Below are 144,179 nucleotides of genomic sequence, written 5' to 3'. Positions count from 1 at the left end.
GTCATGTTGTGTTGCTACCATGCTGTGTTGTCATGTGTTGCTGCCTTGCTATGTTGTTGTCTTAGGTCTCTCTTTATGTAGTGTAGTGTTGTCCCTCTTGTCGTGATGTGTGTTTTGTCCTATATTTATATATATTTTATTTTTACTCCCAGCCCCCATTCCTGCAGGAGGCCTTTTTGCCTTTTGGTATGCCTCATTGTAAATAAGAATTTGTTCTTAACTGACTTGCCTAGTTAAATAAAGGTTAAATAAATAAATAATACATGTATTGTTGTCTCTACCTTCTTGCCTTTGTGCTGTTGTCTGTGCCCAATACGCTTCCTACCATGTTTTGTGCTGCCACCATGTTGTGCTGCTGCCGTGTGTTGCTATCATGTTGTTGTCATGTTGTGATGCTAACATGCTGTGTTTTCATGTGTTGCTGCCTTGCTATGTTGTTGTCTCATGTCTCTCTGTATGTAGTGTTGTGGTGTCTCTATTGTCTTGATGTCTGTTTTGTCCTATATTTTTATTTTATTTCTAATCCCAGCCCCCGTCCCTGCAGGAGGCCTTTTGCCTTTTGGTACGCCGTCATTGTAAATAAGAATGTGTTCTTAATTGACACATTTTTTTTTTTTTTAAATATAGTCTAATTGATTTCAAACTATCGGTCTCAGCCATAAACTGTAATTAACTGCATCAAACCAGCATAGTCCCTGTGCCCAAGAACACTAAGGCAACCTGCCTAAATGACTACCGACTTGGTGCACTCACGTCTGTAGCCATGAAGTGATTTGAAAGGCTGGTCATGGCTCACATAAACACCATCATCCCAGAAACCCTAGACCCACTCCAATTGGCATACTGCCCCAACAGATCCACAAATGATGCAATCTCTATTGCACTCCACACTGCCCTTTCCCACCTGGACAAAAGGAACACCTATGTGAGAATGCTATTCATTGACTACAGCTCAGCATTCAACACCATACTGCCCTCAAAGCTCATCACTAAGCTAAGGACCCTGGGACTAAACACCTCCCTCTGCAACTTGAACCTGGACTTCCTGACGGGCCGCCCCCAGGTGGTAAGGGTAGGTAACAACACATCACCAACAAACTATCATGGTCCAAGTATACCAAGACAGTTGTGAAGAGGGCACGACAATGCCTATTCCCTCTCAGGAGACTGAAAAGATTTGGCATGGGTCCCCAGATCATCAAAAGGTTCTACAGCTGCACCATGGAGAGCATCCTGACTGGTTGCATCACTGTCTGGTATGACAACTGCTCAGCCTCTGACCGCAAGCCACTACAGAGGGTAGTGCGAATGGCCCAGTACATCACTGGGGCCAAGCTTCCTGCCATCCAGGACCTCTATACCAGGAAGGCTAGGAAGGCACTAAAAATTGTCAAAGACTCCAGCCACCCTAGTCATCGACTGTTCTCTCTGCTACCGCACGGCAAGCGGTACCGGAGAGCCAAGTCTAGGTGCAAAAGGCTTCTTAACAGCTTCTACCACCAATCCATAAGACTCCTGAACAGCAAATCAAATGGCTACCCAGACTATTTGCATTGCCCCCCCCCCCCCTACGCCGCTGATACTCTCTGTTTATTATCTCTGCATAGTCACTTTACCTCTACCTACATGTACATATTAACTCAATTACCTCGACTAACCGGTGCCCCCGCACATTGACTCTGTACAGGCCTCGCTATTGTTATTTTACTGCTGCTCTTGAATTATTTGTTATTTTTCTTTCTTATTGTTTACTTGTCTATTTATTTATTTATTAAAAATGTGTTGTTGGTTAAAACCTGTTTAGGATAGGGGGCAGTATTTTCACTGCCGGATAAAAAACGTACCCGATTTAATCTGGTTATTACTCCTGCCCAGAAATATGCATATAATTGTTTGATTTGGATAGAAAACACCCTAAAGTTTCTAAAACTGTTTGAATGGTGTCTGTGAGTATAACAGAACTCATATGGCAGGCCAAAACCTGAGAAGATTCTAAACAGGAAGTGCCCTCTCTGACCATTTCTTGGCCTTCTATAACCTCTTTATCGAAAACAGAGGATCTCTGCTGTAACGTGACATTTTCTAAGGCTCCCATAGGCTCTCAGAAGGCGCCAGAACGGGGAATGATGACTCTGCAGTCCCTGGCTGAAAAACAGTAGCGCATTTGGATAGTGGTCGATCTGAGAACAATGAAACGGGTGCGCGTGTGCACGTGAAGAGTCCATTTTACATTTTCAGTCTTTGAACGAAAACGACGTCTCCCGGTCGGAATATTATCGCTATTTTACGAGAAAAATCGCATAAAATTTAAACAGCGTTTGATTTTAAACAGCGTTTGACATGCTTCGAAGTACGGTAATGGAATATTTAGAATTTTTTTTGTCACGATACGCGCCGGCGCATCACCCTTCGGATAGTGTCTTGAACGCAAGAACAAAACGCCGCTATTTGGATATAACTATGGATTATTTGGAACAAAAACAACATTGGTGTGGAAGTAGAAGTCCTGGGAGTGCATTCTGACGAAGAACAGCAAAGGTAATCCAATTTTTCTTATAGTAAATCTGAGTTTGGTGAGTGTCAAAATAGCTAGCCTGTGATGGCCGGGCTATCTACTCAGAATATTGCAAAATGTGCTTTCACCGAAAAGCGATTTTAAAATCGGACACCGCGATTGCATAAAGGAGTTCTGTATCTATAATTCTTAAAATAATTGTTATGTTTTTTGTGAACGTTTATCGTGAGTGTAACGACGGTTGTCAGGAATGGACCAAGGCACAGCGGGTTGAGTGCTCATAATTAACTTTTTAATGAAAACACTTATACAAACAAAACAAAACGATGGACGACGAATACAGACTTGAAGGCAAACAACAGCAATTCAAGTGACAACCTCCCACAAATTACAAACACAAACACACCCTAATATATAGGACTCTCAATCAAAGGCAACTAGACAACACCTGCCTTCAATTGAGAGTCCACACCCCAATTAACTAAACATAGAAACAGACTAACTAGAAAGAACATAGAAATAGACTAACATAGAGCAGTGACCAAAAAACCCCGGAATACATAAATCAACTACCCTCTACATAATACACACACCCCGAACCACATAAACCAAATACCCTCTGCCACGTCCTGACCAGCCTACACTAACAAAATAACCCTCATACTGGTCAGAACGTGACAGTGAGTAATTTAGTAAATTCACCGGAAGTTTTGGTGGGTATGCTAGTTCTGAACGTCACATGCTAATGTAAAAAGCTGGTTTTTGATATAAATATGACCTTGATTGAACAAAACATGCATGTATTGTATAACATAATGTCCTAGGAGTGTCATCTGATGAAGATCATCAAAGGTTAGTGCTGCATTTAGCTGTGGTTTTGGTTTTTGTGACATTATATGCTAGCTTGAAAAATGGGTGTCTGATTATTTCTGGCTGGCTACTCTGCTGACATAATCTAATGTTTTGCTGTCGTTGTAAAGCATTTTTGAAATCGGACAGTGTGGTTAGATAAAGGAGAGTCTTATCTTTCAAATGGTGTAAAATAGTCATATGTTTGAAAAATGGAAGTTTTTGGATTTTTGAGGAATTTGTAATTCGCGCCACGCCCAATCATTGGATATTGGAGCGGTGTTCCGCTAGCAGAACATCTAGATGTAAGAGGTTTTAAGGGCTTGTAAGTAAGCATTTCACTGTAAGGTCTACACCTGTTGTATTCGGAGCATGTGACTAATAACACTTGATTTGATCAGCAGGGGATATTTAGAGACAATCGAAAATGCTCTGCAATAATAATTATCTTTCGTTCACTCCTGTATGTTTTGTTGTAGCCCCAAAATAATCTCACTCTGTTCCAGGCGAATTACCTGATCCAAAAATATATTATTTCAGCTTTTCAGCTAAATGATAAAACTTCGACTAGTAAAAATGAAAATCGAATGGTTTGGGATTGAAAACAAAACAGACGATATATTCGTGTTATTACTAAGCAATAACATGTTGACCAATCAATTATGCATGTTATTATGAGGTAATTATCATTATTAATATGCTATTTCTATTAGACTATCATTGCCTAGGCCTACTAGACTATAGGCTACCATTTTTGTTCTTGCCATCTTTGTTGTAAAATTACACGAAGATAAAGTGGTCCTGATTGGCCATCAGAATGTGATCAACCCAGAAAGCCCTCCGTTGCTCGCCTGGCAATTTCCTTATGAATCAACATGACTGAACCGCGGAAGAGAGGGGGTTGATTTTAGAACTGCATCCCACTCCCATATGCCTCTTTTCCTCACACCCTGAGCCTCAGCCTCAGTCTGGCCTTGATGTGACAGGAGAGACAACAGATGCTTTCTATTAATGTCATTACAGAGAGAGAATGGATGTTTTCAGCAGGCATGTATTTGATCTAAATGTATGTTTTATTATTATCATCACCTTTGTCTTTATCATCCTTCACCGCTATCGTCATCATCCTTCTTCTTCTTCTTCTTAGTCTCCTCCTCCTCAGTGGCGGCATCAGTTACTGATTACATTTATAGGCCTATTTAGTCTACCATTTATTTCACCCGCTGAAATACTTCCTAATTCAGTTGCCTTGGAGACGCATTTTCTCTCCCGCAGTTTGGTACTAACTGCTAGACTTGTCAGCGGCACTTGTGCTGAACTGCCCGCTGTTCACTGTTCTGAGTGTTCATCAGCGAGAAAATCATTCGTTTTCTTGAAGAATGGCTAAAGCCACTCTTTGGCCATACAAGCTGACTCCGAAAGTAGTTTTTCAAAGGAGGAAGCCCATTATTTCTGACAGCAAGCGTCTTGTTTTTATTTACACCTATGAACATTTCAATATATATATATATATATATAACCTTAAACTAAGATCAAAAAGCAAAATGTTGTTTTCATACATTTTAAGGATATAGACAGTTTTGACTTTCATCTAGTGGGGAAGTGTTATTGCTCAGAGGAGAGTAGATAGAAAGTTTCCTACTGTGCGTATTTGGAAAAACCTACATTCTGCGCCCTGCCTTCCTCAATTCCATCCCTGTTGTGTGTGTTTTTGAATGGTGACATCACAGGGGTCAGGGGCCAGGTGAGGAACACCCCCCCCCCCCCCCCTCACCACAAACACACACACACACACACACCTTCCCCCCTTCAGCACATGTCAACATTCCTATAATCAAATCAAACCCAGCAAACACCAAAGGCCTATCCAGTGGTTATGCGTTGGTGTGTGTGTGATGCGTGTGTGTGATATGTGTGTGTGTGTGTGTGTGTGTGTGTGTGGTGTGTTTGAGTTTATTTCTTTTTACAGGGACAGTGCACATTAATCAACGTTTCAGTAAAAGTGCCGGTTTTAGCCAGCCGGCTAATTTTCAACTGCAGTCCCTGGGCAGGTTATTAAAAACAATTACAATACAGACAATCAATGAGCAGTGAGCACACGCAGAGCAACATAGAACAAAAAGCAGCAAGTGTGTGTGCGCGTGTTTGAGAGCTTTGACTTTTGTGGTATTGGGAAAGTGTTGCAAATTATGTGGTCGGTGTTCTGATATGCTGAACAAATGTTTCTGTCTAATAATAAAGTAAAGTTTATGATGCAGGTATAAGAATTTGCCTGGTGGTTGCCTGGCTGTTTGCCTGGCTGTTTGCCTGCAAGTGTCGAATGGCACGCAGGACATCACTGATAAATGTTGTGATGTTTGATGATTCAGGAAGTAGACACACATAAAGAGACCAGGTCGTTAGGCTGAGGAAAATGGTTAAAATAGAAAAATAAAAAATGATTTAAAAACGTTATTTAACTACGCAAGTCAGTTCAGAACAAATTCTTATTTACAATGACAGCATACTGGGGAACAGTGGGTTAACTGCCTTGTTCAGGGGCAGAACGACAGATTTGAACCTTGTCAGCTCAGGGATTCCATCCAGCAACCTTTCAGTTACTAGTCCAACACTCTAACCACTAGACTACCTGCCGCCCCAATGGTGTCAAGACCCACTACCAGGGGAGTTTCCCATATGGCTATTGGTCTTCCATTGACTGGGGGGAGTCATTAACAGATGGCGATTGGTCTTCCATTGACTGGGGGGGAGTCATTAACAGATAGCGATTGGCAGTGGCGATTTTAGCATGTAAATCTTGTTTGGGCAAACTATTTTATTTATTTATTCTGGTATAAATTCCAGCAAAGCCACTCCACAACACTAAACAATACATTAATTGCCCAATAAAGGTGACAAACGGTGCCCACAAACTGTTAGAGCTTACATAAAGCTGTCCTAACAGCAGAGCTTTCTTTTCAGCACCATGGAGTGACTCCTTACCACCGTTACACCTGGCTGTCAGAGGAGCCTTGTCTGGCAGCGAAACAGTTAATTCAGCCTCATTTACAGCCTTTTTAAAAAACATAGCTGGTATGGCTGACTTACTTAAACAAATGTGGTTTCTACTGACAATTGAGATGTACAAACTATGGCATAAGGGAACAAAGAGCGGATAAGAGGCAATCCGTAATTTCGATTATGACATTAATGAGAGAGCTAGGAGACATTAATGAGTGAGCTAGGACAGACATAGTCAATATAACTATTTGTTCAGCACTTTTGAAATGTACAGCGACAGAATTGAGAACATGGGCCGTTCTTGCAGAATTCTTCCTGTACACCAAGTCAGAACTGTAGGAAAAATAAAGGGGGCATATAAGCAGACAATAAAAGCTCTTACAATATTCGATGATTACATTTCTTTAAACTAAGGTATGAGGGGGAAAGTGACCAAATTATTAGGGTGAGGCACATGGGCTACTAACAGCTTACTACATAAAATGCATTTAGTATTGCTTTGTATTTTCCCAGTGGGAGCTAGTTTTTTTTTGAGGTCCCAGTTGTTTTGAACTCACTGAAGTCTGAGATTTCCCAGTTACATGTTTCCAGTTTGTCACGTCCTGACCAGTAAAGGGGCTGTTTGTTATTGTAGTTTGGTCAGGGCGTGGCAGGGGGTGTTTGTTTAGGGTGTTTCGGGGTTGTTTGGGTTATGTTCTATGTTAGTGTATTTCTATGTTATTTCTAGTTGGTCTATTTCTATGTGGTGTTTATTGGGTTGACCTTCAATTGGAGGCAGCTGCTTCTCGTTGCCTCTGATTGAAGGTCCTATTTATAGGGGTATTTGTTCTATGGGGGTTTGTGGGTAGTTATTTCCTGGTTTAGTGTTTGTTGCACCTGACGGGACTGTTTGGAGTTGTTTGTTTTTGTATACATGTTTATTTTGTTTTTCCTTCTTCAAATAAAAAAAGATGATGAGTATACATTTTCCCGCTGCGTTTTGGTCCACTCCTTACGACAATCGTGACAGAACTACCCACCACAAACGGACCAAGCAGCGGAGGAAGGAGCAGCAGGAGGAATATAAGGATTCATGGACATGGGAGGAGACCCTGGACAGGGCAGGACGATGGCACAAGGCTGGGAAGTACCAGCGCCCTAAGGAGGAGCTGGAGGCAGCCAAGGCGGAAAGGCGCCATTACGTGGCGTTATACGCGCCGATTGGCAAGTGCGAGAGGCAGCCCCAATAAAAAAAAATTGGGGGGGGCACACGGGGAGAGTGGCTAGGTCAGGTGAATAGACCTAAGCCAACTCCCCGTGCTTATTATGGGGAGCAACGGATCATGAGAGCACCGGTGTATGCGGAAGTGTGCACGATCTCGCCCATGCACACGCACAGTCCGGTGCGAGCGATCCCAGCCCCTCGCATGTGCCGTGCTAGAGTGGGCATCCAGCCGGGTAGGAGTATGCCTGCACAGCACATCTGGCCACCAGTGCGCCTCCTAGGCCCAGGCTACCCTACGCCTGCTCTACGCACGGCAGCCATCAGGCCTCTGCACAGCCCAGTTCGCCCTGTGCCAGCACTCCGCTCATGCAGGGCTACTGTTACCATCCAGCCAGGACGGGTTGTGCAGGCGGTGCGCTCCAGACCGCCGGTGCCTACTCATGACCCAGTGTATCCAGTTCCCGCTCCTCACACTAGCCTTAAGGTGGGTGTTTCCAGTCTGGCGCCTCCAAAGCCAGCACCACGCACCAGGCCTCCAGTGCATCAGCCCAGTCCAGTACGTCCTGTTCCCGCTCCTCGCACTAGCCTTGGGGTGCGTGTCTCCAGTCTGGTACCTCCAGGACCAGCCCCACGCACTAGGCCTCCAGTGCGCCAGCCCAGTCCAGTTCGTCCTGCTCCTGCTCCTCGCACTAGCCCTGTGGTGCGTGTCCCTAGTCTGGCGCCTCCAAAGCCAGCCCCACGCATCAGGCCTTCAGCGTGCAGTCCCCGTTCAGAATTTCTGACGACAGTTCCCCGTCCAGAGCTTCCGGCGACAGTTCCCCGTCGAGAGCTTCCAGCGACAGTGCCCCGTCTAGAGACGGCCCACAGTCCAGAGCCTGCAGAGACGGCCCACAGTCCGGAGCCAGCAGAGACGGCCCACAGTCCGGAGCCAGCAGAGACGGCCCACAGTCCGGAGCCAGCAGAGACGGCCCACAGTCCGGAGCCAGCAGAGACGGCCCACAGTCCGGAGCCAGCAGAGACGGCCCACAGTCCGGAGCCAGCAGAGACGGCCCACAGTCCGGAGCCAGCAGAGACGGTCCACAGTCCGGAGCCTGCAGAGACGGCCCACAGTCCGGAGCCAGCAGAGACGGCCCACAGTCCGGAGCCAGCAGAGACGGCCCACAGTCCGGAGCCTGCAGAGACGGCCCACAGTCCGGAGCCTGCAGAGACGGCCCACAGTCCGGAGCCAGCAGAGACGGCCCACAGTCCGGAGCTCCCAGAGTCGGCCTCCAGTCCGGAGCTCCCAGAGTCGCCCTCCAGTCCGGAGCTCCCAGAGTCGCCCTCCAGTCCGGAGCTCCCAGAGTCGCCCTCCAGTCCGGAGCTCCCAGAGTCGCCCTCCAGTCCGGAGCTCCCAGAGTCGCCCTCCAGCCCGAGGTCTTCAGCGATGCGCCTTAGTCCAGAGACTTCGGGAGGGGTAAATAATAATAAGCAGTTAGCGGGGGTGGACAGGTTAGGTTGGGGAGTAAGGTCAGAGCCTGAGCCACCTCCGTAGTAGGAGGTTGGGGAGGGGGGGGGTGTAGCATAAGAACCGTCGGTGACGGTGGCCACCCTCCCTTCCCTCCCTTTAGTTAGGGGATTCTTTTTGTGTTGGGGTTTATTTTTGTGTTTTTTTTTTTTTGTTTAAGGTGCATCCGGGGTATGCACCTTTGGGGGGGGTACTGTCACGTCCTGACCAGTAAAGGGGCTGTTTGTTATTGTAGTTTGGTCAGGGCGTGGCAGGGGGTGTTTGTTTAGGGTGTTTCGGGGTTGTTTGGGTTATGTTCTATGTTAGTGTATTTCTATGTTATTTCTACTTGGTCTATTTCTATGTGGTGTTTATTGGGTTGACCTTCAATTGGAGGCAGCTGCTTCTCGTTGCCTCTGATTGAAGGTCCTATTTATAGGGGGGTTTGTTCTATGGGGGTTTGTGGGTAGTTATTTCCTGGTTTAGTGTTTGTTGCACCTGACGGGATTGTTTGGAGTCGTTTGTTTTTGTATACGTGTTTATTTTGTTTTTCCTTCTTCAAATAAAAAAAGATGATGAGTATACATTTTCCCGCGGCGTTTTGGTCCACTCCTTACGACAATCGTGACACAGTTGTTTTGAACGCGGCAGAAGTCATGCTGGATTGACAGCTTGGCCGATGTATTCAACTTTTTCTGGCCCATGGTGTGTTGCGAGTGAATGTGTTGGGAGTGAAAAATGGCACCGGAGGGAATGGCTGCTATTTTACGGACTCCTAACCAACTGTGCTATTTTGTGTGTTTTTTTCGCATTGTTTGTAACTTATTTTGTACATAAAGTTGATGTTACCGTCTCTTATGACCGAAAAGAGCTTCTGGATATCAGAACAGTGATTACTCACCTCGAACTTGGCAAAGATTTTTTCTTTAATGAGTCCAATGCGAAGAATATACAGTCGTGGCCAAAAGATTTGAGAATGACACAAATATTAATTTTCACAAAGTTTGCTGCTTCAGTGTTTTTAGATATTTTTGTCAGATGTTACTATGGAATACTGAAGTATAATTACAAGCATTTCATAAGTGTCAAAGGCTTTTAGTGACAATTACATGAAGTTGATGCAAAGAGTCAATATTTGCAGTGTTGACCCTTCTTTTTCAAGACCTCTGCAATCCGCCCTGGCATGCTGTCAATTAACTTCTGGGCCACATCCTGACTGATGGCAGCCCATTCTTGCATAATTAATGCTTGGAGTTTGTCAGAATTTGTGGGTTTTTGTTTGTCCACCCGCCTCTTCAGGATTGACCACAAGTTCACAATGGGATTAAGGTCTGGGGAGTTTCCTGGACATGGACCCAAAATATCGATGTTTTGTTCCCCGAGCCACTTAGTTATCACTTTGGCCTTATGGCAAGGTGATCCATCATGCTGGAAAAGGCATTGTTTGTCACCAAACTGTCCCTGGATGGTTGGGAGAAGTTGCTCTCGGAGGATGTGTTGGTACCATTCTATATTCATGGCTGTGTTCTTAGGCAAAATTGTGAGTGAGCCCACTCCCTTGGCTGAGAAGAAAACCTATTTTCAGCTTGAGCTTCCTTATCAAGTTCTCTACATGCACAGTGAAGCTCAGTTTATCACTCAGCTCAGCTTATCACTATTAAGGACTACAAAGGAAACCCATTCTGTGAGCTGCCCAGTGACGCGAGCCTACCAGACGGGCTAAATGCCTTTCATGCCCACGTCGATGACGTATTTTCCCGGGGGTGTCCCCATGCTAAAACACCCGGGGGTGTCCACATGCTAAAACACCCGTGGGTGTCCCCATGCTAAAAACACCCGGGGGTGTCCCCATGCTAAAAACACCCGGGGGTGTCCCCATGCTAAAACACCCGGGGGTGTCCCCATGCTAAAAACACCCGCCGGGGGTGTCCCCATGCTAAAACACCCGGGGTGTCCCCATGCTAAAACACCTCGCCAACTGCAAACTTTTGTGCATCTGGAGTGTTGCCATAGCAACGGAGGCTGAGCGTGTGTGCTCTCCCACTCCCCCTGTTCAAGAAGGCTATGCAACAGATAGAACGAAGACAGATATTTCACCAGATGTATAAATGTGAAGCATCCGTTTGGCGTTTTCACTCACTACCAAATATGGTAGTGAGAGGAAGCCCAACGGCTGGCAGTGGGAGAAAATGGAAGGAAATGTATTTTGGCCAACATTCTGCACATTTTCTCATCAATGAAACATTTGATCTCAATACAGTTTTCTGTTCCCAAAACTAGAATATGTTATGATAAGACTGGACAAAGTTTTGTAGACTTTACCCTTTGCAAAAGTTTGTTTAGGAGGAGTTCAAAAACGAATTGATTTATTGCACACGTCACACTTCACAGAAGAGGTGTTCCGTAACGGAAATATGCAGATGTATGCTAGATTGAACCAATAGGATGTCGCTAGCTCGTGCTTGGCTCTGCCCATCCCTTGCTTGTTTTGCCCACTATGACTCATTTGTTCCCATTGGAAACAACAGACTGTGGTCTATCTGGGATAGTTATATAAATCTTTGGCTATGCCTTGCAATTAGTAGCCTAGACTAATAACTGGACTGACTGAATCACTCCTTTTTTTTTACATTAACAGGGCATTATTGAGAATGAACTACCCTAGATAGCTTATTCCACATTATTTGGGCAAGCATAAATCCAACATGTAAAATACCTTAATTATAAAGACCGGGCTATAAATTAAATGCTACAATATAAAAACAGAAGAAATGTAGTAGAGACAGGCATACATCATACATTATATAGGCCTAGCATTAATTCAATCATGCATCAATCTTTGACCTCAAAGCATCAGGAATGAATTAGGTATTCTGTTCCACAGCAGGGTCCCTAGTGGCCAGCACAGCAGCGGGTTATGGAAGGCCAGCGGCTGGGCTAGTGCCAAGCATGGCCTAAGTATTGGATCTCCCAAGGCAACCTGGTCTCAGAGCATATCGTATTAGTCTGTACGTAACTCCGGGCACTCCATTTAGTATGATATGTTACGTTTTGTATAGTATGTATTAATTTGTGGATGTCCATCACCAATTTTGTATGATATGTTACGAATTGCAATTCGTATTAAATGTTACACATTTGCAAAATGTACAATATGTTACAAATTCTAGCTAGGTTGCTAGGTGGCTAACTTTAGCTAGCTGGATAATGATAGCTAGGCTAGGGGTTAGGGGTTAGGATTAAGGTTAGGGTTAAGTTTCGGAGTAAGGTTAAAGGGTTAGGGTAAGGTTAGGGTTAAGTTTCGGAGTAAGGTTAAAGGGTTAAAGGGTTAGGGTTAGGGGAAGGGTTATCTAACATGCTAAGTACACTGAACAAAAATATAAATGCAACATGTAAAGTGTTGGTCCCATGTTTCATGAGCTGAATTAAAAGATCCCAGAAATGTTCCATACAAACAAAAAGATTTTTCTCTCAAATTTTGTGCACACATTTGATTACATCCATGTTAGTGAGCATTTCTCCTTTGCCAAGATAATCTATCCACCTGAAAGGTGTGGATAGATTAGACAGCATGATCATTACACAGGTGCACCTTGTGCTGGGGACAAAAAAGGCAGTTAGAAAGCTGCCTCCAACGTCGTTTTAGAGTATTTGGCAGTACGTCCAACAGGCCTCACAATCGCAGACCATGTGTAACCACGCCAGCCCAGGACCTCCACATCCGGCTTCTTCACCTGCAGGATCATCTGAGACCAGCCACCTGGACAGCTGATGAAACTGTGGGTTTGCACAAGCGAAGAATTTCTGCACAAACTGTCAGAAACCGACTCAGGGAAGCTCGTCTGTGTGGAGATGAGCTTCCCTGGGTCTTTGGGGGGGCAGAATTGGCATCCCCTCCTCTTGCCTGCCACAGCTGCAGCCTCAGGTGGATCAGGACAAGATTCAGCCCCCTGAACAGCTTTCACAAGCGCTGCGGAGGCTGCTGTGCGGGGGAGGCGCCCTCTTCTTTGAATGTGTGGGGTTACAAGTGCCTTTCCCAGCTTCTCCAGCTTCTCTCTTGTTCCGCTTATCAGGCATCCAGGTAGGGTTGATCTTGTTCCATATCACGAAGGCATTGTATGAGGACACATCAATGACGTTATGGAAGATGACCAGGGGCCAGTGGGCAGTCATCCTCCTGCAGCTGTAAGTTCCAATCACCTTGTCCAGGTTGTCCACACCTTCTTTGTTGTGGTTGTATTCAAGGATGATGGCTGACTTCCTGTCCTCACAATCACTGATTTCATCCGTTTTGTGCAGTGTGCTCAGGAGGACCACATTCTTGTTCCTCTTTGGGAGGTAAGAAACTAGAGTGGTGGTGGGGGGTGAAGGCAAACTTTGATGAGTAGGCCTCTCCCCCCCTTGTTGCGAGGAGTGCAGGGGGGAGCTCAGGCTTTTTCTTTCTAACTGTGCCAACCATGGTGATCTTCCTCTTCAGGAGCTGCTGGCTGAGTTCATAAGAGGTGAAGAAATTGTCACACGTGACATTGTTTCCCCTCAGCTTATCTGTCACATCAAGAAAAACCGCATCCCCTGGTTCTTCTCCGGGCTTCCACTGGTCGGCTTCCCTGTGTAGACTTGCATCTTCTAAACGTAGCTGGATTGTGCGTCACAGACCACCCATATCTTGATGCCATACTTTGCTGGCTTGCTGGGCATATACTGCCAGAAAGGACAACGATCTTTTGACAAATGAGATTACTATCAGTAATTAGTATCAGTGTCGAAGAAAACAATCACATAAATCAATGATAATACAGAAATGCATAATAAAATGAACAGTGAAAATCACTTACATTACAGATATGAAAATAAAAACATACCTCTGAATGGAACCAGTTGCTCATCCACTGTTACTTCAGGCCCAGGGTTGTAGAGGTATGGCCTCATCCACTGTTACTTCAGGCCCAGGGTTGTAGAGGTATGGCAGATGCTCCACCCACTTCTCCCAGACCTCTCTTATGGCCGCCAGTTTGTCTCTCACACGTCTTGCAGGTCTTGACTCAAGGTTAAAACCTACACTCGATCCCTCCGATGTCAACAACTACAGACCAGTATCCCTTCTTTCTTTTCTCTCCAAAACTCTTGAACGTGCCGTCCTTGGCCAGCTCTCCTGCTATCTCTCTCAGAATGACCTTCTTGATCCTAATCAGTCAGGTTTCAAGACTGGGCATTCAACTGAGACTGCTCTTCTCTGTGTCACGGAGGCTCTCCGCACTGCTAAAGCTAACTCTCTCTCCTCTGCTCTCATCCTTCTAGACCTATCTGCTGCCTTTGATACTGTGAACCATCAGATCCTCCTCTCCACCCTCTCCGAGTTGGGCATCTCCGGCGCGGCCCACGCTTGGATTGCGTCCTACCTGACAGGTCGCTCCTACCAGGTGGCGTGGCGAGAATCTGTCTCCGCACCATGCGCTCTCACCACTGGTGTCCCCCAGGGCTCTGTTCTAGGCCCTCTCCTATTCTCGCTATACACCAAGTCACTTGGCTCTGTCATATCCTCACATGGTCTCTCCTATCATTGCTATGCAGACGACACACAATTAATCTTCTCCTTTCCCCCTTCTGATAACCAGGCGGCGAATCGCATCTCTGCATGTCTGTCAGACATATCAGTGTGGATGACGGATCACCAGCTCAAGCTGAACCTCGGCAAGACGGAGCTGCTCTTCCTCCCGGGGAAGGACTGCCCGTTCCATGATCTCGCCATCACGGTTGACAACTCCCTTGTGTCCTCCTCCCAGAGTGCTAAGAACCTTGGCGTGATCCTGGACAACACCCTGTCGTTCTCCACTAACATCAAGGCGGTGACCCGATCCTGTAGGTTCATGCTCTACAATATTCGCAGAGTACGACCCTGCCTCACACAGGAAGCGGCGCAGGTCCTAATCCAGGCACTTGTCATCTCTCGTCTGGATTACTGCAACTCGCTGTTGGCTGGGCTCCCTGCCTGTGCCATTAAACCCCTACAACTCATCCAGAACGCCGCAGCCCGTCTGGTGTTCAACCTTCCCAAGTTCTCTCACGTCACCCCGCTCCTCCGCTCTCTCCACTGGCTTCCAGTTGAAGCTCGCATCCGCTACAAGACCATGGTGATTGCCTACGGAGCTGTGAAGGGAACGGCACCTCCATACCTTCAGGCTCTGATCAGGCCCTACACCCAAACAAGGGCACTGCGTTCATCCACCTCTGGCCTGCTGGCCCCCCTACCTCTGAGGAAGCACAGTTCCCGCTCAGCCCAGTCAAAACTGTTCGCTGCTCTGGCACCCCAATGGTGGAACAAGCTCCCTCACGACGCCAGGACAGCGGAGTCAATCACCACCTTCCGGAGACACCTGAAACCCCACCTCTTTAAGGAATACCTAGGATAGGATAAAGTAATCCTTCTAACCCCCCCCCCCTTAAAAGATTTAGATGCACTATTGTAAAGTGGTTGTTCCACTGGATATCATAAGGTGAATGCACCAATTTGTAAGTCGCTCTGGATAAGAGCGTCTGCTAAATGACTTAAATGTAAATGTAAATGTAAATGTTACCAAATTGTAGCATTGTTGAGAAAGTATGAAAGACTTTCAGTGGCGTCGTGGCACGGAAAATCACCCTTCCACTCTCTGCATCCCAGAGACTACATGTAGCCTCGCCTCGGGACCTATACATACCCGCTAAGATTAGCAGCCCTATGTAGGCACGCTGGTCAATCTCATCCATCCTTTTCCAGTTGTCTCCATATTTACGGAAACCCTCCAAATTTGTCATCTCCAGGATGATTTTTTTTTTTTGATGGCTGGTGTGATGAACATGTAGAATGTAGAATGTTGAGGCGATGTCCTAGGCAACTGCATGTCATCCTTATGACTATTTGATGCATCGTGCTCTGGGTTGTAGCCTTCGCCCATCTTCTTCTTCAGATACCTCCTCCTCTTCCTCCTCTTCTAAATCATTGTTCTCTTGTTCCTCCTGGACATCTGAAAGAAATCAGATCTACAACCTGTTGGGCACTGAAACGTGCACTCATGGCTTCAGCAAAGAGAGAACTGTGGGGACTGTCATCTGCAGCACCTTTATAGCCTCTGACTGCATTCCCCATTAGTAAACAATGCTTTCAAGAAATGTTTATTTTGTCTGAAATTGTTTTTATTTTGTCTGTGAACTTGAGTCATGTGTGGGGTCGTGGAGGACTACAAATGCACAAGAACGTTTTAGTTTTGTCTGAGTTCAGTCAGTAGCACACATAATCTCAATTTCTCATTCTCTGTGTGTGTGTGTGTGTGTGTGTGTGTGTGTCTTTGTGTTTTTTTGTGGTGTGTAAATTATTTTTATAACTGCCGGGTCGAAAATGACCCTAAGACTATCTTTGTACCCTGGTGGTGTACAGCTTTCAGGGTAATATGAAAAAAGGCGATGTTTCACTTTTTCTAATGTTGGGGTCATTCTAGGAAAAGTCATCAAATTTCAAGTTGAAAAAATATAATTTAGTTTTTTTTTCTCTGCTGTTAACATAGTGGCGGGTCCTTTTTGACCCTTAAAAGACAACACATACCAAACTTAACGTACAATCTGATTTGATTGTTCCGAATTTACATTTTCTATGTTACGTCTGGGCTTGTCAGTTTGAATGACTTCATTTTATGTCCAGCAGGTGGCCACATGCCACATTGTCTTAGACTTAGAACCAGCACAAGGAAATCAAGCTCTTTTCAGGGAAAGGTGAGGGAGGGGGGTCTTTCACTGTTGTCCTTCAACTAGCTATAGCTCCTCTGCCTACCACTGCCAATGGACGAGAGAGAGAGAGAGAGAGAGAGAGAGACAGAGAGAGAGAAACAGAGAGAGAGAGAGAGAGAGACACAGAGAGAGAGAGAGAGAGACACAGAGAGAGAGAGAGAGAGAGAGGGAGAGACACACACACACACAGAGAGAGAGAGAGAGAGAGAGAGAGAGGGAGAGAGAGAGACAGAGAGAGAGAAACAGAGAGAGAGAGAGAGAGACACAGAGAGAGAGAGAGAGAGGGAGAGACACACACACAGAGAGAGAGAGAGAGAGAGAGAGAGAGAGAGGGAGAGAGAGGTCTGAATCTGCCATTAGGGAAGTGCAGGTAGAAAGATCTATGCAGCTCATTTACTGCAGCCTTGTGTTTAATGATGCTCCTCTGTGATGTCAGATGGCCTTGCGATGGGGAAAGACTGAGTGGGAGAGGGATAGAGAGAAATAGAGGGGTAGTGGATAGAGGAATCTGTACAGTGTACACCAACTGTGAATTCAATCAATGGACACATGGTTGAATTATACATGTTTCACCTTGGCCATTAACAGTAACCCAGCGTGCACAAAATTCATTATTTCAACGTTGTTGTTTTTTTCAAACGAAAATATTTATTTTCAACGTCTTATGTTTTGATAGGGAAATAGCTTACCTTAGGTATTGTATCTGTTCCAGTCAGAGGTGAAAATATTCTAAAAAGGTTTGAACTATTTTATTGAAATTATGAGAGAGGGTGCAACAACAACAAAAACATGTAGACCTCCACTGCCTGAAGGGAATATCAACCTCTTTCTTTAATGACATTACCAATGTAGTCTGCAGACTGCTTGGAGAAGCAAGGTGAAAATAGTGTCATGGAATCTAGACTTCAATAATGAAAGGTTATCTCATCCTTTGAATGACTGTGGTGCATAGGCACATTCAAGTAATAATTTACCTACATTTCCAAAGATTACCTAAAAATGATGGTAAATCTTTGGTAAATTACCTGTCGTTTTGCAGCCCTAGCTTTGGCCTACATAGCCTTTTTTTCCTCCACAATAATATGGTGCAGTTATTCAATGTTCTAGGGCAGAAGACCCTCTGATGCTGCTAGCGCTATGCCGTAAACCCACTGAGCTATTAAAAGCACAACAGTTGATATACACCCAATGACTACTAGGGCCCTATCATATTCCAATTCTCAGATGTCTAAGCGGCAGTCTCCAACATTCCTATATGTTCAAACTGCTCTCTCTCTCTCTCTCTCTCTCGCTGTCTCTCTCTCTGTCTCTCTCTCTCTCTCTCTCTCTCTCAGTCCTACTGCAATCTACTGTTATTGTGCTGTGGACTGGGTGTGGTTGTTATACTCTAAACACGTTCAGTTCCTTAACAAGCTGATAAGATGAGAGAGCTAGTCCTTTTGGAGAGCATGGTGCAGATAATTGCAGGGTAGTGGGTTCGATTCCTGGGACCAACCATGCACGACCGCAAGTCGCTTTAGATAAAAAGATAAAAGTATCTGCTAAATAGCAGATATTATATTAGTGTGATGAGGAGAGTAGGTTAGGCGCGTGCGCACACACACACACACACACACACACACACACACACACACACACACACACACACACACACACACACACACACTAGTTAGAGCTTATTGAGGTGGAGGAAGGCAGAGAGACAGATCCTCATCAGAGCCATGCAATCACCCGGCAACCTTCAATCCTCTCCATCTCTACTCAGAGGAGAGGTGGAGAAGACCTGCTAACCCACATCTCTATCCTCACACGTACACAGCTCCCTCCCTACCCCCGTCCCTGTCACACCAGAGTGTGTGTGTATTCTCTCGAGCAAGCATGCCGTTAAGTGGATTGTTATTGTATCCATTCCCCTAATACCATTCTCTCTGGGTTAGATAGTGGGTTTAGTAGGACCATGACATACATAGGCAGCTTCCCTTTCATCCTATAGCCCAGTAGTAACTGAAAACTGCAACAGGGGGCAGCATATCCAGGCCGTATCACAACCGGCCGTGATTGGAAGTCCCATAGGGCGGCGCACAATTGGCCCAGCGTCGTCCAGGTTTGGCAGGTGTAGGCCGTCATTGTAACTAAGAATTTGTTCTTAACTGACTTGCCTAGTTAAATAAAGGTTAAATTAAAAAATAAATATAATTCCACAACACAGAATAATAACTGTGTCAATAGACAGAGAGACACAGAGACCCTCCTCTGAGACCCTATATGTGGCAGTGTGGAACGGGATCCCTCCTCCCTGTCCAGACATGGTAGAGTACTTTAGTTACCTCCTCATCTCATCGATATCTCTGCCATGTGCATCCTCTCCTTCCAAACCACTGGCTTAAACTACCCAATGACCTGAATATTATGATCAATCAATTAACATAAAACTTTGCAAATAGGTCACCTCAGAATATAATATTTAACTTGTAATGTGGGTCTGTAAGTAGCCTAGTCTAACAGAAACAGTAGCCTAGTCTAACAGAAACAGTAGTCTAGTCTAACAGAAACAGTAGCCTAGTCTAACAGAAACAGTAGCCTAGGCTAACAGAAACAGTAGCCTAGTCTAACAGAAACAGTAGCCTAGTCTAACAGAAACAGTAGTCTACTCTAACAGAAACAGTAGTCTAGTCTAACAGAAACAGTAGCCTAGTCTAACAGAAACAGTAGCCTAGTCTAACAGAAACAGTAGCCTAGGCTAACAGAAACAGTAGCCTAGTCTAACAGAAACAGTAGCCTAGTCTAACAGAAACAGTAGTCTACTCTAACAGAAACAGTAGTCTAGTCTAACAGAAACAGTAGCCTAGTCTAACAGAAACAGTAGCCTAGTCTAACAGAAACAGTAGCCTAGTCTAACAGAAAACTGGATCCTGTAATTCTTAAAAATGTATAATCTTTCTTTCTAATGTTTATTTATTTTGTCCAGAATTATTTGTGTGTTCAGTTTTCATTGTAGACTTTTTTTTATTTTTTATATATATATATTAAGTAGTGCATTCGGAAAGTATTCAGACCCCTTGACTTTTTCCACATTATTACGTTACAGCCTTATTCTAAAATTGATAAAAAATATATATCCTCATCAATCTATACACAATACCCTATAATGACATCACAATACTGGTGTTCAACCTTCCCAAGTTCTCTCACGTCACCCCGCTCCTCCGCTCTCTCCACTGGCTTCCAGTTGAAGCTCGCATTCGCTACAAGACCATGGTGATTGCCTACGGAGCTGTGAAGGGAACGGCACCTCCATACCTTCAGGCTCTGATCAGGCCCTACACCCAAACAAGGGCACTGCGTTCATCCACCTCTGGCCTGCTGGCCCCCCTACCTCTGAGGAAGCACAGTTCCCGCTCAGCCCAGTCAAAACTGTTCGCTGCTCTGGCACCCCAATGGTGGAACAAGCTCCCTCACGACGCCAGGACAGCGGAGTCAATCACCACCTTCCGGAGACACCTGAAACCCCACCTCTTTAAGGAATACCTAGGATAGGATAAAGTAATCCTTCTAACCCCCCCCCCCCCCCCCCCCCCTTAAAAGATTTAGATGCACTATTGTAAAGTGGTTGTTCCACTGGATATCATAAGGTGAATGCACCAATTTGTAAGTCGCTCTGGATAAGAGCGTCTGCTAAATGACTTAAATGTAAATGTAATGTTCCGGAACTCCAATTTGAGCAGCAGCAGCTGAAAAATGAGCTCCTACAAATATTGAAATTTACATGGTTTTTAGAGTGAAGTACATCGGGAAAAAGCAAAAGAAAACTGCAAGACTGAATAGGAGAAAAAACAAGCAACAAACAAAGAAGATAGGCTTTTGAAAAATAACTATTTTTCATAAAATTGTAGTTATCTTAGCTAGCTGAATTGTTTACCAGTTGCTAAGCAGTTGCTAGGGACTCTTTTGGAAGAAGCTAGCTAGCTAACGAAGAACAACAAAGAATATCTAGTTAACAGAATAAAAGAAAGAGAAAATTAGGACAGAAGAAAAAGGATATCAAAGTGAAACAGTTCTCTAAAGACACAAGAGACAATAATACAAGAAACAACACTTCTGTAGCTTGTCAACTATGTGTCTGTCTATCCCTGTTCTCTCCTCTCTGCACAGGCCATACAAACGCTTCACACCGCGTGGCCGCTGCCACTCTAACCTGGTGGTCCCAGCGCGCACGACCCACGTGGAGTTCCAGGTCTCCGGCAGCCTCTGGAACTGCCGGTCTGCAGCCAACAAGGCTGAGTTCATCTCAGCCTATGCTACCCTCCAGTCCCTAGACTTCCTGGCGCTGACGGAAACATGGATTACCACAGATAACACTGCTACTCCTACTGCTCTCTCTTCGTCTGCCCACGTGTTCTCGCATACCCCTAGAGCATCGAGCCAGCGGGGTGGTGGCACTGGAATCCTCATCTCTCCCAAGTGGACATTCTCTCTTTCTCCCCTGACCTATCTGTCTATCTCCTCATTTGAATTCCATGCTGTCACAGTTACCAGCCCTTTCAAGCTTAACATCCTTATCATTTATCGCCCTCCAGGTTCCCTTGGAGAGTTCATCAATGAGCTTGACGCCTTGATAAGTTCCTTTCCTGAGGATGGCTCACCTCTCACAGTTCTGGGTGACTTTAACCTCCCCACGTCTACCTTTGACTCATTCCTCTCTGCCTCCTTCTTTCCACTCCTCTCCTCTTTTGACCTCACCCTCTCACCTTCCCCCCCTACTCACAAGGCAGGCAATACGCTTGACCTCATCTTTACTAGATGCTGTTCTTCCACTAATCTCATTGCAACTCCCCTCCAAATCTCCGACCACTACCTTGTATCCTTTTCCCTCTTGCTCTCATCCAACACTACTCACTCTGCCCCTACTCGGATGGTATTGCGCCGTCCCAACCTTCGCTCTCTCTCTCCCGCTACTCTCTCCTCTTCCATCCTATCATCTCTTCCCTCTGCTCAAACCTTCTCCAACCTATCTCCTGATTCTGCCTCCTCAACCCTCCTCTCCTCCCTTTCTGCATCCTTTGATTTTCTCTGTCCCCTATCCTCCAGGCCGGCTCGGTCCTCCCCTCCAGCTCCGTGGCTCGACGACTCACTACGAGCTCACAGAACAGGGCTCCGGGCAGCCGAGCGGAAATGGAGGAAAACTCGCCTCCCTGCGGACCTGGCATCCTTTCACTCCCTCCTCTCTACATTCTCCTCTTCTGTCTCTGCTGCTAAAGCCACTTTCTACCACTCTAAATTCCAAGCATCTGCCTCTAACCCTAGAAAGCTCTTTGCTACCTTCTCCTCCCTCCTGAATCCTCCTCCCCCTCCCCCCCCTCCTCCCTCTCTGCGGATGACTTCGTCAACCATTTTGAAAAGAAGGTTGACGATATCCGATCCTCGTTTGCTAAGTCAAACGACACCGCTGGTCCTGCTCACACTGCCCTACCCTGTGCTTTGACCTCTTTCTCCCGTCTCTCTCCAGATGAAATCTCGCGTCTTGTGACGGCCGGCCGCCCAACAACCTGCCCACTTGACCCTATCCCCTCCTCTCTTCTCCAGACCATTTCCGGAGACCTTCTCCCCTTCCTCACCTCGCTCATCAACTCATCCTTGACCGCTGGCTACGTCCCTTCCGTCTTCAAGAGAGCGAGAGTTGCACCCCTTCTGAAAAAACCTACACTCGATCCCTCCGATGTCAACAACTACAGACCAGTATCCCTTCTTTCTTTTCTCTCCAAAACTCTTGAACGTGCCGTCCTTGGCCAGCTCTCCTGCTATCTCTCTCAGAATGACCTTCTTGATCCTAATCAGTCAGGTTTCAAGACTGGGCATTCAACTGAGACTGCTCTTCTCTGTGTCACGGAGGCTCTCCGCACTGCTAAAGCTAACTCTCTCTCCTCTGCTCTCATCCTTCTAGACCTATCTGCTGCCTTTGATACTGTGAACCATCAGATCCTCCTCTCCACCCTCTCCGAGTTGGGCATCTCCGGCGCGGCCCACGCTTGGATTGCGTCCTACCTGACAGGTCGCTCCTACCAGGTGGTGTGGCGAGAATCTGTCTCCGCACCATGCGCTCTCACCACTGGTGTCCCCCAGGGCTCTGTTCTAGGCCCTCTCCTATTCTCGCTATACACCAAGTCACTTGGCTCTGTCATATCCTCACATGGTCTCTCCTATCATTGCTATGCAGACGACACACAATTAATCTTCTCCTTTCCCCCTTCTGATAACCAGGTGGCGAATCGCATCTCTGCATGTCTGTCAGACATATCAGTGTGGATGACGGATCACCAGCTCAAGCTGAACCTCGGCAAGACGGAGCTGCTCTTCCTCCCGGGGAAGGACTGCCCGTTCCATGATCTCGCCATCACGGTTGACAACTCCCTTGTGTCCTCCTCCCAGAGTGCTAAGAACCTTGGCGTGATCCTGGACAACACCCTGTCGTTCTCCACTAACATCAAGGCGGTGACCCGATCCTGTAGGTTCATGCTCTACAACATTCGCAGAGTACGACCCTGCCTCACACAGGAAGCGGCGCAGGTCCTAATCCAGGCACTTGTCATCTCCCGTCTGGATTACTGCAACTCGCTGTTGGCTGGGCTCCCTGCCTGTGCCATTAAACCCCTACAACTCATCCAGAACGCCGCAGCCCGTCTGGTGTTCAACCTTCCCAAGTTCTCTCACGTCACCCCGCTCCTCCGCTCTCTCCACTGGCTTCCAGTTGAAGCTCGCATCCGCTACAAGACCATGGTGATTGCCTACGGAGCTGTGAAGGGAACGGCACCTCCATACCTTCAGGCTCTGATCAGGCCCTACACCCAAACAAGGGCACTGCGTTCATCCACCTCTGACCTGCTGGCCCCCCTACCTCTGAGGAAGCACAGTTCCCGCTCAGCCCAGTCAAAACTGTTCGCTGCTCTGGCACCCCAATGGTGGAACAAGCTCCCTCACGATGCCAGGACAGCGGAGTCAATCACCACCTTCCGGAGACACCTGAAACCCCACCTCTTTAAGGAATACCTAGGATAGGATAAAGTAATCCTTCTAACCCCCCCCCCCCCCTTAAAAGATTTAGATGCACTATTGTAAAGTGGTTGTTCCACTGGATATCATAAGGTGAATGCACCAATTTGTAAGTCGCTCTGGATAAGAGCGTCTGCTAAATGACTTAAATGTAAATGTAAATGTAATGTAATACCCTATAATGAAATCACAATACCCCATAATGACATCACAATACCCCATAATGACATGACAATACCCTATAATGACAATTTTTAGAAACAGAAATACATTATTAACATAAGTATTCAGACCCTTTGCTATGAGACTCGAAATTGAGCTCAGGTGCATCCTGTTTCCATTGATCATCCTTGAGATGTTTCTACAACTTGATTGGAGTCCACCTGTGCTAAATTCAATTGATTGGATATGATTTGGAAAGGCACACACCTGTTTATATAAGGTTTCACAGTTGACAGTGCATGTCAGAGCAAAAACCAAGCCATGAGGTTGAAGGAATTGTCCGTAGAGCTCAGAGACAGGATTGTGTCGAAGCACAGATCTGGGAAAGGGTACCAACACATTTCTGCATCATTGAAGGTCCCCAAGAACACAGTGGCCTCCATCATTCTTAAATGGAAGAAGTTTGGAACCACCAAGACTCTCCCTTGAGCTGGTCGCCCGACCAAACTGAGCAATAGAGGGAGAAGGGCCTTGGTCAGGGAGGTGACCAAGAACCCGATGGTCACTCTGACAGAGCTCCAGAGTTCCTCTGTGGAGATTGGAGAACCTTTCAGAAGGACAACCATCTCTGCAGCACTTCGCCAATCAGGCCTTTATGGTAGAGCAAAGTACAGAGAGATCCTTGATGAAAACCTGCTCCAGAGCACTTAGAACCTCAGACTGGGGTGAAGGTTCACCTTCCAACAGGACAACGACCCTAAGCACACAGGCAAGACAACACAGGAGTGGCTTCGGGACATGTCTCTGAATGTCTTTGAGTGGCCCAGCCAGTACCCGGACTTGAACCCGATCAAAGATCGCTGGAGAGACCTGAAAATAGCTGTGCAGCGATGCTCCCCATCCAACCTGACAAGCCAAGCTTGTAGCGTTAAACCCAAGAAGACTCTAGGTTGTAATCACTGCCAAAGATGTTTTAACAAACTACTGAGTAAAGGGTCTGAATACTACGTAAATGTTATAATTCTGTTTATTTTTTTTTAAATGTATGAATTTGCCAAAATTTCTAAAAACCTATTTTTGATTTGTCATTATGGTGTATTGTGTGCAGATTGATGAGGTGGAAAAAGAAAACAATTGAATCAATTTTATAATGAGGCTGTAACGTAACAAAATGTGGAAAAAGTCAAGGAGTCTGAATACTTTCTGAATGCACTGTATAAGTCTGGAATGTCAACATGTTAATGTTTTTGAATGTATGTCAATTGTATTTTTGTTGGTAATGTCTTTGTCATTATGTGTCGGACCCCAGTAAAACTAGTTGTCGCCATTGGTGTCGACTAATGGGGATCCTAAATAAAATCCAAAGGGGTCAACTGTTGTTTCTGCTATTCATGTACAAATACAGTACAATGAACATTACATAAGTAACCTACTAAAGTAACCATAAGTAGCCTATTCAGCAGACAGAAAATATTTCGCATGGGTCCTCGGATCCTCAAAATGTTCTACAGCTGCACCATCGAGAGCATCCTGACTGGTTGCATCACCACTTGGTATGGCAACTGTTCGGCCTCCGACCGCAATGTGCTGCAGAGAGTAGTGTGTATGGCCCAGTACATCACTGGGGCCAAGCTTCCTGCCAACCATAACCTTTTTACCAGGTGGTGTCAGAGGAAGGCCCTAAAAATTGTCAAAGACTCCAGACACCCAAGTCATAGACTGTTCTCTCTGCTACCGCATGGCAAGCGGTACTGGAGGACCATGTCTATGTCCAAAGGGCTTCTTAACAGCTTCTACCTCCAAGCCATAAGACTGCTGAACAGCTAATCCAATGGCTACCCAGACTATTTGCATTGACCCCCTTTTTTACGCTGCTGCTACTCAGTTTATTATCTATGCATAGTCACTTTACCCCTACCTACATGTAAGTATTACCTCAATTACCTGGACTAACCTGTACCCCCTGTACATAGCCTCGTTTTATATATATATATATATATATATATATATTTTTTTTTTAGCAAACATTTTCTTACTTACTTAAAAAAAAACGGCATTGTTGGTTAAGGGCTTGTAAGCAAGCATTTCACTGTAAGGTATTCAGCTCATGTGACAAATACAATTTGATATGATTTATTGTAGCCTAATGTGATGTCAATGACTGCGTTTAGACAGGCAGACCAATTATTCTTTCCACTAATTGGTCTTGACCAATCACATCAGATCTTTTCCGTCAGATCTTTTTCAGAGCTGATCTCATTGGTCAACAGACCAATTAGTGAGAAAAAAAATCTGAATTGGGCTGCCTGTCTAAACGCAGCCAATGAGAGTCATGCCAAGTCACTTCCTCTAAACAAGGAAAACCCTATTCTCATGTGATTTGGACTGGCATTAGGAAACCACTTTGCTTTGTTATCTGTCCAGTTGATATAATCACAAACTCTGACATCGTGTTGAAGGAATCATACAAAAGATTTTGTCAAATAAGATGAGAAAGGCATGTTTCATAACGCATAACATGTAGACATTTTCTCAATGAGGATCACTATCTACTTGATAGGAAATATTATCAATCACAAATCATCCACAGTCAGTCCTATTTGAATCTGTTATGTGTGTTTGTCCCTGAACCGAACCGAGGAAAGGTGAGACGGTACAGACTCATCATTCCCGCCGCCCTGTACGTCTCTGCGCTCCGTTCACCACCAATCATAACAATAGGAGGGGACGGACAACGCTGCGTTAGGTTGTCAACTGTCTGATTGGGTAATAACAACCCCCCCCCGAAAAAACCACACACATATTACTGCTGATCTGAGTCACGACAGAGTTGGAAGTTTACGACGGGGCTTGGGACGAAGACACGATAAACTGAGTCGGACGCGACATTCATTCCACTGTGGAGTAAGGGAGGGTGGTGGTTACATGCGGTCCTAGCTAGTTTGATAGCAGCTAACGGTAGTGAAGCCAGTAGCTCGTTGACCACCAACCTTATTGGGAAGTACCGTGGACAAACCGGGGGCTGAGATAGTGGAAAGAAGAAGAAGAAGGGGTGTGTGTTTCTTTCTTCGATAATAGTCTGACAAAAAGGGGGCAAGTCAGACAGATTGTGGCTACTTATTAGCGAGACGGAAGCCACACAGACCGTGTTCAACACCGGTTAGCGTCCCGTTTGTTTCGTTGTTTTTGAAGCGTCTGCTAACTGTCCGTTAGACTCCTGGGTGTAGCAACGCCTGCATGGATGCTAGCTAGTTAGCCCCGGTAGCTAGCTAGCTAGCTGGTTTATATCATTACGTTTGCTTTAACGTTAGCCAGCACCGTGGAAAAAATCGCTTCAACGTCGAACTAAAAGAACAACAACAACAAAAAAACAACAATAACGTTTTGTTGTCTTATTCCGAAACAACGCTGTTAAACACATAAGTAAACCGAGGTGAACTAGTGAAGAAGAGTAACATTTCCCTGTGATAGCTGACGCCTTGCTGTGTCATAACATTCAAAGTGTAAGTGAAGTCCTTTTCGAAGAGTATGCAGGACAAAGAAACGATTTGGGATAAGTATATAACAAAAGGACAAGGGGAAATCCTACATTGATTGAAGTTCGTATCGGTTACCCAAAAGGACTGCATTTTATTTGGAGATCAAGTGTGAAAGAAAGGAAACCAGAATGAAGAAGTTCTCCCGAATGCCGAAGTCTGAGAGTGGCGGGTTGGGAGGGGGCTCCGGGTCAGGCTCCGGACTCAGCAACTACTTCGGGAAAGTGTTCGCCGTGGGCCGGTTTCAAGTCACCGTGGAAGAACTCATAGCTGAAGGTATGTCTCTATAGGCCTATGTATGTATGTCGTTAGGCTATTGCACATACAGTACATGCATTGCATAACACACGAGTAAATACACAGCCAACCTTCCACTGGCTGTTTTATTCTTTTTCATTTGGTATTTATTTAACCTTTTTTTTATTTAACTATGCTAGTCTTATTTACAATCACGGCCAAACCCTAACCTGGATGACGCTGGGCCAATTGTGTGCCACCCTATGGGACTCCCAATCACGGGCGGTTGTGATACAGCCTGGAATCGAACCAGAGTCTGTAGTGACTCCTGTAGCACTGAGATGCAGTGCTTTAGACTGCTGTGCCACTCGGGAGCCAAGTAAGGGGTGGCATTGATTATTATATTGACAATTACAGTACAGTATGTCAGAATTATAATAGAGCCTAAAAACAGTGCAAAATGTCAGTGGCATTGTTGTTCTATATAGTATATTTGCATCTGCAACTTTCCACACTGTTTGCATACTGAACACGCCCCTGTACTGTCTCACTAATTTCCCTGTCTCTCTCTGCATCTCGGTAGTCCTCACTTGACTTTAACATGAAAAATGCCCACGACCTGCTGAATGACCCGTCACCAGTTCACAAACTCTGAGGTAGCATCTAGCCCACCTGTCAAACTCATTCCACGGTGGGCTGAGTGACTGTGGGTTTTCGCTCTTCCCGTGTCCTTGATTGATGAATTAAGGTAACTAATTACTAAAGAACTTCCCTCACATGGTTGTCTAGGGATTAATTGAAAGGAGAAACCAAAAACCCACTGACACTAGGCTCTCCAGCCCTGATCTAGCCTTTTAACCTGCTCCCTAATTATACAGGTGTCCTGATCTCACATGTCAACAAGTCACTGACTAACCTGTTCTACCACTCCTTATTTTAAGACAGAAGCTGTCTGTGCACAGGAAAGTATGCTGTGTGTTTGTCTCCCTCTCAAACGGATACAAGGTCTTTCCTTTTCCAATGAGCTTTGAGAGGGAGGTGAGGGATTTTAGGCCGTAACAAGGACGTAGGAAGCAAGGATGACTGTTAGGAACATGTTCAGACGTGGTCCATGGTTTGGAAAGGACCCCACCATTTTAGAATTAGGGAAGTGAGGAGCGAATGAGGAAGCTCATTTTGTTTTTCTCTGAGGGCAAAACACTGTCTTCCCTTCCCCAGGCCTGTCATGCACCTCCACCATTAACACAGACGCTGACTGCAGTACACAATCATGATGCCTGATTCCATTTAGTTTTTTTCCTCCCATATTCTATTTATTTAGTTTTTCCGGGTTTCTGTTTTTTTCAATTTTTCCCGTTTTAATTTTTCCGCATTGTTGAATTCGGTTTTAATGTCTGTATTCCGTCTGTAGATTTTATAGGGCCCATCATTCCCCGTAAAAGCTCAGTAGCCTAATGATCCTTCTCTATATTAGAATAGAGCTTAAACTAAATTGTATTTGAAGTATGACTTAATGAAGATGCTTTACAATGACACCCGTAGACAGGGTAGCAGGATATATCCAATGTTATGCAACTTCCTTTGCGCCATGTCTCAAACACTTTTTGCATCCCGAATGGCAGCCTCTTCCCTACATATTGCACTACTTTTGACCAGAGCCCTATGGACCATGGTCAAAAGTAGTGCACTACATAGGTAATAGGGTGTAATTTGGGTCGTAGACACTGACTTAAGGACGATCATGATGGCACCCAGCCTCAACCCATTGGACACAAACTGCACTATTCACACTATGGAAAAAAAAAATACTGTAGTTGGTGTAATAGAACCCAATCAACTGATATGAATCACCACGGCGACGGAGTTCTGAATCACCACGACGACGGAGTTCTGAATCATCGTGATCCTACTGGAATAAAACGCCACTCTTTTACAGAAGAGGTTGTAAGCCCTGTGTCACAATGTAATCACATGAAGTGACTGAAATCTTCATTTAAGAAGTCCGTCCTCGTAGGATTGGTGGTTAAACAAGCACCATTCATTCATTCTTTCCTTCAGGAAACCATCAAGGAAATCCTAATTCTTCTCTAGAGGAAACCACGGATCCAACATGGCAAAAACAAGGATGTGGAAACCATGGGTGAATCTCAACTGTATTTCCTTGATTCCTAGCATCATCCTTCTCAAAAACCATTGGCGTAGAAAATCCAAGGGAAAGAACCTCCGGTCTTCTCCTCCAATGTGCTTTGAGAAGGAGATGAAAAGGGAAATGTGAGGAACCAAGTAAATATTACTGAGGTTCACCCTGGGACTTAGAATGGGGCCTCAGGCTAATCGCCCTGTGACGTCAGCATTGTAAAGGTATTGGAATGGGGCCTCAGGCTAGTCGCCCTGTGACTTCAGCATTGTAAAGGTATTGGACTGGGGCCTCAGGCTAGTCGCCTTGTGACTTCAGCATTGTAAAGGTATTGGACTGGGGCCTCAGGCTAGTCGCCCCGTGACTTCAGCATTGTGAAGGTATTGGACTGGGGCCTCAGGCTAGTCGCCCTGTGACTTCAGCATTGTAAAGGTATTGGACTGGGGCCTCAGGCTAGTCGCCCTGTGACTTCAGCATTGTGAAGGTATTGGAATGGGGCCTTTGGCTAGTCGCCCTGTGACTTCAGCATTGTAAAGGTATTGGACTGGGGCCTCAGGCTAGTCGCCCTGTGACTTCAGCATTGTAAAGGTATTGGAATGGGGCCTCAGGCTAGTCGCCCTGTGACTTCAGCATTGTAAAGGTATTGGACTGGGGCCTCAGGCTAGTTGCCCCGTGACTTCAGCATTGTAAAGGTATTGGACTGGGGCCTCAGGCTAGTCGCCCCGTGACTTCAGCATTGTGAAGGTATTGGACTGGGGCCTTTGGCTAGTCGCCCTGTGACTTCAGCATTGTAAAGGTATTGGACTGGGGCCTCAGGCTAGTCGCCCCGTGACTTCAGCATTGTAAAGGTATTGGACTGGGGCCTCAGGCTAGTCGCCCCGTGACTTCAGCATTGTAAAGGTATTGGACTGGGGCCTCAGGCTAGTCGCCCTGTGACTTCAGCATTGTGAAGGTATTGGAATGGGGCCTTTGGCTAGTCGCCCTGTGACTTCAGCATTGTAAAGGTATTGGACTGGGGCCTCAGGCTAGTCGCCCTGTGACTTCAGCATTGTAAAGGTATTGGACTGGGGCCTCAGGCTAGTCGCCCTGTGACTTCAGCATTGTGAAGGTATTGGACTGGGGCCTCAGGCTAGTCGCCCCGTGACTTCAGCATTGTGAAGATATTGGACTGGGGCCTCAGGCTAGTCGCCCCGTGACTTCAGCATTGTGAAGGTATTGGACTGGGGCCTCAGGCTAGTCGCCCTGTGACTTCAGCATTGTAAAGGTATTGGAATGGGGCCTCAGGCTAGTCGCCCTGTGACTTCAGCATTGTAAAGGTATTGGACTGGGGCCTCAGGCTAGTCGCCCTGTGACTTCAGCATTGTAAAGGTATTGGACTGGGGCCTCAGGCTAGTCGCCCCGTGACTTCAGCATTGTGAAGGTATTGGAATGGGGCCTCAGGCTAGTCGCCCCGTGACTTCAGCATTGTAAAGGTATTGGACTGGGGCCTCAGGCTAGTCGCCCCGTGACTTCAGCATTGTGAAGGTATTGGACTGGGGCCTCAGGCTAGTCGCCCCGTGACTTCAGCATTGTAAAGGTATTGGACTGGGGCCTCAGGCTAGTCGCCCTGTGACTTCAGCATTGTAAAGGTATTGGACTGGGGCCTCAGGCTAGTCGCCCCGTGACTTCAGCATTGTGAAGGTATTGGAATGGGGCCTCAGGCTTGTTGGCGTTCCACCGAGGAGTTGAGGACACAAAGCAAGGGCAGAGACGCTCGGCTAATCTGAATGCTCGCCTCTCTCTGGCCCCCTCTTAAGACCGGCTGCCCTGCTTGTAGCCTGGTGGTGTCTGTCAAAGGGTCGTTGCTGGTGTGACTTTGCTCTCTTTCTGTCTCAGGAAACAACTCAATGAATCATGGAATGTTCCTCAGAGGGAGGCTCATCTCGCCACCCCCTCTCTCTTTTTCTCCTATCTTTATCTCTACCCCATTTTTCTCTTCTCTCTCGCTCTTCTCTCACTCCCTCTCTTTTGCCCCCCCCCCCCCCCTCCATACTCCAACTGTGCCAGTTTAATGAAAAGCATGAGATTCCCTCAAAGCCCAACTTAACAGAGAATGTGGTCTGCTCTGCACAAAATGTCATAGGAGGAAGTAATGTGAATTGTGTGAGTAACCTAAGTTTCTAACCTGGGCGGTATCCTAAGCTTCTAACCTGGGCGGTATCCTAAGCTTCTAACCTGGGCGGTATCCTGAGCTTCTAACCTGGGCGGTATCCTGAGCTTCTAACCTGGGCGGTATCCTGAGCTTCTAACCTGGGCGGTATCCTGAGCTTCTAACCTGGGCGGTATCCTGAGCTTCTAACCTGGGCGGTATCCTGAGCTTCTAACCTGGGCGGTATCCTGAGCTTCTAACCTGGGCGGTATCCTGAGCTTCTAACCTGGGCGGTATCCTGAGCTTCTAACCTGGGCGGTATCCTGAGCTTCTAGACTATCCTTTTCAGGGCACTAAAGCTCCAACTTATTTTGAAGAGAGAACTTTTGTATTATTGACTTGAGTGGTCAAGTCAATATCTTTATTGTCCAAATTAGGATGTTTATGTGAAGGTTCAGCAAAACATGCTGTTTCAACTCCGCTCAGCATTGGCCAGTGCTAAGCATCAGTCACAATAGAATCTAGCTATGAGCAGGAACACACACACACACACACCAGGGTTTCCTCAGGAGAATGTGGCACGGGACATTTGACTGGTAAATTATATTGAAATTTTCTGGACATATCAGAAATTTACCGGACTCATATTCATTGGGTGCGTAACCTGATTAGGGCATCCACCCACTTTGTTCAGAATGACAAAAATCACATATAGATTATGGTCATTCATTTTAACAGAACAGTCAACTCGAGGATGCAATGGCGTACGTCCTTAACGAATTCCGATGAGCAGATTTTAAGATTTTATAATAACTGTGCACACTTTTCCTTAGTCTACAAGACCAGTAATGAACAGCAAAATCACTAGCCTATGTCAATCTGCTAGTAGAAAAGTTAACCTATTCTATTGGTCAGCTTGTCTAGAAAGAAATAGCCTATTCCAAACAGACTTTGGGACAGTTGTGGGTCGATTAGAGCCCAAATTTATACAACCAGGAGGCCTAAGATGCATACAAAAAACGTTAAAAAAAGCAATGCAGCTGATGGAACAGATCAGAACATTCAGATTCAAATGTTGATACATTATTTCTATACATAAGCGCAGCAATGCGCACAAGGCGGTAGGCCACATGCAAATGTTGGTTCCGTAATGCAATTGGCGGGAAAATGCCATTGTCAAAAAGCGTACCGTACATGCCAGCGGTTTCATGAGATGTAGATGAAAATATCTGTTCGAAATGTAGAAAGAGGGGAGATCTAAAGATGCAACAACTAGCATGGGATGCTAGTGTGACTGGGATTATCATCAACTGGCATGGGATGCTAGTGTGACTGGGATTATCATCAACTGGCATGGGATGCTAGTGTGACTGGGATTATCATCAACTGGCATGGGATGCTAGTGTGACTGGGATTATCATCAACTGGCATGGGATGCTAGTGTGACTGGGATTATCATCAACTGGCATGGGATGCTAGTGTGACTGGGATTATCATCAACTGGCATGGGATGCTAGTGTGACTAGAAATTGTGCCTTTGGCTGATGGTCAATGAAAGAAAGTTGAATTGAAAACCTATAGAATACGAGCGAAATAGGCCACTGAAACTAGTAGCCTATTATGGAAGTCCTTTTAATTGCCTCCTCGTTTCTATGGTCTGATTTGGCTCGGCTACTTTGTAGCAAGGTAAGACGACATGCCTCATAACATGAACTAAAACGTTCAGGTTTCAAACAATGTTAAGTATATGTTTTCGTTTGATGCACTGAAGCCTGCCATTGCCCATTTAAATGTTTTTTTTTAATTTTATTTTTTTAAATGTAACCTTTATTTAACTAGGCAAGTCAGTTTAAGAACAAATTCTTATTTACAATGACGGCCTACCCCCGGCCAAACCTGGATTCAGGTTTGGCCGGTCATTTACAATGACAGCTCTTGCGCTGAGATGCAGTGTCACTCAGGAGCTCGAGTTTATGCACTTGAATGGCGAATGGTATGTACGGAATTTTTTTAATGAAATGTATGCATTCACTACTGTAAGTCGCTCTGGATAAGAGCGTCTGCTAAATGACTAAAATGTAAAAAAGGAATGGGAAGCGTGCTTCATTTACCAGTTGAGAAATAAAAATAGTAGCTATTTTTTTTGGTCTATCAAAACAGTTTTTAACACATGAATGCATTTTAGAATTGTTGTGCAATTATTAGGCTTATAAAAAAATAAAAATAATCACGTTTCACTCAAACGGCAAATTCTGAGCTGTTTGACAAACTGTAGCAGCTGCTCTCGTGCTGTCTGACTGATTTTTTTTTTCCCGCTCAAACTAGGCTCTGTATCTGTATGCTGTTGGCTTGTGATAAATAAAATACATAACGACTAACGAAAATACACGCGCCAATTTAACTCCGCTAAGTTATGCAAATTGACCTGTAAAGCGATAAGCATGACCTTTCAAATGTATTTACATTCACTGGTAGGCTAAAAGGCATTATTTTGCAATGGGATTTTTTTCTTTTCTTGGCCCAGACACTTTGCCAGCGCCAATTTTATTTATCAACCAGAAGCCGGCTATTACCGGCTAACGGAAACCCTGACACACACACACACACACACACACACACACACACACACACACTGCAGTGGTTTTATCTAGCGATAAACAAGAACGTAGTTATTTCCACTCTCCTCCCACCACATTGCTCTGTCTCTGAGGTCTGTCACTGTCTCAGAGATGGTTACAGAAATGACAAGATGGATCTAGTCACCCGTGGCCTATCTCTCTTCCTCGACCCATAGGCTATAGGTTGACTGCCTCACTGTCACCTGTACAGGATAGCAGACTTGAGTAGGTATGCTACTCTTGTCCTCGCGCCACAGGCAATAGTCTAAAACTCCTCTGCGTCTTGACTTTCACGTTATGTGATACGTAGTTGACAGTAAGTCCATACATAGTCAAATCAAATTTAGGCCTAATATATATAAAAGTTAATTAAAATTAGACTGATATAGAATGGTGGTGAGGGTAGGGTGGGGGGGAAAACAAGGTTCCTTTCTGGAGCCAGCCAACCCCCTCGGGCTGATTTTGTCTTTTGGTAGCGGACTGAGTGAGTAAGCAGGTATGGTCTGTGTCCCAAATTTGCACAGGGCACACAGGACACTATATAGGGTATAGGGCTCTGGTCTAAAGTAGGGCACTATATAGGGTATAGGGCTCTGGTCTATAGTAGGGCACTATATAGTGCTCTTCCCTGTGGCTCAGTTGGTAGAGCATGGTGTTTGCAACGCCAGGGTTGTGGGTTCGATTCCCACGGGAGGCCAGTACAAAAAAAAAAAATGCATGAAATGAAAATGAAATGTATGTGTTCACTACTGTAAGTCGCTATGGATAAGAGCGTCTGCTAAATGACTAAAATGTAAAATGTAAATGGTCTAAAGTAGTGCACTATATAGGGAAGATGGTGCAATTTGGAACACAAACATAAACTGTCTGATCCCTTCTCCAATACCGAACAGACACACACCCCCGTCCTTAAAGCTACCAGGCAGACAAGCTAGCCTACATCTGTTTATGTAACAGTGCTGGGCTTGCAAATGTCAGCTTGTATGTCGCACAGCCGACGAAGAGGAAGGTCTAGGAAATGTCTCTCTGCCCTTTTTTAGATTTTTTTGTTTTTTTTTTGTTTTTACCAATCCAACGACACCAGAAATTTCAGGTTGTCAGTATTACTGGTCTCAGTCAGTCACCCACCTGCGGTGTTAGTCCACAGTCACAGTAATGCGGTGTAAGTGCATCCCAAATGGCACCATATTTCCTGTATAGGGAACACACAGGGCTCTGGTCTAGTGCTCTATGTAGTGAAGCAGCTGAGCCTACTTTGCCCAGAGAAGTTCTTCTCTGTGTTTTTAAACTTGTTACTGTTCCCTGCTTTGCATGGGTGAAGTTGAGGCTTTATGGTGCTCAGTGGAATTTATTTCCTGTCTTTAGGAGCTTTTCTTCCAGCCCTAAAACAAATGTGATTTGAATTCCCTTTTTATAGTAAGATAATGTTTGTATATAGGAGATCAGCATTATTACCAAGTCTCTAAATGGACTACTACAAAACACAATGCATCCTGGGAAAGTCCTCTGCGTGTTTGTACAGTTGATGCATCTGAGAGAAAAAAGTGAAGTGAGCCTGTAGTTTCACTCACAGAACATGCTGATGGTGTCACTATTTAAATTTTATTTTCTGTCAGCAAAATTCAGAAACCAAGCCTGCCCTACACACTCACTCAGTTTGATCACAAAAACAGTCTAAACCTTGTTCTGTTGCGTAATCAGCTTTTTGTATCTTGACCAGAGGCCTTTGTTTTGAGAGAAGAGCAAACAGAGAGAGGCTGGATCAGGGCTCTCCAACCCTGTTCCTGGAGAGATGCCGTCCTGTAGGTCTTCTCTTCAACCCTGTTCCTGGAGGTCTTCTCTCCAACCCTGTTCCTGGAGGTCTTCTCTCCAACCCTGTTCCTGGAGAGCTACCATCCTGTAGGTCTTCTCTCCAACCCTGTTCCCGGAGAGATACCATCCTGTAAGGTCTTCTCTCCAACCCTGTTCCTGGAGAGCTACCATCCCTAGTTTACCTGATTGTAATAATTTGGTTGATAAGCTGAATCAGGTTCGTTACAAGTGGGTTTGGATGGACAACCTCCAGTAACATGGTTGGAGAGCCCTGGGCTAGATGGTTCAAGTTGGCTGTAGAGAGCAGAGACTCCTGGACCTAGCAGAGCTACAGCTGGCCAGAGTCAGATTCAATGGGACCCACAATGGAAAACGTTTGCTACTGAAAGAGGAAAAAAAAGAGTTTCTTAGGATTTCTTCAAGTAGTTTTAGTCTTTCTTCCATTTTGTTGTGACCCTAATGACCCTTATCATGTAAACATGGTTTCCATGTAGTTCCTCTTTGTTTTCAGTGTTTTCTTCCGTTTGTTTTCTAATGGTTTCCATGCACACAGCTGCTGTGGTCACAGTAAAACACAGGGCTTTGAACCATGTTTTTTGTCCCAAATGGTATCCTATCCCCTATGTAGTGCACTACTGTTGACCAGAGCTCTGGGTCTGGTTTAAAGTAGTCAGAAGTAGTGCACAACATAGGGGTTATGTTACCATTTTGGGACACTACTTGATGTCATTTTGCTACTTATCGTTGAGGTACAGGCAGGGGCGGAAATCCCGGGGGGGACTCGACCCCCCCCATCCTGGGAAAAATATGATTTGTCCCCCCCAATATATCACTGAAACATAACTATCTAATTTAAATAATATTAATAATACGCAATGAAAGCAATTGTGCTGATTATAGACACTTAATAGCGCGTTTTTAAGTTTCAAAAGATTGCGACCCCGCCCTTTGCCTCACAATGGTTTGATCCACTGCCAGTTCCTTAGCTTGCTACGTAACTGCCGTGAGGTTCATCCAGTCAATCGCGCCCACACACACTAGCTGAATATGCAGAGCTAGCGCGAAAATATTAACTATTAAGCTAGCTAGTACCTATTCCATTTATGTGGCGTCGTCAAAGATGGAATCAGCATGCAGATGATGTAAGTTAGTGCTTCAAAGTCCCTGTGATAAGGTTAGCGATAAACTGAAGTCCAAACTGAACAGAACTACACTCTCTTCTACCATTGTCTTAAATATATTTAATGGTCTCGTTGCAAAAGCTAAATTGTCGCAAGGGAACTTTTATTTATTTATTTTATTTCACCTTTATTTAACCTGGGTAGCAAAGATTATAGCAAACACCACTGAAACTGAATTGGTGCTCGCTAGCTTTGCAAATTCAGCTATTGTTGGAAGCCAGCCAATATGAAACAAACTATTAAAATTACAAAAGGTTGCAGCATATGTTGTGTAAATGGTGAACTCGTACAGCTGTCAACTCTTGTCATTTTAATCCGTTTCACATTTGCTAGCTACCTTTTAGATCGAAGCCCATATAGAATGATTGAAGATGATAGAAGCCCATCTCCTACTGTGAATAACCTACACACTGTGTGTGTAGCCAGCCAGCCAGCCAGGTAGAAAAATGGCAGAAAAATAAAAGACGGACATCAGAGTATTTTTCAGTACACCAAAACGCATAGTAAGAACCCTAGTAGCCTAATATCTCAAAGACTAGTTGATAAAATGTTCATAAGAAAGAAATGAAATTCTAATGGAAATGTTTCACAATGATGTCATTAGGCAGAGCAGGCAACAGATGGCACACAGACAGCAGAGTTGGGGACAGATATGCAGGGACAGACTGGCAGAGACAGGTAAGTTTGAGTCTTTGTTTGGCAACATTATGAAAGGTTCTCAATTTTTTTGACTTGTAAAATAGGAACATCATTGGAAAATGCCATGGATGCCCCCACTCTCAACTTTAACAAATCTTAGTTCAGTCACCAGTTTAAGGCAATGGTATTGCTGTTGTGATTAGTTGTGTAGTTTTGGGTACCGGTAGTTAGGAGTACGGCAAACACCTTATTTCTTTGGTTCCTCAATATACATTTACCATATTACAATGTAGGCTATGTGTTACAGCACTACTTTTGGTGTCCGCCTCAGGAATTGCTCTTGAGAAAATGTAATGTAATTGTCCCCTCCAAAGTGGATATCAGATTTTCGCCCCTGGGTACAGGTCACTGCGGGGTTATCGACCCAAGTATTGGTCACGGCCATTCTAGAAATGACAGAATGATGTAATCAATGCATAGAGTTGTGTCATTGTTGATTTTCTGTCCAGCACGTGGTAGACCTTTATTCTAGGTCTGATAAACGTTAAATGGATATGGACTTAACTTGGATTGGAAAGGCTTCAGTTGATTTGTTTACATTTTTTATATATATATATATATGAGTTATGAACTAGTTAGTTCTGCCATCATGTTCTGTGTTTAAGAACAAAATGTAGATTTCTGCCTAAATAGACATACACAACAGTAATACTTTTTCATGAGATGACCATAAACAATAACTAGAAATGCTGCATTGTTCTGGAACTCTCCTTTTCCAGGCACAAATAGTATTACAGTGCATTCGGAAAGTATTCAGACCCCTTGACTTTTTCCACATTTTGTTATGTTACAGCCTTATTCTAAAATGTATTAAATCATTTTTTCCCCTCATCAATCTACACACAATACCCCATTAATGACAAAGCAAAAACAGGTTTTTAGACATTTTTGTTAATTTATTACAAATATAAAGCTGATATCACATTTACATAAGTATTCAGACCCTTTACTCAGTACTTTTTGAAGCACCTTTTGGCAGCGATTACAGCGTTGAGTCTTCTTGGGTATGACGCTGCAAGCTTGGCACACCTGTATTTGGGGAGTTTCTCCCATTCTTCTCTGCATATCCTCTCAAGCTCTGTCAGTTTGGATGGGGAGCGTCGCTGCACAGTAATTTTCAGGTCTCTCCAGAGATGTTCAAGTCTGGGCTCTGGCTGGGCCACTCAAGGACATTCAGAGACTTGTCCCGAAGACACTCCTGCGTTGTCTTGGTTGTGTGCTTAAGGTGGTTGTCCCGTTGGAAGGTGAACCTTTGCCACAGTCTGAGGTCCTGAGCGCTCTGGAGCAGTTTTTCATCAAGGATGTCTCTGTATTTTACTCTGTTCATCTTTCCCTCGATCCTGACTATTCTCCCAGTCCCTGCTGCTGAAAAACATCCCCACAGCGTGATGCTGCCACCACCATGCTTCACTGTGGGGATGGTGTTCTCGGGTTGATGAGAGGTGTTGGGTTTGGCCAGACCTAGTGTTTTCCTTGATGGCCAAAAAGCTCAATTTTAGTCTCATCTGACCAGAGTACCTTCTTCCATATGTTTGGGGAGTCTCCCACATGCCTTTTGGCGAACACCAAACACGTTTGCTTATTTTTTTTTCTGGCCACTTTTCCGTTAAGCTCAGCTCTGTGGAGCGTACGGCTTAAAGGGGTCTTATGGACAGATACTCCAATCTCCACTGTGGAGCTTTGCAGCTCCTTCAGGGTTATCTTTGGTCTCTTTGTTGCCTCTCTGATTAATGCCCTCTTTGCCTGGTCTGAGTTTTGGTGGGCGGCCCTTTCTTGGCAGGTTTGTTGTCGTGCCATATTCTTTCCATTTTTTTAATAATGGGTTTAAAACCTGTTAGGGCTAGGGGGCAGTATTGACACGGCTGGATAAAAAACATACCCGATTTAATCTGGTTACCACTCCTACCCAGTAACTAGAATATGCATATACTTATTACATATGGATAGAAAACACCCTAAATTTTCTAAAACTGTTTGAATGGTGTCTGTGAGTATAACAGAGCTCAAATGGCAGGTCAAAACCTGAGAGATTCCTTTACAGGAAGTGGCCTGTCTGACCATTTCTTGAACTTCTTTTCCATCTCTATCATTTACTAAGGATCTCTGCTCTAACGTGACACGTCGTCCATAGGCGCTCAGAGCCCGGGAAAAAACAATGTCGTCATTCCAGCCCCAGGCTGAAACACATTATCGCCTTTCTCAAGTAGCCGATCAAGGGACACTGGGCTTATGCTCGTGACCCCGACCGCCCCGCCTTTGGGATTTTTTCCTCTGTTTGCCGAAAAGGAGATTCCCTGTCGGAATATTATCGCTTTTCTACGAGAAAAATGTCGTAAAAATTGATTTTAAACAGCGGTTGACATGCTTCGAAGTACGGTAATGGAATACTTAGAATTTTATTGTCACGAATTGCGCCATGCGCGCGACACTTCTTTACTATTTCGGATAGTGTCTGGAACGCACGAACAAAACGCCGCTATTCGGATATAACGATGGATTATTTTGGACCAAACCAACATTTGTTATTGAAGTAGCAGTCCTGGGTGTGTATTCTGACGAAGACAACAAAAGGTAATCAAACTTTTATAATAGTAAATATGATTATGGTGAGTGCTAAACTTGCCGGGTGTCTAAATAGCGAGCCCGTGATGCCTGGGCTATGTACTTAGAATATTGCAAAATGTGCTTTCACCAAAAAGCTATTTTAAAATCGGACATATCGAGTGCATAGAGGAGGTCTGTATCTATAATTCTTAAAATAATTGTTATGCTTTTTGTGAACGTTTATCGTGAGTAATTTAGTAAAATGTTAGCGAATTCCCCGGAAGTTTGCGGGGGGTATGCTAGTTCTGAACGTCACATGCTAATGTAAAAAGCTGGTTTTTGATATAAATATGAACTTGATTGAACAAAACATGCATGTATTGTATAACATAATGTCCTAGGGTTGTCATCTGATGAAGATCATCAAAGGTGAGTGCTGCATTTAGCTGTCTTCTGGGTTTTGGTGACATTATATGCTGGCTTGAAAAATGGGTGTCTGATTATTTCTGGCTTGGTACTCTGCTGACATAATCTAATGTTTTGCTTTCGTTGTAAAGCCTTTTTGAAATCGGACAGTGTGGTTAGAATAACGAGAGTCGTGTCTTTAAATGGCTGTAAAATAGTCATATGTTTGAGAAATTGAAGTAATAGGATTTTTAAGGTTTTGAAAATCGCGCCACAGGCTGGCAGTGGCTGTTACGTAGGTGGGACGCAAGCGTCCCACCTAGCCCATAGAGGTTAATGGTGCTCCGTGGGATGTTCAAAGTTTCGGATATTTTTTTATAACCCAACCCTGATCTGTACTTCTCCACAACTTTGTCCCTGATCTGTTTGGAGAACTCCTTGGTCTTCATGGTGCTGCTTGCTTGGTCGTGCCCCTTGCTTAGTGGTGTTGCAGACTCTGGGGCCTTTCAGAACAGGTGTGTGTGTATATATACTGAGATCATGTGACACTTGCACACAGGTGGACTTTATTTAACTAATTATGTGACTTCTGAAGGTAATTGGTTGCCCCAGATCTTATTTAGGGGCTTCATAGCAAAGGGGGTGAATACATATGCACACACCACTTTTCTGTTTTGTTTTAAAAAAATTCTCTCAATTTGGACTATTTTGTGTATGTCCAATACATGAAATCCAAATAAAAATGCATTTAAATTACAGGTTGTAACGCAACAAAATAGAAAAAACGCCAAGGGGACTGAATACTTTTGCAAGGCTGTGTGTGTGTGTGTGTGTGTGTGTGTGTGTGTGTGTGTGTGTGTGTGTGTGTGTAGATCGATGTATCTGTCCTCCTTTCTAAACATTACGTCTTTGTTGCTAGGCAGGAAATTAAGTGACGTGGGCAATAAACTGTTCCTTCTCCCTTAAAGGTGACCTGACCCCCCCCCCCCCCCCCCCACCACTCACTAAACCACATCTCTCCACCCAAATCAGTGCCTGCCACATGCCCTTCCTTTACTCAATCCATTCACCCTTACAGATACCCGTTAACTTCTGGTGTAAAAACTAGACTATGCCATTCGATATTACAATAGGATACCTGATAATAACAATATTTCAAGTTTAGAACTCATCAATAGTTAAAATCAAATTATGAATCACTTTAGTATAAGACAATCACCTTTATAACTGTAAAATAAATATGATCCTATTTAGTACAAATCTGGCTCCAATTCATGTAACTGACGACAGAACATTTTCAACCGATTTTGTCCTCTGAGCAACGCAGAAAGAACATTTAAATGTCTACGGACTCTTGACAACTTCAGCTTTACGCACAAAGTGATTTCGTTCCTCTGTGACCAAGACAGTGGTCGTGTTTCAATAGCGGAGGTGCATAAAGATGGAGGCAGACATGCACTTACCACAAATTCCTCGTTTTGTTAAGACCGCCATCCTTTTTTTAAATTGAATTTTTATTTTGTATGGTCATTAGCACAGTACACACAACCCCAATTTTTAGCTTCAAGATGCCGGCAATTTGAAAAACCGAAAAGGTAGATTGTGGTGATATTTTTTATTGTTAAAACAATGTCATTCTGCCTTATCCAGGTACGCCATTCTACAAAATGATTTAGTATACTGCTCAAAAAAATAAAGGGAACACTTAAACAACACATCCTAGATCTGAATGAAAGAAATAATCTTATTAAATACTTTTTTCTTTACATAGTTGAATGTGCTGACAACAAAATCACACAAAAATAATCCAATGAAAATCCAACTTATCAACCCATGGAGGTCTGGATTTGGAGTCACACTCAATTGTGGAAAACCACACTACAGGCTGATCCAACTTTGATGTAATGTCCTTAAAACAAGTCAAAATGAGGCTCAGTAGTGTGTGTGGCCTCCACGTGCCTGTATGACCTCCCTACAACGCCTGGGCATGCTCCTGATGAGGTGGCGGATGGTCTCCTGAGGGATCTCCTCCCAGACCTGGACTAAAGCATCCGCCAACTCCTGGACAGTCTGTGGTGCAACGTGGCGTTGGTGGATGGAGCAAGACATGATGTCCCAGATGTGCTCAATTGGATTCAGGTCTGGGGAACGGGCAGGCCAGTCCATAGCATCAATGCCTTCCTCTTGCAGGAACTGCTGACATACTCCAGCCACATGAGGTCTAGCATTGTCTTGCATTAGGAGGAACCCAGGGCCAACCGCACCAGCATATGGTCTCACAAGGGGTCTGAGGATCTCATCTCGGTACCTAATGGCATTCAGGCTACCTCTGGCGAGCACATGGAGGGCTGTGCGGCCCCCCCCAAACAAATGCCACCCCACACCATGACTGACCCACCGCCAAACCGGTCATGTTGGAGGATGTTGCAGGCAGCAGAACGTGCTCCACGGCATCTCCAGACTCTGTCACGTGCTCAGTGTGAACCTGCTTTCATCTGTGAAGAGCACAGGGCGCCAGTGGCGAATTTGCCAATCTTGGTGTTCTCTGGCAAATGCGAAACGTCCTGCACGGTGTTGGGCTGTAAGCACAACCCCCACCTGTGGACGTCGGGCCCTTATACCACCCTCATGGAGTCTGTTTCTGACCGTTTGAGCAGACACATGCGCATTTGTGGCCTGCTGGAGGTCATTTTGCAGGGCTCTGGCAGTGCTTCTCCTGCTCCTCCTTGCACAAAGGCGGAGGTAGCGGTCCTGCTGCTGGGTTGTTGGCCTCCTACGGCCTCCTCCACGTCTCCTGATGTACTGGCCTGTCTCCTGGTAGCGCCTCCATGCTCTGGACACTACGCTGACAGACACAGCAAACCTTCTTGCCACAGCTCGCATTGATGTGCCATCCTGGATGAGCTGCACTACCTGAGCCACTTGTGTGGGTTGTAGACTCCGTCTCATGCTACCGCTAGCGTGAAAGCACCGCCAGCATTCAAAAGTGACCAAAACATCAGCCAGGAAGCATAGGAACTGAGAAGTGGTCTGTGGTCCCCACCTGCAGAACCACTCCTTTATTGGGGGTGTCTTGCTAATTGCCTATAATTTCCACCTGTTGTCTATTCCATTTGCACAACAGCATGTGAAATGTATTGTCAATCAGTGTTGCTTCGTAAGTGGACAGTTTGATTTCACAGAAGTGTGATTTACTTGGAGTTACATTGTGTTGTTTAAGTGTTCCCTTTATTTTTTTGAGCAGTGTATTTTGTCATGTTGAGCGCTCTAAATCTGTCAGAATACCACAGTGAGATGAAACCACAATTTCTGGATTCACTAGACGGTCCCCCTTTTTATTTTATATTCAGTCTCCCAGGCTCCGTCGCTCACAGGCAGAAGAAATCAGTTCTTTGTCTGGATAGGCCAGAAAATGTGACACATCACTCACTATGCAAATGTGGAGAGTGAAACCTGACTTGAAATCAGCTCCACTGACGGAGTGGTAGCAGAGAGGAGACAGATGGGACTTTCTGCCACTATAAGGTACTGGACCCTGTGACGTTCACAGAGTACTTTGTACACCAACATGTTGGCCAGAACTGGTCCAGAACCGCTCAAACATCTAAGGTTTAAAAAACAAAAAAAAAAAAAACGAACTAAGACCTAAAAGCAGCATAAGAATGGGGTGTATTGAATTGATCATTATTTATGAATGATGGCTAGTGACTACAGCCTTCATTGGCAAATATTAGTCCAAATGCTTTGACTCCATTTGATTTTTTTTGTCTTTGCTGAGACTAACTGTGGGTAAAATGCTGCCTGTTACCCATCCATCTACATTATTAGCATACTGTAATTGATAATGAATGGGTGGATTGTGGCTCCTTTGTCCTGCTCTTGTACCCTATAAAGAATGCTGCTGGTACGATGCAGCTCTCTCTCTCTCGCTCTCTCTTTCTCTCTCTGGGTCTCATGACGGAGCGATCTATCCTTTGTCCTGCTCTTGTACCCTATAAAGAAGCAGCTCTCTCTCTCTCTCTGGGTCTCATGACGGAGCGATCTATCCTTTGTGTTTGATCACTCAACCCTTCTCTATCTGTCTCTCTATATAATCATCATTGTCTCTTTTTTGTGTTATTCCAAATGAATTATTTTCCTACCAACCAACTTATTTACGGCATCCCAAATGGCACCCTATTCCCTACATAGTGTGCGACTTTTGACCCAGAGCACTATGGGCCATGGGCTGCAATTTGGCCTTTTGGGATGCCTCATTATTCATCCAATTGGGGTTTTGGGTGGGCAAGTTAACTTTGGCGCTTCGGGAAGACTAAAAGAGAAAAGATAGCTGGACTGTTGTGGATGAATTGATTTGCACAGAATAGTGTGTTTTGATAATTGCAGGCGAAAAAATTAGATGCCTCAAACGTTCTCATTCTTGGTCTTTCATTTTGTTTAACCTTTTAACTAGGCGAGTCATTTTAAGAACAAATTCTTATTTACAGACTGCCTACCAAAAGGCCTCCTACGGGGACAGGGGCTGGGATTAAAATTAAAAATATAGGACAAAACACACATCCCGACGAGAGAGACAACACTACAACATGAAGAGACCTAAGACGACAACATGGCAAGGCAGCAACACAAAACATGGTACAAACATTATTGGGCACAGACAACAGCACAAAGGGCAAGAAGGTAGAGATGATCTATAATGAGGACTGTCTGTTAACCTGGAGAGTCTGTGGCTAATCCTTCACATGTATTCCCTTATGAAGCCTAAAACTAGTGTTGAATTATAAATAATCCTGTAGCTACAGGAAGTGTGGATTATAATTAATGGGACGTTTTTGTAGGGGTTGTTACATTTTTTTAGTTGGCGCAAATCAAGAGTGAAGTTTTTAATTGGAAATTATAAACTTCGGAAGCCTTTTTAAACTTTGAATTCACTACAAGTTTGCATTTAAATGACCTGCAACAGTGAGATCACATTACGATTATTGTATATATGTTGGGCTAAGTTTGCCATAGCTGACTTAACTAGCCTAAATGTTTGGAAGTGTTGCTCTGAAGTGGAAGTCGTGGCGCGAACAGACCATATCTTTGTCGAATCTAATGACTTGAGCGTTTTTTAAAAGGAAACGGACACATTGTTCCACTGACAAGTGAGAACAGACATAGTGTTGATCCCAATTTACACCCTATTCCCTATTATAGTGCACTACGTTTGACCAGACCCCTATTGGCCCCGGTCAAAAGTAGCGCTCCACTTTATATAGGGGATAGGGTGCTGATTGGGATGCAGACAGAGTATTATTATTTTTCTTCACAGCCAGTGTAGTTTATTTATCCTAGTGCTGACCCCATTTAGTTGATTATTTGGTTGATTGGCTGTGTTGTTGGACTTATTATTATTATTATTTTTTAAGAGCAGTTGCAAATTGATAAATCTTCATGACACCAGAGACACTTGTATGATTTTGTGCCTGTCTCAGTGGACTAATTCATTGTTGAGTCTGCCGGGCTCGGCCCAGTCCATCACTCTAACATGCTGACTAGACCGAGCGCGCTCGTGCACGTGTTGATTTTTGTCCATCCACACCAGACGCGATCAGGACACGCAGGTTGAAATATCAAAACCAACTCGGAGCCAAATATATTAATTTGGGGACAGGTTAAAAAGCATTCATGGTAATTTAGCTAGCTACCTTGCTGTTGCTAGCTAATATGTCCTGGGATATACACATTGAGTTGTTATTTTACCTGAAATGCGTAAGGTCCTCTACTCCAACAATTCATCTACAGATAAAACAGTAAACCAAGTTCGTTCTAGTAATCGCTCATCCTTCAGGCTTCTTCTTCTTTGGACTTTATTTGGTGGTTGGAAACCAACTTTAAGGTGCTTTACCACTACCAGCTGGAACGGAGTGTGGACCTCAGTTCATCTTTCAATCACCCACGTGGGTATATGCTCCTAAAAACTGATGGGAGAGGTGGGACTTGGAGCGTCAAGCGGCACAAATAGTTATATTTTAGCGCCTGGCTACGCGTATGATCTTCAGCAGTTTGGATGCAATGATTGAATAAACATGTACGCGTACATTTATTTTGCAACCCTTGTGCACTTAACACGAGCGGTGTGATCAGCATGTAAGACCGGCAACGTAAGGCATTATTTGCCTTGGCCTGTCAAGCAATTTTGATAACATTTATAAAAAAAAAAGATAAATTGCATTCGTTTCGAAATTGCGTTGGTTTTCTATAAATGGTGCCTGGTATGGACCTGATGCCGTTTGTGAGAGTATTCCTTAGGCCTACAATGGGTGTGAAAATAATATGTCTTGGGTATAATTAAAAAATGTTGAGTCAAGAAGAACGGGAGTGTTGCTAAGATGCATCATGTCTCTCTCCACAATGCGCTCTTTCCATAATTTTTATTTTTTTTTAATATTAATATTTATTTATTTTTTAATTTTATTTAAGTCATGCTCATTCATTGTTCCATAACTTCATTGTGTGAATTGTTTGTCCTTTTTGTTTCTCCATTTACATATATCACCAGTAGTATGTTTACCGTTAGTTCCCATAATTTCTCATTTATAATGTTTGGTTATGGTAATTTGTTAACGCATTCAATATATAATTAGTCTTTTTACAGTCGTTTGTCGTTGTCGAAGTGGACGTGTTGTTTACAGAGCTCCAAACCTATGCTACACTTGGGTTTATTTCATTCCATTTATAATTTTTGCCAAGATATTCATGGTCTCTTGTTTTGGAGCGTTCCTGTCAATGTTGAGTAACATTGATTACACACCTGATTACACATAGAAGTAGGCTATCTGGCCTGCGCGCAAATGTATAATTGTGCCCATTTGTGGCTCTAATAGTATTTCTGATTGTCTTAACTCACCACCACTAATGAACTGTGGAGCATCTCAAATAAATGTTTTCTTCACCTCAAACAGCAAGTAAACAAAGTCTGTTTTTACATCCATTGAGAATTGCAAGAGTTCCTCAATGTATATGAAAAATATTTCCAGCCCTCTCCCTTTCAATATCCACTGAGCCTCGGTGTGAAAGGGGAAGATGTCATGCTCTTATCCAGTGGAAATGTCAGAAAATAACTGATTACTTTGTATCCCTTGTGCATATACAGCCCTCTGTCTAGAGCTTAAAGGTACAGGAAACTCCACTGCTCGCTGGTGCAAGAAACTCCACTGCTCGCTGGTGCAAGAAACTCCACTGCTCGCTGGTGCAAGAAACTCCACTGCTCGCTGGTGCAAGAAACTCCACTGCTCGCTGGTGCAAGAAACTCCACTGCTCGCTGGTGCAAGAAACTCCACTGCTCGCTGGTGCAAGAAACTCCACTGCTCGCTGGTGCAGGGCCCAGAATAGTTGATACAATATTGCAGGTTTGCTAGCTGATCTTCTGAGTGGACCCAGTTGATAGTTAATACAATGCTTCAAGTTTGTTGCAGACAGGCGGAGTACAGAGATGAACATGAGCAAATGTCCATGTGTAGCCAATGATATTTATTTTATCAGAATATTTTAAAACTGAAATGTTTTTATTTTTTGTGCAATAGAAGTTACTTGCATTGGTATATAGGCCCAATTCTGCGTTCTTTAGCTGCCAATGGCTCACGGTGTAGCCTATCATACAATGTCCATTTGGCGAGGCAGACGCTCTTGCAATAGATTAATTACAACTTTTAGATTTTATTATTTGCATTTAGAATTTAGATGAACCAGAAGGCAATGGTTTTGATATACGAAGACATTTATTATAATTGAAATGAAACTGTTCTACAAAACATTTGCATATGAAATCATACCTGGCACGCAGATTGGTTAAAAATGGTAAGATAAATTGGCGCTCCAAATGGAAAAGGGTGCAAACATCTGGTGTAGCCTGTTACGGGCAACTTCAGGAGCGTAAACAATCAAATGTATTTATAAAGCCTTTTTTACATCAGCTGATGTCACAAAGTGCTTATACAGAAACCCAGCCTAAAACCCCAAACAGCAAGCAATGCAGATGTAGAAGCACGGTGGCCAGATGTAGAAGCACGGTGGCGAGGAAATACTCCCTAACAGCAGAATCTGTGAAAGACAGCAGCAGCGGGAGGAGGGTCCAACTGTTTTAATTTTTTGTTCTTCTGGTTACATTTTAGTCATTTAGCAGACGCTTTTATCCAGAGCGACTTACAGTAGTGAATGCATACATTTCATACATTTTTTTTTTTCTTCCCCCCCCGTACTGGTCCCCCGTGGGAATCGAACCCACAACCCTGGCGTTGCAAACACCATGCTCTACCAACTGAGCCACACTGGACCACACGGGTTATCTTGACCTCTTGAGACATTTGTGTGTCTTTTTAATTATTTCATCAAACCGTGCGCTTAAAGCATCAGACAAGCTCAGTGCATATTATCCAAGATGGCGTAGCAGTCAGACGTCCTGTCATGTCCCTTGTATAGATCTTTTTACATCCTTTTCTTCTCATATTTTTTAAAAATATTTTCCTAAACCTTAACTTCTAAATACTCTCCTGCAACCCGCCTCACCCAATGTGGCGTGGATCTGTTTCTTTTTCTAAAGTATTTCTATTTACTTCGGATCTGGAATCCCTCAACTGAAGCTAGCCAGCTAACTACCTACCAGCTATCAGTCATCAAACCATTGCTAGCGGTCATCAGCTAACCTTTAGCTCGGAAAGCTCTCGCCAGTTCGAACAACGTGACTCAAACCAGAGTATAACGGACCTATTATTATTTTATATATATATCTCTCTCCCCGGATTCCTACCGCAAACTCTGAACATTTTCATCTGGATCTTCGCAACTAGCTAACCGCAATCCCGGGTGACTACTCCTGGCTAGCGTTTCCATCCCGGAGCAAGCACCAATTAGACTGAAGCTAGCTCGGCCAGAACTCCTGTGCTACCACCGAAGCCCACTCCTGGGCTACAATATCCAGACCCCTTCTACTGCCGGTACGGGGCACGGAACCCCGCTGATCCTCTACGACTGGAATACCGACATAATCTGCCCGAGGATTCCAACAGGCCCCTCAGGCATGACGTCCGCTGAAGGCCCATTCTGCTAACCAGCCTGCTAGCTATCTAGAGCTACTTGGAACCCTACTAATTCCACGACTGGTCTATCAACGGCACTGCACGAAGAGGCAAAAGCAGACTTACCCCCATCGCGGCGTCCCCCAAAGGCTAACTTGCTAGCCCCGGTCTGCTAACTGCTAGCTTGCCAGCCCCGGTCTGCTAACTGCTAGCTTGTTTAGCCCTGGCCTACTAACTGTTAGCTTGTTAGCATCAGCCTGCTAACTGTCTGAATCGCCGTGTCCCCAGTCAGCCCAACCACTCACTGGACCCATATGTTCACTTGGCTACGCATGCCTCTCTCTAATATCAATATGCCTCGGCCAGTTCGTATAGCCTTTAGCCGTACCCTTATCCTACTTCTCCTCTGATCCTCTGGTGATGTGGAAGTTAATCCAGGTCCTGCAGTGCCTAGCTCCACTCCCACCCCCCAGGTGCTCTCATTTGTTGACTTCTGTAATCGTAAAAGCCTTGGTTTCATGCATGTTAACATTTAGAAGCCTACTCCCTAAGTCTGCCAACCCGGATGTCTTAGCCGTGTCTGAATCCTGGCTTAGGAAAACCACCAAAAACCCTGAAATCTCCATCGCTAACTATAACATTTTCCGCCAAGATAGAACTGCCAAAGGGGGCGGTGTTGCAATCTACTGCAAATTTAGCCTGCAGAGTTCTGTATTACTATCCAAGTCTGTACCCAAACAATTCGAGCTTCTACTTCTAAAAATGCACTTTTCCAGAAACAAGTCTCTCACTGTTGCCGCTTGCTATAGACCTCCCTCTGCCCCCAGCTGTGCCCTCGATACCATATGTGAATTGATTGCCCCCCAACTATCTTCTGAGCTCGTGCTACTAGGTGACCTAAACTGGGACATGCTTAGCACCCCGGCCATCCTACAATCTAAGCTTGATGCCCTCAATCTCACGCAAATTATCAATGAACCTACCAGGTACAACCCCAAATACGTAAACACGGGCACCCTCATAGATGTCATCCTAACTAACTCGCCCTCCAAATACACTTCTGCTGTTTTCAATCAAGATCTGAGCGATCACTGCCTCATTGCCTGCATCCGTAATGGGTCTGCGACCAAACGACCACCCCTCATCACTGTCAAATGCTCCCTAAAACACTTCTGCGAGCAAGCCTTTCTAATCGACCTGGCCGGGGTATCCTGGAATGACATTGACCTCATCCCATCGGTAGATGATGCCTGGCTATTCTTAAAGTGCCTTCCTCACCATCTTAACCTCTTACATCTAGACGTTCCGCTAGCGGAACACCTGCTCCAATATCCAATGATAGGCGTGGCGCAAATGACAAATTCCTCTAAAATACAAAAACTTCCATTTTTCAAACATATGACTATTTCACAGCATTTTAAAGACAAGACTCTCCTTTATCTAACCACACTGTCCGATTTCAAAAAGGCTTTACAGCGAAAGCAAAACATTAGATTATGTCAGCAGAGTACCAAGCCAGAAATAATCAGACACCCATTTTTCAAGCTAGCATATGTCACAAAAACCCAGAAGACAGCTAAATGCAGCACTAACCTTTGATGATCTTCATCAGATGACAACCCTAGGACATTATGTTATACAATACATGCATGTTTTGTTCAATCAAGTTCATATTTATATCAAAAACCAGCTTTTTACATTAGCATGTGACGTTCAGAACTAGCATACCCCCTGCAAACCTCCGGTGAATTTACCAATTTACTCACGATAAACGTTCACAAAAAACACAATTATTTTAAGAATTATAGATACAGAACTCCTTTGTGCAATCGAGGTGTCCTATTTCAAAATAGCTTTTCGGTGAAAGCACATTTTGCAATATTCTGAGTACATAGCCCAGCCATCACGGCTAGCTATTTAGACACCCACCAAGTGTAGCCCTGACCAAAGTCAGATTTACTATTAGAAAAGTTTGATTACCTTTGGTGTTCTTCGTCAGAATGCACTCCCAGGACTGCTACTTCAATAACAAATGTTGGTTTGGTTCAAAATAATCCATAGTTATATCCAAACAGCGGCGTTTTGTTCGTGCGTTCAAGACACTATCTGAAGTGTAAATAAGGGTCACGAGCATGGCGCATTTCGTGACAAAAGATTTCTAAATATTCCATTACCGTACTTCGAAGCATGTCAACCGCTGTTTAAAATAAATTTTTATGCCATTTTTCTCATAAAAAAGCGATAATATTCCGACCGGGAATCTGCGTTTAGGTAAACAGACGAAAGAAAACAAAGCATGGGGTCGACGCGAGCACGCGCCTGAGTCTCACAGTACTGTAACCAGCCACTATCCAAACGCGATACTTTTTTTCAGCCAGAGCCTGCAAAGCCACGATTCAGCTTTTTGCCGCCTTCTGAGAGCCCATGGGAGCCGTAGGAAGTGTCACGTAACAGCAGAGATCCTCTGTAATGGATAGAGATAATCAAGAAGGGCAAGAAATTGTCAGACAGGGCACTTCCTGCATGGAATCTTCTCAGGTTTTGGCCTGCCAAATGAGTTCTGTTATACACAGACACCATTCAAACAGTTTTAGAAACTTTGGAGTGTTTTCTATCCAAAGCTAATAATTATATGCATATTCTAGTTTCTGGGCAGGAGTAATAATCAGATTAAATCGGGTACGTTTTTTATCCGGCTGTGAAAATACTGCCCCCTAGCCATAACAGGTTAAATAAGCATGCCCCACTCAAAAAATGTAGAACTAGGAATAGATATAGTCCTTGGTTCACTCCAGACCTGTCTGCCCTTGACCAGCACAAAAACATCCTGTGGCGTTCTGCATTAGCATCGAATAGCCCCGGTGATATGCAACTTTTCAGGGAAGTTAGGAACAAATACACTCGGGCAGTTTGAAAAAGCTAGCCTTAGCTTTTCTAACAGAAATTTGCATCCTGTAGTACTAACTCAAAAGTTCTGGGACACTGTAAAGTCCATGGAGAATAAGAGCACCTCCTCCCAGCTGCCCACTGCTCTGAGGCCAGGAAACACTGTTACCACTGATAAATCCACTATAATTGCGAATTTCAATAAGCATTTCTCTACGGCTGGCCATGCTTTCCACCTGGCTACCCCTACCCGGTCAACTGCCAGGCACCCTCCACAGCAAACCGCCAAAGCCCCCACCATTTCTCCTTTACCCAAATCCAGATAGCTGATGTTCTGAAAGAGCGGCAAAATCTGGACTCATACAAATCAGCCGGGCTAGACAATCTGGACCCTCTCTTTCTAAAATGATCTGCTGAAATTGTTGCAACCTCTATTACTAGCCTGTTCAACCTCTCTTTCGTATCGTCTGAGATTCCCAAAGATTGGAAAGCTGCCGCGGTCATCCCCCTCTTCAAAGGGGTGGACACTCTAGACCCAAACTGCTACAGACCTATATCTATCCTACCCTGTCTTTCTAAGGTCTTCGAAACCCAAGTTAACCTCTCCCTGGTAGGGGGCAGTATTTGCACGGCCGGATAAAAAACGTACCCGATTTAATATGGTTATTACTACTGCCCAGAAACTAGAATATGCATATAATTATTGGCTTTGGATAGAAAACACCCTAAAGTTTCTAAAACTGTTTGAATGGTGTCTGTGAGTATAACAGAACTCATATGGCAGGCGCAAACCTGAAGATTCCTTACAGGAAGTGCCCTCTCTGACCATTTCTTGGGCTTCTACACTCTCTTTATTGAATACTGAGGATCTCTGCTGTAACGTGACACTTCCTACGGCTCCCATAGGCTCTCAGAAGGCGGCAGAATGGGGAATGATGCCTTTGCAGGCCCTGGCTGAAAAACAGTAGCTCATTTGGATAGTGGTCGATCAGAGAACAATGAGACTGGGGCGCGTGTACGAGGCGACACCATGTTTTTATTTTTTCGTCTTTGAACGCAAACACGGTTTCCCGGTCGGAATATTATCGCTTTTTTACGAGAAAAATCGCATAAAAATTGATTTTAAACAGCGGTTGACATGCTTCGAAGTACGGTAATGGAATATTTAGAAATGTTTTGTCACGAAACGCGTCGGGCGCGTCACCCTTCGTCACCCTTCGGATAGTGTCTTGAACGCACGAACAAAACAGAGGATATTTGAACATAACTATGGCTTATTTTTAACCAAACCAACATTTGTTATTGAAGTAGATGTCCTGGGAGTGCATTCTGACGAAGAACAGCAAAGGTAATCACATTTTTCTAATAGTAAATCTGAGTTTGGTTAGGGCCAAACTTGGTGGGTGTCAAAATAGCTAGCCCATGATGGCCGGGCTATCTACTCAGAATATTGCAAAATATGCTTATGCCGAAAAGCTATTTTAAAATCGGACATAGCGATTGCATAAAGGAGTTCTGTATCTATAATTCTTAAAATAATTTATGTTTTTTGTGAACGTTTATCGTGAGTAATTTAGTAAATTCACCGGAAGTTTGCGGTGGGTATACTAGTTCTGAACGTCACATGCTAATGTAAAAAGCTGGTTTTTTATAAAAATATGAACCTGATTGAACAAAACATGCATGTATTGTATAACATAATGTCCTAGGAGTGTCATCTGATGAAGATCATCAAAGGTTAGTGCTGCATTTAGCTGTGGTTTGGGTTTATGTGAAATTATATGCTAGCTTGAAAAATGGGTGTCTGATTATTTCTGGCTGGGTACTCTGCTGACATAATCTAATGTTTTGCTTTCGTTGTAAAGCCTTTTTGAAATCGGACAGTGTGGTTAGATTAACGAGAGTCTTGTCTTTAAAATGGTGTAAAATACTCATATGTTTGAGAAATTGAAGTAATAGCATTTCTAAGGTATTTGAATAACGCGCCACGGGATTCCACTGGCTGAGTAGGTGGGACGATTTCGTCCCACATACCCTAGAGAGGTTAACAAACAGATTACCGACCTTTTCGAATCCCACCGTACCTTCTCCGCTATGCAATCTGGTTTCAGAGCTGGTCATGGGTGCCCCTCAGTCACGCTCAAGGTCCTAAACGACGACATAACTGCCATCGATAAGAGACATTACTGTGCAGCCATATTCATCGTCCTGGCCAAGGCTTTCGACTCAGTCAATCACCAGATTCTTATTGGCAGACTCGACAGCCTTGGTTTCTCAAATGATTGTCTCGCCTGGTTTACCAACTTGTTGTCTGGACCTATGGGTGTGCCACAGGGTTCAATTCTCGGGTCGACTCTCTTCTCTGTATACATCAATGATGTTGCTCTTGCTGCTGGTGATTCTCTGATCCACCTCTACGCAGACGACACCATTCTGTATACTTCTGGCCCCTCTTTGGACACTGTGTTAACTAACCTCCAGACGAGCTTCAATGCCATACAGCTCTCCTTCCGTGGCCTCCAAATGCTCTTAAACTCAAGTAAAACTAAATGCATGCTATTCAATCGATCACTGCCCGCAGCTGCTCGCCCGTCCAGCATCACTACTCTGGACGGCTCTGACTTAGAATACGTGGACAACTACAAATACCTGGGTGTCTGGTTAGACTGTAAACTCTCCTTCCAGACTCACATTAAGCATCTCCAATCCAAAATTAAATCTAGAATCGGCTTCCTATATCACAACAAAGCATCCTTCACTCATGCTGCCAAACACACCCTCGTAAAACTGACCATCCTCCCGATCCTCGACTTCGGTGATGTCATCTATAAAATAGCCTCCAACACTCTACTCAACAAATTGGATGCAGTCTATCACAGTGCCATCCGTTTTGTCACCAAAGCCCCATTCACTACCCACCATTGCGACCTGTACGCTCCCGTTGGTTGGCCCTCGCTTCATACTCGTTGCCAAACCCACTGGCTCCAGGTCATCTACAAGTCTCTGCTAGGTAAAGCCCCACCTTATCTCAGCTCACTGGTCACCATAGCAGCACCCACTCGTAGCATGCGCTCCAGCAGGTATATCTCACTGGTCACCCCCAAAGCCAATTACTCCTTTGGCCGCTTTTCCTTCCAGTTCTCTGCTGCCAATGACTGGAACGAACTGCAAAAATCTCTGAAGCTGGAGACTCATATCTCCCTCATTAACTTCAAGCACCAGCTGTCAGAGCAGCTCACAGATCACTGCACCTGTACATAGCCCATCTGTAAACAGCCCATCTATCTACCTACCTCATCCCCATACTGTATTTATTTATTTATCTTGCTCCTTTGCACCCCAGTATCTCTACTTGCACATTCATCTTCTGCACATCTACCATTCCAGTGTTTAATTGCTATATTGTAATTACTTCGCCACCATGGCCTATTTATTGCCTTAACTTACCTCATTTGCACTCACTGTATATATACTTTTTGTTTTCTTTTGTTCTACTGTATTATTGACTGTATGTTTTGTTTATTCCATGTGTAACCCTGTGTTGTTGTATGTGTCAAATTGCTCCGCTTTATCTTGGCCAGGTCGCAGTTGCAAATGAGAACTTGTTCTCAACTAGCCTACCTGGTTAAATAAAGGTAAAATAAAAAAATATAGTTGATTTTATTCAAACACAGGATGTGTCTATATGGAAAAATAGATGTTTAAAATGTCGAAAGAACAGATGACTCTTGGTTGACCAACAAAACATTTTTTGGGGGGGGCAGCCCTGATTTCTCCACAGCCACTCACTGAGCATGTGTTCCAAGAATGTCAACACTGACAAGCTCAAAGTCGGCAGGGTTCTTTCCTTATCTTTACACAAACAAGCAGTCCTTACTTCGACCAAGTTTTCTGTTTGATCTCTGGTTCAGGTTCATTTCACAGTAAAAGAGTGACACTGAGACTCATATTTTTCACTTTAAAATGTTTGTCAAACAAAAACCAGTGATTTGCAAAGTTAAACAAACCATACAACTCTATGCACAAGGACTACTTTACAAAATGTCTACAGAAAAATGTCACAAACACATTTACTTGAAGAACAGTTCATATTGCTAAGTTTGGTAACAGATTGACGGCATAAACGGCACAAACCGTCAATCTGTTACCAAACTTGGCATCTGCAAAGCATCGACAAAGCATCTGCACTGTTAAAGAAAATATGGTTTGTTCAACTTTGCATTCATTGGCTTTTGTTGGACATTGTTAAAGTGAAAAATCTGAGTCTGTGTCACTCTGTCACAGGTGTGATTGAAGGGTACACAGAAAATCTTAGGCTCCCAGCGCAAACATGCAGGACTAAGTGAAATAAATAATGATAATCTTAAAGTTAGGTTTTAACCTCAGAAGGATTAAGGTTTGGGATAGGTTTGAGGAGTTAGTTACCTCGGTAGGCTTTGGTCAACTCGGGATAACCTGTACCACGAAAGTGGCTGGCCTTTTTTATCCAGGTAAGTTTCTATGGCAACAAATCCTTCAGAACTAACCTGCTCCGGGGGCAGGCTAAGTCTGAGTTAGCTGCGAGTTGAGGACCAATGAAATCGGATTCCCTCCCTCTCGCAAAGATTGCATCATCCCCTTCATTTGAGAAAGACAACTGATTTAAAATATTTTATGAATCAAAAGTTATTTGTCTTTTTAATTATTAAAAATACTTACCACATTTAGTAAAGACAGAATGCATTTAACACTACACGCACAGTTGTACTTTAATGAGTTAATAATATAATGTTATCGATAGGAGTGTGACCCTCCATCAGGGTTTCTGTTAGAAAAATGTTATGCCGGACAACATGACTGGGAAGATTAAAAAATTTTACAGCAATTTTGATAAATTAACCGGACACACATGCGTTGAGTGTATAACCCATTAGGGTCGTCCACCCACTTTGCTCAGAATGACGGATCACATTTTAGATTGTGATAATTAATCCTAACAGAACATGCAACTCCTGTAATGAAGCAGCCAAGAGAACCTAATTTTCAAACATTTGCTGGAAAAAGGGGGGACATCATTATAAACAGCGCGCATGATGAGAGCGGTGTGTGAGTGAGATGGAAAATCTCCTTTAGAAACTTAGAGGGTGAATCTAAAGATGTAACGACTAGGATGGGTTGCTATTATGACTGGGATTGTGCCTTTTGGCTTCTGTACAACGAAAGAAAGTTTCTGATATGAAAACCACTAAAACAGGGAAAAGAGGAAGTCTTTTTCATATGAAAAAATATATTGAGTATAATTTTATGATGTTCAGACAAGTAGGGGAGGTAGCCTATCGGTACGTCTCTCCAGAATCCACTCAGCTGTCTCCTGCGCAATTCTTGCGCATTCATTGTTTCTAGTGAATTGTTTGCTCTTTTGATTTGTTTATTTTGATTTAATTCTCCATTTACATATGTATCATAACTGCTGATCCCTGTCATTTGGTTAGTTAATTTCTGTTAATGCATTGCATTACTAATTAGGCCCACAGTCATTTACTCTTCTGATTCTCGGAATGGAAACATTGTTTGCAGAGTTCACAACCTGCTACACTTGTGAGAAACAAGTTTTGGTTTATTTCATAACCATTAATTTACGTGTTAATTTTTTTCATTGTCTTTTGTTTGGAGTGCTCCATGTGAGAAATGAGCATGGGTCTGGTTTCTCTGTCTTGTTAATGAGCAATGTGCATGGGTGTGGTTTCTCTCTCCTGATAATGAGCATGGTTCTGGTTTCTCTTTCTTGTTAACCTCTCTGGGAAATGTGGGACGCTAGCGTGACACACTATTCAACAGCCAGTAAAATAGCAGGGCGCCAAATTCAAAACAACAATCTCATAATTCAAATTTCTCAAACATACAAGTATTTTACACCATTTTAAAGATACACTTCTCATTAATCCAACCACATTGTCCGATTTCAAAAAGGCTTTACGGCGAAAGCATAGCATTAGATTATGTTAGGACAACGCCGAGACAAGGAAAAACCACACAGCCATTTTCCAAGCAAGGAGAGGCGTCACAAAAACCAGAAATACAGCTAAAATGAATCACTAACCTTTGATGATTTTCATCAATGGCACTCATAGGACTTCATGTTACACAATACATGTATGTTTTGCTCGATAAAGTTCATATTTATATCCAAAAAATCCATTTTACTTTAGGTAAAGAGCAAAATATCATCGTAATCTGATGATCCCATATATCCAGTGGAATAGGCTAGTTGATACAGCTTCAGGATGGATCCAGTTGATTATTTCCTACAACGTTGCTCATCACTAGGGAACTCAAGTCAAGACCGATTTTAGAAAGGGATGAATGTGATGGACAGAAACCGACTTTTCATCAGTAGATATTTTTAGTTGTCGGCTTTTATGTAGGCTATTTTTACTTAGTTGACAAATCAAATTTTTATCAAATTTTATTTGTCACATACACATGATTAGCAGATGTTAATGAGAGTGTAGCGAAATGCTTGACAATGGAAGTTTATAGGCCAAACTGCTGCATTGGCCATCTATTTAGCCACCAATGATCACGTTGTATCATTGTGTCCATGTGGCAGGGGCTGGTGCTTTCACATTAGTTAATTTTTTTACATTTATTTCTATACTCGTATCATTTTAATAAAAATTCTGACTATGGTCAAATTTTCACGCAATGTAAGACGTGCCTCATAAGTTAAACATTCAGGTTTCAAACAATTTAGTAGGTTTTCAAAATGCATACTGCCTCCAGCTCACATTGTAAAGTGGTGGGTATACTGAAGAAAAATATAAACGCAACATGCAGCAATTAAAAAATATTTTACTGAGTTGCAGTTCATATAAGGAAATCAGTCAATAGGCCATATTCTCTAAAATGACATTGGAGGCAGCTTATGGTAGAGAAATTAACATTCAGTTCTCTGGCAACAGCTGTGGTGGACATTCCTGTAGTCACCATGCCAACTGCACACTCCCTCAAAGCTTGAGACATCTGTGGCATTGTGTTGTGTGACAAAACTGCACATTTCAGAGTGGCCTTTTATTGTCCCCAGCACAAGGTGCACATGTGTAATGATCATGCTGTTTAATCAGCTTCTTGATATGCCACACCTGTCAGGTGGATGGATTATCTTGGCAAAGGAGAAATTATCACTAACAGGGATGTAAACAAAATTTGTGCTCAAAATTTGGCGAGATACACTTTTTGTGCGTATGGATCATTTCTGGGATCTTTTATTTCAGCTCATGAAACATGGGACCAACACTATACATGTTGCGTTTTTGTATATTTTTGTTCAGTGTGTGTATATATGGATCATACAACGTCAGCAGAATAGGCTTTTTGTGGCATTAAAAAAAGATTCTGCTAATGTTTCCAGTATATATATATATATATATTGTAGAATTGCATAAAATGTGTTTTATTAAATGCCAATTAACTTTTCTGATCGGCCTACTCTACACCACTATGCACTCAGCCATGCATTGAACGGTCTTTTTATGTGAACAGTGATTGAGTTCGTGAAAGTATTCAAACGCCCTTGACTTTTTACACATTTGCTTCTTTCGTCATCAATCTACACAATACCCCATTATGACAACGCACTTTCTTTTTTCTTTTCTTTTTTAATGTACGCGTTTTAAAAATAAAATCACATTTTAGAGGATCGATGTTGTCCCTCGCTTTCACTTCTCTAAAAGGCTTTTAAACACGGAATCATCTGGCAGGAGAAGTAAAACACCGTTCTCCTGCGTTTCTACCGTCCTATACTGGGCCATGTGCCATGGATTACTAAGCATGCACAGTCTTGTCTAGTAGGTATTTCATCAAAAAAAAAGTCATGATGTCCTAAAATTAACAGTCACTGTTAGGATCACAATTCTACTCGTCCAAGTGTGCTCAAGAAGTGTTTCACAAACCTCTTTCCGGAATGTTTTTAATGTATTTATTTATGATATTTTTTTTACATGGCCTTCTCAAACTCTATCAAGCTCTCACTAATGCACATCTGTTTAATATCTCATTGTTGCCAACAGCCAGGTGCTGACGACTCTGGCTCACTTGAATTTGAAAAATTGTTTTTGTTCATTTATTTATTTTTGTTCAAACAGTTCCTGGGGATTGAATGATTTGTTTGTTAGCTGATTGCCTCGAACTCTCTCTGAACCTAGCAATAATCTCAGGACAGATGCTAGTGCCATCCCAGAGCCGAAGACAGTGTCATCCTCTCTCTCTAGGTTTATAAATATCTGACCTAAAACCAACCACCTCCCTTTTATCTTCCAGTCATGGTCACTACCGACTTGGAGGGAAAGATGGGAGGAGTAGGGCTAAGCTACACTGTGGTAGTACTCCTGACTTGTTTCGGCTAATTTAAGGATCAAAGAGATGGTGAGCCTTTTTTTAAAACATTTTTTTTTTAAGTGCTCATAGTTTCCATCATTCTCAAACCTATCCTCGAGTACACCCAGCGAGCTAGGTCTACATGTTTGATCTATTCAGAACTAGCACACCTGATTCAACTAACGAAGGGCTTGATGATTAGTCCAACAAAAAAAAAAATGGTATCAAGTCTCCTTGTACTGGAATACATCAAGTGGAACTGGTTGGCTGGGAGTATCCTAGGAAAGGTTTGGAAACAATGGAATGAGTAAATATGTAGTCAAGTGTCGTAAACAATCAGTCATAGGTCTAGTTGTATGTAGTGATGTCATAAGGTCCCACCCCACACTTTGGGTCTTGTGACATTGGTCTAGAGCTCATTACTGCATGCCAGGGTTCCTATGGCAAATATCATTTCCTTGTAAAAGCATGGATGCTGCTGCTCGTTTTGAAGCAGTCTTACTCGTGGAAGTTAGAGAGCAGGGTCTGAATAACAGAAGGCTCTTTTAAAGCACGAGAGCCAGTGTCTTTTTCTAAACCCACAAACCACAAGGCCACAATGCGTTCCTCTCTTATTACATCATGTTTGACATCATTTTTAACAAATTAGCAATCTAGTGAAGTAGGCCATTTTTAAAATGTTGGCTAAACAAGATTTTATACAGAAGATATCTGAATAGTTTAATGAACAGGTGTTTTTTTTATTTCATTTTTTTTAAACAGAAGACAGAATTACCTACCCTGGTTTGTCAAACATGACAGAAAACAAAATAACTGAAAGAATGTTTCTCCTCATCAAAGGGCTTCTGTTGATTCTAGAACGCCTGGAAAGTTCCAGAGAGAATGACAAGTCAGCTCCATGCTCCTGGTGCAGAATCTCTCAACTGCACACCAAAAGCAAGCTGCGCTCTATTTTTAGACCGACAACCTAGTACGCAGATACATTTTGTGAACATCATTATGGTGTAACTTTGGTAGACTCGGGGGGGAAAGTGATTTTTAAGCTGTGTTCTTAACATATACTTACTAGCCTGAAGTGAAGTGGGCTACAGAGGAGTGCCTTGATGTTAGTAAGTGGGAAATAAATATCCACATCCGCACATGAAGGAGACCACAGGGTGGGTGGTGTAGATCCTAGACCTGTGTGTGTGTGTGTGTGTGACAGAAGTGAATGCAATCCAATACAAAGTGAAAGCTTAGTAATACACAGTAAACGCTGTACTGAGTAGGTTCGGTCAGTATCCAGATTCTCATACCGACCTTGTGCTGCTGTCCTGAAATATTTGATTAATACTGGCACTGAAAACAAGGGGAGCTATTTTCAAACACCACTGAGCCTCTGTTATCTGAAGGTTAGCAATGCTAACAAGTACATGTACAATCCCATAGAAAATGCTAGCTAAATGCTAACGAGCGCAGTGCTAACATTTTATACAGTCTCAGACACACAATGTCTGCAGGACAGACATTTCAGCTCATAAAGTTATACAAGTAACAAAAAAATTGCTACACACAGTTTGCGGTACGCGCAAAACAAATATTAGACAGCAAGGCTCTTGATCCAGGAGGCGAATCTCTGTTCTCTACCAATATAAACTTGATTTTGCAAGAAGCTAACCTCTAAATTAGCAAACCAAATGCACAACTGCAAAGTATTTATATCACATTTTAGACAGTTAACTCAATAGTTATAAGATAGAGCTGGCAAACATTTAGATCACGTGCTGGGGGGTGGGAGTACTGGGGGAGTGATGTAAGGGTGGGAGTAAAGTTTTACAGGTGGGGCGTCTGTTCTCTGATGAACCCTGAGAGTGGGAGGGAGGGGGAGTCTGTTCTCTGATGAACCCTGAGAGGGGGGAGTCTGTTCTCTGATGAACCCTGAGAGGGGGGGGGGGGGGGGGGGGAGTCTGTTCTCTGATGAACCCTGAGAGAGAGGGGGGGGGAGGGAGTCTGTTCTCTGATGAACCCTGAGAGAGAGGGGGGGGGGAGGGAGTCTGTTCTCTGATGAACCCTGAGAGAGGGAGGGAGGGGGAGTCTGTTCTCTGATAAACCCTGAGAGGGGGAGGGAGGGGGAGTCTGTTCTCTGATGAACCCTGAGAGAGGGAGGGAGGGGGAGTCTGTTCTCTGATGAACCCTGAGAGAGGGAGGGAGGGAGGGGGAGTCTGTTCTCTGATGAACCCTGAGAGAGGGAGGGAGGGGGAGTCTGTTCTCTGATGAACCCTGAGAGTGGGAACTCCATAATAACAGAAAACACCATGTCATCATGAATGACATCATGCATCAGATGGATGAAACTATCTGCTTCATGCCTGAACAGAACCACACACACCATCTGTGTTTGTCCCTTTTATGAAGCTACTAAAGCCTTTTCCAATCCTCCTGTTTCCCCCCCATTTCCTTATTGAGTTTCTCTTTTCTACTCCTCCCCTTGCTTTGGCAGCCGTGACAGTCCGTTGGAATCGTAATCCAGTTGGTTGTATTCCGTTACACCTTCTGTGTGGGTGTTGTGAAGCAGGCCTGTGATTACTGGGGAATGTTCCCATCTGTGCTCTAGATTCAGGGACCGTGACCTCGCCCGGTCTCCACTAAAGCCCAGGCTGAGCCGTGACCTCGCCCGGCCTCCACTAAAGCCCAGGCTGAGCCGTGACCTCGCCCGGCCTCCACTAAAGCCCAGGCTGAGCCGTGACCTCTCCCGGCCTCCACTAAAGCCCAGGCTGAGCCGTGACCTCGCCCGGCCTCCTCTTCTTTCCTCTGGGCTTGACACACACACACACACACACCTTCCCCTGAGATTTTTTTTCTTCTTCATCAGCGCTGGCCAAGGTAACAGAGATTTTTTGTGACCTTCTCAGTTGTTGGACGTCTGGTGCCTTAAAATGACTTTCTACTTAAAAATGCATGAAGGAATAAAATGATTCTCCTCTCCCTTCACTCTGCTGCTGATTCTTTTAGAGGGCACTTTGCCTTGAACATGATCACATTGTTAATCTGGGTAAGATTATACAGTGCCTTCAGAGAGTTATCATACCCCTTGATTTATTCCACTATTTGTTCTTACAGCCTGAATTCAAAATGGATTAAATAAAAACAATTCTCACCCATCTACACACTACCCCATAACCACAGTGAGATTTTTGTTGTTGAAATTTATTGAAAATGAAATTTACTTAACTATTCACACCCCTGAGTCAATACATGTTAGAATCACCGTTGGCAGCGAGTACAGCTGTGTCTTTGCACACCTGGATTATACACATTAGTTGATTGTTTATCATTGCTAGACAGCCATTTTCAAGTATTGCAATAGATTTTCAAGCCAATTTAAGTCAAAAACTGTATCTACTTGTGAATATTCAATGTAGTCTTGGTAAGCAACTCCAGTGTATATTTGGCCTTGTGTTTTAGGTTATTGTCCTTCTGAAAGGTGAATTAGTCTCCCAGTGTCTGTTGGAAAGCAGACTGAACCTGGCTTTCCTCTAGGATTTTGCCTGTGCTTAGTTCTATTCAGTTTATTTTTATCCTAAAAAACTCCCTAGTTCTTGCCTATGACAAGCATATCCATAACATGATGCAGCCACCACATGCAGTGATTTTACTTTAGTGCCTTATTGTTAACAGGATTCATGTTTTGGTATATGTTTATTCTGTACATGCTTCCTTCTTTCACTGTCATTTAGGTTAGAATTGTGGAGTATCTACAATGTTGATCCATCCTCAGTTTTTCTCCTATCACAGCCATTAAACTCTGTATTTTAAAGTCACCATTGGCCTCATGGTGGAATTCCTGAACAGTTTCCTTCCTCTTCGGCAACTAAGCTAGGAAGGACGCCTTTATCTTTGTAGTGACTGGATGTATTGATACACCATCGAAGGTGTAATTAATAACTTAACCATTCTCAAAGGGATATTCGATGTCTGCTTTTTAAAAATAATTTATCTACCAATAGGTGCCCTTCTTTGCAAAGCTGTCAAGGCAAAGGGTGGCTGCTTTGAAGAATCTAAAATCAATTTTGAATCTAAAAAAATATTTTTTTGCTTACTACATAATTCCATATGTGTTGTTTCATAGTTTTTATGTCTTCATTATTATACAATGTAGAAAATAGTAAAAATTAAGAAAAACCCTTGAATGAGTAGCTGTGTCCAAACTTTTGACTCGTACTCTATATAGGAGCTACCGAATGTCATTTTTTTTGGTGAATTTGGACATCTACAAGCGAATGTGAACGAGAAACATTGTGCAAATAAACAAAGTTTTGACGCATGCTTGTCTGAAGGAAGAACAGTACTGGCTCTGGAGCAGCATGTGTACATGTTGTGTCTGTGTGGAGTCTGGAGTCACTAGGGCGACAGGCCTGCCTGCTCTGCTTAAAAAAAGATGGGGGAGGAGCAGACGTGCGCGAGAACAGTGGAGAAAAAAACCGCAAGAAAATGAAAGATTGCGGTGGCAGCTGTACAGAACTCATTCTAAGGGCTTTGACTTAGCAAACATGATGGAAACCTAACACAATATGATGCCCCGTCACCGTATTAATTCAGCCACTTACTTAAATAACTTGCAAGTTAAACTTCATTTTTTTCCCACAGGAAAAAATAAAAGCATAAGAAATATCTTGCCGTTGTAAAATGCTTCTTATTGCTATTTCTGCTCGGCATCAGACTAATTTTGTCCTTCAGTTGCACTTCTCCATTTAATTTGTGAAGGGGCATTTTATCAGCAGACAGTGCTCTGACCTGTGTATAGCTCATTTTCTCTGGTACTTTCCTTGGTGTAGCTAGCCTAGTTTTCTTAGGTAAAATGCACGATGAACTTTAAGCAATACATTAGGAAATGATGGCCATGCATTGCTTTTGCAATGAAGACCTTGCTTTGTCATTGTAAGATCATTTAATACCAGCCAAATACAGTTGCTCTTCTGTTGTCATCTGATGAAAATTAAGATGATTTCTGCTGTGTAGCACAAATGTATTTTTTGAGAAATAAAAATATAGTTGCACGTTAATGATCACTCTAAAGCAAAAAAAAACAACACTTGATTTTCAATATAAAACGTGACCCCCGGTACACAGCTTCTCCCGTTGTGCTATTTACAAACAAACACGTGACTGGCTCAGCTGTTCTGGGGAACTACGGTAAGCTTCATAATGTGACTGGCTCAGCTGTTCTGGGGAACTACGGGAAGCTTCATAATGTGACTGGCTCAGCTGTTCTGGGGAACTACGGGAAGCTTCATAATGTGACTGGTTCAGCTGTTCTGAGGAACTACGGGAAGCTTCATAATGTGACTGGCTCAGCTGTTCTGGGGAACTACGGGAAGCTTCATAATGTGACTGGCTCAGCTGTGCTGGGGAACTACGGTAAGCTTCATAATGTGACTGGCTCAGCTGTTCTGGGGAACTACGGGAAGCTTCATAACGTGACCGGTGAAATGAACGTGATCTGCTTTGCCTCCTGATGTATTGCACAAGTTGAATGCAGGTTACTTAAAAAGTAGCTACAAAAACTTAAAAGAACGTTATTCAACGGTATTAATAAAAACATCTCGTGGCAATTTCCAAATACCCCTGTATACGGTATACCGCCCAAGCCTAGTAGCCGGGGCCAATCTCCTGTACAGAGGCTTCCTTTTGTCCAGACACACACACACACACACACATCTCTCCAGCAAATTGGTACGCAGGGTACAAAGCCCCCTAAGAAATCATCCGTCCTGAGGCACTCTGGGAGAATAATGGACTCTATAGCCGCTGCACTTCCGTGGTTGGCATGGCAGAGTGTGTGAACTAAAGCAACAGAGCTTTGATTTCAGTGAGAACCTGATCCTGAACCATATGGCTCCCGTCAGAGAGGGAGAGACCGGCAGGCTCAGTAGAGCGAGTGCGTTTTGGTTATTTAGTTAATTGGTTATTTTCTCGCTGTCAGAATTTGCAAATAATAGTCCTCTGTCCTTTTTTTTCTCTTTCATTTTCAATACTCCCTGATTTGACTAGTTTTCCTTTTCAGTGATTTATTAGTGAGCTGGACACGGTCAATAAACTGTGTGAATGTAGGTCCATTGTCATTGTACAGTTTTAATTTGGTTTGAGTCATTTTAAAGTATGTTGAGTTCGTCCGTCTGTCTTCCCCCCCCCCCCCCATAACACACATATGTGACCCATTTCAGGTAACTAGGCCTATGTCGCAGGCCACTACTTCACAGGAGAGCCGTTTGAACATGAACTTTAAAAAAAATCAAAATTCGTTTTCAAACATGAACTTTCATGTGCCTTAATAACAGACTTCAATGCCATCTGTAAATACTAATAAAATGTGTTAAATTACGAGACTAGTTGGTTTAGCCACAGAAAAAGTCAGCAACCTTCCTGCTAGCTGATTGGCTGAGATGATAATGACTGGGCTGAACATGCCGAGAGATGAGTTTGAGCAGGTCAGTATGTCTAGGTAATCCTGTCTAATGTAGATTTAAAAAATAAATAAAAATGTGTTGCATAGTAAAACTACATTAGTGTTGCTCTCCAATTTCTGGAGGACCGAGTTTTGAAATCAGTGGAATTAGAGTATGATAGCTAAGGAGATAGAGAAAACGCCTGTCTCCGAATTACATCTTCAAACAAAGGGCAACCATGGCATCCGTCAGGAGACGCGCCCGTCAATGAATGATAGTCTAGCTAGCTACATTTTCAGATAGTGTTAGCCTACCTGCAGATTCATGCATGAGTTGGGATTATGGTTCATTGTTTAGCTAGCTAGCTACATGTCTTAACAAAAGACTCCACTATGCAAGTAACCATTTCGGGTGCATTCGTAAATTCAGTCTCTGCTCCGATTTCAGAGCACTCTCGTATTGAGTGTGACGGAGCGAAGAATAACTGATGAATTTACGAACGCTCAACACCAGTTGAATATGGCCGGTGTAAGTAAACGTCAGCAAAAAAGCATAATTAAGTTGTTGCCAGCAGCACAGTCAACAACACTCTAGATAACATGAAAACAGCCTAACCAGCTCTGCTAGGGGGAGTAAAATGGTCAATTTGGGTGGGGGCTAAAGCTTAAGAGGGTGTGAACGACACTGAATGGGTGTAGACAAAGAAGAGCTCTCTAGTAGGTACCAAAACATTCAAAGGCCATTTTCTCAAAAGTGAGGTAACAAGTTTATCAACATTCAAAGCAGCATTTCTTTCCCATTTGTTCCTCAAATGCAGTGTATGAGATAGCATTTTCTAGCTCTGTGTGTCTACTTTTTATCCAATATAAATAAAAAAAAACTAAATTTGCTTCATAAGACCGAAATCAAGGTGGTCGGTCACCATATTATATACAGTGTTTACCATATATGTCTCGATCTCTCTCTCTCTCTCTCTCTCTCTCTCTCTCTCTATAACTCGTTGTATTCAGGACAGAAAGTTAATTTCTTTGCCACATATTTCTTTACAGTTTTACTTTAGTCTTATTGCGAACAGGATGTATGTTTTTGAATATTTTGTATTCTGTACTGACTTCCTTCTTGACTGGGTGGTCTGATTAATAACTTCACCATGCTCAAAGGGATATTCTATCTGTTTTTTTTTTTTTTTTTTTACATATGGGTCCCCTTTTTTGCGAGGCATTGGAAAACCTCCCTGGTCTTTATGGTTGAATCTGTATTCACTACTCGACTGATGGACCTTTACAATTATCTGTATGTGTGGGGTACATAGATGAGGTAGTCATTAACAAAATCATGTTAAACACTATTATTGCACACACAGTGAATCCATGCAACTTATTATGTGACTTGTTAAGCACATTTTTACTCCTGAACTTATTTAAGCTTGCCATAACAAAGGGGTTGAAAACTTTATTCACTCAAGACATTTCAGCTTTTCATTTTTTATTAATTTGTAAAAAACAAATGTTTAATATTATGGGGTAATAAGTGTAGGCCAGTGACGCATCTCAATTGAATCTTAAAAAAAATAAAAATGTATTCAGTCTGTAACACAACAAGATGTATAAGTGAAGGAGTGTGAACACTTTCTGAATGCACTGTAGTGCAGTACTTTGAACCAGAGCCTTATGGGTCTTGTTTAAAAGCAGTTCAGCTCATAGGGAATAGGATGCCATTTGAGACACACAACAGGTTGTTTTTGAGAAACCTTTAGGCCCAGTTGGTTATAACAGGCTGCGCCAGCAGAGCAAAGCAGTCAAAAATGAAAAAAGAAAAAACCTATGCCAACAAACCGGTTTGGTTTCTGCTGACTGACCTGTTGTTGGTAGTAAAGTACAGGAAAAGCACCTTTTAAAATGGAAAGAATCTGTAAGGTGTCTTTCCTGTAACCACTATGTATTGCTTTCGTTACTGCATGTGAAACTAGGCGTAAGTACTGTAACTGAAGTCACCCAGGCTTTTCTGGAACAAACACCATTATCCAAATAATCATGTCATACTGGGAAGAACAATGAAGCTGCTCATAAAAATAAAAACACTAGTTACCTTCACCCCAATACATCCTCTCTGTTCATATTCAGAACAGACGGTGACCACGAGATAGCGTACGTACTGACAGAGTTCAGATTTGATTAGTGTCGCTCTCGGGGTTGAACGGCGGTGTTTATTTGAGTTCTCACTCGGCACACTTTGAGTTGAAGAGGGCTGGTTAAAGTTTTGATGATTGCAATGGTCAGATTGCACTTTTGTATTGTATTGGACTGCAATGCATCTAGAATCAGAAACAAGAAGAGTTTTCCAACACTAATAATGATGGTGATAAGGCTCTAGCAGGCTGTGTTTAACGTTAAGTCAATTTTAATTTCACTTAGGCTAACTCGATTAACTTTAAGGTTGTTCCTCCCTGCTTTAAACCCTTTGTTGTCATGATGAGGTTAACCTGCTCTGTTGTTGTGGTGATCACGTTAACCTGCTCTGTTGTCATGGTGATTAGCCTATCCAGAGGGTATGTGAGGTGTGTCTGGCTTCTCCTCTAATGTATTAACCGCTGTTCTGGGGGGCTCTGGGTACCTGAACACGGTGGGGTGGAGCGGCGGCTCTGGGTACCTGATAACACAGTGGGGGGGGGGGGGGGGGCTCATCCCCCTCTTTGTCAGAACAGGCCTTCATTATTTTATTAGCTTATCACTGCTTTATCATGTACAGATGGGTAGCAGTGGTGATTCTCCCTGAGCAGACTGTGTAATGAGTCAGTGGTGATTCTCCCTGAGCAGACTGTGTAATGAGTCAGTGGTGATTCCCCCTGAGCAGACTGTGTAATGAGTCAGTGGTGATTCCCCCTGAGCAGACTGTGTAATGAGTCAGTGGTGATTCTCCCTGAGCAGACTGTGTAATGAGTCAGTGGTGATTCTCCCTGAGCAGACTGTGTAATGAGTCAGTGGTGATTCCCCCTGAGCAGACTGTGTAATGAGTCAGTGGTGATTCTCCCTGAGCAGACTGTGTAATGAGTCAGTGGTGATTCTCCCTGAGCAGACTGTGTAATGAGTCAGTGGTGATTCTCCCTGAGCAGACTGTGTAATGAGTCAGTGGTGATTCTCCCTGAGCAGACTGTGTAATGAGTCAGTGGTGATTCCCTCTGAGCAGACTGTGTAATGAGTCAGTGGTGATTCCCCCTGAGCAGACTGTGTAATGAGTCAGTGGTGATTCCCCCTGAGCAGACTGTGTAATGAGTCAGTGGTGATTCTCCCTGAGCAGACTGTGTAATGAGTCAGTGGTGATTCTCCCTGAGCAGACTGTGTAATGAGTCAGTGGTGATTCCCCCTGAGCAGACTGTGTAATGAGTCAGTGGTGATTCCCCCTGAGCAGACTGTGTAATGAGTCAGTGGTGATTCCCCCTGAGCAGACTGTGTAATGAGTCAGTGGTGATTCTCCCTGAGCAGACTGTGTAATGAGTCAGTGGTGATTCCCCCTGAGCAGACTGTGTAATGAGTCAGTGGTGATTCCCCCTGAGCAGACTGTGTAATGAGTCAGTGGTGATTCTCCCTGCTGGCCCTGACTGGGGCCCTCTCCCTGCTGAGTCTGTGTGTGTGTGTGTGTGTGTGTGTGTGTGTGTGTGTGTGTTCAGGCTCCTTGTTCCCGTCAGTCCACTTCAGGGAGCAGAGTTTGTTATGCAACAAGGAATGCCATAGTAGGGTACTTCTTTCTCCTGGCCCTGCATCAGATCAACAGGTCTTTTGAAACCTACTGCTCGGTCCACTAATGAGCGAGAGAGAGAGACACCCAGGAGCACGTGAACTCTGTTTGTGTGTGTGTGTGTGTTTTGTATGTACTCAACATGTGTATGATGCTAACTGTTCTCCTCCTGGCTCCTCTCTCCAGGTGGTTTCTCCGTGGTGTTTCTGGCCCGGACACAGAGTGGCATGCGCTGCGCTCTCAAGAGGATGTACGTCAACAACGTCCCAGACCTCAACATCTACAAGAGAGAGATCACTATAATGGTGGGCATATAGAGTGAGAGACTGTGTGTGTGTGTTTGCACCTTAACAATATTGCTTGATTTTTAGGTCTGTGACGGTCATTGAATTTTGGATGACTGTTATTGGCCTGCCAAATCAACGTTTTTATTTATAAAGCCCTTTTTTATTTTTTTTTCCCACATCAGTTGATGTCACAAAGTGTTTATACAGAAACCCAGACTAAAACCCACAAATGATCGTGGTCACTGTAATAACCGTTCAACGCACATCTTCTCCGCTCCTGCCTGACTGCTTGTGTTTCCATAGAAATATAATGAATAGAACAGGCGTCCCCATTCCAGTCAATGATGGCATAATGTGTCGGACTGGCGGACATCGTGAGTGTACCAATGGGAGCAAAGCAGGAAGTAAAAGCCAGTAGTGTAACCTTCAGTATGTGCTGTGATTTATTTATGAAACTTTTTTTTTTTATTCAAGTCAACGGACATTACAGGGACACATCAGTTAAAAGAAAATGTTTGAAACTTTTATTTAACTAGGCAAGTCGGTTAAGAACAAATTGTTATTTTTAAATTTTTTATTTACAATGACGGCCTACCCGGACGACGCTAGGCCAGTTGTTCCGCCACCCTATGGGACTCCCAAACACGGCCGGATGTGATGCAGCCTGGATTCGAAACAGGGACTGTAGTGATGCCTCTTGCACTGTGATGCAGTGCCTTAGACCCCTGCGCCACTCGGGAGCCCAGTTAGAGGTAGACTCAGAGAAATGACGTAGGTTCACAAAGTAAAGAGCATAGGGGAGCGATTTCCGCTACAACTAAAGAGCGTTGAAATGCGAGGCTCAATTTGTCCGCTGTTTTGGTCGCCGTACCTACCAACGCTCTTAACGGCGTGAAGAGAACCCGTGCAGATACTGTGTGAGAGCGAAGTCTTGCATCTCGCTCATCTCAATATCTGCGTTTCTGCTTGAAGCAACGTCATTTCGCTGAGTCTACCTTTTTTTTAATTTATTTTTTTACATTTGAATGAACATTCTACATTAGCATGGAACCTTGCTTGTTTCAGCGAAGGCGCAAACAAAGTTTCATCACGTTATGTCTTTTTTAGCGCAGAAAGGGACTCAACCGCATGAATGCCGTCAGCTGTTCGTTCCACAATTTATAATAAAAAAAAAACATTTTTTTGACATTTTATTTTAATGATGGTCTTCATCCATAACCGTTGGTAATACAGTAATTGTGACAGCCCTAGTTTGAATTTGTCTTTGTAATGGTTTACGCCTTCCAGAAAATCCACTTGTTATATGAACTGAATTACCTCTAAGAGAGTAGATGAACATGTTTTTTTTACCCCTGTCTGTAACTCAACAGCTAGTTGTTTTCTGTGGGGTGTGCTGACCTTAAACCATGAGTAACATGTACACTACCGTTCAAAAGTTTTGGGGTCACTTAGAAATGTCCTTGTTTTTGAAAGAAAAGCGCTTATTTCTTTTTTTTCATTTTAAAATAACATTAAACTGATCAGAAATACAGTGTAGACATTGTAAATGACTATTGTAGCTGGAAACAGCTGATTTATTATAATTTAAAAAAAATGGAATATCTACATAGGCGTACCCTTATCAGCAACCATCACTCCTGTGTTCCAATGGCACGTTGTGTTAGCTAATCCACGTTTATCATTTTAAAAGGCTAATTGATCATTAGAAAACCCTTTTGGAATTATGTTAGCACAGCTGAAAACTGTTGTGCTGATTAAAGAAGCAATAAAACTGGCCTTTAGACTAGTTGAGTATCTGGAGCATCAGCATTTGTGGGTTCGATTACATGCTCAAAATGTCCATAAACAAAGACCTTTCTTCTGAAACTCGTCAGTCTATTCTTGTTCTGAGAAATTAAGGCTATTTCATGCGAGAAATTGCCAAGAAACAGAAGATCTCGTGTAACGCTGTGAACTACTCCCTTCACAGAACAGCGCAAACTGGCTCTAACCAGAATAGAAAGAGTGGGAGGCCCCGATTTTTATTTATTTTACCTTTATTTAAATTGGCAAGTCAGTTAAGAACAAATTCTTATTTTCAATGACGGCCTAGGAACAGTGGGTTAACTGCCCTGTTCAGGGGCAGAACGACAGATTTGTACCTTGTCAGCTCAGGGATTCGAACTTGCAACCTTTCGGTTACTAGTCTAACGCTCTAAACACTAGGCTACGCTGCGGTGCACAACTGAGCAAGAGGACAAGTACATTAGAGTGTGTAGTTTGAGAAACAGATGCCTCACAAGTCCTCAACTGGCAGCTTCATCTCAATGTCAACAGTGAAGAGGTGACTCCGGGATGCTGGCTTTCTAGGCAGAGTTGCAAATAAAAAGCCATATCTCAGACTGGCTAATAAAAAGAAAAGATTAAGATGGGAAAAAGAACACACACTGGACAGAGGAAGATTGGGAAAAAAGTGTTATGTTTGAGGTGTAAGGATCACAAAGAAGAACATTTGTGAGACGAAGAAAAGATGCTGGAGGAGTGCTTGACGACGTCTGTCAAGCATGGTGGAGGCAATGTGATGGTCTCGGGGTGCTTTGGTGGTGGTAAAGTGGGAGATTTGTACAGGGTAAAAGGGATCTTGACGAAGGAAGGCTATCACTCCATTTTGCAACCCCTTGCCATACTCTGTGGACAGCGCCTAATTGGAGCCAATTACCTCCTACAACAGGACAATGACCCAAAAGCACAGCTCCAAACTATGCAATAACTATTTAGGGAAGAAGCAGTCAGCTGGTGTTCTGTCTGTGCTGGCCACTCCATTATAGTCTCAGGTTCTCAACCTTATTGAGCTGTAGTGGGAGCAGCTTGACCGTATGGTACGTTGGAAGTGCCCATCAAGCCAATCCAACTTGTGGGAGGTGCTTCAGGAAGCATAGGGTTAAATCTCTACAGATTATCTCAACAAACTAGAATGCCAAAGGGTATGCATGGCTGTAATTGCTGCAAATGGGGGATTCTTTGATGAAAGCAAAGTTTGAAGGACACAATTATTATTTCAATAAAAAATTATTATTTATAACCTTGTCAGCGTCTTGACTATTTCCTATTCATTTTGGAACTCATTTCATGTAAGTTTTCATGGAAAACAAGGACATTTCTAAGTGGCCCCAAACTTTTGAACGGTAGTGTATGTGTGTGTGTGTGTGTGTGTGTGTGTGTGTGTGTGTGTGTGTGTGATATATGTAGACAGACAGACACTGTAGGTATATTAAGTGCCTCTCAAGTAAAATGGCGCTGACATAGATGGTCTCTTTGCGTTCCTAGGAAACTGCAGTATTTCGTTTTTTTTATGTATTATTCTTACGTTGTTACCCCAGGAAATCTTAGTTCTTCCCGGCTGTATGTAATAAGACTTATTGGATATAACAGCAACGTCAACTCACCAACGTTACGACCAGGAATACGACTTTCCCGAAGCGGATCCTCTGTTTGGACCACCATCCAGGACAATGGATCTGATCCCAGTAGGTGACCCAAAACAACAGCGCCACAGACGGAGCGGCCTCCTGGTCAGGCTCAGTAGACATGCACATCGCTCACCGCTCCAGAGTATACTACTCGCCAATGTCCAGTCTCTTGACAACAAGGTAGATGAAATTCGAGCAAGGGTTGCCTTCCAGAGAGACTTCAGAGATTGTAAAATTCTCTGTTTCACGGAAACATGGCTCTCTCGGGATATGTTGTTGGAATCGGTTCAGCCACCGGGCTTCTCCATGCATCCCGCCGACAGAGATAAACACCTCTCTGGGAAGAGGAAAGACAGGGGTGTATGCTTTATCATTAATGACACATAACATACAGGATCTCGAGTCCTTCTGCTCACTCGACCTAGAATTCATTACGATCAAATGGCGGCCATTTTAACTACGAAGAGAATTCTCGTCAGTTTTAGTCACAGCTGTGTATGTTACCCCTCAAGCGAACACCAAGACGGCCCTCAAGGAACTTCACTGGACTCTATGTAAACTGGAAACCATATATCCGGAGGCTGCATTTATTATAGCTGGGGATTTTAACAAAGCAAATTTGAGAACAAGGCTACCTAAATTCTAGCAGCATATTGATTGCATGACTTGCAGGGCTAATACTCTTGATCACTGCTACTCTTACTTTCGCGATGCATACAAAGCCCCCCCCCCCCTTGCCCTCCCTTCGGCAAATCCGTCCACTACGCCATCTTACTCGTTCCGTCTTATAAGCAGAAACTCAAACAGGATGTACCAGTGACGAGAACCATTCAACGCTTAACCTGTTGGGTCTAGGGGGCAGCATTTGCACGTCTGGATAAAAAAAATGTACCCGATTTAATCTGGTTACTAATCCTACCCAGTAACTAGAATATGCATATACTTATTATATATGGATAGAAAACACTCTAAAGTTTCCAAAACTGTTTGAATGGTGTCTGTGAGTATAACAGAACTCATTTGGCAGGCAAAACCCTGAGACATTTTCTGACAGGAAGTGGATACCTGATGTGTTGTATTGACTTTAAACCTCTCCCATTGAAAAACACAGGGGTTTAGGAATATTTTGGCACTTCCTATTGCTTCCACTAGATGTCACCAGCCTTTACAAAGTGTTTTGAGTCTTCTGGAGGGAGATCTGACCGAACAAGAGCCATGGAACGGTGATGTCCCATTAGACACCTGGCGCGCTACTTCATGTTGGGTACCCTCGTTCCAATACGTTATAAAAGGCTATGCATTCGTCCACCTTGAATATTATTCATGTTCTGGTTAAAAAAGGCCCTAATGATTTATGCTATACAACGTTTGACATGTTTGAACGAACGGAAATATATTTTTTCCCCTCGTTCATGACGAGAAGTCCGGCTGGCTTACATCATGTGCTAACGAGACGGAGATTTTTGGACATAAATGATGAGCTTTTTTGAACAAAACTACATTCGTTATGGACCTGTGATACCTGGAAGTGACATCTGATGAAGAGAATCAAAGGTAATGGATTATTTACATAGTATTTTCGATTTTAGATCTCCCCAACATGACGTCTAGTCTGTATCGCAACGCGTATTTTTCTGGGCACAGTGCTCAGATTATTGCAAAGTGTGATTTCCCAGTAAGGTTATTTTTAAATCTGGCAAGTTGATTGCGTTCAAAAGATGTAAATCTATAATTCTTTAAATGACAATATAATATTTTACCAATGTTTTCTAATTTTAATTATTTAATTTCTGACGCTGACTTGACTGCCGGTTATTGGAGGGAAACGATTTCCTCAACATCAATGCCATAGTAAAACGCTGTTTTTGTATATAAATATGAACTTGATAGAACTAAAAATGCATGCATTGTCTAACATAATGTCCTAGGAGTGTCATCTGATGGAGATTGTAAAAGGTTAGTGTATCATTTTAGCTGGTTTTATGGTTTTGGTGACCCTGTCTTTGACTTGACAAAACATTACACACAACTCTTGTAAATGTACTGTCCTAACATACTCTAAATTTATGCTTTCGCCGTAAAACCTTTTTGAAATCGTAAAACGTGGTTAGATTAAGGAGATGTTTATCTTTCAAATGGTGTAACATAGTTGTATTTTTGAAAAATTTGAATTTTGACATTTATTTGGATTCAAATTTGCCGCTCTTGAAATGCACCTGCTGTTGATGGAGTGCACCACAGGTGGCACGCTAGCGTCCCACCTAGCCCCAAGAGGTTTTAACCAATCGGAATCACGCGGACTGGAATATGGTCCGGTCAGCCTCGGCGAACAACATTGACCTATACGCTGACTCGGTGAGTGCGTTTATTAAGAAGTGCATTGGAGATGTTGTACCCACTGTGACTATTTAAAACCTACCCTAACCAGAAACCGTGGATTGATGGCGGCATTTGCGCAAACCTGAAAGCTCGATCCAATGCATTTAACCATGGAAAGAGGTCTGGAAATATGGCTGAATTTAAACGGTGTAGTTATTCCCTCCGCATGGCAATCAAACAAGCAAAATGCCGGTACAGGGACAAGGTGGAGTCGCAATTCAATGGCTCAGACACGAGACGCTTGTGGCAGGGTCTACAGGAAATAACGGACTACAAAAACAGCCACGTCACGGACACCGATGTCACGCTTCCAGACAAACTAAACACCTTCTCGCTTTGAGGATAATACAGTTTCACCGTCGCAACTCGCTAACAAAGACTGCATCCCTCCCTCTCCTTCTCCGTGACTGACGTGAGTAAAACATTTAAACTTGTTAACCCTCGCAGGGCTGCTGGCCCGGACGGCATCCCTAGCCGCGTCCTCAGAGCATGCGCAGACCAGCTGGCTGGTGTGTTTACGGACATATTCAATCAATCCTTATCCCAGTCTGTTGTCCCCACATGCTTCAAGATGGCTACCATTGTTCCTGTACCCAAGAAGGCAAAGATAACTGAACTAAATGACTACCGCCCCGTAGCACTCACTTCTGTCATCATGAAGTGCTTTGAGAGGCTAGTCAAGGATCATATTACCGCCACCTTACCGGCCAGCCTAGACCCACTTCAGTTTGCATACTGCCCCAACAGGTCCACAGATGACACGATGGCCATCACACTGCCCTTTCCCATCTGGACAAAAATAATACCTATGTAAGAATGCTCTTCATTGACTACAGCTCAGCATTCAACACCATAGTACCCTCCAAGCTCATCATCAAGCTGGAGGCCCTGGGTCTCAACCCCGCCCTGTGCAACTGGGTCCTGGACTTTCTGACGGGCCGCCCCCAGGTGGTGAAGGTAGGAAACAACATCTCCACTTCGCTGACCTTCAACACTGGGGCCCCACAAGGGTGTGTGCTCAGCCCTCTCCTGTACTCTCTGTTCACCCATGACTGCGTGTTTGCTGACGACACAACAGTGGTGGAAGAAACAGTTTACAGGGAGAAGGTGAGGGCTCTCGAGTGTGGTGTCAGGAAAACAGCCTCTCACGCAACGTCAACAAAACAAAGGAGATGATCGTCGACTTCAGGAAACAGCAGAGGGAGCACCCCCCCTATCCATATCGAAGGGACAGCAGTGGAAAAGGTGGAAAGTTTTAAGTTCCTGGGCGTACACATCACAGACAAACTGAAATGGTCCACACAGACAGTGTGGTGAAGATGGCGCAACAGCACCTCTTCCAACATCAGAAATTCGGCTTCTCACCCAAAACCCTGACAACAAACCTTTACAGATGCACAATTGAGAGCATCCTGTCGGGCTGTATCACAGTCTGGTACGGCAACTTCACCGCCCTCAACCGCAAGGCTCTCCAGAGGGTGGTGTGGTCTGCACAACCCATCACCGGGGGCAAACTACCTGCCCTCCAGGACACCTACAGCACCCAAGGACAACAACCACCCGAGCCACTGCCAGTTAGTTAACAACGCTATCATCCAGAAGGCGAGGTCAGTACAGGTTTATCAATGCTTGGACCCGAGAGATTGAAAAACAGCTTCTATCTCAAGGCCATCAGACTGTTAAACAGCAATCACGAACTCAGAGAGGCTGCTGCCTACATTGAGACCCAAACACTGGACACTTTAATGAATGGATCACTAGTCACTTTAAACAATGCCACTTTAAATAATGCCACTTTAATAATGTTTACATATCTTACATTACTCATATCACATGTATATACTGTATTTTATACCATCTACTGCACCTTGCCTATGCTACTCGGCCATCGCTCATCCATATACTTAAATGTACATATTCTCATTTACCCCTTTAGATATGTGTGTATTAGGTACTTGTTGGGGCATTGTTAGATTACTTGTTAAATATTACTGCACTGTTAGAACTAGAAGCACAAGCATTTTGCTACACTCACATTAACATCTGCTAACCATGTGTATGTGACCAATAAAATTTGATTTGATTTGCCTTCAGAAAGTATTCAGACCCCTTGACTTTTTCCACATTTTGTTAGGTTACAGCCTTATTCTAAAATGTATTTTTTTTTTATTCAAAAAATCTCAGCAATCAACACACAATACCCCATAATGACAAGGTGTAAACAGGTTTTTTGAAATGTTTGCTGAATTATATATGTATAATAAAATAAATCACATTTACATAAGTATTCAGACCCTTTACTCAGTACTTTGTTGAAGCACCTTTGGCAGCGATTACAGCCTCGAGTCTTCTTGGATATGACGCTACAAGCTTGGCACACCTATATTTGGAGTGTTTCTCCCATTCTTCTCTGCAGATCATCTCAAGCTCTGTCAGGTTGGATGGGGTGCGTCGCTGCACAGCTATTTTCAGGTCTCTCCAGAGATGTTCAAGTCCGGGTTCTGGCTTGTCCACTCAAGGACATTCGGAGACTTGTCCCGAAGCCACTCCTGCTTTGTGTTGGCTGTGTGCTTAGGGTTGTTGTCCTATTAGGTCAATCTGCACCCCAGTCTGAGGTCCTGAGCTCTCGGAAGCAGGTTTTCATCAAGGATGTCTGTGTACTTTGCTCTGTTCATCTTTCCCTCGATCCTGACTAGTGTCCCAGTCCCTGCCACTGAAGGCATCCCCACAGCATGATGTTGCAACCACCATGCTTCACCGTAGGGATTTTGCCAGGCTTCCTCCTGATGTGACGCTTTGCATTCAGGCCAGAGTTCAATCTTGGTTTCATCAGACCAGAGAATCTTGTTTCTCATAGTCAGAGTCCTTTCGGTGCCTTTTGGAAAACTCCAAGTTGGCTGTCGTGCCTTTTACTGAGGAGTGGCTTCCGTCCGGCCACTTTACCATAACGGCCTGATTGGTGGAGTAGTGCAGAGATGGTTGTCCTTCTGGAAGGTTCTCCCATCTCCACAGAGGAACTCCAGAGCTCTGTTAGTGACCATGGGGTTCTTGGTCACCTCCCTGACCAAGGCCCTTCTCCGATTGCTCAGTTTGGCCGGGTGGCCAGCTCTAGGAAGAGTCTAGGTGGTTCCAAACTTCTTCCAATGATTGAGGCCACTGTGTTCTTGGGGACCTTCCAATGCTGCAGATTTAAAAAAATGTGGTACCCTTCCCCAGATCTGTGCCTCGACAGAATCCTGTCTTGGCGCTCTACTGTCAATTCCTTCGACCTCATGGCTTGGTTTTTGCTCTGACATGCACTGTCAACCATGGGACCTTATATAGACAGGTGTGTGCCTTTCCAAATCATGTCCAATCAATTGAATTTACCACAGGCGGACTACAATCAAGTTGTAGAAACATCTCAAGGATGATCAATGGAAACAGGATGCACCTGAGCTCATTTTCGAGTCTCATAGCAAAGGAACTGATTTACTTATGTAAATAAGGTATTTCTGTTTTTATTTCTACAAAATGTGCAAAAAATTCGAAACATTTTTTCTTATGGGGTAGTATGTGAAGATTGAGGAAAACAATTTAATCCATTTTATTTTCCATTTTAGAATAAGGCTGTAACGTAACAAAATGTGGAAAAAGTCAAGGAGTCTGAATACTTTCAGAATGCACTGTACAGATATATATACACACACACACACACACCGCGTGGCCACCTGGAACCCTGACAGTTGACCTGGTATGACTTCTTGACATGGACATGGCTGTAAAAGTACTGTAGATGTAGCAGTACGGTAGATGTGACGGGGGCCGTACGGTAGATGTGACGGGGGCCGTACGGTAGATGTGACGGGGGCAGTAGGGTAGATGTGACGGGGGCAGTAGGGTAGATGTGACGGGGCCGTAGGGTAGATGTGACGGGGCCGTAGGGTAGATGTGACGTGGCCGTGGCAGTACGGTAGATGTGACGGGGCCGTGGCAGTACGGTAGATGTGACGGGGCCATACGGTAGATGTGACGGGGGCCGTACGGTAGATGTGACGGGGCCGTGGCAGTACGGTAGATGTGACGGGGCCTTGCGGTAGATGTGACGTGGCCGTAGCAGTACGGTAGATGTGACGTGGCCGTAGCAGTACGGTAGATGTGACGGGGCCGTAGCAGTACGGTAGATGTGACGGGGCGGTGGCAGTACGGTAGATGTGACGGGGCCGGGGCAGTACGGTAGATGTGACGGGGCCGGGGCAGTACGGTAAATGTGACAGGGCCGTACGGTAGATGTGACTTGGCCGTAGCAGTACGGTAGATGTGACGGGGCGGTGGCAGTACGGTAGATGTGACGGGGCAGTACGGTAGATGTGACGGGGCAGTACGGTAGATGTGACGTGGCCGTGGCAGTACGGTAGATGTGACGGGGCCGTGGCAGTGCGGTAGATGTGACGTGGCAGTACGGTAGATGTGACGTGGCCGTAGCAGTACGGTAGATGTGACGGGGCCGTAGCAGTACGGTAGATGTGACGGGCCGTGGCAGTACGGTAGATGTGACGGGGCCGTAGCAGTACGGTAGATGTGACGGGGCCGTGGCAGTACGGTAGATGTGACGGGGCCGTAGCAGTACGGTAGATGTGATGGGGCCTTAGGGTAGATGTGACGTGGCCGTAGCAGTACGGTAGATGTGTCGGGGCCGTGGCAGTACGGTAGATGTGACGTGGCCGTAGCAGTACGGTAGATGTGACGGAGCATTACGGTAGATGTGACGGAGCAGTACGGTAGATGTGACGTGGCAGTACGGTAGATGTGACGTGGCAGTACGGTAGATGTGACGGGGCCGTAGCAGTACGGTAGATGTGACGGGGCCGTGGCAGTACGGTAGATGTGACGTGGCCGTGGCAGTACGGTAGATGTGACGGGGCCGTGGCAGTACGGTAGATGTGACGGGGCCGTGGCAGTACGGTAGATGTGACGTGGCCGTACGGTAGATGTGACGGGGCAGTAGGGTAGATGTGACGGGGCCGTAGGGTAGATGTGACGGGGCCGTAGGGTAGATATGACGGGGCCGTGGCAGTACGGTAGATGTGACGGAGCAGTACGGTAGATGTGACGGAGCAGTACGGTAGATGTGACTTGGCCGTACGGTAGACGTGGCAGTAGGGTAGATGTGACGGGGCCGTAGGGTAGATGTGACGGAGCCGTAGGGTAGATGTGACAGGGACGTACGGTAGATGTGACGGGGCAGTAGGGTAGATGTGACGGGGCAGTACGGTAGATGTGACGGGGCCGTGGCAGTAAGGTAGATGTGACGGGGCCGTGGCAGTACGGTAGATGTGACGGGGCGGTACGGTAGATGTGACGTGGCCGTAGCAGTACGCTAGATGTGACGGGGCCGGTGCAGTACGGTAGATGTGACGGGGCCGGTGCAGGACGGTAGATGTGACGGGGCCGTAGGGTAGATGTGACGGGGCCGTAGGGTAGATGTGACGGGGCCGTGGCAGTACGGTAGATGTGACGGGGCCGTAGATGTGACGGGGCCGTAGATGTGACGGGGCCGTACCGTAGATGTGACAGGGACGTACGGTAGATGTGACGGGGCAGTAGGGTAGATGTGACGGGGCAGTACGGCAGATGTGACGGGGCCGTGGCAGTATGGTAGATGTGACGGGGAAGTAGGGTAGATGTGACGGGGCAGTAGGGTAGAAGTGACGGGGCCGTGGCAGTACGGTAGATGTGACGGGGCCGTGGCAGAACGGTAGATGTGACGGGTCCGTGGCAGTACGGTAGATGTGACGGGGCCGTAGCAGTACGGTAGATGTGACGGGGCAGTACGGTAGATGTGACGGGGCGGTACGGTAGATGTGACGTGGCCGTAGCAGTACGGTAGATGTGACGGGGCGGTACGGTAGATGTGACGTGGCCGTACGGTAGATGTGACGGGGCAGTAGGGTAGATGTGACGGGGCCGTAGGGTAGATGTGACGGGGCCGTAGGGTAGATGTGACGGGGCCGTGGCAGTACGGTAGATGTGACGGAGCAGTACGGTAGATGTGACGGAGCAGTACGGTAGATGTGACGTGGCCGTACGGTAGACGTGGCAGTAGGGTAGATGTGACGGGGCCGTAGGGTAGATGTGACGGAGCCGTAGGGTAGATGTGACGGGGCCGTGGCAGTACGGTAGATGTGACGGGGCCGTGGCAGTACGGTAGATGTGACGGGGTCGTACGGTAGATGTGACGGGGCAGTAGGGTAGATGTGACGGGGCCGTGGCAGTAGGGTAATTGTGACGGGGCAGTAGGGTAGATGTGACGGGGCGGTACGGTAGATGTGACGTGGCCGTAGCAGTACGGTAGATGTGACGGGGCCGTAGCAGTACGGTAGATGTGACGGGGCCGTAGCAGTACGGTAGATGTGATGTGGCCGTAGCAGTACGGTAGATGTGACGGGGCCGTAGCAGTACGGTAGATGTGACGGGGCCGTGGCAGTACGGTAGATGTGACGGGGCCGTGGCAGTAAGGTAGATGTGACGGGGCCGTGGCAGTACGGTAGATGTGACGGGGCGGTACGGTAGATGTGACGTGGCCGTAGCAGTACGCTAGATGTGACGGGGCCGGTGCAGTACGGTAGATGTGACGGGGCCGGTGCAGGACGGTAGATGTGACGGGGCCGTAGGGTAGATGTGACGGGGCCGTAGGGTAGATGTGACGGGGCCGTGGCAGTACGGTAGATGTGACGGGGCCGTAGATGTGACGGGGCCGTAGATGTGACGGGGCCGTAGATGTGACGGGGCCGTACCGTAGATGTGACGGGGCAGCGGTAGGGCGGGGCCGCGGTAGATGTGACGTGGCCGTGCAGTACGGTAGATGTGACGGGGCCGTAGCAGTACGGTAGATGTGACGGGGCCGTGGCAGTACGGTAGATGTGACGGGGCAAGTAGCGGTAGATGTGACGGGGCAGTAGGGTAGAAGTGACGGGGCAGTACGGTAGATGTGACGGGGCCGTGGCAGTACGGTAGATGTGACGGGGCAGTACGGTAGATGTGACGTGGCCGGCAGTACGGTAGATGTGACGTTGCAGTACGGTAGATGTGACGGGGCCGTAGCAGTACGGTAGATGTGACGGGGCGTCGGGGGCGTGGCCGTCGCAGTACGGTAGATGTGACGGGGCCGCGGTAGGGCGGGGACGTACGGTAGATGTGACGGGCCGCAGTACGGTAGATGTGACGGGGCGGTACGGTAGATGTGACGTGGCCGTAGCAGTACGGTAGATGTGACGTAGCAGTACGGTAGATGTGACGGGGCGCGGTAGGGCGGGGCAGTACGGTAGATGTGACGGGGCAGTACGGTAGATGTGACGGGGCCGTGGCAGTACGGTAGATGTGACGTGGCCGTGGCAGTACGGTAGATGTGACGGGGCCGTACGGTAGATGTGACGGGGCCGTAGCAGTACGGTAGATGTGACGGGGCGGTACGGTAGATGTGACGTGGCCGTAGCAGTACGGTAGATGTGACGGGGCCGTGGCAGTACGGTAGATGTGACGTGGCCGTGGCAGTACGGTAGATGTGACGGGGCAGTACGGTAGATGTGACGGGGCCGTAGCAGTACGGTAGATGTGACGGGGCGGTACGGTAGATGTGACGTGGCCGTGGCAGTACGGTAGATGTGACGTGGCCGTAGCAGTACGGTAGACGTGACGTGGCCGTAGCAGTACGGTAGATGTGACGGGGCCGTGGCAGTACGGTAGATGTGACGTGGCCGTGGCAGTACGGTAGATGTGACGGAGCTGTACGGTAGATGTGACGGAGCAGTACGGTAGATGTGACGGAGCAGTACGGTAGATGTGACGTGGCAGTACGGTAGATGTGACGGGGCCGTACGGTAGATGTGACGGGGCAGTAGGGTAGATGTGACGGGGCCGTAGCAGTACGGTAGATGTGACGTCTGGCCCACTAACATATGTAACATGGAGCTCCAGATGAGTTTCCAAACCAACACAACTTTGAAGTAATCGCATAGTGCTTTATTCGTTTGTTTTTTTTACAAACAGAACTTAGTCTTAGACTAGTAACGTTGTCATACGCACTACGCTGCGACAGGAAGTGTACATAGACTACAAACAGAACTAAGTCTTAGACTAGTAACGTTGTCATACGCACTACGCTGGGACAGGAAGTGTACATAGACTACAAACAGAACTAAGTCTTAGACTAGTAACGTTGTCATACGCACTACGCTGGGACAGGAAGTGTACATAGACTACAAACAGAACTAAGTCTTAGACTAGTAACGTTGTCATACGCACTACGCTGGGACAGGAAGTGTACATAGACTACAAACAGAACTAAGTCTTAGACTAGTAACGTTGTCATACACCCTACGCTGGGACAGGAAGTGTACATAAAGAAACCTAGACTGATGACTGACTTAACTTCTATGAGGAGAATAAGCCACATGCCCAATGTCCTCCGTCTACAGTCGATTGAGGCAACACTAAACGATTCAATCCATTTTAGAATAAGGCTGTAACGTAACAAAATGTGGAATAAGTCAAGGGGTCTGAATACTTTCCGAATGCACTGTATCGATCTCTTAGAATGTCCTTCTTCTCTGCAGAAAGAGCTGTCGGGTCATAAGAACATAGTGAACTACCTGGACTCTACCATCAACTCAGTAGGGGACAGTGTCTGGGAGGTCCTTATCCTCATGGAGTACTGTAAAGGTAGGAGTTTTGGTCCCCCCCCCTTCTATTTTAATACAATTGTTTGGTCCGGTGATGTACTTTTTTTTTTATTGAACGTAGAGATATGGGACAGATGTGCTTTACAGAGTTCAACAAACAGACCTGTGATTTTTTTTAACTTTTTTTATTATTGACCCTGGATTGTAACTTCAACATTCTCTCTCTCCTTCTCTCTCTCACTCACTACCTCATTCTCCCCCTCTTTTTCACTCTCCTGTCCCTCCCCCATCTCCTCTCTCCCCCTCTCCTTCTCTCCCCCCCCCCCCCCCCCCCAAGCTGGTCAGGTAGTGAAGCAGATGAACCAGCGTCTCCATATAGGGTTTACAGAGCCAGAGGTGTTGACCATCTTCACTGATACCTGTGAGGCTGTGGCCAGGCTGCATCAGTGTAGAACCCCTGTCATACACAGGGACCTGAAGGTAAGCCTGGAAACAGATATTCTTTCCTCTTCCTCTGTCCTTCTCGTTCCGCTCTATTCTCTCCTTGACCACATTATTTGTGTTTTCTCTGTTCTGTATATTTTTCCTTCTACTCATTGTCCACCTCTCAATGCTCCTCTTCCTCTGTCATATTCACTCTTCCTCTTCATCATTGACCTCTTCTTATCCCTCTCTTCTTATCGTCTGCCACAATGCTCGTATCCTTAATTCCTTCCCCCCCTCCTCTACCTCCACCTTTCTCCATCTTTCTTCATCCTCCTAACACTGGGGTCTCCCCAGCCTGTCCTAACACTGGGGTCTCCCCAGCCTGTCCTAACACTGGGGTCTGACTCACCCAGCTCTGTTAGGTCCCAGCCGAGGTTGTTATGGAACCGCAGAGGGACACAGAGACACAGAAGCCCAGTCACTCACTGATGGGTGAAGTGACACTGCAAAAAGCCTTGTCTGTCAGCTGCTCTGAGCTGTGTGTGGACGTGTCTAACTATTCTTGTAGAGACCAGAACTTCCCACAAGAATAGTAAACAAACTACATTTGACCAACTGGGGACATTTTGTTAGTCCCCACAAGGTCAAATGCTATTTCTAGGGGGTTTAGGGTTAAGGTTAGAATTAGTGTTAGGTTTAGGAGCTAGGGTTAGTTTTAGGGTAAGCGTACGGGTTAGGGTAAGAGTACGGGTTAGGGTAAGAGTACGGGTTAGGGGTAAGAGTACGGGTTAGGGGTAAGAGTACGGGTTAGGGGTAAGAGTACGGGTTAGGGGTAAGAGTACGGGTTAGGGGTAAGAGTACGGGTTAGGGGTAAGAGTACGGGTTAAGGGTAAGAGTACGGGTTAAGGGTAAGAGTACGGGTTAAGGGTAAGAGTACGGGTTAAGGGTAAGAGTACGGGTTAAGGGTAAGAGTACGGGTTAAGGGTAAGAGTACGGGTTAAGGGTAAGAGTACGGGTTAAGGGTAAGAGTACGGGTTAAGGGTAAGAGTACGGGTTAAGGTTAAGGTTAAGAGTACAGGTTAAGGTTAAGGTTAAGAGTACAGGTTAAGGTTAAGGTTAAGAGTACAGGTTAAGGTTAAGGTTAAGAGTACAGGTTAAGGTTAAGGTTAAGAGTACAGGTTAAGGTTAAGAGTACAGGTTAAGGTTAAGAGTACAGGTTAAGGTTAAGAGTACAGGTTAAGGTTAAGAGTACAGGTTAAGGTTAAGGTTAGGGGTTTGGGAAAATAGGATTCTGAATGGGACTGAATTCTGTGTCCCCACAAGGTTAGCTGTACAAGACTGGCTGTGTCATTCAGCTCTCTCTCCCCTTCTGTCCTTTGTGTCTCTGTCCCCCCCCCCTCCCCCCTTCTCCCATCATTTCACCCTTTGTGTCACTTTCAATCTAATATGCATCCTCTTTCTCTCTCGTTCCTCTCTCCCTCAGTAATGTTTTGTGTGTCTTGGCTTATCTCTCTGCTGTGGACTAAAATAGTCAACAAAACACAACCTCTCCAAGTCCTGTGAATAAACTCTATTTCTATTGGCCAGCTTTAGGAGTCCAGCTACCTCACCATCCACATTGTCACAGACTGCCCAAAGTACTCTTTCTTTCTTTCTTTCTTTCTTTCTTTCTTTCTTTCTCTCTCTCTTTCTTTCTCTCTTTCTTTCTTTCTTTCTTTCTTTCTTTCTTTCTTTCTTTCTTTCTTTCTTTCTTTCTTTCTTTCTTTCTGTCTTTCTTTCTGTCTTTCTGTCTTTCTGTCTCTCTGTGTCTCTGTGTCTCTGTGTCTCTCTTTCTTTCTTTCTGTCTCTCTGTCTCTCTGTCTCTCTGTGTCTCTGTCTCTCTCTCTCTCTCTGTCTCTCTCTCTCTCTCTGTCTCTCTCTCTCTCTCTCTGTCTCTGTCTCTGTCTCTGTCTCTCTCTCTGTCTCTCTGTCTCTCTCTCTGTCTCTCTGTCTCTCTCTCTCTCTCTGTCTCTGTCTCTCTCTCTCTCTCTGTCTCTGTCTCTCTCTCTGTCTCTCTCTCTGTCTCTCTCTCTGTCTCTCTCTGTCTCTCTCTCTGTCTCTCTCTCTCTGTCTCTCTCTCTGTCTCTCTCTCTCTGTCTCTCTCTCTGTCTCTGTCTCTCTCTGTCTCTCTCTGTCTCTCTGTCTCTCTCTGTCTCTCTGTCTCTCTCTGTCTCTCTCTCTCTCTCTCTCTGTCTCTGTCTCTCTCTCTGTCTCTCTCTCTGTCTCTCTCTCTGTCTCTCTCTCTGTCTCTTTCTCTCTCCGTCTCTCTCTCTCTGTCTCTCTCCATCAATGTCTGTCACTTTCAATCATTCGTATGTCCTCTTTCTTCCACCTTCATCTCTCTCTTCTGTCCATCCCTTACTAATGTTTGGTGTCTCTCCTCTCCTCCAGGTAGAGAACATCCTCCTGAGTGATAATGGGAGTTATGTTCTGTGTGATTTTGGAAGTGCTACTCACAAGGTGCTGCTCCCACACAAAGATGGAGTGACCGCCGTGGAGGACGAAATCAAGAAGTGAGTGTATGACCTTTGAACAGCGTGTGTGTGTGTCTCACTTGTCATCTATGTGCATACATTTGTAGATGCACGTCATCACTGAGTCACGACTGTCCATTGGATTGGCTGTACGGGCTGTCTTGGGCGGTGTAATTTCTCACTAAAAGATGGGCATGCCATTGGTGGACATTCCATCAGTACCTGGTAACAGAATAAGCACAGAACACAGGATGGTTAAGGCAATATGAGTGTCTGAATAACTAACATTTATACGTGAGAGAAATGATTCATAAATGGTGAGTGTACTGTTTGTAAACGCCTTATAAAAGGTTTATAAACACCTTATGAATGGTTTATGAACGGACCCTTAAAATGAAGTGTTCTCCACTTCAGCCCTGCACTCTTACATTGCACTATGCAGTGTACTATATAGGGCTCTGGTCTATAGTAGTGTACTATATAGGGAATAGGGCTCTTGTATAAAGTAGTGTACTATATAGGGAACAGGGCTCTGGTCTATAGTAGTGTACACTATAGGGAATAGGGTCCTGGTCTATAGTAGTACCACTATATAGGGAATAGGGTTCTAGTCTATAGTAGTGCACTATATAGGGAATAGGGCTCTGGTCTATAGTAGTGCACTATATAGGGAATATGGCTCTGGTCTATAGTAGTGCACTATATAGGGAATATGGCTCTGGTCTATAGTAGTGCACTATATAGGGAATAGGGTATAATTTCAGCTACTTCATACTTGCATAACACCAGAACTGAAACGCACATGACTTTTGACGCTGAGCACTTACTGTGTGTGTGTGTGTGTGTGTGTGTGCAGGTACACGACCCTGTCTTATCGAGCTCCAGAGATGATTAACGTCTACGCAGGGAAGGCCATTACCACCAAGGCTGATATATGGGTATGTGGGTGTGGTGTGTGTGTACGGAAACGTAGGGGTGTGTGTGTACGGAAACGTAGGGGTGTGTGTGTACAGAAACGTAGGGGTGTGTGTGTACAGAAACGTAGGGGTGTGTGTGTGTGTATGGAAACGTAGGGGGGTGTGTGTGTGTGTGTGTGCAGAAACGTGTGTGTGTGTGTGTACATACGCGGAGGTGTGTGTGGACTCTAGCCAGTCAGTAACAGAAGAGCTTTAAGTGTGTGTGTGTCGTGAATGTACACGACATGGCCAAAACTGTCGACACCCCTTCAAATTAGCGGATTCGGCTATTTCAGCCACACCAGTTGCTGACAGGTGTATAAAATACAGCACACAGCCATGCAATCTCCATAGACAAAAACATTGGCAGTAAAATGGCTTTACTGAAGACCTCCGTGACTTTCAACAAGTCAGTTCGTCAAATTTCTGCCCTGCTACAGCTGCCCCGGTCAACTGTCAGTGCTGCTATTGTGAAGTGGAAACGTCTGGGAGCAACAACGGCTCAGCTGCCAAGTGGTAGGCCACACAAGCTCACAGAACGTAGCGTGTAAAAATAGTCTGTCCTCGGTTGCAACACTCACTACCGAGTTCCAAACTGTCTCTGGAAGCAACGTCAGCACAATAACTGTTTGTCGGGAGCTTCATGAAATTGGTTTCCATGGCCGAGCAGCCGCCCACAAGCCTAAGATCACCATGCGCAATGCCACACGTCGGCTGGAGTGGTGTAAAGCTCGCCGCCATTGGACTCTGGAGCAGTGGAAATGCATTCTCTGGAGTGATGAATCACGCTTCACCATCTGACAGTCCGATGGACGAATCTGGGTTTGGGGGGGGGGGGGGGTTATTATAGGTGTGGAGAAACTGAATGGAGAAATATACTGTCTTCATTTGTCTGACAGAGGTGAGAGCAGTCCATGTTATATAACATACTGTATATAGGCATGTATTGTAATATGGTTTATTATCATATATCGTTGTACAAGCTGTGTGTTTCTGTGTTTCAGGCTCTTGGTTGCTTGTTGTACAAGCTGTGTGTTTCTGTGTTTCAGGCTCTTGGTTGCTTGTTGTACAAGCTGTGTTTCTTCTCGCTCCCGTTCGGGGAGAGTCAAGTCGCCATATGTGACGGAACCTTTATCGTTCCTGACAATTCCAAATTCTCCTTCAAGTTACACTGCTTAATCAGTGAGTACAACTGGGCCTTGTTCCTCAGCACCACACTCACCACAAAGCTGTCCATACATAGAACAATTAAACCACATTGAACATTTTCATGTGAATATATTTCTGATGTGTAAACATTTAACTTTCCAATTCATTTGCCCAAATCAAACGACCCATTCTTTGTTTACACGCCCACTGTAGGCCTTTAGTACAAATATTATCCAATAGCTCCACCTTGTGGTCAAATGTGAGTTAGGCATTTAATGCGTTGTACCAGGGTGAAAAATGTATTATAGCGAGGTAATAAATAGATTTTTCATACACAATTCACTTATTTATATTTTAAACCTGTGTAAAAGTATACACGCCTTCTCTTATGGAAAGTGGGGTTTCTCGGATTTGTCTGGGATGCTATAAAGTAATGTGTATTAAACTATATGTCCCCTCTTCTCCAGGGTATATTAAACTATATGTCCCCTCTACTCCAGGGTATATTAAACTATATGTCCCCTCTACTCCAGGGTATATTAAACTATATGTCCCCTCTTCTCCAGGGTATATTAAACTATATGTCCCCTCTTCTCCAGGGTATATTAAACTATATGTCCCCTCTACTCCAGGGTATATTAAACTATATGTCCCCTCTACTCCAGGGTATATTAAACTATATGTCCCCTCTTCTCCAGGGTATATTAAACTAAATGTCCCCTCTTCTCCAGGGTATATTAAACTATATGTCCCCTCTACTCCAGGGTATATTAAACTATATGTCCCCTCTACTCCAGGGTATATTAAACTATATGTCCCCTCTACTCCAGGGTATATTAAACTATATGTCCCCTCTACTCCAGGGTATATTAAACTATATGTCCCCTCTTCTCCAGGGTATATTAAACTATATGTCCCCTCTTCTCCAGGGTATATTAAACTATATGTCCCCTCTTCTCCAGGGTATATTAAACTATATGTCCCCTCTACTCCAGGGTATATTAAACTATATGTCCCCTCTACTCCAGGGTATATTAAACTATATGTCCCCTCTTCTCCAGGGTATATTAAACTATATGTCCCCTCTTCTCCAGGGTATATTAAACTATATGTCCCCTCTTCTCCAGGTATATTAAACTATATGTCCCCTCTTCTCCAGGGTATATTAAACTATATGTCCCCTCTTCTCCAGGTATATTAAACTATATGTCCCCTCTACTCCAGGGTATATTAAACTATATGTCCCCTCTTCTCCATATTAAACTATATGTCCCCTCTTCTCCATATTAAACTATATGTCCCCTCTACTCCAGGGTATATTAAACTATATGTCCCCTCTTCTCCATATTAAACTATATGTCCCCTCTTCTCCATATTAAACTATATGTCCCCTCTTCTCCAGGATATATTAAACTATATGTCCCCTCTTCTCCAGGTATATTAAACTATATGTCCCCTCTTCTCCAGGGTATATTAAACTATATGTCCCCTCTACTCCAGGGTATATTAAACTATATGTCCCCTCTTCTCCAGGGTATATTAAACTATATGTCCCCTCTACTCCAGGGTATATTAAACTATATGTCCCCTCTTCTCCATATTAAACTATATGTCCCCTCTTCTCCAGGTATTAAACTATATGTCCCCTCTTCTCCAGGATATATTAAACTATATGTCCCCTCTTCTCCATATTAAACTATATTTTTCCCCTCTACTCCAGGGTATATTAAACTATATGTCCCCTCTTCTCCAGGATATATTAAACTATATGTCCCCTCTACTCCAGGGTATATTAAACTATATGTCCCCTCTTCTCCAGGTATATTAAACTATATGTCCCCTCTACTCCAGGGTATATTAAACTATATGTCCCCTCTTCTCCAGGGTATATTAAACTATATGTCCCCTCTTCTCCATATTAAACTATATGTCCCCTCTTCTCCATATTAAACTATATGTCCCCTCTTCTCCATATTAAACTATATGTCCCCTCTTCTCCATATTAAACTATATGTCCCCTCTTCTCCATATTAAACTATATGTCCCCTCTTCTCCAGGGTATATTAAACTATATGTCCCCTCTTCTCCAGGGTATATTAAACTATATGTCCCCTCTACACCGGGTATATTAAACTATATGTCCCCTCTTCTCCAGGGTATATTAAACTATATGTCCCCTCTTCTCCAGGGTATATTAAACTATATGTCCCCTCTTCTCCAGGGTATATTAAACTATATGTCCCCTCTACTCCAGGGTATATTAAACTATATGTCCCCTCTTCTCCAGGGTATATTAAACTATATGTCCCCTCTACTCCAGGGTATATTAAACTATATGTCCCCTCCACTCCAGGGTATATTAAACTATATGTCCCCTCTACTCCAGGGTATATTAAACTATATGTCCCCTCTACTCCAGGGTATATTAAACTATATGTCCCCTCTATTCCAGGGTATATTAAACTATATGTCCCCTCTTCTCCAGGATATATTAAACTATATGTCCCCTCTACTCCAGGGTATATTAAACTATATGTCCCCTCTTCTCCAGGGTATATTAAACTATATGTCCCCTCTTCTCCAGGGTATATTAAACTATATGTCCCCTCTTCTCCATATTAAACTATATGTCCCCTCTTCTCCAGGGTATATTAAACTATATGTCCCCTCTTCTCCAGGATATATTAAACTATATGTCCCCTCTTCTCCAGGGTATATTAAACTATATGTCCCCTCTTCTCCAGGGTATATTAAACTATATGTCCCCTCTTCTCCATATTAAACTATATGTCCCCTCTTCTCCAGGGTATATTAAACTATATGTCCCCTCTACTCCAGGGTATATTAAACTATATGTCCCCTCTACTCCAGGGTATATTAAACTATATGTCCCCTCTTCTCCATATTAAACTATATGTCCCCTCTTCTCCAGGGTATATTAAACTATATGTCCCCTCTACTCCATATTAAACTATATGTCCCCTCTTCTCCAGGGTATATTAAACTATATGTCCCCTCTTCTCCATATTAAACTATATGTCCCCTCTTCTCCAGGGTATATTAAACTATATGTCCCCTCTTCTCCATGTTAAACTATATGTCCCCTCTTCTCCAGGGTATATTAAACTATATGTCCCCTCTTCTTCATATTAAACTATATATCCCCTCTTCTCCAGGGTATATTAAACTATATGTCCCCTCTTCTCCAGGATATATTAAACTATATGTCCCCTCTTCTCCATATTAAACTATATGTCCCCTCTTCTCCAGGGTATATTAAACTATATGTCCCCTCTTCTCCATATTAAACTATATGTCCTCTCTTCTCCAGGGTATATTAAACTATATGTCCCCTCTTCTCCATATTAAACTATATGTCCCCTCTTCTCCAGGGTATATTAAACTATATGTCCCCTCTTCTCCATATTAAACTATATATCCCCTCTTCTCCAGGGTATATTAAACTATATGTCCCTCTTCTCCGGGGTATTATAAACTATATGTCCCCTCTTCTCCATATTAAACTATATGTCCCCTCTTCTCCATATTAAACTATATGTCCCCTCTACTCCAGGATATATTAAACTATATGTCCCCTCTACTCCAGGGTATATTAAACTATATGTCCCCTCTTCTCCAGGGTATATTAAACTATATGTCCCCTCTACTCCAGGGTATATTAAACTATATGTCCCCTCTACTCCAGGGTATATTAAACTATGTGTCCCCTCTTCTCCAGGATATATTAAACTATATGTCCCCTCTTCTCCATATTAAACTATATGTCCCCTCTTCTCCATATTAAACTATATGTCCCCTCTTCTCCATATTAAACTATATGTCCCCTCTTCTCCAGGATATATTAAACTATACGTCCCCTCTTCTCCAGGATATATTAAACTATATGTCCCCTCTACTCCAGGATATATTAAACTATATGTCCCCTCTTCTCCAGGGTAGATTAAACTATATGTCCCCTCTTTTCCAGGGTAGATTAAACTATATATCCCCTCTACTCCATGGTATATTAAACTATATGTCCCCTCTACTCCAGGGTATATTAAACTATATGTCCCCTCTTCTCCCATGTCTTCTCCAGGATATATGCTTGAGCCTGACCATGAGAAGAGACCAGATATCTATCAAGTCTCCTACTTTGCCTTCAAGTTAGCTGGAAAGGAGTGTCCAGTGGCAAATCTCTTTGTAAGTCACTGTTCATTGATTGTGACAGATGTGTTTGTATTATAAGTGAAATGAAGATCAGTGTATGGAGAAGTTGGGTTTCTATATACCCAGCAACAGTGACGGTTGTATCGGCCCCTCTGCAGAGCTCCCCTCTCCCCACGTCACTTCCTGAGCCACTCACAGCCAGCGAGGTTGCTGCTAGGAAGAGCATGACAAAAGCCAGGTACAGTCACATATCACTGTGCTGTGGATATTTGTGAAAGAATACGAGTCGGGTCTTTTTTTTGTAAAAATAGATTTCATCTCCCAATGAGAATGTATAAATACATTTTAATAATGAAGTTTCCACTGTTCTGGTTGTTCCCTACTATTCCAGAATCACGGAGTCCGCGGGCCCGACAGCTACTTCCATCGCTCCGAGACAGAGACCCAAGGCTGCCAACAGTAACGTGATACCCATCCCTGTAGCAAACACAGCTGTCACCCCTATAGCTGTGCCCGTCGCTGCCACGCCCGCCGCTGCCACACCTATCACCGCCACGCCCATCACCCCTACAGCTGTGCCTTCTGTAGCCGTCAGCAATGGGCAGAAAGGTGAGAATGCAGAAATACTGTGTGTGTGTGTGTGTGTATCTGCCATTGTGCCCTTGAGTGAGACACTGAACCCCGTAAGCGGCTATCCCCCCAGGGGGCACTGCTCCGTGGCGGACCCTGTGCATCTCAACGGGTTTATCTGAGAGGGTTTGTATCGGCAGAAGACACATTCTCATTAAATAGACAATAAATGATCTCCTCTCCTCTTGTATCACAGCTCCAACACCTGGTAACAGCCAGCCGGTTGCTCCACAGCCCCAGACAGCCAACAGGGTCCTTCAGCAGCTGCAGCCTGGAGACCTTCGTCTGCAACAACAACTACATCCTGTCCATCCACAGCAGCTCCAATACCTTCAGGTACTGCTGAGAAACCCTCACGCTGTCTGACACCAGGGGTATATTAAAGGTACTACTGAGAAACCCTCACGCTGTCTGACACCAGGGGTATACTGCTGAGAAACCCTCACGCTGTCTGACACCAGGGGTATACTGCTGAGAAACCCTCACGCTGTCTGACACCAGGGGTATACTGCTGAGAAACCCTCACACTGTCTGACACCAGGGGTATACTGCTGATAAACCCTCACACTGTCTGACACCAGGGGTATACTGCTGAGAAACCCTCACACTGTCTGACACCAGGGGTATACTGCTGAGAAACCCTCACACTGTCTGACACCAGGGGTATACTGCTGATAAACCCTCACACTGTCTGACACCAGGGGTATATTAAAGGTACTGCTGATAAACCCTCACGCTGTCTGACACCAGGGGTATATTAAAGGTACTGCTGATAAACCCTCACGCTGTCTGACACCAGGGGTATATTAAAGGTACTGCTGATAAACCCTCACGCTGTCTGACACCAAAGACACACTTTAGCAAAACCAAAATCAGTGTTGTAAACTCAGCAAAAAAAGAAACGTCCTCTCACTGTCAACTGTGTTTATTTTCAGAAAACTTAACATGTAAATATTTGTATGAACATAAGATTCAACAACTGAGACATAAACTGAACAAGTTCCACAGACATGTGACTAACAGAAATGGAATAATGTGTCCCTGAACAAAGGGGGGGTCAAAATCAAAAGTAACAGTCAGTATCTGGTGTGGCCACCAGCTGCATTAAGTACTGCAGTGCATCTCCTCCTCAAGGACTGCACCAGATTTGCCAGTTCTTGCTGTGAGATGTTACCCCACTCTTCCACCAAGGCACCTGCAAGTTCCCGGACTTGCAGGTGCATGCACCAATTTGTAAGTTACTCTGGATAAGAGCGTCTGTTAAATGACGTAAATGTAAATATAATCATTGCCCTGGCCACATCTGCAGACCTCATGCCTCCTTGCAGCATGTTCACACAGATGAGCAGGGACCCTGGGCATCTTTCTTTTGGTGTTTTTCAGAGTCAGTAGAAAGGCCTCTTTAGTGTCCTAAGTTTTTATAACTGTGACCTTAATTGCCTACCGTCTGTAAGCTGTTTGTCTTAACGACCGTTCCACAGGTGCATATTCATGAATTGTTTATGGTTCATTGAACAAGCATGGGAAACGGTGTTTAAACCCTTTACAATGAAGATCTTTGAAGTTATTTGGATTTTTACGAATTATCTTTGAATGACAGGGTCCTGAAAAAGGAACGTGTTTTGCTGTTTGCTTCCGTTTCGTGTCTAGTGAATACAACACAGGGATGTGTTCTGTAGGGCACACCGTAGCAAAAAGTTTTGCAACTCAAAGCGAAGATCTGTGTTCTTTATTGGACAAGTTGACTTAGTACTTCCCAATTTCAAAACGCTTGCCACACACAACCCTGCTCCCTGCACTACTCTTCTCTCCTTATTGAACACAACCCTGCTCCCTGCACTACTCTTCTCTCCTTATTGAACACAACCCTGCTCCCTGCACTACTCTTCTCTCCTTATTGAACACAACCCTGCTCCCTGCACTACTCTTCTCTCCTTATTGAACACAACCCCTGCTCCCTGCACTACTCTTCTCTCCTTATTGAACACAACCCTACTATTTTCAATACCAGTCTAATCTGATAGGTGACAGATTGTCTGGTTGTCAGCGACTGTACATAATGATCTACCCGTCAATCTGTCTGTAAATAATCGATAGCAAACGGAGATGGTCTGTAAATAATCGGTAGCAAACGGAGATGGTCTGTAAATAATCGGTAGCAAACGGAGATGGTCTGTAAATAATCGGTAGCAAACGGAGATGGTCTGTAAATAATCGGTAGCAAACGGAGATGGTCTGTAAATAATCGGTAGCAAACGGAGATGGTCTGTAAATAATCGATAGCAATCTGAGATGGTCTGTAAATAATCGATAGCAATCTGAGATGGTCTGCCTCTCCTCCCAGTACCAGCAGGCCCTTCAGCAGCAGGCCCTTCAGCAGCAGGCCCTTCAGCAGCAGGCCCTTCAGCAGCAGGCCCTTCAGCAGCAGATGCTGATACAGCCCATGTATCAGCAACAACAGGCCCAGGCCCACGCCCAGGCCCACTACGTAGCAATGGTAAGACTCACACACACAAGCCCACTACGCAGCCATGGTAAGACACACACACACACACACACACACACAGATGATTTAAACTGGATGAATGGTGAAGTCGATGTGCTTTGGTGTACATATCCTGGAAAAGTTGAGTGATCTTGAAACCTTGGAGAGGGAAAACACCTGTCCATTTCCAGGAAGATCAGCCTGATTTTTAATTCTCTAGTGACATCACAGGTCAAATATGTATTCATGGTTCTACCGACTCCAGGAAAATCTTTTTTCAAAATCATGAAAAAAAAAAAAAAAAATAGATTTCACTTTATTTGGAATGGCTAACCAGATAAAGTTAAACAAGCATATTTATGTAACGAACATGAGTTTGGACGGTTAAAATAATGAAATATTAAGCCATTTAATTAAACCTCTCTTAAAGCCCTTCCATTGGACTGAGATTTGATCTAAATCCAAACAGGTTTTCTATCAAGCTACTAAGAGAGGCCCAGCCTATGTTTAAAAATGGGCTCTTTGCCTTTTTCTTTCTAATTAAAACCTTGGTGGATTGACAATGGGAATAGAGGTAGAGCAGAGCGGGGGGGGGTAATAGGAGCAGAGCGGGGGGGTAATAGGAGTAGAGCAGGGGGGAATAGGAGTAGAGCGGGGGGGAATAGGAGTAGAGCGGGGGGGGAATAGGAGCAGAGCGGGGGGGTAATAGGAGCAGAGCGGGGGGGAATAGGAGCAGAGCGGGGGGGAATAGGAGCAGAGCGGGGGGGAATAGGAGCAGAGCGGGGGGGGAATAGGAGCAGAGCGGGGGGGGAATAGGAGCAGAGCGGGGGGGGAATAGGAGCAGAGCGGGGGGGAATAGGAGCAGAGCGGGGGGGAATAGGAGCAGAGCGGGGGGGAATAGGAGCAGAGCGGGGGGGAATAGGAGCAGAGCGGGGGGGAATAGGAGCAGAGCGGGGGGGTAATAGGAGCAGAGCGGGGGGGTAATAGGAGTAGAGCGGGGGGGTAATAGGAGTAGAGCGGGGGGGTAATAGGAGTAGAGCGGGGGGGAATAGGAGCAGAGCGGGGGGAATAGGAGCAGAGCGGGGGGGGAATAGGAGCAGAGCGGGGGGGATAGGAGTAGAGCGGGGGGGTAATACGAGTAGAGCGGGGGGGTAATAGGAGCAGAGCGGGGGGGTAATAGGAGTAGAGCGGGGGGGTAATAGGAGTAGAGCGGGGGGGTAATAGGAGCAGAGCGGGGGGGTAATAGGAGCAGAGCGGGGGGGTAATAGGAGCAGAGCGGCGGGGGGTAATAGGAGCAGAGCGGGGGGGGTAATAGGAGCAGAGCGGGGGGGAATAGGAGTAGAGCGGGGGGGTGGGAGTAGAGCGGCGGGGTAGGAGCGAGCGGAGCGGGGGTAATGGGAGTAGAGCGGGGGTAGGAGTAGAGCAGGGGGGAATAGGAGCGGAGCAGGGGGGGTGGCAGGCGGGGGGGAGATAGAGCAGGGGGGGAATAGGAGTAGAGCGGGGGGGAATAGGAGTAGAGCGGGGGGAATAGGAGTAGTAGAGTGTGGGGGGAAGAATAGCAACAGAGTGGGGGATAGTTGAGGGAGGGGGGTAGAGTAGAGGGGGGATTTAAAAAAAAAATACTACTCAGCCATGTAACATCAACAACAGGCCCAGGAACAGGCCCACTACTCAGCCATGTAACATCGACAACAGGCCCAGGAACAGGCCCCAATACTCAGCCATGTAACATCAACAACAGGCCCAGGAACAGGCCCACTACTCAGCCATGTAACATCCCGGCCCACACCAGCCAGCCGCCGGCCCAGGAACAGGCCCCACTACTCAACCATGTAACATCAACAACAGGCCCAGGAACAGGCCCACTACTCAGCCATGTAACATCAACAACAGGCCCACTACTCAACCATGTAACATCAACAACAGGCCCAGGAACAGGCCCAATACTCAGCCATGTAACATCAACAACAGGCCCAGGAACAGGCCCACTACTCAGCCATGTAACATCAACAACAGGCCCACTACTCAGCCATGTAACATCAACAACAGGCCCACTACTCAACCATGTAACATCAACAACAGGCCCAGGAACAGGCCCACTACTCAGCCATGGTAAGAGCTGTAGTTTAGACGTGGTGAACACAAATCCAGTAAGCTGCAGATGAACTGCAGGGTTTAAAAATAAAAGATGGATTACCACACACTGAAACCTCCCCCAGTTTTATTTGATGCAGAAACGACAGGCAATAAGATATAAATGTACCTGGCTGAAACTATATTATACGTTGGACATAGGCGAGATAACGTTCAGTAGAGGGAAGCAAAACTCTCTTGTTTAGGAGTGCAAGAACATGCACAGTGTGACAGGATGCTGGAAACAGCTGGCTATTTCATTCTGTGTCAAATATATCCCAAAAAATGGCCTCTTTTAAAAATAAAAAAAAGTTTTACGTTCCTTCTCCAAACACTCACTGGCATCTCCCTCGCTGAACAGACCTCTGCCAAACGTATGGGGTGCAGAGCAGTGACTTCATCCAAAAATCTCCTACCCCTCATATTTACGTACCCCTCTGTGACAACCGTCGCCAACACCAGTCATCCAAATACGTACTGTAAAGGCAGAGTCGTTTTTAGCTTGTTTTCCATCGAATGGTCACCATCTGTTTTCATTTCAGCAGCAATCTGCTCCGTCCACACAGTTATCAGGGGAGAGGAGGAGGAGGGGGTAAACTCCACTGGTTCGCTGTGTGTGTGACTGTGTTAAATTGTGACATATGAAGCAATTACACAGAGGAAATCAGGCTCTCTCTCTCTCTCGTCCGTTGTAGTCACTTTAGGAAAGTGAGTGTTTTAGGAAATGTCACTTATCCATACATTTTGAGTTTCGTCACTGTCGAGCAATAATCAACCTTTTTTAATATAGGTCTCTATGACTGTCGGTCCTATTGTCTGGTCCTGTCCATCACAGATTCATTCAGTGTCTGTAATCATGTCACTGTTACCTCGTTCCCCTCCCCTGTCAGATGCACCAGTACCACCAGGCCTTTGCACAGCAGCATCAACTTCAGCAACTACAAGTCCATCAACAGCTTTCTACCCAGCAGCCCACTGTGACCTCCCCGCTAGAGTTCCAACTTCCTTTGGGCTCTTTTAACCCGGCTGGATCTGGGGTCAGCCCTGGGGTCGTGGCGATCGGGGCTGGTGCTGGAAATGTGACACCTTCCCCTGTTGAGGCTCTATACACTAACACCAGGTAACACCTTCACCTGTTGAGGCTCTATACACCAGGTAACACCTTCACCTGTTGAGGCTCTATACACCAGGTAACACCTTCACCTGTTGAGGCTCTATACACCAGGTAACACCTTCCCCTGTTGAGGCTCTATACACCAGGTAACACCTTCACCTGTTGAGGCTCTATACACCAGGTAACACCTTCACCTGTTGAGGCTCTATACACCAGGTAACACCTTCACCTGTTGAGGCTCTATACACCAGGTAACACCTTCACCTGTTGAGGCTCTATACACCAGGTAACACCTTCCCCTGTTGAGGCTCTATACACCAGGTAACACCTTCACCTGTTGAGGCTCTATACACCAGGTAACACCTTCACCTGTTGAGGCTCTATACACCAGGTAACACCTTCACCTGTTGAGGCTCTATACACCAGGTAACACCTTCACCTGTTGAGGCTCTATACACCAGGTAACACCTTCCCCTGTTGAGGCTCTATACACCAGGTAACACCTTCACCTGTTGAGGCTCTATACACCAGGTAACACCTTCCCCTGTTGAGGCTCTATACACCAGGTAACACCTTCCCCTGTTGAGGCTCTATACGCCAGGTAACACCTTCCCCTGTTGAGGCTCTATACGCCAGGTAACACCTTCCCCTGTTGAGGCTCTATACACTAACACCAGGTAACACCTTCCCCTGTTGAGGCTCTATACACCAGGTAACACCTTCCCCTGTTGAGGCTCTATACACCAGGTAACACCTTCCCCTGTTGAGGCTCTATACACCAGGTAACACCTTCCCCTGTTGAGGCTCTATACACCAGGTAACATCCCTCAGTCACCTCATACCCCAATATTTATGTGCCTGTAATGTCTGTCAGTAACAGACACCACATGTAATACAACACATCATACACATCTCAGTCTATGGTGATCATTAGCCTGCCCAGACCCACTTCATATCTTCCTCTCTCTTCCTCTCTCTTCCTCTCTCTTCCTCTCTCTTCCTCTCTCCCCAGTAGAAACCCTCTGGTGGACCTAAAGGTGACCACCCCTCCCTCCCGTACCAACCCCCAGACGCTGGTCACCCCCCAGAGTCACCCTCCTGACATGTCCCGCTGGAACCCCTTCGGAGAGGACAACTTCTCCAAACTAACAGAGGAGGAACTTCTGGACCGCGAGTTCGACCTCCTCAGAGCAAGCAAGTGCCCCATCTTTTACCGTCCCCCAGCAAGTTCCCCATCTTTTACCTTTCCCTAGCAAGTTCCCCATCTTTTACCTTTCCCCAGCAAGTTCCCCATCTTTTACCTTTCCTCAGCAAGTTCCCCATCTTTTACCTTTCCCCAGCAAGTTCCCCATCTTTTACCTTTCCCCAGCAAGTGCCCCATCTTTTACCGTCCCCCAGCAAGTTCCCCATCTTTTACCTTTCCCCAGCAAGTTCCCCATCTTTTACCTTTCCCCAGCAAGTTCCCCATCTTTTACCTTTCCCCAGCAAGTTCCCCATCTTTTACCTTTCCCCAGCAAGTTCCCCATCTTTTACCTTTCCCCAGCAAGTTCCCCATCTTTTACCGTCCCCCAGCAAGTTCCCCATCTTTTACCTTTCCCCAGCAAGTTCCCCATCTTTTACCTTTCCCCAGCAAGTTCCCCATCTTTTACCTTTCCCCAGCAAGTTCCCCATCTTTTACCTTTCCCCAGCAAGTTCCCCATCTTTTACCTTTCCCCAGCAAGTGCCCCATCTTTTACCTTTCCCCGGCAAGTTCCGCATCTTTTACCGTCCCCCAGCAAGTTCCCCATCTTTTACCGTCCCCCAGCAAGTTCCCCATCTTTTACCTTTCCCCAGCAAGTTCCCCATCTTTTACCTTTCCCCAGCAAGTTCCCCATCTTTTACCGTCCCCCAGCAAGTGCCCCATCTTTTACCGTCCCCCAGCAAGTGCCCCATCTTTTACCTTTCCCCAGCAAGTTCTCCATATTTTACCTTTCCCCAGCAAGTTCCCCATCTTTTACCTTTCCCCAGCAAGTGCCCCATCTTTTACCTTTCCCCAGCAAGTGCCCCATCTTTTACCTTTCCCCAGCAAGTTCCCCATCTTTTACCGTCCCCCAGCAAGTTCCCCATCTTTTACCGTCCCCCAGCAAGTGCCCCATCTTTTACCTTTCCCCAGCAAGTTCCCCATCTTTTACCTTTCCCCAGCAAGTTCCCCATCTTTTACCGTCCCCCAGCAAGTGCCCCATCTTTTACCTTTCCCCAGCAAGTTCCCCATCTTTTACCGTCCCCCAGCAAGTTCCCCATCTTTTACCGTCCCCCAGCAAGTGCCCCATCTTTTACCTTTCCCCAGCAAGTTCCCCATCTTTTACCTTTCCCCAGCAAGTGCCCCATCTTTTACCTTTCCCCAGCAAGTTCCCCATCTTTTACCTTTCCCCAGCAAGTGCCCCATCTTTTACCTTTCCCCAGCAAGTTCCCCATCTTTTACCGTCCCCCAGCAAGTTCCCCATCTTTTACCTTTCCCCAGCAAGTTCCCCATCTTTTACCTTTCCCCAGCAAGTGCCCCATCTTTTACCGTCCCCCAGCAAGTTCCCCATCTTTTACCTTTCCCCAGCAAGTTCCCCATCTTTTACCGTCCCCCAGCAAGTTCCCCATCTTTTACCGTCCCCCAGCAAGTTCCCCATCTTTTACCGTCCCCCAGCAAGTGCCCCATCTTTTACCGTCCCCCAGCAAGTGCCCCATCTTTTACCGTCCCCCAGCAAGTGCCCCAATATTTTACCTTTCCGTTACTGTTCCACCTGTGTTTGATTCCCACAGGGAAAATGTCTGGAGAAGAGCGTCTGCTAAATGACTCACATGTAAACATATATATTAATAGACAAAAGGTTCCTGCTCTTAGTTGCCATATGTCAATATATTTAATAATCTGTCTCGATTTGTTTCTTTTCTATCTGCAAACGTTCTTATATTTCACTAAATGCACTCCTGATTCCAAAGACAATTATTTATGTCTAATGTTAATTTGATGGCTAGTAAACCTTTTTGAATTAGAATTTCCTGTGTCTAACAATCCCCTATCTGCCTGAGCAGGTAAACCCGTGGAGAGAACCACTAGCATGGAGGCAGAGCGACCGCTGCAGCCAATCACCTCCGCCGCAACTGCCAAGCCCCTCCTCCCTGAATACCTGTTTGGCTCCGCCCCCTTCCTGGCTAGCGCAGGCAAGTCTTAATGGAGGCCCCTCCCCCCAACCCCGTCTCGCCACGCCCCAACAGGACCCAACACTTCAGTTTGGAACTCTCCTGTCTTCATTTCTCCCCCCCTTAAACCCCCCCCTTAAACCCCCAAACACACTCACTGTTCTACCCCCCTTAAACCCCCAACCACACTCACTATTCTACCCCCCCTTAAACCCCCAACCACACTCACTGTTCTGACCCCCCCTTTAAACCCCCAACCACACTCACTGTTCTACCCCCCCTTAAACCCCCAACCACACTCACTGTTCTACCCCCCCTTAAACCCCCAACCACACTCACTGTTCTACCCCCCCTTAAACCCCCAACCACACTCACTATTCTACCCCCCCTTAAACCCCCAACCACACTCACTGTTCTGACCCCCCCTTTAAACCCCCAACCACACTCACTGTTCTACCCCCCCTTAAACCCCCAACCACACTCACTGTTCTACCCCCCCTTAAACCCCCAACCACACTCACTGTTCTACCCCCCCTTAAACCCCCAACCACACTCACTGTTCTGACCCCCCCTTTAAACCCCCAACCACACTCACTGTTCTGACCCCCCCTTTAAACCCCCAACCACACTCACTGTTCTAACCCCCCCTTAAACCCCCAACCACACTCACTGTTCTACCCCCCCTTAAACCCCCAACCACACTCACTATTCCCCCCCCCCCAACAACCTTAAACCCCAGAGGCTGTGTAGTGTCGGAGTAGCTGATCTAGGATCATGTCCCCTCTGACTATATAGCATTATTCATTTATTAATCTGAAAGGCTGAACTGATCCTAGATCAGCATTCCTACTCTGAGATGCTTTGTGAAATACATTACAGGCCCTGGTGAGTAACTGCAGTCTTTTTGATGTAACTGGTGATTTCAATGCTCAAATTGGAATAGGTCACTATTACCAGGCTAGACTTCAGAGAACAAAACAGCACGTCTCCTTAATGAACAGGATGATCTATAGTGGGGTCCCAAATTATAAAAAAAAAAAAAATCTAACCAAATTAGGCAAGTCAGTTAAGAAAAATGCATATTTACAATGACGGGCTATTTACAAATGATTGACACTCTTGATTAAGATGAGAATTAATGACTATAAAATGAATAAATAATATTATTTTATTGTAATTCTGCCAGGAGGCTGAAACTTGGCCGTAAGTGGATCTTCCAGCGATACAATGACAGTACAGTAGTGATTCATAATTTAGTCACAAACCAGCAGTGAGAGAATGCGTGGTCGTTTATCGGTAAAAAAATGTTTTATTTGATTTTGCTTTATTGAGTCCATTTGAAACTAGTATATTTATAAGTATCCTTAAATTTCAAAAGCCTCACCTTGGGCGTAATAAGTTTATTCCTGTTAAGAGATTTTCCAAAATGTCATGTCCCTTTTGGGTTGTACTGTGCACTTTACTACGGACAACTATTCTAGCTGCCGCCCACCCCCAAAATGATTCATTACTACAAGAATTGTATAACTAAAATGTATCTTAAGAATTATCGTAAGAATGTCACCATTTTTCTTTTTTTATGGTAGCTAAATTGACTTTTTTTTTTGTGATGTATAAGTCAGCTGTGCCCATATATTAAAATATGTTAACTAGAGTATGACAATGAAAGCCCAGAATGACTTCAGTTAAGTGATTTATAGTAACTTATAGCAAACTGAAGTCTGACTAGAAGTCAGATGTTCTGCCTATATATGGAAATATGTATCCCATGTCTCACTAACTTAGTATATAACATTGTAGTTCAAGGTATAGCTGAGCTAAGGAACAACCAAAACAAAACTACGTGAAAGTACTTGACCACTGATTAGGTTATAGGACGCTCAGAAGGGACAGTCATTCTAGAAATGGAGCCCAACATGTGGTTGAAGTCATCCCAAAAGGCTGGAATAACAACATTTGGTGACAAATGTTCAAACAGCCTCATTTTATGCATGTATTTGTGCCATAGACAATTTATGTTTCATATTTTCTTTGGTAGTCTAGTTGTCCAAAGTCTGAAGGACTTTCAGGGGCTTTTGACAAATGTTCCAACCAATTCATCTCTAAGTTTGTTTGTATCTACTAACCATTCCAACGTGCTATCATTAAGATGCACATGAAGCTGCACCTATATTTGGGTGGTAATGTAGGGTTGTATGCTATAGTACATCTGGTCCTGCTGCCACTGCTAGGTCTACCAGCAGCAGGCCTGGAGTCTCCACTGCTGGGTCTGACAGCAGCAGGCCTGGAGTCTCCACTGCTGGGTCTGACAGCAGCAGGCCTGGAGTCTCCACTGCTGGGTCTGACAGCAGCAGGCCTGGAGTCTCCACTGCTGGGTCTGACAGCAGCAGGCCTGGAGTCTCCACTGCTGGGTCTGACAGCAGCAGGCCTGGAGTCTCCACTGCTGGGTCTGACAGCAGCAGGCCTGGAGTCTCCACTGCTGGGTCTGACAGCAGCAGGCCTGGAGTCTCCACTGCTAGGTCTACCAGCAGCAGGCCTGGAGTCTCCACTGCTGGGTCTGACAGCAGCAGGCCTGGAGTCTCCACTGCTGGGTCTGACAGCAGCAGGCCTGGAGTCTCCACTGCTGGGTCTGACAGCAGCAGGCCTGGAGTCTCCACTGCTCGGTCTGACAGCAGCAGGCCTGGAGTCTCCACTGCTGGGTCTGACAGCAGCAGGCTTCAGTTAAACACACTTGCCTATACAGTAATAAGCACTTCTTGCATTCCTTGATAACGCCTCCATATATTTAATTTATTTGCCAAAGGTAAGTTTAACCATTAACAAGGGAGAAGGGAATTACTGGATTCCTCAATAGCCCATTCATTCTGTTGCATTTCATTGTCAGTTTGAGAGCTCTGAACTCTTGACTATTTGGATAAATAATTGTGCACTTATTAATAGTTTAACTTGTGTTATTGTTTCCATGTTGTAATGCAAGACAGCCATACTCAGAAACATCTTGTTCAAATAGTGTATTGGTGGACAGATTTCTGATTCAACAGCCATAATGTTTCATCTGTTTTGTTCAATAAGAAAGAAAGAAAGAAAGAAAGAAAGAAAGAAAGAAAGAAAGAAAGAAAGAAAGAAAGAAAGAAAGAAAGAAAGAAAGAGAGAAAAAAAAGCCATTTAATTACAAGAATGACTTCAGCCATTAATTACACTGATGATCAAGACAAACAGGAAATGCTAGTGAAAAGTTTGGATGGTTAAGACCTCTCAGCAGCGTTCAAAAACAGTATTGAATATGTTGTGTTTACATTTGATATATTTTATTCTTATTTACAAATGTTAATTCTTTGATTTGGGTCATTGGTTTCACTTCCTAGCCCTTTGTTACTGTGGTGAAACAGCCTCAAACCTCCATCGTTTTATATTTAGTTGTTTTAAAACATTGTCATCAACATACAGATGTTCATAACAACTGTTTGTTCCTGTGAAACTTAACGCATCGGTTATTGTAATAATGTCAGAACTGTTGGTTAAGCAAGTTGTTTGTTGTGCTGTACTCCAGCAGCTGCCTGTCCTGGGAAAGGAAAGTATACTGCGGTAGATGCATAAGTTGTATATAAACAAAAATCTGTTTTTTAACAGACACAACTATGTAAATGATATTGTATCATACTGTGAATGTTTTTTTTTGTTTTTTTTTAATATACAAATGCTTAATGGTGATAAATAAAAACATTATTCAAAAGCAATTAACATTTTTTGGGGGTTTGTTTTATTGATGGCTTGTTCAATAGTAGAGGCCAAACGATGAGGTGTTTGTAGGTTTCTGAGTGGTATCATCTGCCCACCTTTACACCAAGATGTTTCTCAGATTAACATGGCTGTCTTTGTGGGTCTGCACCTCCTGAATGACTAACAAAAAAAGCGACAGACATTTGTTCTGATAATGAATTGAAGCAGCACATGCTTTGGGTATTGAGAATCCTTAACATGTTATACAGTGCCTTCGGGAAAGCATTCAGACCCCTTGACTTTTTCCACATTTTTTTGTTACGTTACAGCCTGATTCTTAAAAAGTACTAAATTGATGAGGGAAAATGACAATCTACAGACAATACCCCATAATGACAAAGCAAAAACAGGTTTTTAGAAACTTTTTTGCTAATTTATTAAAAATAAAAAACAGATCACATTTACATAAGTATTCAGACCCTTTACTCAATATTTTGTTAAAAGCACCTTTGGCAGTGATTACAGCCTCGAGTCTTCTTGGGTTTAACGCTACAAGCTTGGCACACCTGTATTTGGGTAGGTTCTCCCATTCTTCTTTGCAGATCCTCTCAAGCTCTGTCAGGTTGGATGGGGTGCGTCGCTGCACAGCTATTTTCAGGTCTCCAGAGCTGTTAGATAGGGTTCAAGTCCGGGCTCTGGCTGGGCCACTCAAGGACTTGTCCCGAAGCCACTCCTGCGGCGTCTTGGCTGTGTGCTTAGGGTCGTTGTCCTGTTGGAAGGTGAACCTTTGCCCCAGTCTGAGTTCCTGAGCGCTCTGGAGCAGGTTTTCATCAATGATCTCTCTGTACTTTGCTCTGTTAATTTTTGCCTCGATCCTGACTAGTCTCCCAGTCCCTGCCACTGAAAAACATCCCCACAGCATGATGCTGCCACCACTATGCTTCACCGTAGGGATGGTGCCAGGTTTCCTCCGGACGTGACACTGACATTCGACCAAAGAGTTCAATCTTGGTTTCATCAGACCAGAGAATCTTGTTTCTCATAGTCTGAGAGTCTAGGTGCCTTTTGGCAAACTCCAAGTGGACTGTCATGTGCCTTTTACTGAGGAGTGGCTTCCGTCTGGCCACTCTACCATAAAGTCCTGATTGGTGGAGTGCTGCAGAGATAGTTGTCCTTCTGGAAGGTTCTCTCATCTCCACAGAGGAACTGTGGAGCTCTGTCAGTCACCTCCCTGACCAAGGCCCTTCTCCCTTGATTACTCAGTTTGGCCGGGCGGCCAGCACTAGGAAGAGTCTTGGTGGTTCCAAACTTCTTCCATTTAAGAATGATAGAGACCATTGTGTTCTTGGTGACCTTCAATGCTGCAGAAATGGTACCCTTCCCCAGATCTGTGCCTCGACACAATCCTGTCTCGGAGCTCTACGGACAATTCCTTCAAACCTCATGGCAATGTTTTTGCTCTGACATGCGCTGTCAACTGTGGGACCTTTATATAAACAGGTGTGTGCCTTTCCAAATCATGTCCAATTAATTGAATTTACCACAGGTGGACTCCAATCAAGTTGTAGAAACATCTCAAGGATGATCAATGGAAACAGGATGCACCTGAGCTCAATTTCAAGTATCATAGCAAAGGGTCTGAATACTTATGTAAATAAGGTATTTCTGGTTTTGTTTTTTATATACATTTGCAATAACTTCTTAACCTGTTTCTGCTTTGTCATAGTGGGGTATTGTGTGTAGATTGCTGAGGATTTTTATTTATTTAATACATTTTAGAATAAGACTGTAACATAACAAAATGTGGAAAAAGTCAAGGAGTCTTAATACTTTCCAAAGGCACTGTATATACAGTATTGTGCTTTGGGTATGGGGAATGCTTAACCAACATGTTATATAAACCGGACTGTGCTTTTCTGAAAAGGTAAAACAGGTGAATAAGATATTAAACCATAAGCAGCTCACTGTCTCTGCCTATCTGAAAAACCTCTGAGTGGAGAACATGTACGAGGTAAAGCCGAGCTTTGACGTTTAATCAGTTGTAGATGTAGCATGGCGGTTATGTCTCTTTTCAATCCAATCTGATTGTAAATATCCTAACACAGTCCTGCAAGATCAAACTGTGTTTACTGATGTCTGCATGACTAATATGTTTAATGCATGACTGTAACCAGGGGTTCAACTTTGGTTTTAGAAGTGGGGGGGGGGACATAAATGCATCCGGTCTGATAAACACTCCAAACGGGCCGCTCGGAGGCGTCCGCATGGTCCTAAAGCACACCGTTGCCTCTTTTTCTATCACATTCCAGTGAAAGATGCGCCCCTGACTGTAACATGCTTAATGCATGGAATTTAGTTTCTGTCCATACAACTTGTCTTTTTCTATGATTTGGCCTATTCACCAAAATTCACCTCAATCCCTACTAGATTTTGTGGTGGCTAATTAGATTTTATATAATATACTTTTTAAATGTGTTTTTGAGTAATTCCAGTACACCTTCAAACATAATTACATTCTAATAGACCTCTCTACCTCCTTTTCTTCCTGTCCTCTCCACCTCCCAGACCTTTTCTCAATTAGATGTGCTCACCTCCTCTCTCACCTTCTTTTTGGGGAAAAAAAAAAAAGGTCAAAGTTTATCAAGGAAACGCGGATGGGAAATGCTTGAAATAAGACGGTCTTTTCTCCACTCACGTGTCATTTAGGCTAATTACGTTTACAGTGTGGATCCCAAAACAAATGTATAAAGGGCTCTAACATTTTCTATATTGAATTAAAATATAAATGCAACATGTAACAATTTTAAAAGATTTTCCTGACTTACAGTTCATATAAGGAAATCAGTCAATGGAAATCCATTTATTAAGCCCTTATCTATGGATTGATTGGTCACAGATACCTTTTTTTTAAGGTATTAGAAACACCAGATACATGCAGCGCGACACATCTCCTTTGCAAAGAGTTGATTTAAGGCTGATGGTTGTGGGCTATGCGAAGTTGCTAGATATTGGTGGGAACTGGAACACGCTGTCGTACACGTCGACCCAAACCTGCTCAATGGGTGTCTGAGTATGCAGGCCACGGAAGAATTGGGACATTTTCAGCTTCTTGTCACGGTATGTCTGTGCATTCAAATTGCCTTTGATAAAATGCAATAAATTCCTTTTTTTTTTCAGTTGGTTAATGCCAGTGGCCTTCCTTTGGCCTCTAAATCCTATAACAATAGTATTAAATGTAAATGTTGTACATTTTGTGTACATTTAAGGCTCCCTTGAAAAAGAGGCTTTGGTCTCTGGCATTTCCCTGCTAAGATAAAGGTTAATAAAAATAAAATATTCAATTTAATTACGTCATAGATATCGTTAGGTGAGTGAGATGTATTATAGCAAAGATTGAAAATGTAAAGGACTGTGATGTCCGATTTGTAATACTGTGGGGGGGGGGGGGGGGTGTTCTCTTGTTTTGGCAAAAGTCAGTCGCAACGTGTTGGTCCCATTTTTCATGAGCTGAAGTAAAAGATGCCAGACATTTTCCATACGAACAAAAAAAAGCTAATTTCTCATTTTGTGCACAAATTTGTTTACATCACTGTTACTGAACACTTCTCCTTTGCCAAGATTATCCATCCACCTGACAGGTGTGGCATAGCATGATCATTACACAGGTGCACCTTGTGCTGGGGACAATTAAAGGCCGCTCTAAAATGTGCAGTTTTGTCACACAACACAGATGTCTCAAGTTTTGAGGGAGTGTGCAATTGGCATGCTGACTGCAGGAATGTCCACCAGAGCTGTTGCCAAATAATTGAATGAGAGAATAATTAGAGACTTTGGCAGTATGTACAACCGGCTGCACAACCGCAGATCATGTATATGGCTTCGTGTGGGCAAGCGGTTTGATGATGTCAACGTTGTGAACAGAGTGCCCCATGGTGGGGTTATGGTATGGGCAGGCATAAGCTACAGACAATGAACACAACTGCATTTCATCGATGGCAATTTGAATGCACGGAGATACCGTGACGAGATCCTGAGGCCCATTGTCGTGCCATTCATCCGCCTCCATCACCTCATGTTTCAGCATGATAATGCACAGCCCCATGTCGCAAGGATCTACATAATTACTGAAAGCTGAAAATGTCTCAGTTCTTCCATGGCCAAAATACTCACCAGACAGGTCACCCATTGAGCATGTTTGGGATGCTCTGGATCGACTTGTACGACAGCATGTTCCAGTTCCCGCCAATATCCAGAAACTTCACACAGCCATTGAAGAGGAGTGGGACAACATTCCACAGGCCACAATCAACAGCCTGATCAATTCTATGTGAAGGGGATGTGTCGCGGTGCATGAGACAAACGGTGGTCACACCAGATACTGACTGGTTTTCTGATCCACACCCCTACCTTTTTTTTTAAAGGTATCTGTGACCAACAGATAAATATCTGTATTCCCAGTCATGTGAAATCCATAGATCCACTGATTTCCTTATGAACTGTAACTCAGTAAAATCTTTGAAATTGCTGCATTTAGTGATAGAATGCTAGCCTTCTAGGCAGAGTTGCAAAGAAAAAGCCATATCTCAGACTGGCCAATAAAAATAAAATATTAAGATGGCAAAAGAACACAGACACTGGACAGAGGAACTCTGCCTAGAAGGCCAGCATCCCGGAGTCACCTCTTCACTGTTGACGTTCAGGCTTGTGTTTTGCGGGTACTATTTAACGAAGCTGCCAGTTGAGGACTTGTGAGCATCTGTTTCTCAAACTAGACACCCTACTGTACTTGTCCTCTTGCTCAGTTGTGCACCGGGGCCTCCCACTACTCTTTCTATTCTGGTTAGAGGCAGTTTGCGCTGTTCTGTGAAGGGAGTAGTACACAGCGTTGTACGAGATCTTCAGTTTCTTGGCAATTTCTCACATGGAATAGCCTTCATTTCTCAGAACAAGAATAGACTGACGAGTTTGAGAAGAAAGTGCTTTGTTTCTAGCCATTTTGAGCCTGTAATCGAACCCACAAATGCTGACGCTCCAGATACTCAACTAGTCTAAAGGCCAGTTGTATTGCTAATTTAATCAGCACAACAGTTTTCAGCTGTGCTAACATAAGGGTTTTCTAATGATCAATTAGCCTTCTAAAATGATCAACTTGGATTAGCTAACACAACGTGCCATTGGAACACAAGAGTGATGGTTGCTGATAATGGGCCTCTAGATATTCCATAAAAAAATCAGCCGTTTCCATCTACAATAGTCATTTACAACAATGTTTTTACACTGTATTTCTGATCAATTGAATGTTATTTTAATGGACAAAAAAAAAGTGCTTTTCTTTCAGAAACATGTACATTTTTAAGTGACCCCAAACTTTTGAACGGGTGTGTGTATATAAAATCTTATAGACAACAAAACGATTAGGCCTAAGTATTATCCCCTGTCTTTGTTAGAAGGTGGAAACTGAGAGAGAGAGCAAACACTTTGGCCAGTTTATTAGGTACACCACCCTGTTCACGAAAATGATTAGCTTCTACAAACAGTGAGTCACATGGATGTGGCTTGCTGTATAAAGCAGGCAGACGAACATCGAGGCATTCAGTTACTGTTCGATTGAACGTTGGGTGAAACAAGAATGGGTGAAACGAGTGACCTAAGCAACTTTGAACATGGTATTATCTTCGATGCCAGTGTCTCCGAGTCAACCGCTCACTTCCTGTTTAGTGTTAATGGTACAGGTTGGTGGCCGTGGTTAAATGATATGGGGAATGTTTTCTTTGTACAAGTTAGGTCCCTTGATACCAATTGAGCAATGTCTCCATGCCCCGAAGAATTTAGGCTGTTCTGGAGGCATAGGGGGGTTCCGACCCGGTTCTTGATGGTCACTGAGTGTATGTAGCCCAGACAGTATTATCCCCGGTCACAGTGGCTTCTCTGTTAGAAGACAGTAAACATATGTAGCCCTGCCAAGGATACGTAATAATATGTGGTTGATTAGGCTGTTGTTTACTGTAGTAGGTTGATGGGACTAATCCCATTTTATGTTAGGTTGACCAACCAGACAGTGACAGACAGGGATTGTTACTGATATAGGTTGGAGTGCTAACCTGTCTCCTAGCAGTCTCTTCATTCTGATCTAAAAGGCTAAACTGATCCTGGGCCAGAAATCTGAGATGCTTTATAAACCCCCAGTTAACAAGACATTTTAACCCCATCATGTATTATTAAGTGAAAACTGCTTAAGTCCTTTAACCTCATTCTGAGATATGTGTTTTCATTACGTAGCACAGCAGGACAGCACAGCAGGGGCCTCTGGGAGATCCTAGGGAGAATCTGGTCGCTGGTTGTGTACATCGTAGTGGTGGTGAGACTCATTTGAGTCAAAATCTTTTTTTGCAAGAGAGATTTGTTCAAGGCAGTAGCAGTTATACACAAAAATACACATACAGGACATTACACATACAGGACATTATATTACACATACAGGGCATTACATTACACATACAGGCCATGACATTACACATACAGGGCATTACATTACACATACAGGCCATGACATTACACATACAGGCCATGACATTACACATACAGGCCATGACATTACACATACAGGCCATGACATTACACATACAGGACATGACATTACACATACAGGACATGACATTACACATACAGGACATGACATTACACATACAGGACATGACATTACACATACAGGACATGACATTACACATACAGGATATTACATTACACATACAGGATATTACATTACACATACAGGATATTACACATACAGGACATTACATTACACATACAGGACATTACACATACAGGATATTACAATACACATACAGGACATTACACATACAGGACATTACACATACAGGATATTACATTACACATACAGGATATTACATTACACATACAGGACATTACACATACAGGATATTACATTACACATACAGGATATTACATTACACATACAGGACATTACACATACAGGATATTACATTACACATACAGGACATTACATTACACATACAGGACATTACATTACACATACAGGACATTACATTACACATACAGGACATTACATTACACATACAGGACATTACACATACAGGACATTACACATACAGGACATTACACATACAGGATATTACATTACACATACAGGACATTACATTACACATACAGGATATTACATTACACATACAGGACATTACATTACACATACAGGACATTACACATACAGGACATTACATTACACATACAGGACATTACACATACAGGACATTACACATACAGGACTTTACACATACAGGACATTACATTACACATACAGGACATTACATTACAATACACATACAGGACATTACACATACAGGATACAGGACATTACACATACAGGACATTACATTACACATACAGGACATTACATTACACATACAGGATATTACATTACACATACAGGACATTACACATACAGGACATTACATTACACATACAGGAATTACACATACAGGACATTACACATACAGGACTTTACACATACAGGATATTACATTACACATACAGGACATTACATTACACATACAGGACATTACATTACACATACAGGATATTACATTACACATACAGGACATTACATTACACATACAGGACATTACATTACACATACAGGACATTACATTACACATACAGGACATTACACATACAGGATATTACAATACACATACAGGATATTACATTACACATACAGGATATTACACATACAGGACATTACATTACACATACAGGATATTACACATACAGGACATTACACATACAGGACATTACATATACAGGACATTACATTACACATACAGGATATTACATTACACATACAGGACATTACATTACACATACAGGACATTACATTACACATACAGGACATTACACATACAGGATATTACATTACACATACAGGACATTACATTACACATACAGGACATTACACTTACAGGATATTACATTACACATACAGGACATTACATTACACTTACAGGACATTACACATACAGGACATTACATTACACATACAGGATATTACATTACACATACAGGATATTACATTACACATACAGGACATTACATTACACATACAGGATATTACATTACACATACAGGATATTACACATACAGGACATTACATTACACATACAGGACATTACACATACAGGATATTACAATACACATACAGGACATTACACATACAGGACATTACACATACAGGACATTACACATACAGGATATTACATTACACATACAGGATATTACATTACACATACAGGACATTACACATACAGGATATTACATTACACATACAGGATATTACATTACACATACAGGACATTACATTACACATACAGGACATTACATTACACATACAGGACATTACATTACACCTACAGGACATTACATTACACCTACAGGACATTACATTACACATTCAGGACATTACACATACAGGATATTACATTACACATACAGGACATTACATTACACATACAGGATATTACATTACACATACAGGACATTACAATACACATACAGGACATTACATTACACATACAGGACATTGCATTACACATACAGGACATTACATTACACATACAGGACATTACATTACACATACAGGACATTACACATACAGGATATTACACATACAGGATATTACATTACACATACAGGATATTACACATACAGGATATTACATATACAGGATATTACATTACACATACAGGACATTACAATACACATACAGGACATTACATTACACATACAGGACATTACACATACAGGACATTACACATACAGGATATTACATTACACATACAGGACATTACATTACACATACAGGATATTACATTACACATACAGGATATTACACATACAGGATATTACACATACAGGATATTACATTACACATACAGGACATTACAATACACATACAGGACATTACAATACACATACAGGACATTACAATACACATACAGGACATTACATTACACATACAGGATATTACATTACACATACAGGACATTACATTACACATACAGGATATTACACATACAGGACATTACATTACACATACAGGACATTACATTACACATACTTGATATTACATTACACATACAGGATATTACATTAAATCAAATCAAATTCATTTATATAGCCCTTCGTACATCAGCTGATATCTCAAAGTGCTGTACAGAAACCCAGCCTAAAACCCCAAACAGCAAGCAATGCATGTGAAAGAAGCACGGTGGCTAGGAAAAACTCCCTAGGAAAAAACTCCCTAGAAAGGCCAGAACCTAGGAAGAAACCTAGAGAGGAACCAGGCTATGAGGGGTGGCCAGTCCTCTTCTGGCTGTGCAGGGTGGATATTATAACAGAACATGGTCAAGATGTTAAAATGTTCATAAATGACCAGCATGGTCAAATAATAATAATCATAGTAGTTGTCGAGGGTGCAACAAGCACGTCCAGTGAACAGGTCAGGGTTCCATAACCGCAGGCAGAACAGTTGAAACTGGAGCAGCAGCACGGCCAGGTGGACTGGGGACAGCAAGGAGTCATCATGCCAGGTAGTCATGAGGCATGGTCCTAGGGCTCAGGTCCTCCGAGAGAAAGACAGAAAGAGAGAACAAGAGAATTAGAGAGAGCATATTTAAATTCACACAGGACACCGGATAAGACAAGAGAAATACTCCAGATGTAACAGACTGACCCTAGCCCCCCGACACATAAACTACTGCAGCATAAATACTGGAGGCTGAGACAGGAGGGATCAGAAGATACTGTGGCCCCATCCGATGATACCCCCGGACAGGGCCAAACAGGCAGGATATAACCCCACCCACTTTGCCAAAGCACAGCCCCCACACCACTAGAGGGATGTCTCCAACCACCAACTTACCGTGCTAAGACAAGGCCGAGTATAGCCCACAACGATCTCCGCCATGGCACAACCCAAGGGGGGGGGGGGGGGGGGCCAACCCAGACAGGAAGACCACGTAAGTGACGCACCCCTCCCATGGACGGCATGGAAGAACACCAGTAAGCCAGTGACTCAGCCCCTGTAATAGGGTTAGAGGCAGAGAATCCCAGTGGAAAGAGGGGAACCGGCAAGGCAGAGACAGCAAGGGCGCTTCGTTGCTCCAGCCTTTCCGTTCACCTTCACACTCCTGGGCCAGACTATACTTAATCATAGGACCTACTGAAGAGATAAGTCTTCAGTAAAGACTTAAAGGTTGAGACTGAGTTTGCATCTCTCACATTGGTAGGCAGACCATTCCATAAAAATGGACCTCTATAGGAGAAAGCCCTACCTCCAGCCGTTTGCTTAGAAATTCTAGGGACAATTAGGAGGCCTGCGTCTTGTGACCGTAGCGTACGTGTAGGTATGTACGGCAGGACCAAATCGGAAAGATAGGTAGGAGCAAGCCCATGTAATGCTTTGTAGGTTAGCAGTAAAACCTTGAAATCAGCCCTTGCCTTAACAGGAAGGCAGTGTAGGGAGGCTAGCACTGGAGTAATATGATCAAATTTTTGGGTTCTAGTCAGGATTCTAGCAGCCGTATTTAGAACTAACTGAAGTTTGTTTAGTACTTTATCCGGGTAGCCGGAAAGTAGAGCATTGCAGTAGTCCAGCCTAGAAGTAACAAAAGCATGGATTAATTTTTCTGCGTCATTTTTGGACAGAAAGTTTCTGATTTTTGCAATGTTACGTAGATGGAAAAAAGCTGTCCTTGAAACAGTCTTGATATGTTCTTCAAAAGAGAGATCAGGGTCCAGAGTAACGCCGAGGTCCTTCACAGTTTTATTTGAGACGACTGTACAACCATCCAGATTAATTGTCAGATTCAACAGAAGATCTCTTTGTTTCTTGGGACCTAGAACAAGCATCTCTGTTTTGTCCGAGTTTAAAAGTAGAAAGTTTGCAGCCATCCACTTCTTTGTCTAAAACACAGGCTTCTAGCGAGGGCAATTTTGGGGCTTCACCATGTTTCATTGAAATGTACAGCTGTGTGTCGTCCGCATAGCAGTGAAATTTAACATTATGTTTTCGAATGACCTCCCCAAGAGGTAAAATATATAGTGAAAACAATAGTGGTCCTAAAACGGAACCTTGAGGAACACCGAAATGTACAATTGATTTGTCAGAGGACAAACCATTCACAGAGACAAACTGATATCTTTCCGACAGATAAGATCTAAACCAGGCCAGAACTTGTCCATGTAGACCAATTTGGGTTTGCAATCTCTCCAAAAGAATGTGGTGATCGATGGTATCAAAAGCGGCACTAAGATCTAGGAGCACGAGGACAGATGCAGAGCCTCGGTCTGACGTCATTAAAAGGTCATTTACCACCTTCACAAGTGCAGTCTCAGTGCTATGATGGGGTCTAAAACCAGACTGAAGCGTTTCGTATACATTGTTTGTCTTCAGAAAGGCAGTGAGTTGCTGTGCAACAGCTTTTTCAATTTTTTTTGAGAGGAATGGAAGATTCGATATAGGCCGATAGTTTTTCATAATTTCTGGGTCAAGATTCGGCTTTTTCAAGAGAGGCTTTATTACTGCCACTTTTAGTGAGCTTGGTACACATCCGGTGGATAGAGAGCCGTTTATTATGTTCAACATAGGAGGGCCAAGCACAGGAAGCAGCTCTTTCAGTAGTTTAGTTGGAATAGGGTCCAGTATGCAGCTTGAGGGTTTGGAGGCCATGATTATTTTCATCATTGTGTCAAGAGATATAGTACTAAAACACTTTAGTATCTCCCTTGATCCTAGGTCCTGGCAGAGTTGTGTAGACTCAGGACAATGGAGCTTTGGAGGAATACCCAGATTTAAAGAGGAGTCCGTAATTTGCTTTCTAATGATCATGATCTTTTCCTCAAAGAAGTTCATAAATTTATTACTGCTGAAGTGAAAGCCATCCTCCATTTGCGAATGCTGCTTTTTAGTTAGCTTTGCGACAGTATCAAAAAGAAATTTCGGATTGTTCTTATTTTCCTCAATTAAGTTGGAAAAATAGGATGATCGAGCAGCAGTGAGGGCTCTTCGATACTGCACGGTACTGTCTTTGATTCTCTCGTTAACACAGGTGTGAGTGTTGACGAGGACAAGGCTGGAGATCACTCTGTCATGCTGATTGAGTTCGAATAACAGACTGGAAGCTTCAAAAGGAGGGTGGTGCTTGGAATCATTGTTCTTCCTCTGTCAACCATGGTTTCCTGCAAGGAAACACGTGCCGTCATCATTGCTTTGCACAGAAAGGGCTTCACAGGCAAGGATATTCCTGCCAGTAAGATTGCACCTAAATCAACCATTTATCGGATCATCAAGAACTTCAAGGAGAGCGGTTCAAATGTTGTGAAGAAGGCTTCAGGGTGCCCAAGAAAGTCCAGCAAGCGCCAGGACCGTCTGCTAAAGTTGATTCAGCTGCGGGATCGGGGCACCACCTGAGCTTGCTCAGGAATGGCAGCAGGCAGGTGGGAGTGCATCTGCACGCACAATGAGGCAAAGACTTTTGGAGGATGGCCTGGTGTCAAGAAGGGCAGCAAAGAAGCCACTTCTCTCCAGGAAAAACATCAGGGACAGACTGATATTCTGCAAAGGTACAGGGATTGGACTGCTGAGGACTGGGGTAAAGTCATTTTCTCTGATGAATCCCCTTTCCGATTGTTTGGGGCATCCGGAAAAAAGCTTGTCCGGAGAAGACAAGGTGAGCGCTACCATCAGTCCTGTGTCATGCCAACAGTAAAGCATCCTGAGACCATTCATGTGTGGAGTTGCTTCTCAGCCAAGGGAGTGGGCTCACTCACAATTTTGCCTAAGAACACAGCCATGAATAAAGAATGGTACCAACACATCCTCCGAGAGCAACTTCTCCCAACCATTCAGGAACAGTTTGGTGACGAACAATGCCTTTTCCAGCATGATGGAGCAACTTGCCATGAGGCAAAAATGATAACTAACTGGCTCGGGGCACAAAACATCAATATTTTGGGTCCATGGTCAGGAAACTCCCCAGACCTTAATCCCATTGAGAACTTGTGGTCAATCCTCGAGGCGGGTGGACAAACAAAAACCCACAAATTCTGACAAACTCCAAGCATTGATTATGCAAGAATGGGCTGCCATCAGTCAGGATGTGGCCCAGAAGTTAATTGACAGCATGCCAGGGCGGATTGCAGAGGTCTTGAAAAAGAAGGGTCAACACTGAAAATATTGACTCTTTGCATCAACTTCATGTAATTGTCAATAAAAGCCTTTGACACTTATGAAATGCTTGTAATTATACTTCAGTATTCCATAGTAACATCTGACAAAAATATCTAAAAACACTGAGGCAGCAGACTTTGTGGAAATTAATATTTGTGTCATTCTCAACTTTTGGCCACGACTGACTGTACACACAGGACGTGACATTACATACAGGACATTACATTAGAGGAAGGAGCAGATGCCATCCTCATGCGTGGTGGTGGTGTAAGATCGTGAGCAGAGGATGGAGCAGATGCCATCCCACGCCAGCCAGGAGAGAATTCTGGGTAATCCAGTGGGCGGCCATGTCCTGACGGTACCAGAATGGTCCTGAGTTCCCCCATCCTCACTCAGCCCACTGCCAGACTCATTTGATTTGATTTTCTTTTTTGGTGGGGTAAAATTAAATTAAAGTTAAAATACAAATCCTAGAGGATAACACATGCAAGCATTATAAGACATGTCTTTCTAAGGTTTGAATTAGACCCATCCCTAGCCACATATACAGTAGAGCTTGACCCTTGCTGCCCCTGATAAGCCTACATCAGTCATGTACATTGTTGTTAATGCCACTTTTAACAAGGTCTGTGTTTGGCCGTGTCATCTGCCTGTCTCTTCAGAAAATACATGTATTTCTCTCCAGGTTGCAATCTTTTTTTTTGTTGGGGGGGGGGGGGGGGGATTAAAAGATGTTCCGCTGAGGTGGGAGGTTAGATTAGGACATGTGATCACTATGTTGTCGTATAGCCAGATTTGTCCCAACAGATTCAGGTTTCCTCACTCACAAACACTCATGAATAAAGCCTGCAAGAAGAGTTTTTTTGTAACAGTTTAGAATAAAGTTACCTTTTTAAAAGGATTTACATACAGTTAAGTTATAGTTAGGATATTAACAGTTAATCATTTATTAAATACATTTATAAATCATTCAAGTTTGAAGCTCTTTGAAAATTAGTTTTACTCTCTCTGTTTCTACCCCCCTCCGCCCTCCCCCTTCTTTATCGTAGAACAATGGTTTTGGTTAATCCTCTATCTGTCATGTCCTGCCAGTTTGGAGATTTTCAGATGTTAACAGATTTCCATTTCTGTCTGCACAGCGGGGGGGGGGGGGGGGCTGCTATGTGAGGGGAGGGGGGGGCTGCTATGTGAAGGGGGGGGCTGCGATGTGAAGGGGGGGCTGTTATGTGCGGAGAGGGGGGGCTGCTATGTGCGGGGAGGTGGGGCTGCTATGTGTGGGGAGGGGGGGCTGCTATGAGGGGGGGGCTGTTATGTGCAGAGGGGGGGGGGGGGCTGCTATGTGCGGGGAGGGGGGGGCTGCTATGTGTGGGGAGGGGGGGGGCTGCTATGTGGGGAGGGGGGGGCTGCTATGTGGGGAGAGGGGTGGGGCTGCTATGTGCGTGCGTTCTATTGCAACTAACTTATTCATAGTGAACAAATGCTATTCAGTTACCACTTTTCTCTCTCATAAAGACACTTGGTTTCTATTAGGTGTTTGATCGTGTAGAAAAGAGTAATTGGCATTCAAAGATTGCAAAGGGTTGAAATGCGAAAGAAAGAGAATTCTTAAATTGCTCCATTTAATTATGGAGAGTTTAATAAAATAAAAAAAAGTAAACTATTTTTGTTGGTCTTAAAGACTTATAAGACATCTTGTTTGTCCTCCTGCTGCGCCTAAGCCTTCTGTTGTTAGTGGGGTCAAGTTAGGCCTCTGAGAGAGCAGCTTTTGCACCATATGAGTTTCTATAATTCTCCTCTGCTGTGCCTTCTGCTCCAATACAATGGAACAAACTGTTGGGATTTGCTTTCTCAAATCATCAAGGTTACCTCAGAAGAATCCCAAATAGAGCAGTCGGTTAATCCAGATTTGACTAATACTACATCCTAGTGATATTAGAAGAATTTACAAGTGCTAAGAAGCATTGTCCAGCTTCCTGTCCAGGGGGTGTACTTGTACAACAAGCTGCCTCACTCTACAGAAACGGGAGATAGGCTCCTGCTCCTATGAGCCCTTCCAGCTCGCAAAAGCTCATGCAAAGCTACGTAATAAGAAGCATCGTTACTCGATTTAGAACAAAAGCAATAATCATGTTTCAAGTCTTAAAAATGGCCCCTCCCGCTCCCCATCCCCTATTTACTCTGCGTGCTCTATTGTCATCTTAAACCCTTGTTGTATTAAGTCGTGGTCCATCTGTATCTCTCCGTTTTTTTTGGAACATAGGCTTCTTTGACATTTCATATTATTTTAATCTGAAAATCTGTTAAACTTGAAAGTAGGTTTTAGGATTTTGTACTTTTATCTTTTTTTCTGTGTATGAAGTGCAATTTTCTGGGAATGGCAATGATGTACAATTACACAAACAAGGACATTGGCTGCGACTAGTATTAACAATGCAATATTTTCTAAATGATCTTAATTCCGTGCACCAAATTCAATGTTACAGAAAATGTAGATAATACAATGTGTGTGTGATATATATATATATAATATATATATATATATATATATATGGTCACGTATAGCTTTGGGTGTAAAGGCTACCGGTAATTCTATAATTGACATCTTCAAGTTCTCCCGTCTTTAGTAACATTCTCTTGTCTGCTTCAATCCCACAGGTTCTAGTGTGATGATGACAGATCAGCCTATTGAAGAGCTCAGTATCCCAGTCGCTGGCCCTGTTGCAGTCACCGCTCCTGTCCCTGTGGGCCAGCCAGGCCTTGAGGAGCAGCTACAGCAACCTCTTGCCAAGGAGCACAAACCAAGCAGGAGGAGAAACTCCTCTGACGGCGGCTCACAGACGACCCGCAAACCACCGGGCGGCGAATCAGACAGCGACTTCGAGTCGGACCCTCCTTCCCCTAAGAGCAGCGAGGAGGAAGACGAGCCGGAGGAGGACGAAGGGCTGAACAGCGAGCAAGAGCATGGAGAGTTCTTCAACGAACTGGAAAATGTGGAGGAAATGGAGACGCTGGGCCAGAGGCCTCTGTTAATGGACTCGGAGGACGAGGCCGAGGAGGAGTACGACAAACACAGCTCCGACTCGGACTACGAGCCCAGGAAAGCTAAGGGAGGACGCTCAAAGAGGCTCCCAGGAGGTAAAGGAGGGGCAGTGGCTGCTGCAGTTACTGTCTCCCATGAGGGAAGTCCGAGAGGGGAGCCCGAGGCCACGCTGGTCATGATCACACCTTCCGAGTCACCCAGTGTGGCTGCCGTTAGAGCTCCCCCTAGTGGTGGTGGAATCAAGGACATATTTGGTGCCGACGTGTTTTGCACGGTGCCCTTCTTTCCTCCTGTCGCATCCCCCACAGAAAGCTCAGACATCTTCTCCGCGGCACCCTTCAGGCAGGTGAGCCAGGAGGCCGTGGCCAGCCAAGCCATGGAGGAGTTTGATGTCTTTACAAAAGCTCCGTTCAGCCGGAACCTCTCCAAATCTGGCAAGACCGGCAGCAGCGATGTCTCCATGGGTCAGAACCAGCCTGTGTCCCCTGAGATCATCGACCCGTTCGGCTTCTCCCCCTTCCAGCCCGGCCCCACGGCCCCGCCACCAACCACCTCCAGGAGCGCCGAGGACATCTTCCATCCGGCCTTCGAGGATTTGGCCAGCCCCCAGCAGCAGAGGCTAAAGCAGCGCAGCCTTCAAAAGCTGTCTTCCCGGCAGAGGAAGCTCTCTGGCAGCACAGACGGCGGCAGCAACGGAAAGCGCCACCACGGTACGCCTACCGGCGGACGCAAGAGCAACAAGCCCAGCTTCCGAACCCCCGAGCGCGTCCGCCGGCACAAGAAGGTTGGCAGGAGGGACTCCCAGAGCTCCAACGAGTACCTCAGCACCTCAGACTCCAAGGAGAACATCAGCGTCGGCAGCGTAACGATGACCGACAAAGACAAAGGGTCTTCCCTACCTAGCGAGGTCGACCCCATCTTGGATCCCTTTGGTGCCAAACCTTTCGGTCCTCAAGATGGCAGCCGACTCAACCAGGGCCAGTACCAAGGTCTAATGGACGGCAAGACAGACATAGTTTCGGCCAATGGCAGGCCTCAGACCAGCTCCCTCCACGGGGCGCTGGGGGTTGGGAACATCATGGATGACTTTGGGGCGGTGCCCTTCACAGAACTGGTGGTTCACCCTGGACATCAGCAGCAACAGCAGCAGCCGTCTCAGCTCGTGGAGTTGGATCCTTTTGGAGCTGCGCCTTTCCCCTCCAAACAGTGAATGTCTCACTCGTCTTCCCGCCACAAACACACTCGTGCTCTTGTCTTTCTCAATCACATCGCTGTGTTACGCCAAGCCTATGCAGTCCCCAGGGGGGTGAATTCCCATCCCAGCTTGATTGGTGGTGTGGTGGTTGATTATCTTTTCGGCCAAATGAAACTACCAGCAATGGCTCTAACGACTCTCCTCTAAGTGTTTCCAATGCTATTTTTTATTTTTTTTCCCCCTCAAAAATATTTTTAACACGCTAATAACTGGATTTTGGGATTAACAAACCAACGTAAACCTGTGGAGTATGGAGGATTTATTTCAGGTTCTGTATGTATCTACTTCTGCCTGTACCTGTTTTCTAACAAGCCTTTTATGCTGCATCGCAATGAGACATTTTAACAGGAGAGATTGGCGATTTGATAACGGTTTCACTCAAGATCACACTGTGACAAACAAGCTCGCTCAGTGTTCCGATTGGTCGAGTTGCTGCAAAAAAAACAATACTTTTATGTGTAGATAATGGCCTCCTTCAAGATCTACCAATAAGATTTGATTAATTTAGCACCAAGAAAGCCTTATATGGGCATGGCTCTGCCCTGCTGCACAGTACCTCGGAAACCATCGGCTAACATTACCCTTTTGTGTCATCAGAATGAGTCGTTTCAGAGTAGGCATTTACCACTGTAATATTTCACCCTACATAGACTTTTTCTATGCATATTTTTACATTTTAGTGTCTACTGAGACACATAGCGATAATTTCTTTGGTTTTGTAATTTTTATTGCATTCTCTAATACTAGAACGAAAGGGATTTTGGTTCTGTTTCAAGATTGCTTTTTTTTTAATGATTTAGGACCGTTTCAAATGTTAGGTTTGTTTCTATACTTTTAGCATTTTAAAGTGATGTTATTTTACCTTTAACCCAATTTTTGAACGAGAGGAAGAACACAACTGTTCTCCTACGTGGTGAAACTGAATCAACCGATATGACTACTTCCACTTCTTCTTAGTCCTGAAACACTCTCTCGTCGATTGGTAACACAAGCCATGCATTCATAAAGGGAAAGTGGGTCTAAAGTAGTACAACTTATTAGAATCAGGTCGTGTTTAAATTAAATGCACTTTCAGCATCAACTCTTCCATTGTCTGGTAATTATAGAAAGAAAGATCTTTACCTATCATACATACTTAAACAACAGCTGGGAGTTGCCTATGGAACCCATTGGTTAATATTTATTTGAACAAGTTTCCATAATTTTGTTGTCTAATGCAATAAAATGTTTTTGGATTAAAATGGCCTATAGTCATGTAGCATTTAGAGCCTTCTGTAATCCAATGTATTTTATTACTACAACTTGGAGTTAACATAGAAAGTAAGACCTACGACAAAATGGATTTTAGACACTTCCAGGGCCTGTATTCTTCCAGCGTCTCAGAGTAGGATTACAGATCAGGTTACAGATTACATGGACCAGCGAGACTTGATCCTAGATCAGCAGTCCTACTCGGAGATGCTTTATCAGTACACGCCCAGATCCCTGTGTGCCAACAGACAACCATCGCATGTATAAACCTGCTCATGGGTAGTACTGTAGTATTTATAAATATTGAGAAAAATACAAGCTTGTCACTCTACAACTTTAAGGTTAAATATTACACATTTACAAAACATTGTCATTGCACATAACCCTAGTAGGGTTTTCAATAGAAAGAACAGGCATACAACTAAAGACATGACTGACTGTAGCTTATCCTCTAAGGCAAACAGTGTTAAGCTACAGGTGACGTGGTCCCAGCAGTCTAACAGATCAGGAAAACAGACAACACAGTCAATTAGCACATCATATGAGCATTGTTTTGTTAGCCAGCTGAACTCCTAACTGTACAGCATAGGTTTATACATATTCCTACTGACAGTTAGACCCTAAGTGTCATTTGCTGTAATGCTTTCATAAGTCAGTGACTATCCCAAACAAAATCAATGCATAAAACGGTGACAAAAGGCTACAGTACAGTTGTCAATGACATTACAACATATATAGCCAAGTTAAAAAGGAGCGCACACATTCAGAGATTCTTATTTCCACTATTGCGAAACTTATGAACTCCTTTGAAAACCAAAAAGGTTACTTTTTATTTCACTTATTTTTCTTCAAACAAAGTCTAATTAGGCCTAGATTCATAACGAAAGGTCCATACAATGCCTTCAGAAAGCATTCACACCCCTTTGACTTTTTACACATTTGTTTTGTGTTACAGCCTGAATTAAAAATGAATAAAATTGAGATTGTGTCACTGGTCTATGCACAATACCCCCATAATATGGAATAATGTTTTTGAAATGTTTACAAATTAAAACAAAACATGAAAAGCTGAAATGTCTTGAGTCAATAAGTATTTAACCCCTTTGTTATGGCAAGCCTAAATAAGTTCAGGAGTATAAATTTGCTTAACATGTCACATAAGTTGCATGGACTCTGTGTGCAATAATTGTGTTTAACGTGATTTTTTAATGACTACCTCATCTCTGTACCCCCCACACACACAATTATCTGTAAGGGCCATCAGTCGAACAGTGAATTTCAAACACAGATCGAACCACAAAGACCAGCAAGGTTTTCCAATGCCTCGCAAAGATGGGCACCTATTGGTAGATGGGTAAAAAAAAGAAGACTTTGAATATCCCTTTGAGCATGTTGAAGTTATTAATTACACTTTGGATGGTGTATCAATACACCCAGTTACTACAAAGATACAGGCGTCCTTCCTAGCTTAGTTGCCGGACAGGAAGGAAATCGTTCAGGGATTTCACCATGAGGCCGTGTTTTAAACAGAGTTTAATGCCTGTGATGGGAGAAAACTGTGGATGGATCAACAACACTAACCTAAATTACAGCGTGAAAAGGACGCTTGTACAGAATAAAAAATATTCCAAAACATGCATCCTGTTTGCAATAAGGCACTAAAGTAAAACTGCTAAGAAATGTGGCAAAGAAATTAACTTTGTCCTGAATACAAAGCGTTGTTTAACAACATCACCAAGTACTACACTTTAGATTTTTAAGCATGGTAGTGGCTGCATCATGTTATGGGTATGTTTGTCATTGGCAAGGACTAGGGATTTTTTTTAAGATAAAAAGAAACAGGATATAGCTTAACACAGACAAAATCCTAGAGGAAAACCTGGTTCAGTCTGTTTTCCAACAGAGACAAATTCACCTCTCAGCAGGAAAACACAATGCCAAATACACTACAGTTGCTTACCAAGACTAGATTAAATGTTCCTGAGTGGCCTAGTTAGTTTGGACTTAAAATCCATGGCAAGACTTGAACATGGCTGTCTAGCAATGATGAACAACCAAATTGACAGAACTTAGAGAATTTGTTAAAAAAAGTGCAAATATTGTGCATAAATCTTAGACTTACCCAGAAAGACTCACTGCTGTGATTCTAACATGTATTGACTCAGGGGTTTGAATATTTCTGGTTTTCACTTTTCAATAAATTAGCTAACATTTCCAAAAACATGTTTTCACTTTGTCATTATGGGGTATTGTGTGTAGATGGGTGACAGTATTAAATATATTTCAGGCTTTAACACAACATGTGGAATAAGGCAGGGGGTCTGAGTACATTCAGTGGGAACCACTTCAGCCAATATAAGCTCCACCATATCTTTGGTTTGATTCCAAACAGGATTGCTTTTAATCAAAGTTAAGTTGTCATATTTCTTCGCTGCCCTATGAAGTGCTTCACATACCTCATTAGTGTTATACCATCAATGAATACTGATGCAGTCCAAATAAGTATTTGTTACTAACAAGAACATTTTAAAATATATATATTAGAAGTCCTACCTGGTCTAGGATCAGCATAAGCACTTAATTAACAGAGGCTACAAAACATTCACTTTAAAAAAATAATACCACAGTACAATCACATCTGTATAAACAGTTAACAGGATGTTGTTCAGAGGAAGAGGAAGTGCCTTAGGTGTGTTCCTGTAGCAACATATTGGAAGGTTGGGGGCAGTACCAGGCCTGGAGTAAACACTGCTGCAGTAGAATACCCTCTCTCTTGCTGCTCCGGCTACAAACAGCTAGCTAAGTAGAATTAGTCTCGGGAGTAGTGTATCGTATTGTTGTTCCCAATGCCAGCTTTCAGGCAGAGTCTGTGCGCTTGGTCAGCCTACACCTAGAACAAAGTAGTGTAACAAGATCCTGCAGCCAGTCACCCCAGTGTTTCATAATATATTCCATTTAGTAGATGCTATTATCCAAAGCGACTTAAAATTGACAAAGCATTTGAAAATGGTTGACTGGGTGGGATTTGACTTGTTGTGGTTGGTACTGCCATGGTCTGCCGCTCCATGGTGGCAGAAATGGGATCCCGAGCTTATTCTGGCTCCGTCCATCTGTCTTTGTAGCAGCAGCCCTTGAAGTAGTCATTTGTGTGGGGTGATGGGTAACGCTGCTTTGTGAGTGTTGTGCAGAAGGGTCTAGGTTCGAGCCCAGTGATGGGCCTGGACGAGGCCTACTCTGTTAGCCTGGGCAGTCCTCGTCATAGTCTGCCTGGGGGTAGCCTGGGCAGTCAGTCTGCCTGGGGGTAGTTTACTCTGGGCAGTCCTAGGCGTGCACAGTGTAGTCTGGGCAGTCCTAGGCGTGCACAGTGTAGTCTGGGCAGGGGTGGCTGTGGCGGTGGGTTAAGATGAAGAGGGCAGCCTGGTGCCACCAGTAGAACATCACAATGACCAGAACATGCCACAGCTGGTGGCTGGAGCCCAGGTAGTTCAACTGACCTGAGGGAGGACGAAAGCATGGTTACGGGTTTACAAACCAGGGTTCATCACCATAACAACAAGAGAACTGAAATGCCATCTAGGCTCCATTGTTTTTCTGTGATTCCTTGCATCCCATCTCCCCACTTAATTCTCAACCATTTTAAAAGGAGACGGACTAAAGTCCACTCACAACTTCTCCAAATCATTTTCCCAAGAAAAAGGAGAGGCGAGAGGATGTAAGTAAAGTGAGAAAGAACTCAAGTCGCGAGCGTACCTGGGAAGTAGCGTTCAGGGACCTTCGAGACGTAGAAGGTGAAGGCTAAGGCAGCGATCACGTACATCCCCAGAACACGAGGAATAAAAGACTGGAGATAAGAAGAATATTAGATAATATATAGTTGCATTGGGTTTAGGCCGCTAGGGGGATGATTCAAGGAGCGACATTTAAATTTGTTTTAAAAAAAGGACCCGTAGGGTTAGTTTCCTAGACACAGTTTAGGCCTTATCCTGGGCTAAAATACAGATACTCCACTGAGCAGATGATGGTGTCCAGAACGAGGCTTAATCAGTGTCCGGGAAACCAGCCCTTAAAAGTTTAGAGTCCTTTGGAGACAGTAGGCTACTAGTTAGCTGACCTGTACGAGCCCCGAAGAGAAGCCCCCATTGAGCCAGACCCAGTGTACGGTGGGGATAAGGCCGTAGCCGGCCACGCTGCAGAAGAGGATGGAGCGGAGCCGCTGCCACTGCTTGCTGAGGTAGTGGGGGTGGATCTGGGCAAAGAACACCGCCAGGATCATAGCTAGCACCGTCACCAGGTACACCTGACGCCAGTACTGAAATGAGAAGGAATAGAACAGATATATTATTGTCCATTTTTACAATAGAAATGGATTGATTTGCTCAGGGGGGCTCCCGAGTGGCACAGTGGTCTCAGTGCTAGAGGCGTCACTACAGACCCGGGTTCGAATCCAGGCTGTATCACAACCAGCCCAGCATCGTCCGGGTTTGGCCGTCATTGTAAAGAAGAATTTGTTCTTAACTGACTTGCCTAATTAAATAAAATGTTACAAATATTTATACACCCAATGTCTCACACAAACGTCTGAAATATGTTGCACCTGTTAATTAACCTATATATTCTTCAAATGTTAATTTTTTTTTGCACTTTGTACTTTTCCAGGGGATTTATTCAGATACCCTCGCTTGCCAATTTGAGTGGAATTCACAGGGATTTCATTTTCACAAGGAAAATACCAACACACAGGACAATACACTTCAAGTATTTTCCATTCCACAAAGCGTGACTTTATTGTATTTGAGTTATGCTGCTAAAAATAAATGTTTCTTTTTTATACCCTGCCCTTTTTTCTTTGGGGACTCGGCTGAGTATTCACCCAGAGTGGAGAAGCCCAAGTCATGGTAGGCAGGGGAGGAGTGGAGATGGTTGTTTCCCCTATGTGTGACTGTCATATGGTGGGTAAACAGGAGTGACGGACCGCTCTATGAACGCAGCCATCTGGTTCTGACTGGAGCAGATTTCAGCCGCGTTCTGGGGGGCACAATAACACAGCACTTCCAATATGCGGGGGAAAGAGCTAACTGGCGGTGCCGCCAGAACTCTGACAGACACAAGTGAGGGGTGGCTGGAGAAGGAACCGATGGGACTTCCTTGGGCCACACTGCCAAGTCTAAGTGGTTATCTTTCAGCAGTACAGAGCAGCAATGAAATGAAACATTGATTATTTTTGATGGGAACAATGAATTTCAAGTGTCACCATGTAGAAATGGTGAAAGTTGGCTTCACAACTACACTAGAGTCCTTGAGGAGTCAGACAGAACTGTTCAGAACAAAGATGCAGGGATGGAAAATGAAGCTAGCCCGCGGTTATTGAGGTTAGTAAAGCTAGCCCGAGGTCAGTGAAGCCAGCCCGCTAGCCCGCGGTTATTGAAGCTAGCCCGCTGGCCCGAGGTTAGTAAAGCTGGCCCGAGGTTAGTAAAGCTAGCCCGAGGTTAGTAAAGCTAGCCCGAGGTTAGTAAAGCTAGCCCGAGGTTAGTAAAGCTAGCCCGAGGTTAGTAAAGCTAGCCCGAGGTCAGTGAAGCCAGTTCCAGGGTCAGTAGCTATATACAGGCTCAGTAGCTATATACAGGCTCAGTTCCAGGGTCAGTAGCTATATACAGGCTCAGTAGCTATATACAGGCTCAGTAGCTATATACAGGCTCAGTAGCTATATACAGGCTCAGTAGCTATATACAGGCTCAGTAGCTACAGTGCCTTGCGAAAGTATTCGGCCCCCTTGAACTTTAACCTTTTGCCACATTTCAGGCTTCAAACATAAAGATATAAAACTGTAATTTTTTGGGAAGAATCAACAACAAGTGGGACACAATCATGAAGTGGAACAACATTTATTGGATATTTCAAACTTTAACAAATAAAAAACTGAAAAATTGGGCGTGCAAAATTATTCAGCCCCCTTAAGTTACTACTTTGTAGCGCCACCTTTTGCTGCGATTACAGCTGTAAGTCGCTTGGGGTATGTCTATCAGTTTTGCACATCGAGAGACTGACATTTTTGCCCATTCCTCCTTGCAAAACAGCTCGAGCTCAGTGAGGTTGGATGGAGAGCGTTTGTGAACAGCAGTTTTCAGTTCTTTCCACAGATTCTCGATTGGATTCAGGTCTGGACTTTGACTTGGCCATTCTAACACCTGGATATGTTTATTTGTGAACCATTCCATTGTAGATTTTGCTTTATGTTTTGGATCATTGTCTGGTTGGAAGACAAATCTCCGTCCCAGTCTCAGGTCTTTTGCAGACTCCATCAGGTTTTCTTCCAGAATGGTCCTGTATTTGGCTCCATCCATCTTCCCATCAATTTTAACCATCTTCCCTGCCCCTGCTGAAGAAAAGCAGGCCCAAACCATGATGCTGCCACCACTATGTTTGACAGTGGGGATGGTGTGTTCAGGGTGATGAGCTGTGTTGCTTTTACGCCAAACATAACGTTTTGCATTGTTGCCAAAAAGTTCGATTTTGGTTTCATCTGACCAGAGCACCTTCTTCCACATGTTTGGTGTGTCTCCCAGGTGGCTAGTGGCAAACTTTAAACGACACTTTTTATGGATATCTTTAAGAAATGGCTTTCTTCTTGCCACTCTTCCATAAAGGCCAGATTTGTGCAGTATACGACTGATTGTTGTCCTATGGACAGAGTCTCCCACCTCAGCTGTAGATCTCTGCAGTTCATCCAGAGTGATCATGGGCCTCTTGGCTGCATCTCTGATCAGTCTTCTCCTTGTATGAGCTGAAAGTTTAGAGGGACGGCCGGGTCTTCGTAGATTTACAGTGGTCTGATACACCTTCCATTTCAATATTATCGCTTGCACAGTGCTCCTTGGGATGTTTAAAGCTTGGGAAATCTTTTTGTATCCAAATCCAGCTTTAAACTTCTCCACAACAGTATCTCAGACCTGCCTGGTGTGTTTCTTCATGATGCTCTCTGCACTTTAAACGGACCTCTGAGACTATCACAGAGCAGGTGCATTTATACGGAGACTTCATTACACACAGGTGGATTCTATTTATCATCATTAGTCATTTAGGTCAACATTGGATCATTCAGAGATCCTCACTGACCTTCTGGAGAGAGTTTGCTGCACTGAAAGTAAAGGGGCTGAATAATTTTGCACGGCCAATTTTTCAGTTTTTTATTTGTTAAAAAAGTTTGAAATATCCAATAAATTTCTTTCCACTTCATAATTGTGTCCCACTTGTTGTTGATTCTTCACAAAAAAATACAGTTTTATATGTTTGAAGCCTGAAATGTGGCAAAAGGTCAAAGTTCAAGGGGGCCGAATACTTTCGCAAGGCACTGTATATACAGGCTCAGTTCCAGGGTCAGTAGCTATATACAGGCTCAGTTCCAGGGTCAGTAGCTATATACAATGTGCAAAAATAAAATAAGGGTCAAGTCAGAAAGCCTGTGTAGCCATTCTGTTATCTATTTAGCAGTCTAATGGCTTGGGGACAGAAGCTGTTCAGGAGCCTGTTGGTGTCAGACTTGATGTTCCGGTACGGCTTGCCATGCGGAGAGAGAGAACTGTCTATTGCTTGGGTGGATGGAGTCTAACAATTACCAACTAGCCCAACAGACCACTAAAATGTGGTATTTTCAAACATCGTATGGCACAGATATTGAACCCGGATGTTACCCAGGCTAGTAGAAATCACAGTCTACTAGCCCAGCTGGTCAGTTCCAGGAAATCTTTAAGTCTCTTCATTCCTAGTGACATTCTGTTTGTCCTTTTTTCACAATGGCAGCTCTTGTTCCATTTCTCCCGCGCAAGTGATGCCCTCAACAGAAGCAGGATATCAGCTGACGACTCCCCCCCTCCCTCAACAGAAGCAGGATATCAGCTGACGACTCCCCCCCCTCCCTCAACAGAAGCAGGATATCAGCTGACGACTCCCCCCCCTCCCTCAACAGAAGCAGGATATCAGCTGACGACTCCCCCCCTCCCTCAACAGAAGCAGGATAGCAGCTGACGACTCCCCCCCCCCCCCCAACAGAAGCAGGATATCAGCTGACGACTCCCCCCCTCCCTCCCAACAGAAGCAGGATATCAGCTGACGACTCCCCCCCTCCCTCAACAGAAGCAGGATATCAGCTGACGACTCCCCCCCCCCCTCCCTCAACAGAAGCAGGATATCAGCTGACGACTCCCCCCCCTCTCCCTCAACAGAAGCAGGATATCAGCTGACGACTCCCCCCCCTCTCCCTCAACAGAAGCAGGATATCAGCTGACGACTCCCCCCCCCCCCTCCCTCAACAGAAGCAGGATATCAGCTGACGACCCCCCCCCCCCTCAACAGAAGCAGGATATCAGCTGACGACTCCCCCCCCCCCCTCAACAGAAGCAGGATATCAGCTGACGACTCCCCCCCCCCCTCAACAGAAGCAGGATACCAGCTGACGACTCCCCCCCCCCCTCCCTCAACAGAAGCAGGATACCAGCTGACGACTCCCCCCCCCCTCCCTCAACAGAAGCAGGATACCAGCTGACGACTCCCCCCTCCCTCAACAGAAGCAGGATACCAGCTGACGACTCCCCCCTCCCTCAACAGAAGCAGGATACCAGCTGACGACTCCCCCCTCCCTCAACAGAAGCAGGATACCAGCTGACGACTCCCCCCTCCCTCAACAGAAGCAGGATACCAGCTGACGACTCCCTCCCTCAACAGAAGCAGGATACCAGCTGACGACTCCCTCCCTCAACAGAAGCAGGATACCAGCTGACGACTCCCTCCCTCAACAGAAGCAGGATACCAGCTGACGACTCCCTCCCTCAACAGAAGCAGGATACCAGCTGACGACTCCCTCCCTCAACAGAAGCAGGATACCAGCTGACGACTCCCTCCCTCAACAGAAGCAGGATACCAGCTGACGACTCCCTCCCTCAACAGAAGCAGGATACCAGCTGACGACTCCCTCCCTCAACAGAAGCAGGATACCAGCTGACGACTCCCTCCCTCAACAGAAGCAGGATACCAGCTGACGACTCCCTCCCTCAACAGAAGCAGGATACCAGCTGACGACTCCCTCCCTCAACAGAAGCAGGATATCATGTGTTGACTGAGGACTCCTTCAGAGGGTGCTGTTCAGGGCAGGTAAACAATCCCCACTGGATGGATTATATCGACTGCTATCAAACCTAAACCCATCATCGACTAACAGCACGCGAACAGTACTACACCTCACCTCGTACACAAAACCCTTTACATGTCAAGCTGTCCTGAAAGTTGGGATTTCATGCAAACTGAACTACAGCTGGGAAAGTCAAGTGAGGTAACAGCAAGGAAAAGCGTTTTACGTGGTTAGATGTTTGTTACATACGTTATTGCAGTAGAATGCGTAGAAGACCCCAGGTACGTAGCAGCCCAGGATGCCTATGGAGATGCCAGCGTAGTCCAGAGCCATCCAGCGGCGACTGGTCTTCTCTGAGCGGTGACAGCAGAACAGGTGGTATCCCACAGAGCACAGCATACAGAGCTGAACAGAGCGGAGACCATGTCATTAAACTATGTTAGGAGGAGCATACACAACAACTGGACAGAGAGAACAAAACTATTTCAGAGAAGAAATGCTTTGAATGAAAGCTACATTCCTCCTATTTTGGCTTGTCTAAGGTCATGGAACTCAGAATATGAATCTGTTTGGACTGGCTGATCAGACTGAGTGTCTGTCACCGCACAGAAAAGTGGTGTAGGCTATATCCTTGATTACTTGTGTATTCTCCTCATCTCCTTCTCAAAACAAATTGGAGAAAATATGAGGTTCCTCTCCTCTGACCTCCTCTTGCAATGAGTTGAGGACACGAATCAAGGAAATACAATTGAGATTCATCCTTTGTGCCATTTTGTAGAGCAGCATAGTGTCACTCACTACCCCACCGGGTACGGTCTAGTACCCACCTGGAAGCAGAAGAGTCCTATGGAATAGATGACGTAGTCCTCCCGGGAAGCCCCGGTGGCAGGCAGCACGGACACCATGTCGTAGATCCCCAGGGTGAAGAACAACAGGAAGCCCAGCAGGTGGCTCCAGATATTCACTGTCTCATTGGACAGGATGAACAGACTACAGGAAGTAAACACAGATATTCACCTTCTCATTTCAAGAGGAACAGACTACAGGAAGTAAACACAGATATACGCCGTCTCATTGGGCAGGATGAACAGACTACAGGAAGTGACACATGGTATAAGTGTTAGGCCTAGGTAGGATCTGTCTTAAAAGTGTACAATGTCAAATTCTTGATCCCTCAGTCCTTGTTCCCTCCATTTTACCCTCTGTGTGTGTGAGAGAGAGAGAGTATTGTGTGTAGGCCAGTGACACAAAATCTAAATTTGATACATTTTTTTAATTCACGCTGTAACCCAACAAAATGTGGAAAAAGTCAAGAGAGAGAGAATCAAGAGAGAGAGAATCAAGGATTTGATAGTTAAATGTGGCCCAGATCTGTATGAATTCAGCATACTGCACAGAGCAAGTTCCATGCATCTGTTATTTAGTTGTGTATGTTAAAACCCACCTTTTGATGCATAGCCTGGAGGGCAGGTAGGCTCTGTAGCCGTCTGTGATGTAAGGGTTATCCCTCAGGAACACTGGGATCTGTTCGTATGTGTACAGCCTTATCCCTCTGGGGACCAACACGGGCCAGTACTGGTATCTCCCTCCCAGCTCGATGTAGTGGGCACTCTTCATCAGCTTCTGAGGCATGGTGGAACTACAGGAACGTTTAGGTGTCACCGCTGCATCACAGTCATCTGCTGGAAGAGCGAGAGAGAGAGACATCTTTTAAGTCAGAAATCAGTCAGGTATTTAGACAACTAGTCCTAGCTAGTAGTTTGGAATGAAAGAGAGAGATAGTGCCTTCAGAAAGAATTCATACCAATTCACTTTTTCCACATTTTGTTGGGTTACAGCGTGAATTAAAAAAATGTATCAAATTTCGATTTTGTGTCACTGGCCTACACACAATACCCCATAATGTCAATGTGGAATTTTGTTATCTTGAGTCAATAAGTATTCAACCCATTTGTTATGGCATGACTAAATAAGTTCAGGAGTAACATGAATTGAACATGATTTTTCAATGACTACCTCATCTCTGTACCCAACACATACAATTAAATCGGTAAGGTCCCTCAGTCGAGCAGTGAACTTCAAACACACATACCAGCAAGGTTTTCCAATGCCTCGCAACGATGGGCACCTATTGGTAGATGGGTAAAAAAAGAAGACATTGAATATCCATTTGAGCATGTTGAAGTTATTAACTACACTTTGGATGGTGTATCAATACACCCAGTCGCTACAAAGACACGGGCGTCCGTCCTAGCTTAGTTGCCGGAGAGGAAGGAAACCGTTCAGGGATTTCACCATGAGGCCAATGTTGAGTTTAAAATAGTTACAGAGTTTAATGGCTGTGAAAGGAGAAAACTGAGGATGGATCAACAACATTGTAGTTACTCCATAATACTAACCTAAATGACAGAGTGAAAAGAAGGAAGCTTGTACAGAATACAAATATTCCAAAACATGTATCCTGTTTGCAATAAGGCACTAAAGTAAAACTGCAAAAATGTGGCAAAGAAATGAACTCTGTCCTGAATACAAAGCGTTATGTAAGGATGGTGGTGACTGCATCCTCTTATGGGTTTGCTTGTCATCGACAAGGACAAGGGACTTTTTGAGGATAAAAAGAAATGGGATAGAGCTAAACACAGACAAAATCCTAGAGGAAAACCTGGTTCAGTCTGCTTTCCAACAGTCACTGGGAGACACATTCACCTTTCAGCAGGACACGAGTTGCTTAACAAGACAACGTTGAATGTTCTAGAGTGGTTTAGTTACAGTTTTGACTTAAAATCAACTTGAAAATCTAAGGCGAGACTTGAAAATGGTGTCTAGCAATGATCAACAACCAACTTGACAAAGTTTGAAGAACTCTTAAGAGACCCAGAAAGACAGCTGTGATCGTTGCCAACGGTCATTCTAACTGACTTAGGGGTGTGAATACTTATGTAAATTCAATATTTCTCGATTTCATTTTCAATACATTTGCAAAAATGTCTAAAAACAAGTTTTCACTTTGTCATTATGTTGTATTGTGTGTAGATGGGTGAGAAAAAAAAACAACATTTAAATCAATGTTTAATTCAGGCTGTAACAATGTGAAACAAGTCAAGGTGTATGAATACTTTCTGAAGGCACTGTATTATCAGTTGTTGAGGTCTGTTGGAATGGATACGTGATTATGTTTTCCTTGTTATTCACAGTGTAAAAACATACAATTAACTAAAATACAATGAATTGAACATAGCTAAAATGATAGTCAGGCCGCTAGCACGTACACCCTTGAGTATCGACAAGCCACGTCTTGCCTGACCGGTAGCTAGCTAAAATTCTAGCTAACTATCTGTGCTAATCACTGATCAGTCCATTAAAAAGCAATGTGTATTGCTTCAGTTAGCTAATGATTAAACGGGTGATGGTTTGCTACAACGTATAACGTACATCAGTTAGCTTTATAATCAGCAAACTAGCCAATAAACCTGCATTTGGCAATAACTAAGTAGATAGCTAGCAAGCTCTCATGCTAGCTAGCGACGTTGTTGCTATTTAGAGCTGGCTAAATCCCGATCAAAAGAGCTTACCTTTCAGTTTGGCGTACGCGTAGTTAGAGCCATTCACATTATTTCTTGTATGAATTACTGTACATTTATTTGGACCTCGTAATAGAGATTAGTTTACAACAAAAGTAGACGCATCAAAACACAAGCCGGTCCCATCTTCCAAATCACTCCTCTGACGTCATCAGCGATGGACCCAGTAAAGTTCGTTCGTCTGAGTTGCCTGAATAAAAAACAAAACTGTAGTGCTGAAATCAGTGCAGGTTTGCGTTTGCTTTTCTGTGGTCAGACCGCAGATAGTAACCTATCTTTCCACATGATAAAACAGCTAGTAGTTATCATGTCTAATTCTCATTAAATGGCTATCAATGAGCATAGAATATAATATAATCGAGCCTATCATTCAGTTATTATCTGAATTCAACAATCCTAGTCATTGATAAAATGTTGATTGATGATGCTAATAAATATTTTTCTAGCCTACGATAATATTTGGACAAATAAACAAGAAAGAAATATGATTTTATAATCTTATCGGAAACCTAAGAGGGCAGGCCTAGAACACAGGGAATGGCAGAGGCCTCTAGTGGCCAAAAGGATGAATTAGCATGGGCAGCGCCATTGAGGACATCTACCATTTTAATGTAATCAACTGGGTGGGACTTCCAACTTCATTGGCTGAATCGTCCTGGTGACCATGTTGGAGTCATATCCAACCGGGTCATAAGGAGGGATCAGACAGTTGTGAAGAAGAAAATGGACTACTTCAAAATTGAGATTTCCTCAATGGTGCTGCCCATGCTGTCACATACTCTATAATGGCACAGATACAAAGATGGGTCCTCTATCTATCTCTATGGCTTACAAAAAGGCAACTCAGCATATGCTACCTTACAGTTGACAATATTTGACTTAATTTGTGGTGGTGTGAGTTCACTGAGTTTGTGATCTTTCTTGGGTAGTATTTGAAAGACACACAGTTGTCAGAACACATTCCAATCGAGACGTTGTAATTCTCTCCAGACATTTCAGGTGTGAGCTATGGCCCTGCTGCTGTACAGTAGGACCTCTCAGGTGCAGAATCACACATTGTCACCCTCCTCTCCTCCTCCTCCATCCCGTCTTTACATTACACCCAGTCAGTTCATTCCTTTGTGGTAGTGTGTGTTCTTCATTAGCACTAATAATGTACCTCTCAGCATCTCCACTTCGACTAACTGTCAACTGTTATGCCAAGATAATAATGCATGCTATGTCAATGTTTAGGAAGTAAGCCTAGTGCCATAATCCAACCTGGTCTCATAGAATTTCGTATTATTCTGTATGTAAATCTGAAACACTCCAATTAGTGTGACATATTACATTTCGTAATGCATATATTAATTTGTGGATGTCCATCACCCATTTCGTATGATATGTTACAAATTACTATTCATCTTGTATATGAATTTGCAAAATGTAGAATCTGTTATGAATTTGCAAAATGTGAAATATGTTACTAATTTGCCAAACCGTATGATATGTTTTAGTTTCTCAGATTTACATCTACTATGTTACGTCTAGTCTACGAGACCAGACGGCATAAATCCTAAAAAATACCAAATCATCTCTGGTACTCCTTGGCCTAGATGTTTCTTGCTTTCTGTAACCCATTTTTCTGTCCGAGGTGATGTGTTCCACAAGTAGCTGGTAATGGAACATGAGGTGATGTGTTCCACAAGTAGCTGGTAATGGAACATGAGGTGATGTGTTCCACAAGTAGCTGGTTAATGGAACATGAGGTGATGTGTGCCACAAGTAGCTGGTAATGGAACATGAGGTGATGTGTTCTACAAGTAGCTGGTTAATGGAACATGAGGTGATGTGTGCCACAAGTAGCTGGTAATGGAACATGAGGTGATGTGTTCTACAAGTAGCTGGTTAATGGAACATGAGGTGATGTGTGCCACAAGTAGCTGGTAATGGAACATGAGGTGATGTGTTCCACAAGTAGCTGGTAATGGAACATGAGGTGATGTGTGCCACAAGTAGCTGGTAATGGAACATGAGGTGATGTGTTCTACAAGTAGCTGGTTAATGGAACATGAGGTGATGTGTGCCACAAGTAGCTGGTAATGGAACATGAGGTGATGTGTGCCACAAGTAGCTGGTAATGGAACATGAGGTGATGTGTGCCACAAGTAGCTGGTAATGGAACATGAGGTGATGTGTTCCACAAGTAGCTGGTTAATGGAACATGAGAGGGGTCCCTTGTTTTTTTGTTTTTTTGTTTTAATAGAAATGTGTTCCTTCTGGGTCTGATTGACCCTCATTTTACTCTCAAGCTCAAACCAATCTTTCCCAATCCAACAGTCTGTGTCCTTCATTCCCTGTTACAGTAAGAATCTCAGTGAGGGGGGAGACAGTCCCTGCCTTGGTGCTCGCAAAATGTTAGCTCACCTAGCACCACTAACAGTGAGTGAGACTAGACACTGGCCCTGTCCAACCAGATTGCCAGGCTGCATGGCAGGGTAGCATATCTAACAGGTCCAATCCAACCAGACTGCCAGGCTGCATGGCAGGGTAGCATATCTAACAGGTCCCATCCAACCAGACTGCCAGGCTGCATGGCGGCATATTGGCGGCCCACTGGTCTCATCGGCTTTATTTATCGTGTGAATATGCCAGGAGACATCTGCTGCAGCTGTGGCTCCATCCCCCGTGTCCACACAGAGGAGCACGTCAGCCTCTCCTAGAAGATACATTAGGGTTAGGGAGGCGACCAGTCTGTCTGCGGCGAGAACAGGTGACAGGGGTTGCTGAGTCCCTTTATAGTATTTCTATCCAGGGCCCGTTGGGCCAACCCATAGTGCTCTGGTCAAAAGAAGTGCACTATATAGGGAATATGGTGCCATTTGAGACGCACCCTGGGAGGAGACTGCATTATGCCGCCTGCTGTCCAGCTGCATGTTGCTCCAATAGGATGGATGTCCTCTCAGATCGCCGTTCACCCAGCTCTGATTAACGCGATGGGAAGACAGAGGGAGGTTTCACAGCATGTTGCGTCTCCGGCGCTGGCCCTCATGTTTAGATGTTTACTGGATCTGAGAGCTGTTGTTTTGTTGTTTGGTGTCTGCAGTCTGCTCGCTGCTCGCTGCTGTATGTGGCTATTTTTGGGGCAATGAGGGTGCAGCTCTGCTCTGCAGCCATCTGATGTGGTCTGGCTGGTCTGTCTTTGCACTCTCTGTCTCTCTCCCTCTCTCTGTTTCTCCCTCTCTCTTTCTCTCTATTTTCTCTTAGAAAATTCAGACTTGATTTGTCCTAACAAAAAATGTATCAATCCGTACAAAAATATACATTAATTTTAATCCACATAATAATTTACCTGCTGTAGCCAACTGGCTCAAATTATTGTATTTTTGAATCCTACTAATTAAACTTAAATCTCTCTCTTTCACTCTCTCTCTGTCTCTTTATCTGTATATCTCTCTCTTTCTCTCTCTCTCCATCTTTCTCTCTCCCCTTCTCCCTCTCTTTCCACACCAGTAGGTCTCACTCTCTCGCTCTAACTGAGAGAGAGATAGATAGAGAGAGAGAGAGAAGTGAAAATGTCCTTTGTTTTACCTATTCCTGAAAAGAGTAACCAAGAAATACATTTCATCTTGACAAATATCCATGGTGCAATTTCCAGAATAAATTTG

General features: G+C 44.3%; 2 protein-coding genes across 7 annotated transcripts; one reads left to right on the top strand and one right to left on the bottom strand.

Annotated features, from left to right (window-relative positions):
* Positions 1-26,722: 26,722 nt before the first annotated feature.
* LOC106570898 (BMP-2-inducible protein kinase) lies at positions 26,723-128,904 on the top strand. Of its 2 annotated transcripts, none has more exons than XM_014143469.3 (16): positions 26,723-27,833; positions 71,965-72,083; positions 86,488-86,593; positions 86,891-87,033; positions 89,410-89,531; positions 90,349-90,430; positions 91,498-91,630; positions 95,697-95,800; positions 95,926-96,005; positions 96,159-96,376; positions 96,594-96,733; positions 98,742-98,894; positions 101,906-102,135; positions 103,145-103,323; positions 105,193-105,321; positions 124,940-128,904. In XM_014143469.3, the coding sequence occupies exons 1-16, from the start codon at positions 27,689-27,691 to the stop codon at positions 126,532-126,534; spliced, it is 3,678 nt and encodes a 1,225-aa protein (XP_013998944.3). In that variant the 5' UTR covers positions 26,723-27,688; the 3' UTR covers positions 126,535-128,904. The 2 variants fall into 2 exon arrangements, with proteins under 2 accessions (XP_013998944.3, XP_013998943.3); XM_014143468.3 differs by having other exon boundaries at positions 103,142-103,323.
* paqr3a (progestin and adipoQ receptor family member IIIa) lies at positions 128,151-140,705 on the bottom strand. 5 transcript variants are annotated; one of them, XM_014143471.3, is made up of 8 exons: positions 140,524-140,701; positions 139,044-139,079; positions 138,396-138,633; positions 137,779-137,941; positions 137,201-137,356; positions 131,942-132,139; positions 131,581-131,671; positions 128,151-131,324 (listed from the first exon to the last, which is right to left on the bottom strand). In XM_014143471.3, exons 3-8 carry the CDS (start codon positions 138,581-138,583, stop codon positions 131,182-131,184), a joined length of 939 nt encoding a protein of 312 aa, XP_013998946.1. In that variant the 5' UTR covers positions 138,584-138,633; positions 139,044-139,079; positions 140,524-140,701; the 3' UTR covers positions 128,151-131,181. The 5 variants fall into 5 exon arrangements, with proteins under 5 accessions (XP_013998946.1, XP_045551341.1, XP_013998949.1 ...); XM_045695385.2 differs by having other exon boundaries at positions 138,992-139,079; positions 140,524-140,698; XM_014143474.3 differs by having other exon boundaries at positions 138,396-138,630; positions 140,524-140,698.
* Positions 140,706-144,179: the final 3,474 nt, after the last annotated feature.

The sequence above is a fragment of the Salmo salar genome, chromosome 15, assembly GCF_965601325.2.
Source record: "Salmo salar chromosome 15, fSalSal1, whole genome shotgun sequence".
Taxonomy (NCBI): Eukaryota; Metazoa; Chordata; class Actinopteri; order Salmoniformes; family Salmonidae; genus Salmo; species Salmo salar.
The sequence above is the reverse complement of the archived record's forward strand: the minus strand, read 5'-3'. Positions and strand labels throughout refer to the sequence as shown.

Bases quoted from the DNA above. Each gene is read 5' to 3' on its own strand.
- LOC106570898 (XM_014143468.3), top strand. From the start codon at position 27,689: ATGAAGAAGTTCTCCCGAATGCCGAAGTCTGAGAGTGGCGGGTTGGGA. The intron at 86,594-86,890 runs GTAGGAGTTTTG...CCCCCCCCCAAG, and splicing joins CCTCATGGAGTACTGTAAAG to CTGGTCAGGTAGTGAAGCAG. The intron at 90,431-91,497 runs GTATGTGGGTGT...TCTGTGTTTCAG, and splicing joins CCACCAAGGCTGATATATGG to GCTCTTGGTTGCTTGTTGTA.
- paqr3a (XM_014143470.3), bottom strand. From the start codon at position 138,583: ATGCCTCAGAAGCTGATGAAGAGTGCCCACTACATCGAGCTGGGAGGG. The intron at 137,942-138,395 runs GTGGGTTTTAAC...TACTTCCTGTAG, and splicing joins TCCAGGCTATGCATCAAAAG to TCTGTTCATCCTGTCCAATG. The intron at 131,325-131,580 runs GTACGCTCGCGA...GTCCTCCCTCAG, and splicing joins CCCTGAACGCTACTTCCCAG to GTCAGTTGAACTACCTGGGC.